Raw genomic sequence first — 144,179 nt, forward strand, 5'->3', positions numbered from 1 at the left:
ATACCATATCCCTATTTTGTGTGCCATCAAAGTATCCTTTCCTCACAGCCTTACAAAATTAAAATAAAATATTGAAGTTTCAGTCCAGTACCCGAGCCACTGTTATGGTCAGGTCCGGGATCGTAATAGATGGGATGGCAAGGGAGTCATTGAGGGCCACATTCTCCCCCTCAATTGCTCCTGAAAATATGGCCATCTGATTGTTTTCTCTGCCCTGCCGTGACACCTGAACGTTAAGATCAAAAATGATGTGGGACACAAAGAAACAAATAGATTTGGATATTGCTGACGAGAGAGACATGTTACAGAAGCTTTTCATCTTGTTACTCATCAGGGCAAACACAAGAATGCCAAATTTCATTTGATCACAACATTTTATAAAGAAATCGAACTGGGATAAGGAGAGAAACAAACAGGACAAACAGTGATACAGGGTCAGGGAGACGACCCATAAAACTAATGTCAAAGGAGCCATTGTTGCAAAGAGTCTATATTTTGATTTCAAATTCGACACAGTTTCTATTTGGGTGGCTGCCTGCAGGTAAACAAAATGTCCTTATTTGGTCTTAATTGGTGCAAATACAAGATTGTGGCTTCCTGCAGGTAGTTGGGTCAGAATAGTTGGAGCTCTGGCTACATTGTAAGTGTCCCATGCTCGACCAGTTTGCTAACATTGGGGATTCAGAATGGAAAGATGTTGTATGTCCCAGCAGCAAGAGGGTTAAGTACTCGCTAAAATGTTATACAGGGCAGGAGAAAGGAGATGAGATTTAGACTTGAATTTCGGAGTACACCTGTTGAGAATGGTTTGATGGGGTTTCCCCCAGTTTTAGGTTTATTGCTCCTATGGTCTTTGAAATGAAATGTTAGAGTGAGGCCCCTTCTAAACCCCTCAGGCGGGCATAGAAGATCCCGTGACCATTATTTCAATGAAGAGCAGGGGAGTCCTCATCGGTGTCCTGGGCCCAATATTTACCCTTCAATCACCATCTCAGACAGAATATCGCATTGCTGTTTGAGGGAGCTTGCTGTGTGCAAATTAGCTGCTGCGTTTCCTATATGATGACAGTGACAAAACTTTGCAGGTATTTCATTGGCTAATGTCTTGTGGTCGTGAAAGGTACTATGTGAATGCAAGTTCTTTCCCTTTCTGAATTGTAAATTATGTTCCAGTTCTATAATTGTAGACAAAACCCAGTATTACAATATCAGGTTATATATTACTAATAACAGAAAATGCAAAAAAATATACAGTTCAGGCAACATCTGGAAGAAGACTAAGTGTTCGGTTTTGACTCTTCAATAGAATTAGTAAAATCTATTATTGCCCTAGCTCAAATCATGCAATTCACGTACAGAAAATGCACTCTTATGATAACCACGTGATTTGGAGCACCACAAATAGGATTGTGTTTGAAGGAAGCTACCCCAGGGGGTCAGGCAAATCACATTCACGGAGAGCGGTGGCATGGTGGTATTGTCACTGGTCTAGTAATCCAGAGACCCAGGGTAATACTCTTGAGGACCCAGGCCACCAGAGAAATTTGAATTTAATAAATATCTGGGATTAAAAGTCTAATGATGATCATGAAACCATCATTGATCGTTGTACAAACCCATCTGGTTCACTGATGCTCTTCGGGGAAGGAAATCTGCCGTCCTTACCTGGTCTGGCCTACACGTGACTCCAGGTTCACAACAATGTGGTTGATTCTTAAAAATGCCCTCTGAAACACACAGTTCAAGGGTAATTAGGGTGGGTAATAAATGCTGGCTCAGCCAGCGACATCCACATCCCCATGGACATTTTGTTTTAAAAATTCCATTATTGAGCCAGATAAAGGTCAGTCTAAAATAACTGTCCATTATTTGTCAGCAAATAAGGGGAACATCAGGCGAGGGGATAAACACATGTTTCACCTCAAATATCTAATGGTTGCTGTCTGAGTTTTACTGCTCTGGCATTAGCTTTGCAAAAGCAGCATCCTGAATTTCAGCATAAAGTTTCTGTATTTGTGCAGTTGACAGGAATGAATTTCGCCAACATAAAGCTGCCTTTTCGTGAGAAGCGTCGCCCCCACAACCCAAAAATGTGCAGGGTAGGTGGATTGGCCACGCTTAATTGCTCCTTAATTGGAACAAAAATGAATTGGGTACTCTAAATTTAAAAAAAAAACACAAATGTGGAGTCTCATTCCTTCAGGTTTTAATTGTTATTGGAAATTTTGAAGACAACGAATTAAAATGGTCAAGAAACATTTTGACTTTATCCCCATCCTTTTCTCGCTCTCTTAATCCAATTTTTCTTTCCCTCCCTTTGGGCGGGATTTTCCAGCTCCCCCTGTGGGGGGGGGGGGTCTTTCCAGTCCCAACAAAGCCAATGGACATTTGAACGCCTGGCCGCATTTTCCGGCCCTACCACAACGGGGCTGTAAAATGCCGCCCTTTATTTCTCTTTCTGCAACTGACCTGGCGTTGAATTCATCCACTCTGATGTACACTCCCTTCCTCGGACCCAGCACTCCGTATTTCTCAATCCTTCAATCTTTTGGTTAAAGACAGTCACGGTTGCATGTTCTCTTCACTCAGCTCCCAATGCTTGTAATATCAATATCAGATTGCACCTCCAATAATTGGCCAAGCTAAACATTTAATAAGCTAAAATTGCAAGGGGAAAGGCTAAATACTGGCAGGCGACTTTAGGTACCCTTCTGGAGTAACATCTGGGCCATTACACTTTACTCAAAGTGGAACTCGCTGCCACAGGGAGTGGCTGAGGTGAATAATATAGAAAAGCTGCATTTAAGGGGAAGATAGATGAACACATCAGGGGGAAAAGGAATAAAAGATATAGCAACAGCTTTAGATGACATAAGGTGGTAGGAGGTTCATGTGGACCTATTGTGCTGAGAAGTTCTATGTAATTAATCTTCACTTTCACACTTCAACGGCTTTTGCAGTTCTGCTTTGTTTTGTTACCTAGGATGGTTCCATGATGTGTTTATCTTCTGGTTAAATGCAAAGCAGCATGAAATTCTACAGCATTAATGGCTAAAATCAGTCCTATAACATGGACCCTAACATCACTTATTCCCTCCCTACCTCAGCTCATTTGCTGCTAACTTCCTCCGTTGTCTTCACCTCTCATCTTGATGATTCCAATGCTGAGCTCACATCGGCGTTTACAGCACAGGAGGCCATTCGGCCCATCAAGTCCACGCCGGTCAACAAACATATCGTCCACCTTGTATACATTTCAGCTCCTGCAGGATTCTGCTGTCGGTACCCAAACTTTACACCACGTCCCATTCGCCCATCTCCTTGTTGCTCACTGATCTCTATTGCCTCCCAGTCGGGCAACATCCTTGATTTTAAAATTCTCATCCTCCTCTTCAAATCTCTCAATGGCCTTGTCCCCCTGTAGCTGGGGAGGGGGGGGGGGGGCAAGGAGATAGATCCTGATCTCTGGGATTTTTGCACTCCCCCAATTCTGGGGTGCGATCTAATGGACATGCTGTGCCTGAAAAGTAGCTCGCCGTGGCGTAACCGATAGAAGCTGAGAGACCCCGCTCCTGAGATCTATCCGGCTCGCAATGCCTCGCGAGATCCAATGCAATCTCTCCAGACGTTGCCATGTAAATCATGCCTAATGTGGATGGGATCACCTTTTGGCAGATCTGCATATTAGAGCGAGACAGCTGGCCTCACTTCAATGTGCAGATTCCTGAGGTACCTGTGCCATGGGATCTATCTCCTTCGCCTCTGAGACCTTGGGCGAGCGCTGTTCAGACAAACAGGGACCAAATGGATTGGCACTCCTTTATTAAAAGTTAACTAATATGGAACCTTACACTGTTCCCGAGAATAAGGTATTAAACATTATTTGTATTATGCTAAAGGTGTCAGGCAAACACTTATTGCACAAACTTCTCCCTCAACCAGGAATACAGCTGGGATCAAATAACTTTTTGGAGCTCTGTTTCTGAGACCCCTGGTACAAAGATATTTCCTGTCCATACATGCTTGGTATTTTCCACACACATGTTGTATCCACCCCCCCCCCCCCCCCCCCCCCTCCCTCCTCCATCTCTGGCTGTCAGGCCAGAGTCAAGGTTTAAACATTCAGGGTTAATGACTGAAGCTGTCAATATCCCCTGGAGCCCTGAAAAACTTTAAAGTTTTGAAAAAAGTTGATCTAGGTCGAATTTTTCTTTTTTTTTTAAAAAAAATCCAGAAGCAGTTTTAGTCGGGGGGTCTTTAAAAAAAACCCCCAATGCTGCTTTGTGAAGGGTCAAAGACTTGCTCTGAAAGTTGACTGGTTTGTCTTGATGCCAACTCTGGTAACACAATCCCAAAGTGGCCGGGAGTTATTTTAAAACTATTCCACTTTGGAAAACAAGGGGTGGGTTAAAGAAAAAAAAAGTTGGGAAAGTGGGACGTGCTGCAACTTGGGAGAGAGTGATCCATTTCCTAAGAGGCAGCTCCTTGCAAAAATGGCCTTTTGAGTGAATTGTATTTGTTTTGGAGGGGAGGAGGAGGGGGGGAGAGAAAGAGAGCCAGAGATTTGCTCAAAGTCACAGCAAAAATCAACAGGGAGGGAGGGAAACGTTTCCCTCTTTCCCCTTGTTGGGGGGTGCTGATCCATGAGAACAGAGCCCAGCCCTGTGTGTGTGTGTCTGCCTCTCTCTCTTGCCCCCGCTGCCGATGTCACTGCCAGTGGTGCTACCCACCTCCTGCTGCCCGGTGCAGGCTCCCTCGGCGGGCGGGGAGACGGCGCTCCGCGGCCGGCCTCGCTGTGTGTCCTGGCCCGGGGCTCTGCAACCGGGCAGCGGCTGCAGCGCCGGCCCGGCTCGCCAGCCGCTCGCCTGCCCGCTCTACGGACGCTCCCTCTTCGCCCTGGGACTGCTCCAGATCGCGCTGGGCTTCTCCATCGTTTCTCTCAGCTTCGGGGCTCTGTCCCTCACCGAGTCCCCCAACGTCAGGAATTCCTGTCCCTTCTGGGCCGGCTCCTCGGTGAGTTCAGCAACTAACTCTTTTTAAAAATAGACTTTTTAAAAAGTTTGACACCGAATTAACTCTTTGCTCTGCTGCCCCCCCCCCCCCAAAATAAACTTTTAAAAAAGTTTGACACCAAATTAACACTTTGTTGTGCCCCCCAAAATAAACTTTTTTTAAAGTTTGACACCAAATTAACACTTTGCTGTGCCCCCTCAAAATATTTTTTAAAAAAGTTTGACACCGAATTAACTCTTTGCTGTGCCCCCCCAATAAATAAACTTTTTTAAAAGTTTGATACCTAATTAACTCTTTGCTGAGTCCCCTCAAAAAAACTTTTAGAAGAAGAAATTGCTTATTGTTACAAGAAGGCTTCAAATAAAGTTACTGTGAAAAGCCCCTAGTCGCCACATTCGGGCACCTGTTTGGGGAGGCTGGTACAGGAATTGAACCGTGCAGCTGGCCTGCCTTGGTCTGCTTTCAAAGCCAGCAATTTAGCCCTGTGCTAAACCAACTCCTCTTTTAAAAAAGTTTGACACCTAACTAACTCTTTGCTATACCCCTCCAAAATAAACTTTTTTTAAATGTTTGACAACAAATTAATGCTTTGCTGCACCCCCCGAAAAAAAGTCTTTAAAAAGTTTGACACCTGATTAACTATTTGCTGTACCACCCCAAAATAAACTTTTTTTAAAGTTTGACACTTAATTAACTCTTTGCTGTACCCCCCCAAAAAAACTTATTAAAAGGTTTGACAGCGAATTAACTCTTTGCTGTACCCCTAAAAGACTTTTTTAAAAGTTTGGTACGGAATTAACTCTTTGCTGTACCCCCTCCCGCCCCACTGCTGTTCCCAATTTCTGGATTTTGTCCTGGAGCCTGTTGCATTTTGTAATCTGATTGCCTCTGGTCCAGTTCAAGGACAGATGGACTTGCATTTATATAGCGCCTGTCACCACCTCCGGCCGTTCCCAAAGTGCTTGACAGCCAATTAAGTCCTTTTGAAGTGTAGTGTAAGAAACACCCACAGCCAATTTGTGCACAGGACAGCCCCACGCTCTTGATCTACGGGCATTCGGGGCAGGGAAGGCGGAGGACCTCCTCGTGAACCTGCTCCTGGGCCTAGTGAAACTTGCCATTAACAGGACCAGGCAGCGGGGGGGGCCAAGGGGGTTGTCCAACCAGACTGTCTGCCCCTCTTCCGCGGCTTCATTCGTGGCCGGGTGTCCCTGGAGAGGGCACATGCGGTGTCCACGGGCACACTCGAGGCCTTCCATGCTCGAAGGGCACCGCGGGGGTTGGGCTGCTTTATCGACCCTTGTTTTCACATTTTGATTTGATGCTTTTCAGTTTTATTTTTGGGCTGTGCTCCTACTTAGAGTGGCCCCTTTTGATTTGACCTTCAGTTGATTTCTGTTCTATTCAGTTGATAAACCCTGAAATACCAATTTGCGCACAGAAAGCTCCCACAAGCAGCAGTGTGATCATGACCAGATAATCTGTTTATTTTGTGATTTAAAAAAATATATAAATTTAGAGTACCTAATTCGTTTTTTCCCAATTAAAGGGAAATTTAGCGTGGCCAATCCACCCACCCTGCACATCTTTGGGTTGTGGGGGTGAGATCCACGCAGACACGGGGAGAATGTGCAAACTCCACACGGACAGTGACCCAGAGCTGGGTTTGAACCCGGGTCCTTGGCTCCGTGAGGCAGCAGTGTTAACCACTGGGCCACCGCGACGCATCCTTTTTTTGTGATGTTCAGCATTATGGTATCTTTTCATAACATCGGGCAGACTGGCCTGCTTCTGTGTTATACATTCTGTGCAACAATTTGGTCCTAACCTCTTGCCCCTTTGCAATGCTCTCATTGACTCAGTATGCTCTAAATTAGAATCTTACAGCATAGATGGAGGCCATTCAGCCCATCATGACACATGCTGGCTCTTTGAAAGCACTATCTAATTGGTCCCACTACCTCTGCTTCCTAATCGCTCTGCAAATTGCAATGTTATTTATTCCATTCTGCCTCGTATTCTGTTGCCTTTGAACAATATCTGCAGACATTATCCTCACGTAGCATTTACATTTACAGGCGCCAGTTACATTTGCGCAGTTTTAGTTTGCCTCGTGATGTGTGTTTCTGAGCTTCTTTGCCAACATTGCAGCGGACGTGCTTCAGATACTCAGCTGCAAAGTACAATTTCCATTTTAATTTGCGATTGATATCTTTTTTAATTGTGAACTCGGAAATTTAAGTTGAGAATTGTTGGATGGTATCATGATATTAATGTGCCTGCGAGACCCATGTTGCTTTGTCAAGGAGGATGCCTGCGATATTCCCAATCGGTTTCACAGAATAACAGGAACCTGTGTGGGACGATAACAGAATTTCTGGAAATTTATGGCACATTGCTCAGCATCTAAAAGAAAGAGCCATGTCTCACTGGGCAGCCAGTCTGCCTCTGAGTCAGAGGCTTGCGTGTTTGAGCCTCACCCTGGAGACTTGAACACAAAAACCCAAGTTGACACTCGCGGTGCAGCCCTGTGGGAGTGCTGCACTGTCGGGAGCTGCTGCCCAGTCATTCCAGCTGGGTGCAGAAGATCCCGTATGGAGGAGAACTGAAGAGTTCCCCACAGTGCTCCGACCAATATTTAGCCCGTCAACCAACAGCATTTAATAAAAGCAGATAATGCATTGCTGTTTGTAGGAGATTATACTGAAGGGAATGTCCTGAGGTTGAGAAAGGCGCTATATAAATGCAATTTTTTTTTCTCTTGTAGAACCCAAAGTGCTTCACAAGCAGTGAAACACATTTTAAAGTGCAATGTAGGAACACAGCGGGCAATTCACACACCACAAGATCACACAAACAATCTTTGATTATGGCTGGACGATTTATTTTAGTGATTTTGGTTGAGGGACAAACATTGGGCCGAGGAGAACGAGGATGAACTCTCCCCGTACCAATTTGAAAGGGAGTTGTCTAATCTTTTATGCCCACTTGAGAGGGCAGACAGGGTGTCGGTTTAGTGTCTCGTTCGAACGAGGGCGTCTTCAACTTGGTCGAGTGGTGCACTGGGAGCACCTTGACCTGTGTGCGCAAGTTCCTGGAGTGGAACCTGAATCTGCAACGCTCTGACTCAGAGGCAAGAGAGTTAAGCTCTGAGTCACGGGTGACAGATAGTGAACTGAGTACAGTGAAGCTGGAAATGCAAGGTAGGTGATTACCCCATCGTAGGGCTGAGCAATTAAAGATTAGTTGGGAGGACAACTGGTGGAGGTGGCATGTCAACATTGCTACATACCAGCAACAAGAGGACTTACTGGTTGGTTTAATACTTTAGAAGTTGGTTTAAAACAAACTGGGAATAGGTGAAACCATCTACAGCGGTTATCTCAGACTGTGAGAAGACACTAGAGAAGACAGGGAAGAAGAGAAACTGTTCCAGAAATAAATGGATTAAGGTCAAAATCCTGGAACTCCCTCCCTAACAGCACTGCAGGTCTACCTACACCACGTGGACTGCAGCGGTTCAAGAAGGCAGCTCACTACCACCTTCACAAGGGCAATTAGGGGTGGACAGTAAATGCTAACCGAGACAGCGATGCCCACCACCCAAGATTGAATTTTAAACAAGAAGTGAAACAAAGTGGAATAAAATGGGGAGATGAGTAAGGTCAGAAAGTCACAGAACGGTCAGCACAGTGGCGCTGTGGGTTAGTACTGCAGTCTCACAGCGCTGAGGTCCCAGGTTCGATCCCGGCTCTGGGTCACTGTCCGTGGGGAGTTTGCACATTCTCCCCGTGTTTGCGTGGGTCTCGCCCCCACAACCCAAAGATGTGCAGGGTAGGGGGATTGGCCACGCTAAATTGCCCCTTAATTAGAAAAAAAAATTAATTGAACACTCTAAATTTATTTTTAAAAAGAAGCTCGCAGAACTGTGGAGTGGCGATGAGGATGAACCAGGAACTCTACTGGAAATTTGAATTGGCGAAGATATTGAGAAGGATACCTGCTGACCTGTTGGGATTAGTTGGAACAGCATAACTGTGGAGCTAGTATCGTAGGATTACATAGAATCAATAGAATCCCTACACTGCAGAAGGAGGCCATTCAGCCCAACGGGTCTGCATTGACCTTCTGAAAGAACACACTGCCTAGCCCCACTGCCCCGCCTTATCCCCATAACCCCACCTAACCTGCACATCTTTGGACACTAAGGGGCAATTTTAGCATTGCCAATCCAGGATTATATGGCATAGAAACAGGCCATTTGGCCCAACCAGTCCATGCCAACATTTTTGCTCCACTTGAACCTCCTCCCATCTTTTCTCATCTAAATCCGTCATTGTACCTCTCTTTTCCCTTCTCCCTCAAATGTTTCCCTAACTTCCCTTTAAATGCATCTATACTGTTTCCTTCCACCGGCCCACATTCTCACCACTCTCTGGGTGGCACGGTGGTTAGCACTGCTGCCTCACAGCTCCAGGGTCCCGGGTTCAACACCATCCTCTGGTCACTGTGCGGAGTTTGCACGTTCTCCCTATGTCTCAGTGGGTTTCCTCTGGGTGCTGTGGTTTCCTCCCACAATCCAAAGATGTGCGGGTTAGGTGGATAGGCCATGCTAAATTGCCCCCTTGGTGTCCAAAGATTAGGTGGGGTTACTGGGTTACAGGGGTAGGGTGGAGAGAGCTTAAGTAGGTTGCTCTTTTAAGAGCCAGTCTAGACTTGATGGGCCGAATGGCCTCCTTCTGCACTGTAAATTCTATGATTCTCAGAAATTTCTGCTCCATTCCCGATTGGATTTCTCAGCGGCTATCTTATAACGACGACCTGTAGCTCTGCACTTCCCCACAAGAGAAAACATTTTCTCTGCGTCCACTCTTCAGAACTTTATAAACCCCTATGGGGTAAGCCCTCAGCCCTCGTTTTTCAAGAGGAAAGAGACTCAGCCTGTCAATTAGTTACTGATATGTAAACCCACACATCTGGTATCGACCTTGTAAATCTTGTCCGCACCTTTCTCTCATGCCTCTTTAGCCTCTTTTGTCATGTAACAGCTCTAATGTATGAAAACATCAGAATACACTTCAGACAAATGAACACTGTGCCCATAGTCAATACCATCATGGCACAGAAAGAGGCCATTCGGCCAATTAACTTCATGTTGGCCCTCTGCAGAGCAATCCAGTCAGTCCCACTCCCCCGATCTATACCCATCTCCCACCAGGTTTATTCCCCTCAAGCGCCCGTCTACCTTTCTTCAAAATCATTCATGGGAATTGCCATTCATTGTGTAAAAAAGTTTTTCCTACATTCGCCTTGCATCTCCAGCCCAAAAGCTTAAACCTGTACCTCAGCGAATGGGGGCAGTTTTTCTCTTGCCTAGTTGATTTGAACCGGCCACGATCTCGTACACCTCTATCAAATCTCCCCCTCAATCTCCTTTGCCTTTGAGGAGGACAACCTCAGTTTCTCCAACCCAAACCTTGTATCTAAAATTTGTCTCACCGGCAAATGGTGTGTTTTCAGATTCTTTTTTGTCTGAAAATTGTTGCTGTGGTGATATGCATCACCGTTAATACACAAGGGGTTAATGTAAATACACTAAGACTAAGTGAACACTAGAGGGAGCTCCAGAGACATCATGACGTGCAGACATACAGCTAATGAACATAGAATAGGACACGACCAATGGGCAGTCAAGACACCCAGAGGTGACACTACCACAAGGGGGCATTACACAACCCATATAAAAGGACAGGGTACACATGCTCTGTCTCTTTCCACAGGCGACACTTAGAGAGTAGGACAGGGGCAGATCAGAAGCATCACACCCACCGCATGGCTTAGAGCAGACTGGTTAGTTAGACTGAGTTACTACAGCAGGATTAGCAGGAGAGTTGAACTCTTAGAGAACTGTGCTAATGGTTCAATAAATCACATTGAACTTACTTCAACGTCTGGAGTATCTTTTGGTCAAAGCTGCATCGAGTTGCAGCCTGTGTTATCCCAGAGTACATAACACAACAGTTGGGAACGCAGGAAATAGGGAGCAGATCATTCTGCTGTTTACAGAACTGCTGAAGTGCTCAAAAGACAAGGTGCTAATAGCAAAAACAATAACAACTACTTGCATTTATATAGCGGCATTATCAGAGTTAAACACCACAAAGCAATTCACCTGAGGTGTCACAGGCTAAATCAAACTCATACCCGAAGAAGAAGTGTTTCTACAATTGTGCAGGGTTTTGGTGAGACCACATCTGGAGTACTGGCCGCATTTGTGGTCTCCACATTTAAGAAAGGATAGAATAATAGAATTCCTAAAGTGCAGAAGGAGGCTATTTGGCCTATCGAGTCAGCACCGACCCTCCGTAAGAGCACCCTACCATTTTTAAAATTCATGTATGGGATGTGGGCGTCGTTGGTTAGGTCCAGCATTTATTGTCCATCCCTAGTTGTCCTTGAGAAGGTGGTGGTGAGCCGCCGCCTTGAACCGCTGCTGCCCACATGGTGTAGGTACACCCGCTGTGCTGTTAGGGAGGGAGTTCCAGGATTTTGACCCAGCAACAGGGAAGGAACGGCCAATACATTTCCAAGTCAGGGTGGTAAGTGACTTGGAGGGGAACCTCCAGATGGTGGGGTTCCCAGGTATCTGCTGCTCGTGTCCTTCTAGGTGGTAGTGGTTGTGGGTTTGGAAGGTGCTGTTTGAAGAATCTTGGTGAGTTCCTGGAATGCATCTTGTAGATGGTGCACACGGCTGCCAATTTTCATCGGTGGTGGAGGGTTTGAATGTTTGTGGAATGGGGAGCAATCAAGCGGGCTGCTTTGTCCTGGATGGTGTCGAGCTGCTTAGGTTCATTCCCCACCCTATCCCCGTAACCCCATCTAACCTTTTGATATTAAGGGGCAATTTAGCATGGTCAATTCACCTAACCTGCACATCTTTGGACTGTGGGAGGCAACTGGAGCACCCGGAGGAAACCCATGCAGACACGGGGAGCGTGTGCAGACTCCACACAGACAGTGACCCAAAGTCAGAGTCGAACCTGGGTTCCTTGCGCTGTGAGGCAGCAATGCTAACCACTGTGCCACCCATAATTGCATTGGAGGTAGTTCAGCAAAGGTTCATCACATTGTCTTCTTCATATTATTAATAATAATCTTTATTATTGTCACAAGTGGGCTTACATTAACACTGCAATGCAGTTACTGTGAAAAGCCCCGGGCGCCACACTCCGGCCCCTGTTCGGGTACACGGAGGGAGAATTCAGATTGTCCAAATTACCTAACAAGCATGTCTTTAGGGACTTGTGGGAGGAAACCGGAGCACCCGGAGGAAATTATAATAGTACCTTGAAATTTGGTGTTCCTTTGGGAGGCCTCATTGTTGGGGGGATGTGCAGGGGGTTACAATTTGTTAAGGCAATGTGAGGGCCAAGGTAAAATGTCCAAATGATTTGTATAATTCAGTTTTGTATCGCTTTATACTTGCGGCTGCGAGACCATTTGCAGATCAGTGTTTGGGATGTTGGATGTGAGCAGTCCTTTCCTGTTACAGATGTTACCGGGATTGTCGGTGTGGGGTGAAAGGTTTTTTTGTGTGAGAAGGTGGGTTGGTCAGGGTCAGTGTTCTCAGAATAAGGCAGTAGGGAGATGGGTGGTCATATCAGAGCATACTTGTGTTCAGTCACGTCGAGAGTAGAAGGTGCTGTGTATGTGGCAGTAAAGTATCGTACTTGGCTTCTAGCATGAGAATACCTACCTCAGGCACTTCCATTGTATGGATATTTTAAAAAAACAGCACATCTGGTGGACTGACTGGATCACCTGATGTAACTTGCTGTTGCACGAGATTGGTATGTATTTCTCCAGTGCATTAACGTAGAGGGTTCCCGAAATGCACAGCTGAGCTTTAGGCAAGGGTGTAGCCGAATGTTCCTTTTGAGGGTGTGGGAGACTTTGGCAGATCGGAGTTATTTACAGAAAGTTCAATTAATTGCACATCACCAATCTCAACAGGAAGATACGATCACTCCTCCTTTCCTCATCAATAAATCCTGTACACAACCAAACATTTGCAGTTTCATTTTCATTTAATTGGATGTCAGGACAATTTTATACAGGTTGAAGCATTAATCATGTTTCCCCAGTGCAACACTTCATAGATCATAGAATTATAGAACCCCTGCAGTGCAGAAGGAGGCCATTTGGCCCATCGAGTCTGCACTGAACTTCCGAAAGAGCAGCCTACCCAGGCCCACTCCCCCATCCTGTAACCCCATAACCCCACCGAACACTTGGGACACTAAGGGGCAATTTAGCATCGCCAATCCACCTAACCTGCACATTTCTGGTTATTCATGAAGGCCCCGTCTTAATCATTTCTGGTTATTCACGAAGGCCCCGTTAAACCACCACCAGTCAACTCGCCTTCTCATCAAAGGGGAAAACGGCCAATGATCATCTGAGATTATGGCGACGTTACCTTTACATCTTTGGACTGTGGGAGGAAACCAGAGCACCCGGAGGAAACCCATGCAGACATGGGGAGAATGTGCAGTCTCCACACAGACAGTGACCCAAGCTGGGAATTAAACCCAGGTCCCTGGCGCTGTGAGGCAGCAGTGCTAACCACTATGCCTGCTCATGTTTTGCCTCTTGGGCTCTGCAATATTTCTTCCATAACTGCACATGAACAACAACACCTTGCATTTGATTGATACCTTTAACATAGTAAAACGTTCCAAGACTCTTCAAAAGAACAGTTAATTAACAATATTTGACACAAAGCCGCGTAAACAGATATTAAGACACGTGACCAAAGGATTGGCCCAAAAAGGCAGGTCTTAAGGAGTTTCTGAGAGGTGTGGAGAAAGGTAGAGAGGCAGATAGGGCTAGGGAGGGAATTCCACAACCTTGGGCCTAGGCAGCAGGTTGCCATTGGTGGAGTGATGGATATTGAGGATGTGCATGAGGTCAGAAATGGAGGACTTGGTGGGTTGTAGGGAATGCAGGAGTTTACAGAGAAAGGGAAGGAGGAAATCGCGAGGAGATTTGAGAATTTTAGGTTTGCTGAATTAGGAACCAATGTGGGTCACACGGGGAGGTGGTGGCGGAGTAGTGTTGCCACTGGATTGGTAATCCAGGGACCAGGATTAATGCTCTGGAGACTTGGGTTTGAATCCCATCAGAGCAGATGGTGCAGTTTGAATCTAATAAAAATCGGGAATGAAAAGTCTGAAACCCACCTGGTTCGCTGGCCTTCCAGACCCATAGCCAAGCCATTCAGTTCAACCGCCGTCAGGGTTAAATGCTGGCTGAGCCAGCGGCGCCCACATCCCATGAATGAATAAAACAAATGAGATATGCAAATATTTTCATTTAGCGGAGAATTCATAGGTCGGTGTCCAAGACCAAGTCCGAATGAGGTCAATGCCCTGCACATTATGAGGTACATCAGCGGACACTAGATTGGAAATATGCTCAAATTCAAAAAAGGAATTTGGGGATGGGAGGCGGCCATTCAGCCCCTCAAACCTGTTGTGTCAGTCAACGAGACCTTGCTTGATCTGTATCTTAAATCCATCCACCCATTGTTTGATTCAGTAACCCTTAACATCCTTTTCTAACAAAAATAACTACAGAGGGCGGGACTTACCGGCTCTACACACCGGCGGGAAATTCCAGTCACATTCCGCCGCCCTGCTTTCTCGGCGGCGAGGGATGTTGTCAACGGGAAATCCCTGTATATCCCGCTAGCGGGCTACCTCCCCCGCCGAAAAACACACGGTGGGGTGATCGGTAAATCCCGCCCAGAGTATTTTGTCTTCCATTCCATGTAAAATAATGGAATTAATGGTGATGGCTAAATTTAGAACATAGAACAGTACAGCACAGAACAGGCCCTACGGCCCTCGATGTTGTGCCGAGCAATGATCACCCTACTCAAACCCACGTATCCACCCTATACCCGTAACCCAATAACCCCCCCCCCCCCCCGAACCTTACTTTTTAGGACACTACGGGCAATTTAGCATGGCCAATCCACCTAACCCGCACATCTTTGGACTGTGGAAGGAAACCGGAGCACCCGGAGGAAACCCACGCACACACGGGGAGGACGTGCAGACTCCGCACAGACAGTGACCCAGCCGGGAACTGAACCTGGGACCCTGGAGCTGTGAAGCATTTATGTTAACCACCATGCTACCGTGCTGCCCGAATTTGCGGGGACTATCTCGATATGAAAATCCTAGTTAGCCGTAGTCAGCATTGATTTGGAAGAAGATCCCATCGGAACTGCTCGCTGCCTTTGAGAAAGTGACTGACCCGATTAGACATTGGGAAATCCAATGACTGGAGGTGGCTGGGACTCTTCATGTCACTTGACAAAGTTCACATGAAAGACAATCTGTTCAAAGTAAAACATAGGGATTGAACATAAATCCTGGGAGTGGATAAGACATTAGCTACAGGGTAGAAAACAATGAATACTCAATAGAGTTATATTTCAGTGGGGGCAAAGTTACCTATCAGCGAAAGGCTTTGGATTGTATGACACAATTCCAAGACTTGTTGATGGAACTGCTGCTCCTAGTTCCCAAAAGAACACCTTGGAATCAATCCTGAGTGGTCAGGTTAGCAAATGTTACAAAACTAGGAGGGGCAGTGCAATTGAAATATGTTTTGTTTCCACGTTATGTGCAGGAAATGTTAATGCCCTCTTATTACAACATATAGTTTGTGTTAATGGGATCGAAGCAAGTCCGTGAAGCTGAAACCAGGACACAGAGCTTTTCTTTATTGAGTGAGTTTATTGACTTTTTGAGTCTCCCAGCTCTCCTCCTACACAAGCCAGTGTCCCAGCGGTCCCCTATTTACACATGCTCAAAGACAATTAATCCACATCTCCTGTTTCTCTTAGCCGCAACAGTGACTTTAACAAAGCGTAACAATATGACGTATGCAGGAAAGGAGAGTAAGATTCGCTTTGTGTTCTGAGAAAGTACTTGTTGTGCAAGGTTATCCTCCCTGTTTGGATGGGTAGTTTTCAGACAGCACTTGCTCCAATTGGGAAGCCTGTAGGCCTTGAGCCTCCTCCCAATAACGGTCCACATATCCCTTGATTCTTTCAGTGCTGAAAGTTCTATTGATTTCAATCTTATATCTACCCAGTGATGGAGCAATCACACCTCTCTGGGGCAGAGAATTCTATTTCTCCTCATCTCAGTTCCAAATGTCTAACCCCTTATCCTAAGACTGTGGGCTGGATTCTTCCGCCCTGCCCACCGCAAGATCGCCATGGGCGGGACGCGGACCGCGTAAAGGCCCACTGACCTCGGGCGGGAATTTCACGTCACCGGGTGGGTGTGGCCGAAGAACCCCGCCCATGTGATTCTTAGTTCTAGACTCTCCGATCAGGGGAAACCGCCTCTCGGTAGAGAGAGTTGGGAAGCTCTGTGCTGATCCATCAAGCCCGTCATAATTTTATATCTTACAGCAGGATTCTCCTAAACTCCAGAGAATATAGGCCCAATCGGATCGATCTCCCATCCCAGAATTGATCTGGTCAACCTTACATTACACCCCTCTCGAAGACAAATTGTGCTTCCTTAAGTAAGGAGACCAAAACTGTGCACAGTGCTCAAGATGCTTTATAAGTGCAACAAGGTCTCTTTACTCTTGTGGGGGAGAGAGAGAGAGAGAGATGAAGGATATCATAGAATTTTATCATAGAATTTACAGAGCAGAAGGAGGCCATTCGGCCCATCGAGTCTGCACCGGCTCTCGGAAAGAGCACCCTACCCAAGGTCAACACCTCCACCCTATCCCCATAACCCAGTAACCCCACCCAACACTGAGGGCAATTTTGGACACTAAGGGCAATTTATCATGGCCAATCGACCTAACCTGCACATCTTTCGACTGTGGGAGGAAACCGGAGCACCCGGAGGAAACCCACGCGGACACGGGGAGAACGTGCAGACTCCGTACAGACAGTGACCCAAGCCCGGAAACGAACCTGGGACCCTGGAGCTGTGAAGCAATTGTGCTATCCACAATGCTACCGTGCTGCCCACGGGGAAGGAGAATTCCAGAACTTAGGCGCAGGCACCTGAAAGCATGGCCCCCAATAAAGGAGCGTTGCAAATTAAGGTTGATTGTTCAATTGCACTTTCCCTGACTGTATGTCTGGACAATGTCCTCAGATTGTTGTTATTTGCCGACAATCGTTTATTAACCTACTTTGAGTAAAAGTCATGGGCGGGATTCTCCTCCTGCCGCACCTGTTTTCCGGGGCGGCGCGCCCTCGCCGGCAGAGGGATCCTCCGTCCCAAAATCCGGTCAATGGGGTTTCCCATTGTGGGCACCCCCACGGTGTCGGGAAATCCGTGGGGGTGAGTGCGTTGCCTGCGAAGCGGAGTATCCCGCCAACGGAAAATCCAGCCGCACATTTCAAAGCAAAAAGAAATGGCATCCAAAATAACATGATTGATTAGATTTGAGAATTGTTCATTCGGAATTCCATGTCTGGTTAATGGCAAAATTGAAAGCATTATTAATTAGACAAACGGTCCAATCTGAACTCATCCACACCATGACGGGAAAGATATCCAAGTATCTACAGAGCAGGCAGGGCAGTAGAGAACAGGGATTAGTAGCTAACCGTACATGTGCATAGATTAGTCGCCAGCTGCCTGGGTTTTGTAGTCAGTATCGAAGGGACAGTACTCAACACTCACCTTGAAGGAAAGTTCCCACAAAAATATAATTCTTTGGCGTGCATCTCCCCATCACCATCTCAATTTTTATCTGGTGCCGTCCACAGGTTATCAGTGGTGTCCAGAAATAGTGATGTAATCAAGCTGGCAGAACAGCCAATCAGATTGAAGAATTCTCACAGCCAGCAAACCAGCGGGTAAAATGAACTGGTTATAATTCACATTTTAATGAAAGCAAACTGTAGATTGGGATATATACATGGGATCACTGTAGAAGCTGAAATATCATGAACAAATTTTTTAAGAGGATTATATTTTTATCCTCCTGGACTCGTGGAATGATACACCGCACTTATAAATCCGCTTTACAGGGCCAGAGAGGGTGTTCTGCAATAATTATGACTTAGTACACCCTTTAAAAGCTCAGTGACCCTCGTTCGACAAGTTATAACCTTTTTGAGTGGTTTTCACAATGAGAATACTGCATGAAAAGCTGTTAAATCGCAGATTCTCTGTATTTGCCGAGGGTGCTAAAGTGTGGAGCAGTAGGGTATCACTGACAGCAGCATCTGGATTTATGCCTTCACCTGCTCAGGTGCAGACGCCAGGGTTAGTTGGCAGCACGTTGGCAGATCCACCATAAATGCAGCCACAAATTCTGGGCTAAAGTGTGCACAGCGGGAATTCCCTCTGGCATCGAGGCTGGGGGAGAGACTTGTGTGTCGCTTGTGGTGTGTGGGGTGACTTGATCAAAGTTTTCAAGGTACTAAGGGGAGCGGGAATGGCGTCTAGAGAGAAACTGTTCCGCTGGTTGGGAAGCCCAAGATTCTGCAATGCCATCTAAAAACTCAAGTCCAAACTTTTAAGAATGAAGTTGGGTAACATTTCTACACAGGAGGTGGGGGGGGGGGGGGGGGGGGGGGGGGGGATGGGGGGGGGGGGGTTGGAATTCTCATTCGCAAATGGTAATTGACGCCAGATCAATTGTAAATTTTAAATCTGGGACTGTTCAATCTTCGTTAGGATGGGTATTAAGGGATATGGAGCAAAAATTGGGAGATAGAGTTAGGTGACAGATCAGCCTGGATGGTAAGGGGCTCAATGACCTCCTGTTCGTATGTCCTACATTGCGCATTGCTCGAGATGCTCTATAATATTGCACATTTTAAACGATTCAGACTGCTGCCATCTGTGGGGATAGCTAACACAAATATTATTCATGGATGGAAATCCCGAAACCTGTAACATTTGCGTTTCCCCCGCCTCTCGGTCTACTCCTGAATTTTGCTGATCATTTTAATCGCAGTTTTCCCTTGCCATATTTCTGCCATTGTTTGGAGTGAAATGTTGACAGGGCTTGACACCTAGAAACACCACCACTTGATTGATCCCCCTCCAAACCACTCACCACCCTGACTTGGAAATATAATCGCCGTTCCTTCACTGTCGCTGGGCCAAAGTCCTGGAACCCCCTAACAGCACCGTGGGTGTACCTACACCATAATGGACTGCAGCGGTTCAAGAAGGCAGCTCACCCACCACCTTCCTAAGGGGCAATTAGGGATGGACAATAGGTGCTGGTCTAGCCAGCGAGGCACAGATCTGTTAGGTGAAGAGGGTCAGGAGGAGGCTCATGTGGAGCAGAAGCCGGTACAGACCAGTTGGTCTGAGTGGCTTGTTACTGTGCTGTACATTCTCTGTTCAGGCTCAAGCTGATGGGATTAACGGACACGGAATCTTGACGTGTTGAACCAGAACATAGGCAGTTAGTAAAATTGTCTGTGTTGATGCTGCTCTGAGTGTTAGAAACCAGTTCCTCTTCATCACTTAATGAGCTCAAAGTGGATCATGTCGTCGGAGCTTCCTCTGTAGCCCGTCACCATGGCAACTTCCATCACGTCAGGACTAGACGGTCAACCTAAAGGAATCTTCCAGATGTTTTGTGAACGCCTTATTTAACAGAAACCTTCCTCGTCTGCTAATTTGAAGCAAATTGTAAGTTGCAGTGACAGCAAGTGGCACAATTCTCCCAAAAAATGACTACCCGTAATTTCGGGCGCAGATATTGGCGGGAATCGTGCCAGCTGTTCCGACGCAATTTCGATCGGGATCCTCCTGCACTTAGTAGTTCTTTTGGGTGGGGCGTGATTGGCATTGAGAGGGTCGGGGCCTAATCGTGCCGGCAGGTCTGGCTCCTCCGAGATCGTCACCGTTTTTTAAAGGGCCTACCGATCTCAGAATAACCCTGTGGACCCTCCCCACTCCTCTTCTCAACAACATCAGTGCCCCCCCCCCCGGCTCCAAAATCGACGGTACCCAGATGAATGACACCCCGCTATGGGGGTCACCAAATGCCCTCCCTCCTCAACTCCATCCCCTTCACGCCAGTGTATTTGTTAATTTTTTTTTTTATAAATTTAGATTACCCAATTATTTTTTCCAATTAAGGGGCAATTTAACGTGGCCAATCCACCTTCTCTGCACATTTTTGGATTGTGGGGGCGAAACCCACGCAGACACGGGGAGAATGTGCAAACTCCACACAGACAGTGAGTGTATTTTTTAATAACGTGTTTTGGCAGGCTCCCTCTGTTTCTCTAGCCAATCGCATTAAATGTGTTGCTGTGGTTACCGACCCTCCCGCCACCCGGGACAATTTCTCCTCATTTACTCCATCGCAACGCTTTGTGATTTCATGAATACATCGCCATTAAACCTCGGATAAAAGAAAATTACTGCGGATGCTGGAATCTGAAACCAAAGAGAAAATGCTGGAAAATCGCAGCAGGTCCGGCAGCGTCTGTAGGGAGAGAAAAGAGCTAACGTTTCGAGTCCAGATGGCCCTTTGTCAAAGCTTTGACTTGAAACGTTAGCTCTTTTCTCTGCCTACAGATGCTGCCGGACCTGCTGAGATTTACCAGCATTTTCTCTTTGGTTCCATTAAAAGTCCCCTTCACCCTCTCTGATCTAATTTCAATCTGTCCCAATTCATAAATACACCTCTCTTTCTTTTTCAGTCCCCATGAAGAGGTTATGTTGATGTTTATCTGAACGCCATTGGTCACAAAGAGAACTTGTGGCCAATGGTAGGTCACGAACATATTGAATGGCGGACCAGGCTTGAGGGGCCGAATGGTCTCCTCCTGTCCTTGTTTCCTACGTTCCCTGACTCCGTTAGAAGGTTTCTCTTTGTGGCCTCACTTTTACATAGTTTAGGTAGGGTATCCAGATGAAATTTCTTGCAACATTGATAAACTGGTCGATTGTTGTTTCGTAAAGGTGCTTTTATTTTCAAGTGTGTTTGAACCCAAAAATTACCCCGTGACTTAAAGTGTGCTATTCATTTACAGGTGATCCTTTCAGGAATCCTGGGATTAACCACATGGAAAAGGCCAATGCTACTTCTGGTAGGAGAACTTTTATACATACATACATATACACACACACACACACCAACATACACACACACTGACATGCATACATGCGTATACACATTTTTAGGCTTCTGTTCCCCATATCAGTCACATGTTGAATGGTCAAGATATTTACAGTAGAGAATCATTCAATGGCGCAGTTCAGAAGGATCCCATTCGCTCCATTGTGTCAGTGCCATCTCTTTGAAAGAGATACTCACTCCTTCCTGCTCTTTCCCCAGCCATGCCAACATCTTCCCTTCAAACGTATGTTCAGTTCTCTTTGGAAAGTTATTATTCATTTTTTTTTCCAATTAGGGGGCAATTTAGCGTGGCCAATCCACCTAACCGACACATCTTTTGGGTTGTGGGGTGAAACCCACGCAGAAACGGGGAGAATGTGCAAACTCCACACGGACAGCGACCCAGAGCCAGGATCGAACCTGGGACCTCAGCGCCGTGAGGCAGCAATGCTAACCACTGCGCCACCCTGCTACCCCCTTTTGAAAGTTATTACTGAACCTATTTCCATCGCCCGTTCAGTCAGCGCATTCCAAATCACAACAATTCCCTACGTCAAAAGGTTTCCTCCCCATCTTAGCCCACAGTCCGGCAGGTTTTCCATATCTAACACACAAGCAATCAGCACTATTCTCCGCTTCCTGACCTGTGGACAAGTCTGTGGTCCACGCAGCCACTGCCCGTTTAAACCCACGGCCTCCAATTTCGACAGCGCATCTACAATGTGGGGCTTTAACAAATGCTTTTAGCAAGTCCGTATCCACATCAACCACACTGCTGTCACCTGCCCTCCACCTGCCCTCTCTGTCACTTCATCAAAGTACTCGCTTGTGCTATCATTTGATCTCTAAATATCTTCACACATCTCACCTGAAGACTCATGTTCTTCACAGGACTTGAATCTGGACAACAAACAGTGACTGGGTATTTTAGTGGGATGTGTGGATTAGGGAGGATCATCTCTCTGCTAATCAAAGTGTTTGTGTTGATTCAGGCTATCAAATAGTTTCCGTGGTCCATTGTTGCAATTGTTGGTGTACAATTATGTCACATTTTTGTCTGTTAATAGCGTCTATGAAGTGTATCGGGAAGTTTTGCTGCTTTCAATGTGCTATGTAAATGCAGGTCGCATGATACATAGATCTGGAATTATTTATAGAAGAGCATTAGATTTTTTTATTTTGTCTATGGGGAGATGGTGGCCTAGTAGCAATATTGCTGGAGTAGGGTTGCCGGTTCAATCCCACCTTGACAGCTGGTCCCTTTTAGGGGAGGACATCTGCCACCCTTACCCAGTCTGGCCTACATATGGTTGTTAGATTTGCTGATGACGCAACGTAGGAAAGTAAATTGTGAAGAAGACATAAGGAGGCTACAAAGGGAGAAAGGTAAGGGTATTGACAGGGTGGATGTGGAGATCATATTTCTTCTTGTCAGAGATTCCAGAACTAAGGGGGTCACTGTTTTAAAATAAGGGGTCGCCTATTCAAGACACAGATTAGGAGAAATGTTATCACTCAGAGTGTTGAGAGTCTCTGGAACTCTCTTCCACAAATGGCGGTGGAAGCAGAGTCTTTGACTATTTTAAGGCAGAGCTGGATAGATTCCTGATTAACAAGGGGGTGAAAGGTTATCGGGGGTGGGCAGGAATGTGGGGTTGAGGTTCCAATCAGATCAGCTGTGATCTTGGTGAATGGCGGAGCAGGCTTGAGGGGCCGAGTGGCCTCCTTCTGCTCCTTGTTCATATGTTTGTATGATCCACAGCAATTTTGTTGATTCCTAAGTGCTCCCAAGGGCATTTAGGGATGGGCTGTCCATGCCAACTGACTTCCACATCCCATAAATAAATATATTTTAAAAAACGATCCCTTGTGTCCTGGCCAATCAACATCACTAAAACAGATTATCAGGTCGTTGTTGCAGGACTGTTTATGGGATCCTGCTGTGCGTAAATTGGCTGCTGCATTTCCTACATTACAACAGTAACTGCACTCCAAAGAGTACCTCATTGGCCGCGAGACACCTTTAGACATCCGGAGGTTGTGAAAAGCGTGATGTCAATGAAAATGTTTATTTTTGGTTCCTTTTAAACGATAAAGACTTATAAAATTCTGCTGATATTCCTTTTCAAAACAGTGATGCCACCACAGCAAGTAAGTGGAAAAGGCTGTGTGCATTTCAGACACATTTTAAGTGGGTATCAGATGTTTGGTTATTTTTGTGACCGATAAAGTTCTTGCAAATTTTTTTTGAAACTCAGTCTAACCTATCTGAAAAATCTGATGCAGTCTAATTTTAGTCAAAGCCCAACATAGATTGTCTAAATCGGAGCAGGGTGGGGGATGTTGCCTCCACATGTTGTGCCCTGATGTTTAGCTGTGTTACCTACACCGCGAGTCTGTCTCCCCCCCCAATGGTTGCTTCTCCTCCATAGCCACCTCCACCAGTGCCACAAATCCTGATCGTCATTTTCTCCATACATCCAGGAGATTTCATCACATGACCTCCCAAACCCCCCCCCCCCCACTACTCCCAGTCTCCCAACTTCTTTAAAAAAAAACTAGTTGACAGAAAATGAAAGGAATCGACCGACAATGTTCCTATGGCTGCTTGTGACCGACTCGTCTTAAATTCCTCGAGTGCTGACGGCCCATTTCCTCATCTATGTTCTTCCGTCAGTCATGTCATTTTTAAATATGGTGTTAGTTTACACACATATGTCAGTGACTGCTAACTAGATCCCATTTGCTACGCTGCATGTTTGCCTGCCCTGCTCTTTGCCAGTTGCATGTCCTGGATATGCTGGGCACTTTCAGCAGATCAGCATCGGAAGGCCAACGCCATCTTGCTTGGCACCTGCCAGAAACTCCGTGCCCCCCCCCCCCCCCCAGTCTCCCCTTCCTAACTGCCCTCTTTCTGAAGTAAAAATCTGTGGGGTGATTGTGGCTTGATTAAGTTGTGTCAAGGTTAAAATATCGAGGGCAGCACGGTGGCGCAGTGGTTAGCACTGCTGCCTCATGGCGCGGGAGGACCCGAGTTCGATCCCGGCCCTGGGTCACTGTCCGTGTGGAGTTTGCACATTCTCCCCGTGTCTGCGTGGGTTTCACCCTCACAACCCAAAGATGTGCAGGGTAGGTGGATTGGCCATGCTAAATTGCCACTTAATTGGTGAAAACATGAATTGGGTACTCTAAATTTATTTTTAAAATGATTGAAATATCGAACTCTAGTGACGAATCGGAAGTGGGCACGGTTCAGCTTGTCAAACTGCCAAGAGGCGTGGGAAATGTACGTTCGGAACATAGGGACAGGTGGAGGCCATTCAACCCTTGATTCTGTTCCGCTGCGTTTCATGGACTGATCTGTATCTTAACTCCATCTACCTGCCTTGGTTCTGTAACCCTTAATCCCCCAAATCAACAAAATTCTATTCATCTTTAAATCTGACGGAATCCAGGGTGAGGTAGCCAATTGGATATAAAATTGGCTTGGTGACCGAAGCTAAAGTGTGCTTGTGGAGGGTTGTTTTTCAAAATTGAGGCGTGTGCCTCAGGGATTGGTGCTGGGTCCACTGTTATTTGTTACATATATTAATGATTTGGATGAGAATGTAGGAGGCGTGGTTAGTAAGTTTGCAAGTGACACCAAGATTGGTGGCATAGTCGATAGTGAAGAAGGTTATATAAGATGGCAACAGGATCTTGACCAATTGAGCCAGTGGGCCGATGAATGGCAGATGGAGTTTAATTTGGATAAATGTGAGGTGATGCATTTTGGTCGATCAAATCAGGACAGCACCTACTCAGTTAATGGTAGGGAGTTGGGGAGAGTTACAGAACAAAGAGATCTAGGGGTACAGGTTCATAGCTCCTTGAAGGTGGAGTTGCAGGTGGACAGGGTGGTGAAGAAGGCATTCAGCATGCTGGGTTTTATTGGTCAGAATATTGAATACAGGAGTTGGGACGTCTTGTTGAAGTTGTACAAGACATTGGTAAGACCACACATGGAATACTGTGTTCAGTTCTGGTCACCCTATTATAGGAAGGATATTGTTAAACTAGAAAAAGTGCAGAAGAGATTTACGAGGATGTTACCAGGACTTGATGGTCTGAGTTTTTAAAAATAAATTTAGAGTACCCAATTCACTTTTTGTAATTAAGGGGCAATTTAGCATGGTCAATCGACCTACCCTGCACATCTTTGGGTTGTGGGGGCGAGACCCACGCAAACACGGGGAGAATGTGCAAACTCCACATGGACAGTGACCCAGAGCCGGGATCGAACCTGGGACCTCAGCGCCGTGAGGCAGCAGGGCTAACCCACTGCGCCACCGTGCTGCCCTGATGGTCTGAGTTATAAGGAGAGATTGGATAGACTGGGACATTTTTCCCTGGAGCATAGGAGGCTTTTGGGGTGATCTTATAGAGGTCTATAAAATAATGAGGGGCATCGATAAGGTAGATAGTCAACATCTTTTCCCAAAGGTAGAGGAGTCTAGAACTAGAGGGCACAGGTTTAAGGTGAGAGGGGAAATTTCTTCAGACAACGGGTGGTGAGCATTTGGAACGAGCTGCCAGGGGCAGGGGTAGAGGTGGGTATGATTTTGTCGATTAAAAAGCAGTTAGACAGTTACATGGGCAGGGTGGGTATAGAGGGATACGGGCCAAATGCGGGCAAGTGGGACTAGCTTAGTGATAGAATCTGTACGGCATGGACAAGCTGGGCCGAAGGGCCTGTTTCCATGCAGTAAACATCTACGATTCTATGACTCCGACTATGATCTGTTTCGAAATGTTTAATTGACCCCCCCCCACCAGAGGAAATAGTTTCTCTCTGTCTATGCCACCAAATTCTTTAATCATTATAAACACCTTAATCAGAATACCTCTTAATCCTGCCTCCCGGGCAACTTGCCTTTTGTACTAACTTTGATTTCGGTATTTGGATCCCTAAATCCCTCTGCACATTCGTCATTTCTAGCTCCTCGCTGTTTAGAGAATACTCTGATCTATTGTTCATGGGTCCAAAGTGGATGATCTCCCACTTAGAATCATTGAATCCCTACAGTGCAGAAGGAGGCCATTCGGCCCATCAAGTCGGCACCGACCCATCAAAAGGGCACTTTACCCATGTCCACTCCGTCCTATCCCCATAACCCTATAACCTAACCTACATATCCCTGTACACTAAGGACAATTTATCACGGCCAATCCACCTAACCTGCACATCTTTGGACTGTGGGAGGAAACCGGAGCACCCGGAGGAAACCCACACACACACGGGGAGGATGTGCAGACTCGGCACAGACAGTGACCCAAGCCGGGAATCGAACCTGGGACCCTGGAGCTGTGAAGCAACTGTGCTAGCCATTGTGCTGCCCTCAGCGTGCAGCAGCGAGCGGCAATTGTGTGCTGAGACCCACTGCCCAGGCCTGAACCCCCATTTATAAGAAGTATTTCAAAGGTTGAGGAGCAGACACAGGGAGAACGTGCAAACTCCACACAGACAGTGACCCAAGGCTGGAATTGAACCCAGGACCTCGGAGCTGTGAGGCAGCAGTGCTAACCACTGCGCCACCCTCACTTTGAACTCCATCTGCTGCCATCTCTCCTCTTTTCATCCAGAGGTCCAAGACCTGAAATGTTCTTTTTTTTAAATAAATTTAGAGCACCCAATTCTTTTTTTCTCCAATGAAGGGGCAATTTAGCGTGGCCAATCCACCTACCCTGCACGTCTTTTTGGGTCGTGGGGGTGAGACCCACGCAGACACGGGGAGAAGGTGCAAACTCCACACAGTCAGTGACCCGGGGCCGGGATTGAACCCGGGTCCTCGGCTCCGTCAGGCAGCAGTGCTAACCATTGCGCCAACGTGCCGCCCCTCCCCACGGACCTGGAATGTCGACTCTTTTTCTCTCTCTACAAAGATGCTGCATCACCTATTTCCAGCCTTCACGCTGTGCAGCATTTCACTAAATTCAACAAACCGTGGGTGGATTGGAAGAAGCAGCATTTCTGGCAATGTCCGAGACCATTGGTGTTCTGCCTCGCCATCACCTGACTTTTAAAACCCAAACATGGCATCACGTGACCATCATTTTCCCTTTTGATACAATCCTTTCACCAATGGTGGTATCCTGTCCTCTCGACATTCGCTCCTCACCTATCATTCAGAATTTCTATCATAGTGGAAGAGCTTTGTAAGTAAAGGGACTAAAGGTAGGTTGAAGGAAACCCCTTTGATGACAACTGGATAAATGCGGGGTTAGCAACGGGTATTAAACATCTTACGGATAAGTACAGACAGGGAAGATCAATCACTCTTGTGCGATGCAGTGGTTTTTGGGTTGTTTTGAGGCCTCAATTGTTATTTGTGAAACGAAGATTGATCAAGGTTGCACTACGTAGATTTGGTAATATGAAGTTTCATTTTCATCATTTAAAAAGGTTTAGTTGGTCCAGCTTTTTGAAAGAAGCAGAGGCTCTTCCTCAATCGGCAGCAACTTTCCTTCCCAGTGTACATAATTCACTGAGAATGAAGAAAACGCGTGTAATCTTTCGAAAATTAATCATATTGTTGAACTTACAACTTATCAAAAGTGAAACAACTGTGTGTAAAGGACCTTCCCTTGATTCCCCATCTCAAGGAGAAAGAGAAGGGACATTCTAAGGTTGGTTTTTCACTCGATATTCCTAGATTTCGATATTGTTAAGTGGAATAACTTTTAAAATGAAGTAACTTTAAAAATACAAGTGAAATATGCTAATTTTCTACTTGCCTCCCATTCTACTGCCACTCCTGCTGTTTGCACCTCCTGCTCGCCGCATAGCCCATCTTCCTGATCGCTGAGGACCCTTCCTCTCTCTGACCTTCTGGTCTGTAGCTCCTGACCCTCACTCGGGCTGCACCAAAATCACAGCAACTGAGCACGCCAGAGCCACCGTGAAACAACTTTAAAACGACGCTAAACGACGTCAGAAGTGAATCCACTTAAAACGGGGACTTACTGAATACCGTGAGTGCATCCCTAGGCACCTGGCAGGAGTGATTATTAAACAACAGTTGACAACGAGCCAGGTGACCACAGTGGGCTGAACAGCTGGCTTGTAAAGCAGACCAAGGCCAGCAGCGTGGGTTCAATTCCCGTACCAGCCTCCCCGAACAGGCGCCGGAATGTGGCGGCTAGGGGCTTTTCACAGTAACTTCATTTGAAGCCTACTTGTGACAATAAGCGATTTTCATTTTCATTATAGGAAGATGTCAGGGAGAGCTGACCGAAAGCGTGGTCAAAGAGGTTGGCTTTAACAAGGGCCCTTGAAAGAGAAGCGGTAAGATGGAGATGTAGAGAGAGAGATAGGGCGAGAGATAGAACCTAAATATTTGATCTCATTCGATCCCTAATGTTACCCAAATGTAACTGAGGTCATTATATTGTACTGATTAGGGCATAAGATATAGGAGCAAAATTAGACAATTTGGCCAACCAAACCTACTCTGTCATTCGATCACAGCTGATACTTTCTCATCCCCTCCTCCCACCTTCTCCCCAATAACCCCTGATCCCCTTATTTAAAAAAAAATTAAATTTAGAGTATCCAATTAATTTTTTATAATTAAGAGGCAATTTAGCATGGCCAATCCACCTACCCTGCACATCTTTGGGTTGTGGGGACGAAACCCACGCAAAAACGGGGAGAATGTGCAAACTCCACACGGACAGTGACCCAGAGCTGGGATTGCCTGGGACCTCAGCGCCGTGGGGCAACAGTGCTAACCACTTGCGCCACCGTGCTGCCCCCTGATCCCATTATTAATCAAGAACCTATCTATCTCTGTCTTCAAGGCACTCAGTGATTTGGCCTCCACAGCCTTCTGCGGCAAAGAATTCCACAGATTCACCACCCTCTGGCTGAAGAAATTTCTCCTCATCCCAGTTTTAAAGCATCATCCCTTCAGTCTGAGATGGTGTCCTCTGGTTCTAGTTTCGCCTACTAGTGGAAACATCCTCTCCACGTCCACTCTATCCAGGCCTCTCATTATCCTGTAAGTTTCAATAAAATCCCCCATATCCTTTTAAACTCCGTTGAGTACAGACCCAGAATCCTCAGCCGCTTCTCATATGACAAGCTCATCATTCTAGGGATCATTCTTGTGAATCTCCTCTGGACCCTTTCCAAGGCCCCAGCACATCCTTCCTTAGATACGGGGCCCAAAACTGCTCACAATACTCCAAATGGGGTCTGACCAGAGCCTTATACAGCCTCAGTAGTACATCTCTGCTCTTGTATTCTAGCCCTCTCAACATGAATGCGAACATTACATTTGCCTTCCTAACTGCCGACTGAACCTGCACGTTAACCGTAAGAGAATTCGAACTATGACTCCTAAGTCCCTTTGTGCTTCTGATTTCCGAAGCCTTTCCCCATTTAGCAAATAGTCTATGCCTCTGATTTTCATACATTATTGCACATGTACAGGACTGGGATCAATTCAGGAATTGGAGTAATGAATAGATTGAGCTAATAGTTTCTGAGGGAACTCATGCCTGTTGTTTCCATCTCCGTGCGGCAAAGGAAGGGGCCACTATGTTCAAGGGAATCAAATAACAGCCAATGTCAGCCTGGGAGGATATGAACGGGGTCTGATCCATCACAGGGCACCATGTTAACACTTTACACTTCACTGGCTACAAGCCTCCCTGAGGATCAACCATATCAGAACTAGAACTGAACACATTGTAATTTGTCTGTCGCCAGGGCATGGATTTAGAGCAGATTAAACCAACAGGCGAGATCAGATTGATTGGATTGGATTGGATTTGTTTATTGTCACGTGTACCGAGGTACAGTGAAAAGTATATTTCTGCAAGCAGCTCAACAGATCATTCAGTACATGGGAAGAAAAGGGAATTGAACAGAATTCAAGAAAATACATGAGAATACATAATAGGGCAACACAATATATACAATGTAACTACATAAGCATTGGCATCGGATGAAGCAGACAGGGTGTAGTGTTAATAAGGTCAGTCAATAAGAGGGTCATTTAGGAGTCTGGTGACAGTGGGGAAGAAGCTGTTTTTGAGTCTGTTCGTGCGTGTTCTCAGACTTCTGAATCTCCTGCCCGATGGAAGAAGTTGGAAAAGTGAGTAAGCCGGGTGGGAGGGATCCTTGATTATGCTGCCTGCTTTCCCCCGGCAGCGGGAGGTGTAGATGGAATCAATGGATGGGAGGCAGGTTGGTGTGATGGACTGGGCGGTATTCACGACTCTCTGAAGTTCCTTGCGGTCCTGGGCCGAGCAGTTGCCATACCAGGCTGTGATGCAGCCCGAGAGGATGCTCTCTATAGTGCATCTGTAAAAGTTGGTAAGGGTTAATGTGGACATGCCGAATTTCCTTAGTTTCCTGAGGAAGTAAAGGCGCTGTTGTGCTTTCTTGGTGATAGCGTCGACATGAGTGGACCAGGATAGATTTTTGACAAACTATTGGCTACACCAGCCCACGCTGTAAACAGGATCACTGTCAAATAGGAATTTATTACAACCCACAAACTGTGGATGGAGCTTAACACATCTGTCCGCAGCTGCCCAGGCATGTCACTGCATTGAAGACAAACTCCTCGGTTTCCCCAATTTCTCTTTTCCCACTTGTTTGGCGCAATTTAATTGTTGCCCCAAAGTTAAGAACACACTTCCACCAGCAGTCCGGCCGGGGCAAAATATAATTGGCCTTTATTTTCAATTAATTCACAAGATATGGGAATTTCTGGCATTTTATTGTACATTTGTAATTTTAGGGAGCAGCACTCTTGTACCACCACGCTCCATGTGGTGTAGGTGCACCCACAGTGCTGATAGGGAGGAAGCTCCAGGGCTTTGGCCCAGTGACATTGAAGGAACGGCTGGTATATTTCCAAGTCAGGATGACGTGTGGCTTGGAGGGGAACCTCCAGATGGTGGCCTTCCAGGTATCTGCTGTCCTTGTCCTTCTAGGTGGTAGAGGGAGTAGGTTTAGAGGGTGCTGTTGAAGGAGGCAGTGCATCTTGCAGATGGTGCACACGGCAGTCGCCATGCGTCGGTGGTGGAGGGAGTGATTGTTTTGATGGATGGGGGTGATAGTCAAGTGCGTGGTGTCAGTCCAGACCAGTGGCCAAGAAGAAACATTAATCAAATTGGGCTAACTATCAAGCTGGCTATTCACACTGACAGGAATCTTCAGGGTCAATGGAAGCCGCCCTTTGCCCGTCTTGGTCGATCCTGGCAACAGCACCTTGTATTCCCTGTTTTATCATATTCCCCTAACTGCATAATCAGTCTAAAATCCAGCAAGTATAGGTTTTGTTGTAACAGATGGTAATCAGCTCCGTGAGGACTTGGTGGGAGGGTAATTTGGGATGTTTGATATTGGAGGTGTGTGGGTGTGTGTGCAGGTGGCACCTCTGACTGGGCAGCATTGCAATGCCAGTCTGGATTCATCCTGAACTGGGACTTGAACCCATCACCTTCTGAGTCTGAGGCAATAGAGCTCCCCACCAGGCCACAGCTAGCACCTACTGGTGATGATTTAACCTGAGGGCCACCACACCTCAGGCGAGGGGCAAGGTTAAGAAGGCGGGACCTTCATGAATAACCTCAGCTGGTACGGGGAATCGAACCCATGCTGCTGGCCTCGCACCGCATCACAAACCAGCTGTCCAGCCGACTGAGCTAAAAAAAAACTTGCATTTCTAGAGTTTCCTTTTATGACCTCAGGACATCCCAAGGCACTTCACAGCCAATGAGATGCTTTTGAAGTGTTGCCACGTCGGAAAAGTAGCAACCTACTTACGCAGAGCAAGATTACATGAGCAACAATGTGGTAATGAGCAAATAATCTGTCTTTTGTTATTGATTGATTAGGGTGAGGGTAAGAACTGACCAGGGGCACTGGGGAGAACTTTCTTTTCTTTCTTTGAAATATTGGCCAAGGGATTTTTCATGCCTTCTGAACGGGAAGACGGAGTCCTGTTTGAAGGGATAAATGGGACAATTTCGGGTTGGCAGCCTATGACTAGTGATGTACAGCAAGGATTGGTGCTGGGGTCTCAGCTGTTTGCAATCTATACAAATGACTTAGACGAAGAGACCGAGAGTAATGTATCTACATTTGCTGGCAAGTCGAAGCTAGTTGGAAATGTAGGGCGAGATCTTCCGGCTGATTACGGCGACGTGATCTTCTGCTCTGTCCGACGGCGTGTCCTTGTCATGGGTTTACCGGAAGCATGGACAGAGGTATGGACAGCTGAAGTGAATGGACAACAAAGTGGCAGATGGACTATAATATGGGGAAGTGTGGAGTTATTTGAACATAAGAATAGAAAAGCAGAATTAAAAATTGTTTTAAAAAATAAATTTAGAGTACCCAATTAATTTTTTTCAATTAGGGGGCAATTTAGCATGGACAATCTGCCTACCCTGCTCGCCTTTTGGGTTGTGGGGGTGAACCCTACGCAAACATGGGGAGAATGTGCAAACTCCACATGGACAGTGGCCCAGAGTCGGGATCGAACCTGGGACCTCGGCACAGTGAGGCGAATTTTGAAAAACTATGTGGAGCTTGTAAATATTGGTGCTTCGAAGGACTATAGAAAAACAGCTTCAGGTGCAGTAGGCAATTAGGAAGACAAATGACTTGTTGGCCTTTATTGCAAGAGGATTGGACCAACAAGAGTAAAGAAATATTGCTGCAATTGTACAAGATTTTGGTGAGACCACATCTGGAATACCGTGTGCAGTTTTGCACATTCTCCGTGTGTCTGCGTGGGTCTCATCCCCACAACCCAAAGATGTGCAGGTTAGGTGGATTGGCCACGCTAAATTGCCCCTTAATTGGAAAAAATGAATTGGAACACTACATTTTTCTTTTGAAAAAAGGTTTTGGTCTCCACATTGAAGGAAAGGATATATTTACATTGGGGGCGGGACAGTGACGGTTGTGCCTCTGTGCCTCGGAGGATTGTGGGTGCTCCATTGTTGCCTACGTTGAAGGCCGAGATTGACACATATAAAGACTCACAATCATCTTCGCAGGACAATGAAATTGAGCGATAAATCCTGAGAACAATTCAGTAAAATTTAGTATTGTCCATGTTGGAATGATGATGTTTAATTGATGTTAAGAGAATGGCCTATTTTGATAACACATCTGTGCAGCTGTTAACGGTATTATGATTACTGGATACCTATTACCGCCTCCATAGCTTTGCCCGTGCTCTGTCCCTGCCTCAGCTAATCTTCTGTTGAAACCCTCCAATTAAAAAATTCTCATTCTTCTTTATGGATTCCTCCATGGCCTAGTCCCTATTTCTGTAATCTCCTCCACTCCCACAGTCCTCCCCGATCTCCGCATTGTTCCAATTATTTTCCTCTCGCACATCCCTGATTTTAATCGCTCCACCATTGCCTGGACCCTAAGCTCTAGAATAGCTTCCTCTGCGCTGCTCCCAAAATCTATCTCTTCGGCCAAGGTATTGGCCATCTCTCCTTCTATCTCCTTACGTGGCTCACTGTCACACTTCTTTTATTTTTTTAAAATAATTTTTATTGGAATTTTTTACAGAAAATATAAAAATATAACAAGTATAGCAACAAGCAGTAATATGCAACTAACAGCCCCATAACACCCACAATTCCCCCCATACCGTAACATCACATGTATCACACTCCCCCCACCCACCCCCCCCCCAACAAGAGAACTTAACCATAAATTAAAATTAAATAAATCAAATTTAAATAAAATAAGCCAACATAATCAACGTCGTCACACTTCTTTTCTGATGACGCTCCTGTGGAGCACCTTCAGACTTGTGTTATGGGCCAGGGTTTAGAGAACCCCAAAGTGTATCATGGAGTTCACCCGACCCACAACTTTTACTAGATTGTGGTATGGGGAGCACACGGCCCACTCTAAGGTGTGGTACAGCAGAAATGGAAAAGTATTTTTTAAAGCAAAACAATGTTTATTCTATGAACTCAAGTTAACCTTTTTAAAACATACAGTGAACATCTTAGCAACCATCAATTCAAATACAACCCCTAAAGAATACAACACTAAGTAATCCTTAATAACTTCCCAAACAACATCCAGAAGACAAAATAAACACCTTTTAACAGAAGCACATTAGGTTTACATTCATGACTGAGAACATTTATAATTCTAAATTCACCAAACGATCAAGAGATAGTCTTTTCATGGCAGAGAGAACAACAGTACACCTGCTTTGGCTGGCTTCAGCTCCAACACTGAAAAAACGAAACCAAAAACTAAAAAGCAGAGCCAGAGCTCAGCTCCACCCACACTCTGACATCACTGCAGTAAAATGAGCAGACAGACATTTCTTAAAGTGACATTCTCATGACACTTGTTATGATGTTAAGATTGTTATATAAATGCAAGTTGTTGTTATAGGAGAGGTGTGACTTATCGGAATTTGAAAAGCAGTTTGCTTTTCTGTTGGGCTCACTGTGCAGACTTGAATCCCACTGGCAAATCAAGGCAGTTTATACAAATCAAACAAAAGATTACTGTCCATTCACCAAGCTTCAGGCTTTTTATTGCATTTCCAGTGTGTTTTGAAGTGTCTACATTTCTTTCTGATGAGCGGTTCTTTCATCAGTGAGACTGTCTCTGGAATGTTAATGAGCCTGTCTCTCGGAAGGGCCTGATTTTATTTCACTATCAATAATCTGTAACAGTAATCACCCATGTTCAGACCTCCAATCTAATTCTACTGCTCTGCATTAATGGTGGTGGAAGGAATAATGCTGCTGCTTGACCTCTCACCTATGACCTGCACTCCCAGCAAGTGCAGGATCCCACTGGAATCATTGGATCGTGGAGTGAAGGAAAGCTAAATATAGGACAGGACACCGATGAGAAACTTAGCTGCCCCTCTCTGAAATATTAATGAGATCCTTTACCTTCACTGGAGAGAGGATAGAGCCTCAGTTTAATGTTTCACATGAAAGCCACCACAATTCACAATGCGGCACGCCCTCAGTACTGACCCTCAGACAGTGCAGCACTCCCTCAGTACTGACCCTCCGGCAGTGCAGCACTCCCTCGATACTGACCCTCCAGCAGTGCAGCACTCCCTCAGTACTGACCCTCTGACAGTGTGGCACTCCCTCAGCACTGAGCATCCAACAGTGCGGCACTCCCTCAGTACTGACCCTCTGACAGTGCTGCACTCCCTCAGTACTGACCCTCTGACAGTGCAGCACTCCCTCAGTACTGACCCTCTGACAGTGCAGCACTCCCTCAGTACTGACCCTCTGACAGTGCGGCACTCCCTCAGTACTGACCCTCTGACAGTGCAGCTCTCCCCCAATACTGACCCTCTGACAGTGCGGCACTCCCTCCGTACTGACCCTCTGACAGTGCAGCACTCCCTCAGTACTGACCCTCTGACAGTGCGGCACTCCCTCAGCACTGACCCTCTGACAGTGCAGCAGCACTCCCTCAGCACTGACCCTCTGACAGTGCAGCACTCCCTCAGTACTGACCCTCTGACAGTGCGGCTCCCTCAGTACTGACCCTCTGACAGTGCGGCACTCCCTCAGTACTGACCCTCTGACAGTGCAGCTCTCCCCCAATACTGACCCTCTGACAGTGCGGCACTCCCTCCGTACTGACCCTCTGACAGTGCAGCACTCCCTCAGTACTGACCCTCTGACAGAGCAGCACTCCCTCAGTACTGACCCTCTGACAGTGCAGCACTCCCTCATTACTAACCGGGGGAGGGGTGAGGTTGTGTTGGGCCGGGGGAGGAGTGAGGTTGTGTTGGAGCTGTAAAACAACTAATAACAAACTATAAAGGGGGGGTAAGGTGGAGGGAAAGGTACCTTCTCAAGTTGTCGAACTCGTTTTGTCGTGAATGCTTTAACGCGCCTAATTGGGAGGTAAGGTGCTGTTCCTCTAGTTTGCGCTGGGCTTCACTGGAACATTGCAGCAGGCCAAGGACAGACATGTGGACTTGAGAGCAGGACGGTGAGGTGAAATGGCAGCGACAGGAAGGTCTGGGTCCTGCTTGTGGACGGACCGAAGGTGTTCTGCAAAGCGGTCACCCAGTCTGTATTTAGTCTCTCCAATGCAGAGTAGACCACACTGGGAGCAGCGAATTCAATAGACCAGATTGAAGGAGGTGCACGTGAAGCGCTGTCTCGGTTGAATGGAATGTTTGGGCCATTGAACAGTGAGGATGGAGGGGGTAAAGGGGCAGATGTTGCACCTTCTATGATTACAGTGGAAGGTGCAGTGTGAAGGGAATGAAAGGTTGGGGGTGATGGAGGAGTGGACCAAGGAGTCATGGAGGGAGTGGCCCCAGCGGAATGCTGACGGGGGAGTGAGGGGAAGATGCGTTTGGTGGCGGCATCACGCTGGAGTTGGGGGAAATCTCCTCTGTCCCGACCTATCTTTTATCCTGCCCCACCTCCTCTGCCCTCTTTCCAACGAGACAATTCCGTACATTTCTACCCTGCTCCAGTTCTGTAGAAGGAGCATTTAGATCCGATACGTTTACTCTGCTTCTCTCTCCACAGATGCTACCAGACCTGCTGAGTTCATCCAGTATTTTCTGTTTTTACGTTAGAGGCGAATCATGATTCTATTCATGGATTTTCTCCCCTCCCGTCTTGGGAGCAGCATTGAGGTTAAGGTGGCGTTTCAGATGTGGGAGCGTAGACGAGGTGTTATCACAGGGCTGGTTGACTATGGGAGGCGTTGCATTTCAGCCTGATTCCATCCTGCGACCATGGCCCTCAAACGTTTCTGTAGGCGTCAAGTGGGTAAAGATCAGGAGGAGGCACTGTGACCACTCTAATACTGCACCCTGATCATCGTGATCGATTAGTAAAAGAGGTAGGAGGTTGGCACCGTCGCTTTGACACACTCCTCGCTGGAATATTTTCTCTGATGAATTTGAAGCAATGCTGGGGAAGTTGTTGCTGGTCAATAATTGAACAGTTGTGGTCTCCAAGAAGGATGCAGAAGCACTGGAGGCAGTGCAAACATTTGTTACAGAACACTAATGCCAGAACTGAGATATTGAACACGATTAAATGGCACCTGGAAGGGGGGTGGGGGGGGGGGGGGGGGTCTCCCACGCCGTTGAAGACCCCATAGTGGTCAGGGACAGATCAGGGTGGCCCCCCCTGGCTCTCCCTCTGGCACCCGGGCACCTTGGCACTGACAGCCTGGCACCGTGACACCACCATCTGGGTGGTCGTGCCAGGGTGGCACTGCCAAGGTAGCCAGGCTGGCAGTACCAAGGCAGTGCCAAGGTGCCAGCCAACCACCCGGAGGCCTCTGATCCCCTGGGACACTCCTCTCCCCCCCCCCCCTCGGTGAGGCTGGTAGATGCCGGTGGTTATTTGATCCGGCCGAGAGGTAATTAAGCGGGCTTCTAAGCTCACTTACCTATGCAAGTCTGAGTCCTTTCTCTCCCGGGATCTACCGGCTGCATCCTGCTCTTCCCGATTTCGGTGTGACACAGCTGGTAAATTGCACCCTAGGTTTGGGTGGAAAGCAGTGTGGATCTCCCCACCCCCCTTTCCCCTAAAAACCGGCGGGCACCACCCCACCAAACCCGGCCGAAATAACACAATTATTTTGGTTGGATTCCGCCCGTTACATCGATTCACAAAAAACAGAACTGGCTGGGAGCTCTTTGCCCTCGAAAAGAGGAGGCTGGAGACGTGCCCTGAGAGAGGCCTTTACATTTATCAGAGGGTTTGGCAGGGCGGACAAAGAGGAGATGTGTCCACTTTAGGGAGGTGAAAACTAGGAAGGACATAAACGAGAGACGGACATTAGTGGATTGAGGGATTCAGTTGAAAACGTCTTTACGCAGGAAGTGGTGAGAATGTGGAACTTGAAACCACAGGAAGTTGTTGAGGTGAACAGTATAGATACTGGAGCATTGAGTATAAGAATTGGCAAGTCATGTTGCAGCTGTATAGAACCTTAGTTAGGCCACACTTGGAGTATAGTGTTCAATTCTGGTCGCCACACTACCAGAAGGATGTGGAGGCTTTAGAGAGGGTGCAGAAGAGATTTACCAAGATGTTTGCCTGGTATGGAGGGCATTAGCTATGAGGAGAGGTTGAATAAACTTGGTTTGTTCTCACTGGAACGACAGAGGTTGAGGGGAGACCTGATAGAGGTCTACAAAATTATGAGGGGCATAGACAGAGTGGATAGTCAGAGACTTTTTCCCAGGGTAGAGGGGTCAATTACTCGGGGGCATAGGTTTAAGGTGCGAGGGGCAAGGTTTACAGGAGATGTACAAGGCACGTTTTTTTACACAAATAGTAGTGGGTGCCTGGAACTCGCTGCCGGAGGAGGTGGTGGAAGCAGGGACGATAGTGACATTTAACGGGCATCTTGACAAATACATGAATAGGATGGGAATAAGACCATAAGACCATAAGACATAGGAGTGGAAGTAAGGCCATTCGGCCCATCGAGTCCACTCCGCCATTCAATCATGGCTGATGAGCATTTCAACTCCACCTACCAGCATTCTCCCCGTAGCCCTTAATTCCTCGCGACATCAAGAATTTATCTATCTCTGCCTTGAAGCCATTTAGCGTCCCGGCCTCCACTGCACTCCGCGGCAATGAATTCCACAGGCCCACCACTCTCTGAATAGAGGGATACGGACTCAGGAAGTGTAGAAGATTTTAGTTTAGATGGGCAACATGGTTGGCGCAGGCTTGGAGGGCCGAAGGGCCTATTCCTGTGCTGTACGTTTCTTTGTACATTAATGGGGAAATTGGATAACCACACTGGGTAGGGGGTGGGGTGGGAAAGGAAGGCGATGGTGATGGGGTGAGATGAACAGGGAGCGGGAGAGAGGCCCGTGTAGACCAGTACAGACCAGTTGGGCCGAATGGCTTATTTCTGCATCTTAGTATTCTGTGTATTTCGATATAAATCTATTCCGGGATCTTCTCGCGACCCAAGTTATATGAGGTTATGGCTTGACTCACTGCCTCTCATTAAGCAAAGGACCTGCTGTGAAGCTGTTTCTAATTGTCCACTTTGGACTGATGGGTGATGGCACTGTTAGTGTGAACAATGGTACATTCTAATCTTCTGGAGTTAATGTTTTCCTTTGAGAGCGCTTGTCATTGTGCACATACACTAAACAATGGCTTGCTGTGAACAAATGACTCTCGGGATGTGATCATCGCTGAGAAGGTGGTGGTGAGCTGCCTTCTTGAACCGCTGCAGTCCCTGGGGTGTAAAGTAGATGCGTCCTCTTGTGGCACAATCTAGAACGAGAGGTCATAGTTCCAGGATTTTGACTCTGCGACAATGAAGGCACAATGATATAGGGGCCGGATGCTCCGGCCACGTGTGACCGGAGAATCCCGTCCGAGGTCAATGGAGTTCTCCATTGTCTACCTTTCGCCCGTGGTGTTCTTGCAGCGGTGGGGCGGAAGAATCCAGCCCATCGTCTCAAGTCAAGATGGTGGGCATGATTCCACTAGAGGGAACAAAGTTCCATAGCGAGCGCGTTTCGCCACGTGTTTCCCGGTGCTCTCAGTGCCAAGACACACATGGCTATACAACGCCACCTGCCTTCAATAAGGGGTCTCAGTAGGGAGCGCGTGGCAAAGACTGCACATAGCCCCGTTTTCTACACCGAGGAACTGCTCAGTGTAGCGGGCAATCCAGACGCCATTTTTAAATGCCCCTGCCAGCTGACAATGTCACCTGGGCATCTTGGCAGTGCCAAGCTGGCAGCCAAGTGGCACTGCCAGGGTATCACCCTGCCCAAAGGGAATGCACCTGGGGGGCCTCCAATCCCCTGAGAGACTTCCACGAATGCCATTCTGTGGGGACCGGTGCTGAATGGCGCTCGCCCAGGGTCTCCGAGGGGAAGGAGATAGATCCCAATCCCTCGGGTACCTCGGGAATCTGCACATTAAAGTGAGACTAGCTGTCTCGCTCTAATATGCAGATTTGCTAAAAGGTGATCCCGGCCACAAAGGGTGGGATTTACATCGCAATGCCTCGCGAGATCGCGTTAGATCTCCCGAGGTGTTGTGAACCGGGTAGATCCAGGAGTGGGGTCTCCCGGCTTTTATCGGCCACGCTACGCCGCAGTGAGCTGCTTTTCGGGCACAGCGTGGCTGCTGGTTCGCGCCCGGTGTGTGTAACTTGGAGGGAATGTGCAAGATGGTGGTGTTCCCATGCATCCGCTGCCCTTGTCCTTCCAAGTGGGGTAGAGGTAACGGGTTTGGAAGAAGCTGTTGAAGGAGCCTTGGTGAGTTGCTGCAGTGCATCTTGTAGATGGTACACACGGCTGCTGCCGAGCTCCGCTGGTGGTAAGAGTGAATGGTTAAGGTGGTGGATGAGGTGCTGACTAAGCTGGACGATGGTGTTGAGCTTCTTGAGTTGTTGAAGCTGCAGGAGAAAGCTTGCTTTCCATTGACTAACTTTTCTAAAGTGTCAGAAGTGCCCGACTGTAACATTTGTTGGTGCAATTTGCCGTTTTGTTTAAAGGGGGATTTATTCCGGAATCACTCCACAAATCTGGAATTCTTTAGTGAAGAAACCAAGTAAGTGGGTGAGGTGATTGAGTGGTTATAATTTACTTGTCCTTTTGGCAGACATTTGATCAAGTTTCTGAGGTTTTGGAAGAATATGGTAAGAATTTAGGTGTCTGCTGTGGCTCAGTGAGGAGCACTCTTACCCCAGAGTCGGTGGTTTGGGGGTTCAAGCCCAAATCCTTGGTCTGTCTTCTGTTTTTTGCCTTCCCCCTTTGTCAGTCGGTGATGAAAATGAATGGGAAAAGGGTCAAGAACTGCCAAGGGCACAGCAGAAACTCATTTGCCGAATCCCTTCAGCCTCCAAAACCAAACTACTGAAAATTTATGGTGGGTAGACCTCCCCCGATAATCTTAAGTCTGCAAGACATTTCCCTTCCAGGGAAGCAGTTAACACTGAGGGTCGGATTTACAGGCCATTCCGCCGCGGGTTTTACGGGGTGGCAGAGGTGGTCCGCCAGCGGGGTCTACCGGTCCCGCTGTTATCAAGGGGATTTGCCGGTGACAGCACCCCTCACCGCCGGGAAACCCGTGCGCCGACGTAAACAGCTGGAAAATTAGGATTCTCTTTAGAGAAAAGAAAACTGATAGAGGCTTTTAAAGTGAACAAGTTCATTGGGGCAGACGTAGAGAAGATAAGAGTCCGAGATGTTCACAGCATGGAAACAGGCCCTTCGGCCCAGCTTGTCCATGCTGCCCAGTTTCTATCACCAAACTAGTCCCACTTCCCAGCCTCCAGTTCCCGTACCAGCCTCCCCGAACAGGCGCCGGAATGTGGCGACTAGGGGCTTTTCACAGTAACTTCATTTGAAGCCTACTTGTGACAATAAGAGACTTTCATTTCGCTTGCATTTATCCCATATCCCTCTATACCCATCCTGCCCGTGTAACTGTCTAACTACATTTTAAAGGACAAAATTGTACCAGCCTCTACCACTGCCTCATCCGAGATGCTCACCACCCTCTGTGTGAAGAAATTTCCCCTCTGCTCTCTTTTGTACCTCTCCTCTCTCACCTTAAACCTCCTCTACCTTTGGGAAAAGTTGTTGACTGTCTACCTTATCGGTGCCCCTCATTATTTTATAGACCTCTATAAGTTCACCCCTGAGCCTCCTACACTCCAGGGAAAAAGGTCCCAGCCTATCCAGCCTCTCCTCAGACCATCAAGTCCTGGTAGCATCCTCGTAAATCTCTTTTTCCATTTGCGTTGTTTGCATTTGCGGACGGGACCAGAACTGGAGGCCGTCAATTTAAAATAATCGTGAATAAATCCATTAGGAAATTCAGGAGACATTTCTGTAGTTATTTCGGCAGTCGAGCTCTGCATCCACGAACCTTAGTACCGCTTTCCTTGCTGCCACCTTGTTGGCTGGGATGGTGTGTGTGGGGAGTGCAGTGTGTATGTGCGGCTGCAGCTTGTCAGCGTCCTGAGTGTTGATCACGGACCCGGCGAATCCTGCACCGTTTCTAATTAGAGTCGATTGTGTTCCACGTGCTGCCTGTGCTGGCCCCTTAGCAGTAGCGGAATCGGACCAGGAGTGGCACCCGTTTTGCTGTCTTGAAAGTCCACGAATTCTGGGAAACAAACAAGAGTCTGCGAGATGTAGGACAGATATTCCACAGCATGGGGCCTCGGCACCTGAAGACACAGCCACCAATGTTGGAGCGATTATACTTGGGAATGCTCAACAGTTTTCCTGGATTATAGGAGCGCCGCTGTCTCAGAGTGTCATGACATAAGGAGGAGCGAGGTCATGGAGCGGATTTGAAACTGGGACTGAGAATTCTAAAATCTAAAGCTTGCCCGATGGGGAGTTAGTGCAGGTCAGCGGGTACAGGAGTGACGGGTGAATGAGATTTAGTGAGAGATTTGGAGAGTCTCAAGTTTACAGGGGTAGAGTTTGGGAGACCAGGAGAACGTTGGGATAGTCCGGTCCAGAGGTAATGAAAGCATGAATGAGGGTTTCATGAATGGCAGGTGTCATGTGAGAGTACCTTTAAGAAATGGGTGTTTATAAATGGGTGTGTATATAAGTATCTGTAGTGAGAGTACCTTTAAGAAATGGGTGTTTATTACTGCAGTGATGTCAGAGAGTGGGTGGAGCTGGGCTGTCTGACAGCTTTTTACTTTTGTTTTAGGCTGTTTGCGGCAGGGTGTGTTTTAGTTTTGTTTTCAGAGCTGGATCGCTGCAGTCACAGCCAGAAGGTGTATGAATCTCTCTCTGTAATCTAAAGACTGTAAATTGATCCTGGTGATTTAAAACTAATAACAGTAGTGACTTTAACCTGATGTGCTTCTGGTAAAAGGTGTTTTAAGTATTCTGGATGTTAAAAGGACAGCTTACACATGACTTGGTGTTGTATTCTTTGGGGATTGTATTTGAATTAATGGTTGCTAAGATGTTCACTATATGTTTTTAAAAGGTTAACTTGAGTTCATAGAATAAACATTGCTTTACTTTAAAAAATACTTTTCCATTTCTGCTGTACCACACCTGTAGAGTGGGCCGTGTGCTCCCCATACCACAATCTAGTAAAAGTTGTGGGTCCGGTGAACTCCATGATACACTTTGGGCTTCTCTTAAAACCTGGCCCATAACACAGTTACATTTCTTAATTGGAACAATAATGGAAATGGGGGGAGGGAATAAAGGCTGTTTGACTGACGATTGAAAAACATCCAATTGGATTATGGAACATCTGTCTGCCGACCAATTGGGTGCAGGAAGGTGAGGCTGGACATTGCAAAGAATTAATGATGGATGTTTGAGGGCTGGGGTGTGGGGTGGGCTGCAATTGGAGACAGGAGATCATGTGATGAAACCTCCAGGAAATGTCCAACCAGAGTTGGCAACCTTATTGCCCTCATTACAAAGATGGAGAGCGGATGGGGAGGGCAGTGTTTTTGGGGTCTAAACACCAGCAAGAATGTAACTTGACCGTGGTAGGGTGAGCCAGCTCTGGTATTGAGTGCCCTGACCCAGTAGGCAATGGGAGGGTACCAAGGTTAACCAAGTATTGGTAACAATCTTGACGGCATTAGATTCTAAGCCGCAACCTTGTGTGAACGAAAATCTCTTTGATATAAAAACCAAATAGAAAACTGTCATGTCTCAGCCAAAGCTGTAAGATATCTGTCCTAACAGAAGGGTAAATATTCTTATAAAGTTAATTCCATATCAGTTACATTTTTTGAAAGAAAGCTTCAATGTTATCTACTAAGATTGAGATTTGTTACAAAGATAAGTACAGACGATCAAATGACACTTACTCAAGTTGGGCTGACGTCATGGGAATAGCATTTCTGGAATGTCATTGGTCAGGTTTGAGTCATTTAAAAAAATATATTTCTTTATTCTCCTTTTTCACATTTTCTCCCAAATCTACACCCACCAGCAATAAACAATAGTCAGTAACAGATATGTCAATCCCCATATCAATAACAACGATCCCATCCTCCCACCAAACCCCAAACATTAGCCCGCATGTTCACACAAACAACTGACAAAAAGGAATCAGGAATCACCCATAGTCACCATTAACACACACAGCCCCCCTCCCCCCCAACCCTCCCACCCACACGCCCCAACTAAGGTTTGAGTAATGTTGGCTATAATGTTACAATGATAGCCTGAGCCCTTGTTTATTTATCTTAGTAATCATGGAGGTGTTTCAACATGCTGTCTTATTTGAAGTTGTGCTCATTTGCTTCCCTAACGCAGTTGACAAGCCCTTACAGCTTTCAATCTCTGCGCTGCTCCAATCTTGGCCTCTTACACATTCCTGATTTTAATCTCGCGGCGCAGCCATTGGCAGCCGTGCCTTGAACCGTGAAGACCCTAAACTCTGGGATTCCCTCCCTGAACATCTCTGTCTAAGTCGCTCTTAAAGCCAACTTTTTTGACTGAGCTTTTGATCTCCTGCCCGATAATATCTCCTTATGTGACTTGGTATCAGATCTTTGCCAGTCTTGTTCCTGAAAAGGACCTTGGTCTTTAAGGCTCTGTCATCAGTTGTGGGTTATAAGGAAGCCATCACAAAAACCTCTGGGGCGGAATTCTCCAATCCCACGGCAGAATGTCCTCGCCGTCGTAAACGCCGTCGTAAACGGGCCGCTCCCACGACTAATTCTGGCCCCTACAGGGGGCCAGGACGTCGCTGGAGCAGTGCGCACCGCTCCAGCTGCCGATCCCAGCGCGAACTGTGCACCGCAGGATCCGCGCATGCGCAGTTGCGCCGGCGCCAACGAGGGGCGCCGCCCCTCCTTCAACGCGCCGGCCCCGACTCAACATGGCGCAGGACTACAGTGGCTGGCGCGTAGGGAAGGAAGCCCCCAGCCACAGAGGCTTGGCCCGCCGATCGGTGGGTCCTGATCGCGGGCCAGGCCACATCGGAGGCCCCTCCCCGGGGTCAGATCCCCCCTCCCCCCCACCCCACCCTTACACATCAAGGCCCGCCAGCCCAGAGCAGGTTAGAACGGCGCCGGCGGGACTCGGCTCTTTTCTTACGGCCGCTCGGCCCATCCGGGCCGGAGAATCGGCAGGCCAGCCGCGTAGGGCGGCCCGTGACCAGCGCCACGCCAACCACGCCGCCGCCAATGGCGCCGATTCTCCGCTCAGCGTGCCGGCATCGGGGCGGCGTGGCCCGTTCGTGGGGATTCTCCGGCCCGGCCTACGGCTGGGAGAATCCTGCCCCTTGGGTTTTAATGGCTCCACCAGTGGCTGCCGTACCTCAGCTATTGGCTGAGCCTGATGCTCTGGAATTTGAATGGAAGACTATCTCAGTAAGGAGATGAGCATGGGATCTGTGCCTGACCACAGGCTTGTAAGCCCAAAGTGTGGGAAGTTGCTGGCCACTAGGATTGACTTTATCTATTTTCCAGAGCGGCCTACCTTTTTACAAAAGCTTTACCTGTCGGAATGGAAATCATTTACCATGTTTATTTGCTCTGCATATTTAATAATAATAATCGCTTATTGTCACAAGTCGGCTTCAATGAAGTTACTGTGAAAAGCCCCTAGTCGTCACATTCCGGCGCCTGCTCGGGGAGGCCAGTACGGGAATTGAACCCGCGCTGCCGGCCTTGTTCTGCATTACAAGTCAGCTGTTTAGCCCATTGTGCTAAACCAGCCCCTGTTCCGGAAGGATAAAGGAACGTCTGGCATCTCTACAACACCGTGCGTGACCTCAGGAGATCCCAGCGCACTTTACAGACAATTAAGTCATGTCGAGTGTAGTCACGGTTGTAATGCGGGGAGCACAGCAGCCAATTAGTGCACAGCAAGATTCCACAAACTGCAGCAATGAGCTAATGGTCAGATAATTTGTTTTGTCAGTGATGTTGGGTGAGGAGGAATATTGGTCAAGCCACTAGGGAGAACTTCCTTTTGAACAGTGCCTGAAGATCTTGTATATCTACCTGGTCCTCGGCGAGGTAGATGTCACTGGCGAGGCTGGCATTTGTTGCCCATCCCTAATTGCCCTTGAACCGAGTGACGTGCTCGGCCATTTCAGAGAGTAGTTAAAAGTCAACCATATTGCTCTAGTCTGGAGTCATATGGAGACCCTAAAGTGCACCAGGTGGGTTTTCAACAACAAACTAGGGGCTGTCAGGGGCTGGTTTAGCACTGTGGGCTAAACAGTTGGCTTGCAGAACAAGACCAGCAACGCGGGTTCAATTCCCGTACCAGCCTCCCCGAACAGGCGCCGGAATGTGGCGACTAGGGGCTTTTCACAGTAACTTCATTGAGGCCTACTTGTTACAATAAGTGATTATTATTATTATTATCTGTGATAGCTTTGCAGTCTTCGTTACTAAGACTAGCTTTACATTTCACTAATTGAATTGGAATCTCACCAGCATGGTGGGATTTGAACCCTTGAAACCCACGTCCGCAGAGCATTATCCTGGGTCTCTAGTCCTGCAATATTAGCACTCTGCCACAGCCTACCCTTAATGTTTCATCCGGAAGGCAGTGCAGGATACCCTTAGTATTGTAAGTGGGAATGTCAACTTCAATATTAGTGCTTAGGTCTCCGCAGTGGGACTTGAATCCATGACCTTCTGAGTCAAAGGTAAGAGTGATACCCGCTGAGCAACTGTTGAGTGATGGACGCAGTACGGCACCCTGTGTGAAACGGCAATAAAAAATGAAATGGAAACTTTATGGCGAGGATTTAGCCATGTTCTGTAGGGATACAGAAACCTTTCAAGCATTTCTTGTACTGGAGACCACACATAACCAGAAAAGGGTTATTACCGCACAGCCAGGAACAGGATACTGTCTAACTAAATAATCAAAACGCACTCTTAACTTTGAAGTGACACGTTTGTGTACACCTTCCACACCCATTTATTCTCCGCTGTTTATTAAATGCTCTTTAATTATGTCTAATCCCAATACGGCGCATTTCATTGAATTGACCTGATCTGGGCAATAAATGGTACCTCAAATGAAGTTTTCTTTGCCTAGATTGAATTACCAAGTTTAGGATGGGGAAGAGATTAACTTAAACAAGTTGTATCAAAAATAAATGTTGCATCTACATGGTGATTTGCGACTGGACATTAGGCAGTGGATAGAATCATAGAATTTACAGTGCAGAAGGAGGCCATTTGGCCCATCGAGCCTACACTGGCCCTTGGAAAGAGTACCCCACTTAAGCCTATCCCATCCCCGTAACCCCACCTAACTTTTTTTGGACACTAAGGGCAATTTAGCATGGCCAATCCACCTAACCTGCACAGCTTTGGACTGTGGGAGGAAACCGGAGCACCCGGAGGAAACCCACGCAGACACGGGGAGAACGTGCAGACGCCGCACAGAGAGTGACCCAAGCTTGGAATCGAACCTGGGACCCTGGAGCTGTGAAGCAACTGTGCTGGCTACTGTGCTGCCCTCACCATGCAGCAGCGAGCGGCAAGTATTTCAAAGGTTGAGGTGCACTGAGGTGGTGAAAGCCACTGTATAAATCAATTTTTCCGTCTTTCTGGAAAAGATAAACCAACTGTTAGTGAACAGAGATGAATTGCAGCTTCCTCGAGTTTCAGCATAGACATGTGCTGCTCTGGTTAATGATTGAACCTCCTATTGCTAATGGAGTTAAAATGAGACTCTCTTGACCTCAAAATGCAGGGTGTGTTTTTGTTGACACATGAACGTTATTCACTCGGGGTCACCAAAGTGCCTCAATTGATTGCCAGTGAAAAATCATTTCAAACCAAACTCCATTTGAAGCAATGTGTCAGATCCTGTTTTAATGTTTTGCTGTCGAGGGCCTTGGGGAGGCAGACTGTCACTTTGCACGCTCTCGTCTATTGTCACCCTGCCCTCCATCTCACAATACAGTAATAAAATAAAGTTGCAGTGGTTAGCACTGCTGCCTCAGAGTTCTGGGGATCCGGGTTCGATCCCGGCCCCGGGTCACTGTCCGTGTGGAGTTTGCACATTCTCCCCATGTCTACATGGGTCTCACCCCCACAACCCAAAGATGTGCAGGGTAGGTGGATTGGTCATGCTAAATTGCCCCTTTACAGCCAATGATATCCTGTTTTAAAATACAGTCAACTCTTTCAATGCTCCTCGTACCTTATTCAAAATATTGGTCTTGGATCTTTTCCCTCCTGCTGCAATTATGCAGAGAATTCATGCTGAGGCGGGCAAGGCCTTGGACTGGGAGCCTGCCCTTGCCCCAACTGAGGCCATTAAGTGGCCAATTAGTGGCTACTTCAGGGTCATTTGCCGCCCTGTTTTTGGCTGGCGGAAAGATTGACGCTCTGCGGGGAAACCCAAAAATAAATTTTGACCTCGGACAGGAAGTTGGGGGGGGGGCACCGTCTCCATCACAAGCCCCCTTCTGATTGGGGGTGCCCCCCCACCCTCCTTAAGGCCTGGAAACCTCCGGACCTCCTTCGCCCTGAGATCCCTGAGCATCCTCCTCACGACCCCCCAGACCTTCCCAACCCGGCCCTGGGACCCCCTCCACTTACCTGGGCTTCCTGTTCCTGTAACTTAGTGCCAGGCAGCTCCATGCAGTACCTCCTCCAGCCAGTCAGCTCCCCAGGAGGGACTCCTTCCCAAGTGAGGGTTGGACTTCCGCCTAATCAATTAATAGTCATGCACCATCCAATTGGGTACCTTTTTACTTTCCAACTGTACAGGAAGGCCGTATGTCACAAGGATGGATGGGTTGATCGACAAATAGCAGGAGCGTGGGGACAGCATGTGATAAAACCTCCAGGAACATATTTAATCACAGTTGGCAACTCCAATCGGAATCCAAACCTGGCAGAAAGCTGCTTAGTTTTGCTCGCCTGAGATCTAAGACATAGGTGTGCTCGGTCTTCATCAGAGAGTTGCTCCACACTGACGATGTCGCACTGTCCACACTGAGAAACACCTTCAGCAGCAAATGGACAGACTCTCTTAAACTTCAAGAGAGTTTTGTTTGACCATCAGCATCTGGAAGACAAATGTCATTGGCCCAAGATGTTACCATACCGCCATTTATCAGCATTGATAATGTGACGCTGGGGCTTGCTGACAGCTTCACATATCCAGGCTCCACAATTACCAACAATCTGTCACTTGATGCTGCAATCAACACATACACATCACAAAAGCTGCAGAGTTTATGTCCAAAAGGGGCAGCAGGGTAGCATGGTGGTTAGCATAAATGCTTCACAGCTCCAGGGTCCCAGGTTCGATTCCCGGCTGGGTCACTGTCTATGTGGAGTCTGCACGTCCTCCCCCTGTGTGCGTGGGTTTCCTCCGGGTGCTCCGGTTTCCTCCCACAGTCCAAAGATTTTTTTTTTTTTATAAATTTAGATTAGCCAATTATTTTTTCCAATTAAGGGGCAATTTAGCGTGGCCAATCCACCTACTCTGCACATTTTTGGGTTGTGGGGGCGAAACCCACGCAGACATGGGGAGAACGTGCAAACTCCACACGGACAGTGACCCAGAGCCGGGATCGAACCTGGGACCTCAGCGCCGTGAGGCGGTTGTGCTAACCACTAGGCCACCGTGCTGCCCCCCACAGTCCAAACATGTGCGGGTTAGGTGGATTGGCCATGCTAAAATTGCCCGTAGTGTCCTAATAAAAGTAAGGTTAAGGGGGGGGTTGTTGGGTTACGGGTATAGGGTGGATACGTAGGTTTGAGTAGGGTGATCATGGCTCAGCACAACATTGAGGGCCGAAGGGCCTGTTCTGTGCTGTACTGTTCTAAAATGAGTAAGAGAGTTTCAAACTGCAACCTCCTGAGAAAGCCAAACTGTGAGTTTACCAAGCCTGTGTCCTCAGCGCTCTCCTTTACAGTGGCATCAACTGGACAACACATCAGCATTAGAATTAGGAGCAGGAGTAGGCCACTCGACCCCTCGTACCTGCTGTACTGTTCATGGCTGATCTGATTGGAACCTCAACCCCACATTCCTGTCCATCCCCGATACCCCCTTGTTAATCAGGAATCTATCCAGCTTTGCCTTAAAAATATTCGAAGACTCTGCTTCCACCACCTTTTCAGGAAGCGCGTTCCAGATACTCACGACCCTATAGAAACAAATTCTCCTCGTCTCTGTCTTAAGTAGGTGACCCTCTATATTTAAACAGTGATCCCAAGTTCTAGATTCTCCCACAAGAGGAAACATTCTGGGCTGGATTCTCTGTGGTTGGGCCAGTGGTCGCGCCGTGCTGTGTGGCGGACTCAGACTGCGGAGCTGGGTACTGAAAATAGACCCTCCAATTGGATCTGACTGCCCGCCAAACATTTCCCGGCTCCGTATAAGGACACCCCCCGCCCTCCGATCGGCCTGCCCCCGACCAGGGTGACCACGGACTTGGTCCGCAGCCGCCACCCTAGTATCCCAACCGGCAGGACCACGTTAGATCCACGCCGTCGGGACTTCGGCCAATCCGGGGTGGAGCATGGTGGAATGGGTCTCCAGCAATGGCCCAAGGTAGGTGCTGGACGGCGCAGCGTGCTCTCTGAGTAGGCCGCCTTTTGGGGGCCCGCAGAATCGGGGAAGCGCCGCCGGTCCCGATTCTGCACGGGGAAATGGATCCTCCGCCCTGGAGCCGGCCACGATTCTGCACGGGGAAATGGATCCTCCGCCCTGGCGCCGGTCCCGATTCTGTGCGGGAAATGGATCCTCCGCCCTGGCGCCGGCCACGATTCTGTGCGGGGAAATGGATCCTCCGCCCTGGCGCTGGCCACGATTCTGTGCGGGGAAATGGATCCTCCGCCCTGGCGCCGGTCCCGATTCTGTGCGGGGAAATGGATCCTCCTCCCTGGCGCCGGCCACGATTTCAGCGTCGAGGTGCGGAGAATCCAGCCCTCTGTCTACATCCACCCTGCCCACACCCCTCAGTCCAAGCAATTGAGTCACAATTGGTGCTGAACATTGTGCAGTCATCTGTGACCATCCTCACTTCTGACCTTATGATGGACGGAGGGTCACTGATGAAGCAGTTGGGCCCAGGAACATTACCCTGAGGAACTCCTGCAGTGATGTCCTGGAACTGAGATGATTACCCTCCGACCACCACAACCATCTTCCTTTGTGTCAGATATGACTCCAACAAATCACTGATCATTAATTTAATGCTGCTTTCATTTATATGGCCCATGGCCACCATCCCAAATGCAGATACCCACGTTGTATATTCTTGCCTATTTATACACCGCCCCACCCCCTCTTCACAAACTCAGGACATTCCAAAGCACTTCACAGTCCATAGAATCGCTACACCACAGAAGGCCATTTGGCCCATTGGATCTGCACTGATCCTCTGAAAGAGCACCCTCTCAGAAGTGGCCCAGCAAACTACTCAGTTCAAGGGCAATGAGTGATGGGCAAAAACGCTGGGCTTGTTAGCAATTGATCTCATTACGTGAATGAAAAGGAAAAAAGAAGAGGCCATTTGTCCTATCATGTTTGCTTTTACCACTTCGCAAATCTAACTCATAATGTACGCACATTGCTTGTCTCTCCTGAAACCCTTTTATTGAATTATTGGAGTTGCTGGAAGAGGTTAGAGGGATTGAGGAGGTTACAGAGAGAGGGAGCAACAAGGACGTGGAGGGATTTGGAGATGTAAATTTGGGTGGGTAATATTATCCCGTGAATGTATTGTGTAACCTCACGTTAGCCAACTGATGGTGTGATTAACAAACCCATCGCGGTGTTGGCAGTTTGCAGTCAGTAATATATCTCATCGCTGAGGTGATGAATAACCCAATTCTGAAGAGCAGACTAAGGATTTATCCAGAGCTATGATTTCATGTCTTTTCCTTCATTCTTACCGATGCATCCATGTGGTGGTATGGATATGAGCACTGCCATTGGTGCAGAGCACTGGCTTCCCATTGGCTCTGGCTGCTCATGTGCCTCTCGTCCGATTGGTTAGGACTAGTCATGTGACTGATCTCCAATTGGTCGAGAGGCAAGTAGGCCCCGCCTCCGAGGCGGGGTATAAGTACCCAGAGTTCCCGGCGGTCGGTCATTCTCTGTAGTCGACAATCGGGCTAACAACTAGCTGATTAAAGCCACAGTTCGGATCCTAAATGTGTCTCGAGTCGAATTGATGGTACATCAATCCACCACCAATGCCTGTTATTCAGATCTGGTTCCATTTCCGAGTCAGTCACATTTTTGATCCTGGCTCAGGTGAGAAACTAGATGCTTCCACCAATATAGGAATATTGTGTAGAAGCAAAATACTGAGGACGCTGGAAGTCTGAAATATAAACAGTTAACGCTGGAAAAAATCAGCAGGTCTGGTGAGAGAAACCGAGTGAACGTCCCGAGTCTGTATGACCCTTCAATGCTAAAGAGAGGGGGAAAAGCGATGGATTTTATTCTGTTTCAGAAGGAGTGGAGCAGATGGAACAAAATAAAAGGTCAGGGATGGGCAGGAGCTCAGGAGGAGTGACTTGACAAAGACGTCCCGGGCACAGGACAAAGGAAGTGATAATGGACAAAGTGAATGCTGGCAGGGGGAGGGGAGAGGAATTATTTGAATATTAGCTGTGGGATTCTCCGGCAGCGGGATTCTCCGGCAGCGGGATCCTCCGCCCCACCGGCAGCGCCTTTTCCAATGACGTGGGGTGGGCCACAATGGGAAACCCCATTGGCCGGCTGCGGGAACCTGCGGAGAATCCTGCTGCCGGCGGGATGCACCGCGCTGGAAAATAGGTCAAAAGAATGGAGAATCCCGCACGTGTGTTTGTGTGCGTGTACGGTCTGCGTGAGTATGTGTACCTTTTCCTGTCGGTGTACTTGTGTGTGTGTGTGTGTGTGTGTGTGTTTACATGTCTCTGTACATGTGCATGACAGGAATTGTGATCTCTGTGTAACAGTAAGAAGTCTTACAACACCAGGTTAAAGTCCAACAGGTTTGATTCAAACACGAGCTTTCCCAGCGCAGCTCCTTCCTCAGGTGAATGTGTAACAGTGGCAGGAACCTGTGTTTTTGGAAGTGTTCCTGTGTTGAGCAGAGGCCGTGGAATCCCCGTTAATTCTGGAAGCTAAGTTGAGGGGGTCCCCTGGCTGGATTGAACAGTAACAGAACTGGATTCGGCCCAGTACACAGACGGTGACATGGTAGCATAGTGGTTAGCACTGTTGCTTCATAGCTCCAGGGTCCCAGGTTCAAATCCCGGCTTGGATGACTGTCTGTGCGGAGTCTGCACGTTCTCCCCGTGTGTGCGTGGGTTTCCTCCGGGTGCTCCGGTTTCCTCCCACAGTCCAAAGATGTGCAGGTTAGGCGGATTGGTCATGATAAATTGCCCTTAGTGTCCAAAGAGGTTAGGTGGGGTTGCTGGGTCATGGCAATAGGATGGAGGTGTGGACCTTGGGTAGGGTGCTCTTTCCCAGGGCCGGTGCAGACTCAATGGGCTGAATGGCCTCCTTCTGCACTGTAAATTCTATGGTGACAGTGGTCGGCGAGCATTGACATGCTGACAATCAGTGTGAAAGTCTGATGGTTGGCTCCGTGACTAGAGGGTATATGTACATTTAACCAGCAGCCTCTCTTGATGTGAATGGTAGAGGACAACCTCAATTGGAAACCTCTGGGCTACTTATTTAATCAATGTCGGGAACAATGCAAAGTTGGTGAAGTGTTGAATATTATATTTGCATGTAACATTTCCTTAATCTTTACTGACTGATTCTGGTTAGTGGAGATTTCAGAAGTTGCAACGTGGCCGTTCCTATCTGCCCCTCCTGGGTATTTGGTGAACTGCAACTCCGGTGCTGTCATTTCACCGGTTTCAAACCTTGGCACTGATAGTCCAGTGCTGCCTTCACAAACCCTGCCTTCCTTTTGGTCTCCGGGTTCCTCCTGAGCTCTGGAGTTCAGAGTTTCAACGATTGAGGTTCCCCGATGATCTCCCACCAGTACATTGAATTTACAGCACAGAGACAGGCCATTCGGCCCAACTGGTCCATGCTGGTGTTTATTCGCATTAATCCCCTTCCACCCTTCTTCATCTCACTCTATCTGCAGATCCCTCTATTCCTTTCTCCCCTCATCTGTTTATCCAGCTTCCCCTTGAATGTATCGATATAAGACCATAAGCCACAGGAGCAGAATTAGGCCATTCGGCCCATTGGGTCTGCTCCGCCAGTCAATCATGGCCCATATGTTTCTCATCCCCATTCTCCCGCCTTCTCTCCATAACCCCTGATCCCCTTAATAATCAAGAACCTATCTATCTCTGTCTTAAAGACACTCGGTGATTTGACCTCCACAGCCTTCTGCGGCAATGAGTTCCACAGATTCACTGAAGAAATTCCTCCTCATTTCTGTTTTAAAGGATCATCCCTTCAATCTGAGGCTGTGCCCTCTGGTTCTAGTTTCTCCTACCAGTGTAAACGTCCTCTCCACCTTCACTCTACCTAGACCTCTCAGTATTCTGTAAGTTTCAATAAGGTCCCCCCTCGTCCTTCTAAACTCTGAGTACGAACCCAGAATCTTCAACCGTTCCTCATTCGACAAGCTCTTCATTCCGGGAATCATTCTTGTGAACCTCATCTGGACGCTTTTCAAGGCCAGCACATCCTTCCTTAGATACTGTGCCCGAAACTGCTCACGCTATTCCAAATGGAGACTGACACAGCCTCAGAAGTACACCCCTGCTCTTGTATTCTAGCCCTCTCGACATGAATGCTAACATTGCATTTGCCTTCCTAACTACCAACTGAACCTGCTCATTAACCGTAAGAGAATCCTGAACTATCATTCACCTGTGGGAGCGAGTTCCCTATTCTCTCCACTCTCTGGGAACATACATTTCTCCTGAGTTCCCTATTGGATTTACTATTGGCTACTTTAAATTGATGACTCAAAGGTCTCTCCACAGATGAAAACACCTTCCCTATTCCCATCCAATCAAACCCTTCTACACTTTTAAAGATCTCTAATAGATCGTCACACAGCCCCAGCCAGTCCCCCTTTTTTTTGTTTGCAAGCAGCTCTCTGGTGTCCCTTTCGAAGCAGTACGTGGACATCCGTGTTGTGTTGTGCCAGACTGATGGGCGAGTGGCCCTTTGTTGATTGGTATCTTCTCTTGCTCTAGGTAAACCTGTTCATCTTGCTGTCCGTTGTCTGTGTCCTCCTGAACTTGGCTGGATTCGTTCTCTCATGCCAGAGTGCTCAGTTTGTGTCTGGCATTGTGGACTGTGAGCTGGTGAGTATGGCAGGATTGTCTCTTATTGATTGGCAGCCGGGCGAGAGGGCGGGGGCGGGGGGGGGGGGGGGGGGGGGGGAGCAGGGTGTGGCTGATAGACTCTGGTAATGGAGCTGGCTCTTGGGAATTACTTGAAATGTTTTTTTTTAAGGGGCAATTTAGCATGGCCAATTCACCGAGCCTGCACATCTTTGGGTTGTGGGGGCAAAACCCACGCAGACACGGGAAGAATGTGCAAACTCCACACGGACAGTGACCCAGAGCCGAGATCGAACCTGGGACCTCGGCGCCGTGAGGCAGCAGGGCTAACCCACTGCGCCACCATGCTGCCCTCGACTTGAAATGTTAATGATACCTTGGAAGGACCAGAAGCTGAATTGAATAAGCTTAGTGGGGAGCTCCTCTCCCCCCCATCCCCCCGTCCCCTCTCCCCTCAGCCAAGGTCATCTTCCATCTTTTCCCTCACCCCTGGCCTCTCAAATAAGCCACCACCCCCCCCCCCCCCCAACCCTCACACTGCGACTTGCCAACCTCACCCTGGTGAAATCCCCTCCCTCTTCCCCGACTTTCTGCCTCCAGCAACGATCTCCTTTGGGGTCTGCCTGTAGTTCCAGCAGTGGCCACTGTGCCGACCTGGCGCTGCTGGGTCTACAGAGTTCCCGACCATCCGATTGGTTGACAGTTCTCCGAGGTGGAGCGTTCTGCCCCCTGAGGGGCCGAAGTCCCCTCCAGTCTACTAATGGCCAAACGGCCGTTGAGTGACAGTGGGGGGGGGGGGGGGGGGGGGGGAGATGGTCTGCCATTCGAGGCGGGCTCCCCTCTTTAACCAGGATGGGGGAGAGCATGAGACGAAGGCGCCCTATAAAATCCAGCTCATAATATCACAGAGTTCCAAGCCGGAGAGAGCACTGTATTTAACCGCACACGTTTTGATGCACAAGTCAATATGATAGACTTCCTGACTCCAACAAAAATTTAAAATACACCCAGTGTTTAAATTCCATTCCCTGAGCCTTGCTAACCTCACAAAGAAGCTTTGTAGGTTTTACTTGACATAAACAATAACTTGCATCAAAATGCTCCCTTGATGCTGTAAAACATCCCAAGGCATTTCACAAGAGCTTTAACAGGTAAAATTCAACACCGAGCCACAAAAGGAGAGATCAAGACATGAAAGCAGAAACCTAGCCAAAGAGGTGGGTGTTAAGGAGCAGTTTACAGGATGAGAGAGGGTGGAAGAGGTTTCGGGAGTGAAAGGGAGTGAGCTTAGAGCCCAGGCAGCCACCAATGACAGAGAGATTAGAATCAGGGATGAGCAACGATCCAGAACTGGAGGCGCGCAGACATCACAGAGACTGCAGAGGGAGAGAGGAGGGAGGCCATGGTGGAGGGGGGAGGGAGGCCATGGGGGAGGGGGAGTGAGGCCATGGGGGAGGGGGGGAGAGAGGCCATGGGGAGGGGGGAGTGTGGCCATGGGGGAGGGGGAGGAGTGAGGCCATGGGGGAGGTGGAGTGAGGCCATGGGGAGGGAGGAGGGAGGCCATGGGGGAGGGAGGAGGGAGGCCATGGGGGAGGGGGGAGTGAGGCCATGGGGGAGGGGGGTGAGGCCATGGGGGTGGGGGGAGTGTGGCCATGGGGGAGGGGGAGGGAGGAGTGAGGCCATGGGGGAGGGAGGGAGGCCATAGGGGAGGGAGGGAGGCCATGGGGGAAGGAGGGAGGGAGGCCATGGGGGAGGGGGGAGTGAGGCCATGGGGGAGGGGGGAGTGAGGCCATGGGGGAGGGGGGAGTGAGGCCATGGGGGAGGGGGGAGTGAGGCCATGGCGGAGGGGGAGTGAGGCCATGGCGGAGGGGGAGTGAGGCCATGGGGGAGGTGGGAGGGAGGCCATGGGGGAGGGGGAGTGAGGCCATGGGGGAGGGGGGAGTGAGGCCATGGGGGAGGGGGGAGTGAGGCCATGGGGGAGGGGGGAGTGAGGCCATGGCGGAGGGGGGAGTTAGGCCATGGCGGAGGGGGGGTTAGGCCATGGGGGAGGGGGGGAGTGAGGCCATGGGGGAGGGGGGGAGGGAGGCCATGGGGGAGGGGAGTGAGGCCATGGGGGAGGGGGAGTGAGGCCATGGGGGAGGTGGGAGTGAGGCCATGGGGGAGGGGGAGTGAGGGGAGGGGGGAGTGAGGCCATGGGGGAGGGGGGAGTGAGGCCATGGGGGAGGGGGAGTGAGGCCATGGGGGAGGGGGAGTGAGGCCATGGGGGAGGGAGGCCATGGGGGAGGTGGGAGGGAGGCCATGGGGGAGGTGGGAGGGAGGCCATGGGGGAGGGGGGAGGGAGGCCATGGGGGAGGGGGGAGGGAGGCCATGGGGGAGGCGGAGTGAGGCCATGGGGGAGGGGAGAGTGAGGCCATGGGGGAGGGGAGAGTGAGGCCATGGGGGAGGGGAGAGTGAGGCCATGGGGGAGGGGAGAGTGAGGCCATGGGGGAGGGGGGAGTGAGGCTATGGGGGAGGGGGGAGTGAGGCCATGGGAGAGGGAGGGAGGCCATGGGAGAAGGAGGGAGGCCATGGGAGAGGGAGAGAGGCCATGGGGGAGGGGGGATGGAGGCCATGGGGGAGGAGGGGGGAGGGAGGCCATGGGGGAGGGAGGCCATGGGGGGGGGAGGGAGGCCATGGGGGGAGGAGGGGGGGAGGGAGGCCATGGGCGAGGGGGAGGGAGGCCATGGGGGAGGTGGGGAGGGAGGCCATGGGGGAGGTGGGGAGGGAGGCCATGGGGGAGGGGGGAGGGAGGCCATGGGGGAGGGGGGAGTGAGGCCATGGGGGAGGGGGGAGTGAGGCCATGGGGGAGGGGGGAGTGAGGCCATGGGGGAGGGGGGAGTGAGGCCATGGGGGAGGGGGGAGTGAGGCCATGGGGGAGGGGGGAGGGAGTCCATGGGGGAGGGGGGAGGGAGGCCATGGGGGAGGGGGCAGGGAGGCCATGGGGGAGGGGGAGGGAGGCCATGGGGGGAGTGAGGCCATGGGGGAGGGGGGAGGGAGGCCATGGGGGAGGGGGGAGTGAGGCCATGGGGGAGGGGGGAGGGAAGGAGGGAGGTGAGGCCATGGGGGAGGGAGGGAGGGAGGCCATGGGGGAGGGAGGCCATGGGGGAGGGGGGAGGGAGGCCATGGGGGAGGGGGAGGAGTGAGGCCATGGGGGAGGGGGAGGAGTGAGGCCATGGGGGAGGGGGAGGAGTGAGGCCATGGGGGAGGGGGAGGAGTGAGGCCATGAGGGAGGGGAGAGTGAGGCCATGGGGGAGGGGGGAGTGAAGTCATGGGGGAGGGGGGAGTGAGGCCATGGGGGAGGGAGGCCATGGGGGAGGGGGAGGGAGGCCATGGGGGAGGGAGGCCATGTGGGAGGGGGGAGTGAGGCCATGGGGGAGGGGGGAGGGAGGCCATGTGGGAGGGGGGAGGGAGGCCATGTGGGAGGGGGGAGGGAGGCCATGTGGGAGGGGGGAGTGGGCCATGGGGGAGGGGGGAGGGAGGCCATGTGGGAGGGGGGGAGTGAGGCCATGGGGGAGGGGGGAGCAGGGAGGCTATGAGGAGGGGGTGGGAGGCTATGGCGGAGGGGGGGAGGAGTGAGGCCCTGAGGGTTGGGGGACGATTGAGGAGGGGGAGTGAGACTATGGGGGAGGGAGCAGGAGGCAGGCTATGGGGGAGGGGGAGGAGGGAGACTATGGGGGAGGGGGAGGAAGGAGGCTATGGGGGAGGGGACAGGAGGGAGGCTATGGGGGAGGGAGGCCATCGTTGGGTGGGGGCAGATTTGAAAACAAGGGTGAGGATTTTGAAATTGAAGTGTTGCTGGATTTGGAGCCAGTCGAGGTCAGCGAAAGGCTTGACCGCGAGCGACTATCTTTTACTTGTTTGTTCCTGTTACTTTGAGAATTGAATGTTCTGGAGAAGAAGCAAACAAAACAGTTTGAGGCGGGGGGGGGGGGGGGGGGGGGGCTATTTCGGCTTCATAAAGAGTCCCGGCTGAACCTTGAATGAGATGTTCTGTAGGGGCCTGAATGGCCTTTCGTCATCTTTGAGTCAATGATTGGTGAATATCCATTTCACCCTCTTGTGAGCAATAACCTTGCTTACTCAGACTTTGAGGCTGACGCACATCTCGTGATGCAGAGACAGCAGGTGCCTTTGTCTGCTTCAGTGGCGAATGTTTCTTGGAACTGGAGAGTGGAGCCTATAGCATGAGTGATGTCACTCTACATCCCGTATGGCTGGGCAGGAGACTTCTCTGTTCCTGCAGCCTACCCTGGGATAGAAAAGTTGATAATCGACCTGTTTGGCTGTGTTGCGAGTGGACCTTGCTTGACCATCAAGCCCTGAAGTGGGACTCAAATCCAAAGCTTCTGGCTCAGACGGCAGGGATGAGGCTATGGGTAGAGGTTGAATAAAACCCGGTTTGTTCTCACTGGAACGACGGAGGTTGAGGAGCGACCTGATAGAGGTCTACAAAATTCTGAGAGGCATAGACAGAGTGGATAGTCAGAGGCTTTTCCCCAGGGTAGAGGGGTCAATTACTAGGGGGCATAGGTTTAAGGTGCGAGGGGCAAGGTTTAGAGGAGATGTACGAGGTAAGTTTTTTACACAGAGGGTAGTGGGTGCCTGGAACTCGCTGCCGGAGGAGGTGGTGGAAGCAGGGACGATAGTGACATTTAAGGGGCACCTTGACAAATACATGAATAGGATGGGAATAGAGAGATATGGACCCCAGAATTGTAGAAGATTTTAGTTTAGACGGGCAGCATGGTCGGTGCAGGCTCGGAGGGCCGAAGGTCCTGTTCCTGTGCTGTACTTTTCTTTGTTCTTTGACACCACCTAATGTGCCACCAGGCCGCCGTGAGCAGTAAAAGTCACCGTTGAACGCAGGAACGCACCGCCTGCTGCGTCCTGGCGCTAACTGCAGTGAAACAGTCAGTTGAAAGTGCGGACGTTCAGCAACCACTTTCGGTTTGGAGGCACCAAACCCTGGATATTTGACCTCGCATTCACCCCCCCCACAGTGAACAGCTGTCATCCCAAATCACCGGGTGCCCTCCTCAGCTGTTTGACAGGCCTGTGATCCCAATCGTCAGCAGTAGCTGACAAAAATGAGCGCAGGACTTAAACACCCTCGGTAAATTGATCTGCGTTTACCCAAACAGGTTCTGCGTCGCGATCGAAGGTACAGCCAGCGAGTTGCGGCGTTCCCACAGACAGAACTTGCATTTGTCTAGCACCTTTCACAAACGCAGCAGGCCCAAAGTGGGTCACAGCCGATGAAGCGTGGTCACATGGAAGGATTGGTGGCAGCCGGTTTGTGCACAGCAGGATCCCACTAAAGGCCATCAAATAAATGGCCACATCTCCTGCTCTTCTGTGTGATAATAATTGAGGCTTATACATTGTTCAGGACACTGGGGTGAACCTCTGCCTCTGCCCCCCCCCCCCCCCCCCCATCCCAAAATGCTCTTCTGCAAAATAGTGGCCATGGGTTATTTTATATTCACCAATAATAAAATTCCAACTCTGCTGACTGCTTTGCAGGGTCATGGCCTGGACTGATGTGTTAGAGGAAACGTGTGAAATTAATCTCCAACATTCATATCATAGAATTTACAGTGCAAAAGGAGGCCATTCGGCCCATCAAGTCCGCACCGGCCCTTGAAAAGTGCATCCTACCCAAGCCCACGCCTCCACCCTATCCCCATTACCCAGTATCCCCACCCAACCTATTTTTTGGAGGCTAAGGGGCAATTTAGCATGGTCAATCCACCTAACCTGCACATCTTTGGACTGTGGGAGGAAACCGGAGCACCCGGAAGAAACCCACGCAGACACGGGGAGAACGTGCAGACTCCGCACAGACAGTGACCCAAGCCGGGAATCGAACCTGGGACCCTGGAGCTGTGAAGCAACAGTGCTAACCACTGTGCTACCGTGCTGCCTGTAGTTGATGAAGCAAAATGAAAGAAATATACATATGTGTGTATATATATATATATATATATATATATACACACATATATTCCATACATAAATCTAAATATATAAAGTTATTTTGAAATTCCGCTTAATATAGATAATGTAACCTGTTTATAAATGTCCTTGTATAGCCATTCAGCACAGAGTAATAACTCCCTTAAATATATGCGTTTCAATCATTTGAGAGTTTAATTACATTTTAAGACTAGTTTTTACATTTAAACAAAGCTTGTTGTTAATATTAAAGATCATGGAAGAATCTATGGAGGCACAAGTTTAAGGAACACATTTTAGAAATAGGATGCATAGGAACAGGAGGAGGCTATTCGGCCAGTCGAGCTTGTTCTGTGCTATTGATGAGATCCTGGCTAATCCTCAACCCAACTCCAAACATAGCCACCTCAAATCCGCCTTACTTGTGTCCAACAAAAACGTATCAATCTCAGGGGCAGCACGGTAGCATTGTGGATAGCACAATTGCTTCACAGCTCCAGGGTCCCAGGTTCGATTCCGGCTTGGGTCACTGTCTCTCCCACAGTCCAACGATGTGCAGGTTAGGTGGATTGGCCATGAGAAATTGCCCTTAGTGTCCAAAATTGCCCTTAGTGTTGGGTGGGGTTACTGGGTTGTGGGGATAGGGTGGAGGTGTTGACCTTGGGTAGGATGCTCTTTCCAAGAGCCGGTGCAGACTCGATGGGCTGAATGGCCTCCTTCTGCCCTGTAAATTCTATGATAATCTATGTAAATTCTATGATATTTAAAATTAACAACTGGCCGATTGCGTCCAATCATTCTGTAATTCTATGTTTCCAAAGTATTTACAAAAAGGACCAACACCCCCCCCCCCCCCCCCCCCCCCCCAAACGGGGTCATCGAGCGCGGCTGGGTCTTGTCCACCCTCGGGTCCAGCACTACGTTCCAATCCCCTCCAAAGTCAACTCATGGGTATCCAGATTCCGAATGGCAGCCAGCGTTTTCTTCACGGGCCTCGAGTCATCCCAATTGGGGGCATATACTCAAAACAACGTCACCAACCTCCTCTCCAAGACACCTGTTAAAATCACATACTGGCTCACCCACCCCTTCCTAAACCTCACCTGGTCCTTCACCCTCAGGTGGGTCTCTTGCAGCATCACCACATTCGCTTTCAAACTCTTCAAGTGCGACAAAACCCTCGCCCTCTTTTTGCCCTGGATGGTGTTGAGCTTCTTGAGTGTTGTCGGAGCCGCACTCATCCAGGCAAGTGGAGAGTATTCCATCACACTCCTGACTTGTGCCTTGTGAACAGGCTTTGGGGAGCCAGGAGGTGAGTTACTCACCGCAGGAGTCCCAGCCTCCGACCTGCTCCTGTAGCCGCAGTGTTTATACGGATGGTCCAGTTCAGTTTCTGGTCAATGGTAACCTCCAGGATAATGGGGGAATTCAGGGATAATAATGCCGTTGAATACGTTGATACCGTCCGATTGGACAGAAATCAAACGAGTATTTGTGTGACACAGTTTAAGTGGAGGTTTTATTAATGTTGTTCATTGGCAATAGCTGTACTTGTGGCTGACCCTGTCAGTCGGTGTGTCTTTATGTGATTGATCCTCAGGGAGCTCTGTAATGCAGGATTAGTATTTATAATCTAATCACTGCCAGTTTATTGAGTGATGAAGCAGTTTGATTGCCTGACAATAAGTCACAGAATTAGAGAGGAGAGAAGGAGGCCCATTTGGCCCATCATGGCTGTACTAGAATTTCATAAAGCTGTCCAATTAGTCCCACTCCCCCTGCTGTTACCTCCACAGTCCTGCAAAAGTTTCCTTTTCAAATATAATTGCTTTTTGAAAGTTGCTATCGAACTGGCTTCCATTGTCCTTTCAGGCAGCGCATTCCTGATCACTCGTGAAAAACAAATTCTCCCCATCTCAGCTTTGGGTCTTCTGCCTTAACCTTAAATCTGTCCCCTCTGCGTGTTTACCAGCCCACTTACCAGCCCGCTTACCAACCCGCTTACCAGCTCGCTTACCAGCGCGAACAATTCCTTCTCGTTGACAAAATCCTTCCTAATTTTTGAACGCCTTTTACTAAATCTCCCCTGAATCTTCTCTGCTCGAAGGAGAGCAATCCCCGCTTCTCTAGTCCTTCTGCCTCACTGAAACCCTTTTGTTTCTGGGAGCATTTGAGTAAATGTCCTCTGCACCCTCTCCAAGGCCTCGGAGTCTGCTGCCCAGGGTTGGAGACAACACTCGAGCTGAGGCGTTGCCTGAAAGGGCGGTGGAAGCAGATTCAACAGGAACTTTCAATATGGAATTGGAGAAACGCTCGTTCGGAAAATAACTTACAGCGCAATGGGGGAAAGAGTGGGAGCAATTGGATCGCTCTGTGAAAGAGCTAGCATAGACACAATGGGCCAAATGGCCTCATCTTGTGCTACATCGTTCTGTGGTCCCGTCTGAGCAGCACCTCCCTTAAATTCCTCCATAGAATTCATTCTGTCCATCAATCCCCACAGTGCATCAAGCCCAATGGATAACAATCATATCTTTCCCCAGGCAGCACCTCACAAAGCCAACGCCCATTTCCAGCGCAGCGATGTGTTGGGTGTTGGAGCTGTAGACTGCTCCACAATTGTAAACAAGGCTGGGATTGTGTCTCCAGAGGAGTGGAAATGCCACTTTGCGAAACGTTTGTGCTCTGCATCCAGGAGATAGCCAGTCCAACGTCAGTAGCCTCCACGCCTCCCTGTGGGGTCTTCTAACTGGTCCGGGCCACAGCAGAGTGAGAGGTGGGTTCCATGCAGGTCGGCCTTGCAACATTTCCAAAGCTGCTTGATCCACAAATTACCCTGATATCAGGAAACCTTGTGGCCAGAGGGAATATTCACATTCATGACTATTGAGCTATTGAGCAGGTGCGAATCCTGTCGCCACTATTTTGAAGAAGGGCAGGGTTGTTAACTGGGTATTAATTGGGTGTTTAATTGCATTCTGGGTGATGGGCATTAGCTCTCGATTCACTTGTGCTCCAGTAAATAGGAACTGGCTAAAAATGTAGTTTTTGGGTTTGGAGACGCACGCCTGCAATGTGTATTTTCAGAACATTAGCCCAGGCCTTTTCATTACTAATCCAGTCACATTACTACCGGGCTACCTTTCCCAATCTGAGAGTGGTGCATCATTTACAGTCAATTACCCTGATTCGAGACACAGTGAGAAAAGTTAGAAGAATGCTATATTTTTGACAGCAACCTATCAACACTTGGCAAAAGTGGTGGTTTCAGTGGGTAGCAGAGAGATGAAGGTTCACAGTCCCACTCCAGCGACTTGTTTGCAACGTCCAGGCTGATATCTCAAGTGCGGCATTGTGGGTGCGCTGCACTGTCCAAGGTGCCATCTGCTAGGTGAGGTGTTAAGCTGAGGCCCTGTGGATATCCTTGGATGGAAGCGGAAGAGGCCTCGCCGTTATTTTGAAGAAGGACGGAGGAGTCGGTGTCCTGGTCGATATCTGTCCCTCAACCAACGTCGCTAAAAGACAGCTTACCATTTGCTACGTTAGAGCAGTGATGCTGCACGCGACAAGGGTACGTCATTAGCTGGAAAGTGCTCTGGGGTGTCCTGAGATACTAGGTGCAAGGTGCTATGGAAATGCAAGTGTACTTTTTTTTTTAAATTTAGATTACCCAATTATTTTTTCCAATTAAGGGGCAATTTAGCGTGGCCAATCCACCTACTCTGCACATTTTTGGGTTGTGGGGGTGAAACCCACGCAGACACGGGGAGAATGTGCAAACTCCACATGGACAGTGACCCAGAGCCGGGATCAAACCTGGGACCTCAGCGCCGTGAGGCGGTTGTGCTAACCACTAGGCCACCGTGCTGCCCTGCAAGTGTACTTTTTAACAAGTGTCGGATTGTTTGGAAACAGGTCTGCAGTGCGGCAGTCGCTCTGGAGTGTTGAATGGGTATGATTTTAACCATCAGGATCCTGAGAGTGTAACCAAACTCTTCTCTAACCTTCCCAGAATTCCGTGCCCTGTGTTGAATAGGAGCAAAAGCCGGTCTTGCTGACTCTAGTTCTCCCTTTCTCTCTCCCTTTTCCTCTTTCCATGTCACGTGCTCTCACTCCTGATGACTGGGGTTTTCATTCTCTCTGATCTGCTGACTCTGCGCTTCCTCTGTGTGTGGGTAATCCCCCTCTCAGCTCAGAGCAGAGTATAAAAGGGGCAGCCAAATATCCGCCGATCATCAGTCAGGCTTCCAGGAGCTGAGTGAGAGCAGCCATGTCGGAGAAGGCCAGCCGTACCACCCCTCAATCTGAGCGCAAGAACCAGCAGCCCAAGAACCTGGACTCGGGCATGTTCGCCTACAGGATGTGGGTCTTTGAGCACGAGAACTTCCAGGGACGCTGCAAGGAGTTCTCCGGCGAGTGCATGAACCTGTGCGACAGCGGCTTCGATCGGGTGGGCTCCATCCGCATCGACTGTGGGCCCTGGGTGTTCTACGAGCAGGCCAACTTCTGCGGAGAGATGTTTGTCCTGGAGAAGGGCGAGTACCCCCGTTGGGACTCCTGGTCCAACAGCCGCCGCAGCGAGTACATCATGTCCTTCAGGCCCATCCTGATGCAGTCGGAGCAGCACAAAATCTGCCTGTACGAGATGGCGGAGTTCAAGGGGCGCAAGATGGAGATTGTCGACAACGACGTGCCCAGCCTGTACTCCTACGGTTTCACCGACAGGGTGGGCAGCGCCAGTGTGGCCTGCGGCACCTGGGTCGGCTACCAGTACCCAGGTTACCGTGGCTACCAGTACGTCTTTGAGAAGAACGACTACAGGCACTGGAACCAGTGGGGCGGCCGGAAGCCAGAGATTCAGTCCATGCGGCGAATCCGAGACGGGCAATGGCATAAGGTTGGCTGCTTTAACTAGAATCTAAAGGAAGGCCGACGGCGAGGGTTAACGGAGCGTCATTGGCTCAGTGAGTGAGTACAGGGTGGTGCCGGGAGACGGACAACTTCCTAACAAAGAACATTCATCAGACTTTGCAGATAACGCACTGTTGAAGTGCACACGGATTATTCGGTGGGGGTTTAGAGTCTGTCGGCGACTTTTTCCATGTGAAACTGACTTTTACAAAAATCAATGAAACAGTTGTGAAAAATAAACTCACTTCAAACGAAAGAAAATAAGTTTTTGTCCTTCACTCATGTGTTTTGCAAACCCTTCTATCATAGAGCTGAATGGTCAGACATAACTGGGTAACACAGTAACTCCACAAATGCAATGTAGAGGGCAGGGCAGGGGCAAATAGGAGCAAACCTTCATCTGCAAACATGCTGACTTACCTGATTCGGGGGCTCATAAGTTAAAGGTCATTGACCTCTGGGTGTTCCCCACGTTCTTGGCAGCCAATGAAACACTTATTGGAGTGTGGTCACTGTTGTCACACAGGAAAGGTGGCTTCCAATTAGCGGACAGGAAGATCCCACAAATGACAACACGACAGTGGCTGGATGATCTGCTTTCAGTGATGTTGTTTGAGGAATCAATATTCAGCCAGGATACCACAGAGCATTTCCCTGCTCTACTCTGAAATACAACCCTGCGATCTTTTAGATCCTCTAAGATAGCAAACAGAGCTTTGGTTTAATGTTTCACCTGGAAGATAACATTTCCAAAAGTGCAGCTCTCTTTTCATATTACCCCTCTGACAGTGCAGCACTCGCTCAGTACTGACCCTCTGACAGTGCAGCACTCCCTCAGTACTGACCCTCTGACAGTGCAGCACTCCCTCAGTACTGACCCTCTGACAGTGCAGCACTCCCTCAGTACTGACCCTCGGACAGTGCAGCACTCCCTCAGTACTGACCCTCGGACAGTGCAGCATTCCCTCAGTACTGACCCTCTGACAGTGGGGCACTCCCTCAGTACTGACCCTCTGACAGTGCGGCACTCTCTCAGTACTGACCCTCTGACAGTGCGGCACTCCCTCAGTACTGACCCTCTGACAGTGCGGCACTCCCTCAGTACTGACCCTCTGACTGTGCGGCACTCCCTCAGCACTGACCCTCTGACAGTGCAGCACTCCCTCAGCACTGACCCTCTGACAGTGCAGCACTCCCTCAGTACTGACCCTCTGACAGTGCAGCACTCCCTCAGTACTGACCCTCTGACAGTGCGGCACTCCCTCAGTACTGACCCTCTGACAGTGCGGCACTCCCTCAGTACTGACCCTCTGACAGTGCAGCCCTCCCTCAGTACTGACCCTCTGACAGTGCAGCCCTCCCTCAGCACTGACCCTCTGACAGTGCAGCGCTCCCTCAGTACTGACCCTCTGACAATGCGGCACTCCCTCAGTACTGACCCTCTGACAGTGCAGCACTCCCTCAGTACTGACCCTCTGACAGTGCAGCACTCCCTCAGTACTGACCCTCTGACAGTGCAGCACTCCCTCAGTACTGACCCTCTGACAGTGCGGTGCTCCCTCAGTACTGACCCAGCTCCGTGCTACCTGGGGACTGAGGGGCTCGATCCTCCAGACACGCTGAGCCAGAAAAGCAGTTTGCACTGTGGCCGGTGAAAGCCAGGAGACCCCGTTCCCGGGATCTATCCGCTCACAATGCCTCTCGAGATTCAATGGGATATCGTGAGACGTTGCAATGTGAATCCCACCCAGAATGAGTGGGATCATCTTTTAGAAAATCTGCATATTACAGCGAGGCAATAAGTCTCCCTCTAATGTTCCCGAGATACCCGAAGCTTTGTGGGATTTACCCCTTTGCCTCTGAGACCTCTGGTGGCCCCCCACAAACGGGGACCAGATGGAACGGCACTCGTGGGGGTCTCCAAGGGGCTTTGAGGCCCACAGCTGCATGCCCTTTGGGCAAGGTAGTGCCCTGGACTGCTGGTACCACCTGGGCAATCCTGGCGATGCCAGCCTGACACCCTGCTGGCAGCAACCTGCCCGAATCCACTAACCCCTTCCCAAACCCCAAACGCCCCAGCACCTCGAACAAAAACGGCACATGATTAAAAGCCTTCTCCATTGGTCGGTTTGGGGGCGGATGGAGGCCGCTTCGTGCAGGGGCACCAGTTTGGCCGCCCTGGTTACGGCGCCCCTGCCGCTCCCACCGGCACGGTACTCCACCAGCCCTATAGTGGTGGCAACTTTGCGGATCTGGGACCAATGGAGAAGACGTGGGGGGAATGGGAGCATCGGATTGGTCCCCAATTTGCGACAATCACCGGTTTGCCCCGGGGAATATGGACAGTGGGTTCCTGAACATGGCGGAGGGCTGGGATTGAGAGGATGGGGGATCTGTTCTTGGAAGGAAGCTTCCCGAGCATGGAGGGGAAATTTGGGCTGGCGAGAGGGAATGGGTTCAGGTACTTGCAGGTGCGGGACTTTCTACGCAGACAGATTCCATCCTTCCCACGCCTGCCACTTAGGGGGATCCAGGACAGGGTAGTGTCCACTGGATGGGTGGGGGAGGGTAGGGTCTCATATATATACAAAGAACTTATGGGGGCAGAGGAGACGCAGGCCGAGGAGCTGAAGCTTAAGTGGGAAGAGGAGCTCGGAGGTGAGATAGAAGAGGGTCTATGGGCCGAGGCGTTGAGCAGGGTGAACGCGACCGCAACATGTGCCGGGCTCAGCCTGATTCAATTCAAGGTCGTTCACCGGGCCCACATGACAGTGGCCCGGATGAGTAAATTCTTTGGATTGGAGGACAGGTGCGCCAGATGTTCGGGAGGGCCGGCGAACCATGTCCACATGTTCTGGGCATGTCCAAAACTCAGGGGATACAGGCAGGGGTTTACGGACGTTATGTCCTGGGTACTGAAAACAAGGGTGGTGATGTGTCCAGAGGTGGCAATTTTTGGGCTATCGGAGGACCCGGGAGTCCAGGAGGAGAGAGAAGCTGACTCCCTCAGTACTGACCCTCTGACAGTGCGGCACTCCCTCAATACTGACCCTCTGACAGTGCGGCACTCCCTCAGTACTGACCCTCTGACAGTGCGGCACTCCCTCAGTACTGACCCTCTGACAGTGTGGCACTCCCTCAGTACTGACCCTCTGACAGTGCGGCGCTCCCTCAGGACTGACCCTCTGACAGTGTGGCACTCCCTCAGTACTGACCCTCTGACAGTGCGGAGCTCCCTCAGGACTGACCCTCTGACAGTGCAGCACTCCCTCAGTACTGACCCACTGACAGTGCGGCACTCCCTCAGTACTGACCCTCTGACAGTGCGGCACTCCCTCAGTACTGACCCTCTGACAGTGCGGCACTCCCTCAGTACTGACCCTCTGACAGTGCGGCACTCCCTCAGTACTGACCCTCTGAAAGTGCAGCACTCCCTCAGTACTGACCCTCTGACAGTGCGGCACTCCCTCAGTACTGACCCTCTGACAGTGCAGCACTCCCTCAGCACTGACCCTCTGACAGTGTAGCACTCTCTCAGTACTGACCCTCTGACAGTGCGGCACTCCCTCAGTACTGACCCTCTGACAGTGCAGCACTCCCTCAGGATGGACCCTCTGACCATGTGGCACTCCTTCAGTGATGCAGTGGGAGTGTCGGCCTAAATTTAAGTGCTCAAGTCTCAAAGAGCGGGACTGAAGCCTTCTAACTCAGTTGCAAGTCTGCAACGAAATGGTAGAGCTCCACTGCTGTTCTTCAAAACGTCGGGTCACGGGCTATTTTACCGTGAGAGGGCAGACCCCTCGGCGTAACACCACCATCAAGAAATAACCATCACTGTATAAGCAAGTAATGTCCAGCGATGTTTCAAATGGTTTGGTGTGTTAATAAGTAATGAATGTACCAGACAATATGATTTGATGTGGCTTCCCTGTGCTACTCTTACCATCTCCTATAATATCTTTTGTTTCTTCTTCAAGGTCAAGGTTGTTGAGGGCAATAGTTGTTTCTGCTGTGATGACAACCACGCAATGAAATGCAACGATAAGAAGGAGATATTGATATTATACCCGGTCCTGTCTGTCTCCTGCGACACTGTGCGACTTGTGCTAAAGGTACAGTTCAGACAAAGCGCGGAACCGGCTGAGAAAGCGCAAAGTGTTTTTGGAAACCTCTTGGCTCAGATGCTGGGCAAATCCTGACCAACTGAGTAAAACAAACCGCCCGGAACAACGGGATTCATTAAGTCAGTCTGGGAGCAAAGAGGGAATGTCTCAAATGCACATTGCAATTCTACACAGGTTTCAGACATTGAAGTCAGGGTTTCTCTGTGTAACTCGTGCTGAATGTTAACTGGTTATTGTGAATGAAATCTTTCCAGGACTCCACGCCAAAGGGAAAACACCTTCAGTTTGAGGGCTTGATGGGGTAGATAGAGATAAACGATTTCCTCTGTGGAATGGGGGAGTGGGGGGTGGTGCAGGAGGGGGGGGGGGGGGGGGGCTGCGGGGGAGTCCAGAACAAGGGGTCAGAACCTTAAATTTAGAGCCAGGGCCTACAGAGGTGATGTCAGGAAGCACTTCACGCAGCAGTAAGTGGAAAGCTGGGACTCTCTCCCTCCCCCAAACGTCAAGGGGTCAGTTGAAATTTTTGAAACCAACATTGATAGATCTTTGCTGAGCAAGGATTTTCAGCATCATTGAATCAAGCTGGGTAGATGGAGCTGAGGCACAGATCGGCCTTGATCTAATTGGATGGAGGTACAGGCTTGAAAGGCCGAAAGGCCTCCAGGTCCTGGGCTGTGTGGGGAAGCGCTCCATGATAATCGCCTAGCTTTCACCTCCGCGCTGGGAAACAAGCAGAATGCCAAGTTCAGACTCTCGAATTCCGCCCTGATTCCAACCAGGGGCCTCAGGCCCCTCCCCCAGATGGAGAACCGGGACACAAACGTTGACATTGCCATGCACTCGATGGGCCTTCGGGCAGGATTGGGCTCTCTGGGATTGGACCCCGGTACTGTAAACAAAAACAGCCCCCAGTCCAACCCAGCCTCTCCTAATGGGCAAACCTCAGGACCCGTCTACTCAATTTGTATGGTAACTTTTTGAAGCTACGCTGATTTGAGAGAATCTAGCCAGACTCGGGAGGTGAGGGGGTAAGCAGAGAAGGCTGGACTTCATTTGAAGGAAATGAGGTGAGCTCCTGAAGCGAGGCATCAATTACATAGGCAAAAGGAAGTTACGCCAAACCCTTTGTAAAACACTGGTTAGGCCTCAGAGTTGGAGCAGTGCCTGAAATCCTGAGTGTCACAGTGTGGCCTTGGACAGGATGAAGAGATTTATTAGAATGATGCCACTGAATACCAGAGACATGAGAGAATTCAGATAACCACCTCAAGAACATCAAGTATATCAAACACTCAGTAAAAAACACACAATAACACTCTTTCTATAGTCCACCAAAATCCTTCATCATTTTGAACACCTGTGTGAGATCTCCGCTTAAACTTCCCTGTTCTTTTTTATTATATAAATTTAGAGTACCCGATTCTTTTTTATCCAATTAAGGGTCAATTTGGCGTGGCCGATCCACCTACCCTGCACACCTGTTTGGGTTGTGGGGGTGAGACCATCGCAGACACGGGGAGAATGTGCAAACTCCACACGAACGGTGACCCAGAGCCGGGATCGAACCTGGGTCCTCAGCGCTGTGAGGCAGCAGGGCTAGACACTGCACCACCGTGCAGCCCCAACTTCCCTGTTCTAAGAGAGAACAAACCTTACATTTGTCTGCACGTTCTCCCCGTGTGTGCGTGGGTTTCCTCCGGGTGCTCCGGTTTCCTCCCACAGTCCAAAGATGTGCAGGTTAGGTGGACTGGCCATGTTAAATTGCCCTTCGTGGCCAAAAAAGGTTAGGAGGGGTTATTGGGTTACGGGGATAGGGTGGAAGTGAGGGCTTAAGTGGGTCAGTGTAGACCCGATGGGCCGAATGGCCTCCTTCTGCACTGTAAGTTCTATGAAGAATCCCATTTGTGGAATCTACACCACTCTAGGCATTGCCAGAATGGGTCTAAATCAGAGGTTCCCAAACTGGGTCCCGCAGAATCCTGGCGTTCCGCGAGATCCTCCCTGGGGTTCCGCTGGAGGCCAGGCAGACTCTCAATAATCCATCACGCTGACCGCCTGCAAGAGACAGATTTTATCAAGCAGGTTCCGATTTACTGCAGATTCGGAAATCTTGTTTGCTTCTTTTATCCACCCTTGGCACTCTGCTCTTAGTTGGTTGAACATAGAACATAGAACATAGAACGATACAGCGCAGTACAGGCCCTTCGGCCCTCGATGTTTCACCGACATGGAAAAAATCTAAAGGCCATCTAACCTACACTATGCCCTTATCATCCATATGCTTATCCAATAAATTTTTATATGCCCTCAATGTTGGCGAGTTCACTACTGTTGCAGGTACGGCATTCCACGGCCTCACCACTCTTTGCGTAAAAAACCCACCTCTGACCTCTGTCCTATATCTATTACCCCTCAATTTAAGGCTATGTCCCCTCGTGCTAGCCACCTCCATCCGCGGGAGAAGGCTCTCGCTGTCCACCCTATCTAACCCTCTGATCATTTTGTATGCCTCAAAAGGCAAAAGGCAAAAGGTTGAAGTTAAATAGATTCAGTTCATCATAGTGAATGACACGGTAATTGTGTCCATAGAATCACTACACTGCAGAAGGAGGCCATTCAGCCCATCGGAGCTGCACCAACTCGCTGTAAGATCACCCTACCTGTAATCCAGTGATCCCGCCTACCCTTTTGGACATTAATTTATCATGGCCAATCCACCTAATCTGTGCATCTTTGCACTGTGGGAGGAAATGGGAGCACCCGGAGGTAACCCACGCAGGAACGGGAGAACATTCATTTAATTTTCTTTTCATGTACTAAACGTTCTGTTTGAGCTGCTCGCAGAAAAATACTTTTCACTGTACCTCGGCACACGTGACAATAAACAAAATCCAATCCAATCCACACAGACAGTGACCCAAGGCCGGAATTGAACCCAGGCCCCTGATGTTGTGAGGCAGCAGTGCTAAACACCGTGCCACACTTAAGCACCGTGCCTGATAAGCAATAGTTTTATGCTGATTTGAAGGCTTGTTAGCTACTCCATGATGTTGACCATTGGGCATGTTGGGCAGTTTACCCAGTCCACGGTGAAGTGCTTCACAGTAAGATTGTCCACAGCAGGAATGGACCTCAGGCTCAATTACAGAGAGTCCACAGCACAGATAGTGGCGACTCGGCCCAGCTCTCTGTACACGGGCCTCCACCCACCCCTCCCCATCTCACCCCAGCAACATAACCCTCTCTTCCTTTCTGCTGCCTGTGTTTATGTAGCTTTCCCATAGTTACATCTACACTACTCATCGCACCCACTTCCTGTGGTGTGAGCTCCACATTCTCTCCACTCTCTGGGTAAAGATTTTTCCTGAATTTCCGGTTGTGTTTATTATTGACTGTCTAATGTTGATGTTTTATACAACGGCAGCCGTGTCTCCTAGACCAACATTGCGTGGTGAATGCTCATTCTTTCCCCTCTTTGTTTGCAGGACCTGCTGTTTGCTATATGTGTGTTGAATGCGTTGACCACCACAGTGTGCGTTGTGGCTGCCGCTTTACAGTATCTCCAGATATTTGTTGGCAGGCGACCCCAGCCGGTGAGTTGAATGAAATGAAATGAAAATTGCTTATTGTCACAAGTAGGCTTCAAACGAAGTTACTGTGAAAAGCCCCTAGTCGCCACATTCCAGCACCTGTTCGGGGAGGCCGGTACGGGAAATGAACCGTGCTGCTGGCCTGCCTTGGCCTGCTTTCAAAGCCAACGATTTAGCCCTGTGCTAAACCAGCCCCTAAGGTTATTGACCCTCCACACGCATGTCCACGTGTGCAACAAAGGCCAGCACAGCTTTTTTTTTTTTTATAAATTTAGATTGCCCAATTATTTTTTCTATTAAGGGGCAATTTAGCGTGGCCAATCCACCTACTCTGCACATTTTTGGGTTGTGGGGGCGAAACCCACGCAGACACGGGGAGAATGTGCAAACTCCACACGGACAGTGACCCAGAGCCGGGATCGAACCTGGGACCTCAGCGCCGTGAGGCAGTTGTGCTAACCACTAGGCCACCGTGCTGCCCTAGGCCAGCACAGCTAATTATCAACCTGACGGCAAAGATTCCAGCAGTTCCTTACTCAAAGGGGCACATCCCCAGCCAAAACTTGTTGCACTCTCATCTCTGAGTGAGAAATTCAGAAGTTTGATTTCCACTCCAGAGAGTTGAGTACAAGGTCTAGGATGGCGTTTTTTCACACTTTTGTGCTTCGGACCCATTTTTACTAACCCGCCATCCTCCGGGACCCACGCCAGCCGACCTTCGCAACCCACGCCGGCCGACCTTCGCGACCCACCATTTTCCCTTACCTTTAATGCGAGAGGTGAGCCTGGGTTTATGTTCTATAGTCTATAGTAGCAAAGAATGAGAAATGACCTCATTGAAACAGGCATTATTCTCTCAGGACTCTACAGAGCAGATGCAGAATGTAAGTTTTCCCCTCGGTAATAATAATAACCTTTTATTGCCGCAAGTATGAAGTTACCCTGAAAAGTCCCTAGTCGCCACATTCCGCCGCCTGTTCGGGTAAGCTGGTGGGGGAATTGAACCCACGCTGCTAGCCTTGTTCTGCATCACAACCCAGCTGTCTAGCCCTCTGAGCTAAACCAGATGGGAGGTTTCCAGCCTGGGGATGTAGCCTGCAAATGACAATGTGACGATTGTAGACCTAGATAAGGAGGAATTACTTAACTCAAAGTATTGTGAATCTTTTTAATCTCTAAAATTCGCTATCAAAGAGAGTTCTGCAGGCTCAGCCATTGAGCATATTCCAGACAGATGCAGGAAAACTGAATTGAATTTAAAAAAAAATCTTCTCCTGGGTCAGCGCGCTGATGTCAGGAGGAGGCGGTGTTTCTCTCTGGGTTCCGGTAGTGCGCACTGATGAGCGGGCACGCACGCGCAGCACGCCAGCATTTTTGAAGCCGGACGCGGCCGTCATTTTTAAAGCCGCTCACAGCCGTCATTTTTGAAAGCCGGCTGCTGCGGCTGTTGGGTCTTAATTCCCGTGATCGGGAACGCCGCGCTGGATGGCTCCCGCGACCCACCCGGCCCGCGTGTGGCGGCCCCCACTTTGAAAATGCCTGGTCTGGGCTGTCCGTCCCACTGCAGTCCTGAGGGAGTGTTACACCGCTGGCGGCACTGCCTTTCAGTTGAGGCTTCAAACTATGGCCCGGCCTGTCCTCTCAGGTGGAAGAAGAAGAGAGGAGTTCTGTCTGGTGTTTGGCCGATATTTATCCATATCTCACCATCAGCACAAACTGGGCCATTATCACCTTGTAGTTTGTGGGATCTTACTGTGCACAATTTGGCGGCTGCTGTGTCCCGACTTTACAACAGTGACCACAATTCAAAATGTACTTAATTGTAAAGTGCTTTGGGATGTACTGGGGTTGTGAAAGGTGCTAAATAAATGCAAGTTCCTTTTTGTTTGAGGATTTTTTTCAATAATACCCCAAGGGACAATGGCAACTATATCCAACCTTTCTCTGGCGGTGCAGCCCTTTAATTCTAATGTATTAAGGTGGCCATTGTCAAGTGACGATAGGATTGGACTAAACATTGGGCATATGGGTAGATGAATAATTAGTTTATTGAAAAATCATCATGGTAGCAAGTGCCAAATACTGATGCATTTGCTGCTTGTTAACCACGAATGCTTTAAAATGACGTTTTCCCCGTTTTTTTGACATCAAGATCTGTTCGCAGTGTTCCCTAGTTTGCCCTGCACTGTCTCACTATATTCCTTCCTGTGCTTTGTCAGGTCGAAGCCCAGATTGCCCAAGAAGAGTCCGAAGGGGTTCGCCGGATACCTGACCCGGATGAATTTGTTCCACCCATTCCCCCTCCTCCGTACTTCTCCACTTTCTGTTCCTACACTCCCAGGATTAACCCACGGTAAGGAGAGAGTGACCCTTCCAACCTTGTTACCACTGCTTGGAGGAGAAAATGGACATGAAAATGAAATGAAAATCGCTTATTGTCACGAGTAGGCTTCAAATGAAGTTACTGTGAAAAGCCCCTAGTCGCCACATTCCGGCGCCTGTCCGGGGAGGCTGGTACGGGAATTGAACCGTGCTGCTGGCCTGCCTTGGTCTGCTTTAAAAGCCAGCTATTTAGCCCAGTGTGCTAAGCCAGCCCCAATACAGTCAACCGCTGCCCTTTGCCCGCCTCCACCCTGTCGCAATCTCGTTTACCCGCACAAATCTCTTTGCACTTCCAATCGCAGTTCGAGCCTCTGAAAATTCACGCATCCGCGATTAAAAATGTAAAAGTCCGGATGCCATAAAGGTCAAAAATGAACCCAAGTAACAAAAAGACATTTAAGGGTCGCAAACTCGCCTCTTTTTCTGGACCTGCTGCTTCTGTGTCTCAAGCTCGAGCAGTTTGTCAAACCAGCAGAAAGCCACAAGTTCACAGTTGGGTTTAAATGGCCCACATGCACCTCGTCTCAAAAGGTTAATAATAGTAATCTTTATTGTCACAAGTAGGCTTACATTAACACTGCAATGAAGTTACTGTGGCAGCACGGTAGCATTGTGGATAGCACAATCGCTTCACAGCTCCAGGGTCCCAGGTTCGATTCCGACTTGGGTCACTGTCTGTATGGAGTCTGCACATCCTCCCCGTGTGTACGTGGGTTTCCTCCGGGTGCTCCGGTTTCCTCCCATAGTCCAAAAATGTGCAGGTTAGGTGGATTGGCCGTGATAAATTGCCCTTCGTGTCCAAAATTGCCCTTAGTGTTGGGTGGGGTTACTGGGTTATGGGGATAGGGTGGAGGTGTTGACCTTGGGTAGGGTGCTCTTTCCAGGAGCCGGTGCAGTCTCGATGGGCTGAATGGCCTCCTTCTGTAAATTCTATGATCTATATATTTGTCAATTTGGTCTCGGAAATCCTCAGTGGAATGTGTGGCATGGAAATTTAGACAGGTCGCTCATGGCATAGGGAGGGTTAAAATGAAGCCACGTAGCTTCCATCTTGGAGTAAAAACTGGTCAGAATTTCATGGTGTGGAGAGGAAACAGGCCTAGGGCCCTAAATTTTTTTTTTAGATTAGAACAGTACAGCACAGAACAGGCCCTTCGGCCCTCGATGTTGTGCCGAGCAATGATCACCCTACTCAAACCCATGTATCCACCCTATACCCGTAACCCAACAATCCCCCTATTAACCTTACACTACGGGCAATTTAGCATGGCCAATCCACCTAACCCGCACATCTTTGGACTGTGGGAGGAAACCGGAGCACCCGGAGGAAACCCACGCAGACACGGGGAGGATGTGCAGACTCTGCACAGACAGTGACCCAAGCCGGGAATCGAACCTGGGACCCTGGAGCTGTGAAGCAATTGTGCTAACCACTATGCTACCGAGCTGCCTCACATACAAGGATAATACCAGAACTGAGAGATTAAATTTTTATCAGGAAACATTGAACATGCTTGGGGCTCTTTTCTGTAGAAAAGAGAAGGTTGAGGGCTGACCCGATCGAGATTGTCGTGTTATGTACTCTGGGATAAAACAGGCTGCAACTGAATGCAGCTTTAACCAAAAGATACTCCAGACCTTGAAGTTAGCACAATCGGATTTATTGAACCAGTAGCTCAGTTAGCACAGTTCTCTATGAGTTTGACTCTCTGCTAACCTAAGTGTGGTTACTCTGTCTGACTGAACCAGACTAGCACTTAGCCACGTGCTGGAGGTGTGATACTGTACATACACCCTGACTCACTCTGTAGATGCTCATCAGAGGAAAGAGGCGGAGTGAGTGCCTTGTGCCTTTTATAGTCAGATCCCACCCCTGAGTGTCCTGCCTGCTCATTGGTCATGCCCTGTTTTCTGTGTTCATTATCGGCATGTCTGCATATCACGACAGAGATCTTTTTGAAATAATGTTAGACAGGGGAGAGATATAGGGAAAATAAATCCATTCGTGGAGAAGGCCAAAACCGGGGTCAGGAATATAAGATGACGGTGGTGGTCCGGTGCCCCAGGTCTGAGCTTCCCGGGACACGGGATTTCTCTGGAATTAAGTTTCTGAGCCTGTACATCCACACTCTGCTGCTGCTACAGGTGTAAATCCCAAACTCAGCCACCAGGGAGCAGAGGTAGCACTCTCTTCTCTGAGAATTGTGGGTGGTTTGGGTTGGGAGGAGTCTAGCAGGGTGGGTGGGATCCGGCCTGGTCATGGCAGCGACTTGGGGTGGTTCGAATGTTTCGATCATCCTTTATACTTTTAACACCACCACCTTCCCAACAACCCCCCACCCCCACCGCCCAGCCCAAAAAGCTCCAAGGCCCCCCCCCCCCCCCCCCAGAACGGATCTGCCTGGGCTCAGCAGAACCAGACCAACCAGCACTGACCACATGCTGGATTCCAAGGAATGCAGCTTTGGGGATCTCCAATATCCTGGGAACAGAGGGGAATAACCCAGAGAACAAATCCTTTGCATCAAACCTGCACATCTTTCTACACTAAGGGGGAATTTATCATGGCCAGTCCACCTAACCTGCACATCTTTGGACTTGTGGGAGGAAACCGGAGGAGACCCACGCACACACGGGGAGAACGCGCAGACTCCGCACAGTGACCCAGCGGGGAATCGAACCTGGGACCTGGGTGCTGTGAGGCAGCAGTGCTAACCACTGTGTCACCATGGATACATGTGCGGTTATCCACTTTGGTAGCAAAAACAGGAAGGCAGATTATTATCTCAATGGCTATAGATTGAGAGAGGGGAATGTGCAGTGAGACCTGGGTGTTCTTGTACGTCAATCATTGAAGGTAAGTAAGCATGCTAGGTACAGCGGGCAGGAAAGAGGGCAAATGATATGCTGGCCTTCATTGCGAGAGGATTCGAGTGCAGGAGCAGGGATTCTCCCTGCAGTTACACAGGGCCTTGGTGAGGCCACACCTGGAATATTGTGCACAGCTTTGGTCTCCTTATCTGAGGAAGGATGTTCTTGCTATGGAAGGAGAGCAGTGAAGGTTCACCAGGCTGATTCCTGGGATGGTGGGACTGACAAATGAGGAGAGATTGAGTCGATCAGGATTATATTCACTCCAGTTCAGAAGAATGAGGGGGGGGGGGGGGGGGGGGGGGGGAGGGGTCCACATAGAAACCTCTAAAATTCTGACAGGACCGGACAGGGCAGATGCAGAATGGATGTTCTCAGTGGCAGACGAGTCCAGAACTAGGGGGTCACAGTCTGAGGACACGGGATTGACCATTTAGGACTCAGAGTGGGAGAGATTTCTTCATTCAGAGAGGGCTGAGCCAGTGGGATTCGCTACCACAGAAAGCAAAATCTTGTGGGCGCGATCTCCTGGCCACGTCCCACCTGAGCCGGAGCGTGACCCGGCAGGTAGATGGAGGGAGGGGCCTCTGCCTGGATTTACCCGGTTCGCCACATCTTCGCGATCTGGATCTAGCCCATTGTGGGCAGGATCACTATTTGGCAAATCTGCATACTGGAGTGAGCAGCTCGTCTCACTCTGATATGCAACCTGATCTAGAACATAGAACATACAGTGCAGAAGGAGGCCATTCGGCCCGAGGCTTTGTGATCTAACCCCTTTGCCTCGGAGACTTTAGGTGAGTGCTGTTCAGTACTGATCCCCATAAACGGTGGGTGGTGGGAGGGGGGGGGGGGGGGGGGGGAGTGTCCCTGCTCGACCACCAAAAACAAGTAGAGTGCTGTTAGATAGCGGAATTTTTCCAACCGCTTTTAGCGCCGGGAACAACCTCTCGGTTTCCGCCCAGAAAGGACTTGTATTTTTGGTTAGATCGCGCCCTCTATGTTTTCGAGGAGGAGTTAGACTTGGGGATATGAGGGGAAAAGTGGGAACAGGTTACGGAGTTGGATGAGCAGCCATGATAGTGAATGGCAGCGCAGGCTCGAAGGGCCGAATGGCCTCCTCCTGCTCCTATTTTCTATGTTTCTTCGTAACCCCTTGTTCCAAACCACTCAGCCAGAGGAAACTCCATCCCTGCATGAAGTCCATCGGGCCTTGTCAGAATTTCATACGTTTCAATTAGACCCTCTCTCATTCTTCTAAACTCCAGTGAGCACAGGCCCAGTCGACCCAATCTCTCCTCATCCGACAATCCTGCCATCCCAGGAATCAATCTGGTGAACCTTCCCTGCGCTCCCTCATTGCCAAGTACATCCTTTCTTAGATAAGGAGACCAAACGTGGCTGCTAACACAACAGCAACAATCACTTGCATTTATATAGCCTCTTTATAGTCGCTAAACATTCCAAGATGCTTCACCGGAGCTTTAACAACAACATTTGATATGGTTGAGCCACGTAAGGAGCTATTAGGACAGGTGACCAAAGGCTTGGCCAATGATGTAGGTTTTACAGGTGGAGAGAGATGTGGAGATGTTTAGTGGGGGGTGGGGGGGATTGCAGAGCTTACGATCGGGGAGTCTGAAAGCACAACTGCCTCAAATGGGGTGATTAAGATTGGGAATGCAGAAGAGGCCTGGATAGCCGGGCTGCAGAGATCTTGGAGGATTTTGGGGGCTGGAGGGGGCGAGGCCATGGAGCGAACTGAAAACAAAGAGGAGAATGTGGTAGTATGACTAGAGGTATTACGGTACCTGTGAGTGTGAGCTGCCATTGGTGCAGAGGGCGCGCTGCCCATTGGCCCAAGTGTCATGTCCTCTGTATTCTCATTGGTCGAGAGGAAGGTAGCTCCGCCTACGAGGCGGGGTATAAGAACCCGTGTTCCCCAGCAGCCAGGTCAGTTCTGTACTCCTGCTGCTGGGCACACTTCTTGCTGATTAAAGCCTTCGCTTCGGACTATTCCTTCATTTTCGTGTCCATTGATTGTGCATCAGAGAGTTTTAAAATGGAGGCATTGGAGGGCGAAATTGGATGAATAAGTATCGAACGGGGAGGATAATTTGCCAGTGGACGGGTACGCAGGCTGTGCTGGGGACTTTCAAACATGCCTTGTCAGTAAGGAGTTATCAACTGGGGATGGTCATGTTATTTTTGGCCAATGTGTGCATTGCATTCTGAATCGTTAACAAAGAAATCTTGCAAATATTCGTTGATCTTTATTTCAATTTATACATTCAGATTACTACTGCTTAAAGGGTTTCTTCTACAGCATTGATACAGGCGTATATAACGCTCCCCAATTCCTGTAACAAGATATAAAATATCTCAATAATCCTACAACTGCCCTGGACAGTTGTCTTGTTAGCTTACTAGTGAGTTGTGATTTGGTCGAAGACTAAGTGTTCTTGTTGTTGTTTCAGGATTCTTAGCAATGATGTCATCCCCCTGACTCACATTTATGGCACCAGAGTGAAAGGAATTGAAATGTTTTGTCCTGTGGAACCCCCTCCCCCATACGAAGCTGTGGTGAGCGACCAGAGTGACGGGCAGGTCAGTAAACACTCTCTCTCTCTATCCACTGGACATCAAGAAAGGAACGGCAGGAACAAGCTTATGGGAGGAATTTTTCAATCAAAGTGTCGTCTCCAGCGGGAAAAGCCGAGGACAGTCCATCAGCTGCCCTGTTGGGTTTTCCAGCTCCCATTGGGCACGGAACAACATCCCCACCCAGGGAACCCCCCCCCCCCCCCCCCCCACCCGCCCCGGACCCTCCTCAGTGGAAGCACCCCCCTCCCCAAAATAAACCTATCAGCAATAATCTTTAGTGTCACAAGCAGGCTCACATTAACACTGCAATGAAGTTACTGTGAAAAACCCCCAGTCGCCACATTCCGGCGCCTGTTCGGGTACACTGAGGGAGAATTCAGAATGTCCAATTCACCTAACAAGCACGTCTTTCGGGACTTGTGGGAGGAAACCGGAGCACCCGGAGGAAACCCACGCAGCCACGGGGAGAACGTGCAGACTCCGCACAGACAGTGACCCAAGCCGGGAATCGAACCTGGGACCCTGGCACTGTGAAGCCACAGTGCTAACCACTGTGCTACCGTGCTGCCCTAGCATACTCTCATGTTAAGTCAAAAACCTTTTCGAACATATGTGTCCAACATTCTGATCGGAGTGGAATTGAGGATTTCCAATGTGGCTGTTTGTGGGGGAGGTGTTAACACCAGTTACGCAGTTGCCATAAAGTGGAGAGTACAGAATTTGAGGTAATTTGAGAGGAATTATGTCAAATATCCTCTTTTTCTAGGAGCACTGATTGAATTTGACAATACTGGGCCAGCTTTCTGGGAATATTTAGAGTTTAATATTAACATTGGCTGAATTCCACCAGCAAGCTGAGAAATATGTTATTTGTACTGCGAAGACAGAGATGGATTATCTGCTTACGCGAAGACACTTTAATTGGAATGGTTGTGCTTAACAGAGTGAGCGTGAATAGGGGCAATTTAGATCTCGTAAAACAAAACCCACTTAACACCTGTCCGAGGAAATAAAGACAATTTCCGATCAGACTCACGCTTCCAACAGCAGACCCTGCTGATTTAATGGTGGTGCCCAATTACTAACGCCGCAAGGTGCTTCACAGGAGCAGTTATCAAACTGAAACTGTGACCGAGATATTAGGGGAGCCTTGGTCAAAGAGTTAGGCTTTAAGTTTGGCTTCTTTACAATTCTCAATGGCCTCCCCACTCCATGTCCCAAACTCCTCCGAGACCTCTGTGAATCATAGAAATTACAGTGCAGAAGGAGGCCATTCGGCCCATCAAGTCTGCACCGGCTCTTGGAAAGAGCACCCTACCCAAGGTCCACACCTCCACCCTATCCCCATAACCCAGTAACCCCACCCAACACTAAGGGTAATTTTGGACACTAAGGGCAATTTAGCATGGCCAATCCACCTAACCTGCACATCATTGGACTGTGGGTGGAAACCGGAGCACCCGGAGGAAACCCACGCACAAACGGGGAGGACGTGCAGACTCCGCACAGACAGTGACCCAAGCCGGGAATTGAACCTGGGACCCTGGAGCTGTGAAGCAATTGTGCTAACCACAATGCTACCGTGCTGCCCTAATGACAAACGTTTGATGTTTCTGCCCGGTTACGAACCGGGGACCTTTCGCGTGTGAAGCGAATGTGATAACCACTACGCTACAGAAGCCCCTAACATAAGTGCTCTAACATTTTGGCCTCTCAAGCATCCTCCGTGTCTATCATTCCACCATTTGTGGCCATGTGTTCAGCTGTGAAAGACCCAGGCACCTGGCTAGCCCTGGGGACATGGGTTGCACAGAAATTCTGGAATTCCTTCTCTAAACCCTAACATCTCTCTCTCTGGTAAGACGGTACATAAAATCCACAAGGGATTAAGGGTTATGGTGTTCAGGCTGGAAAGTGGAGCTGAGTCCACAAAAGATCAGCCATGATCTCATTGAATGGCGGAGCAGGCTGGAGGGCCCAGGTGGCCTACTCCTGCTCCTACTTTTTATGTTCTTATCTTTGACCATGCTTTTGGTCTTTTTTTCGTTCTTCCATAGTATGTGGGTGTGGTTCTGGACACACCCATCATTGGGAACACAGTTCTTGCATATACCCTGCGTAGTCCTGTTAGAATTTTATAGGTTTCGAGGAGATTCTCCATCAGTTTTCTGAACTCCAGTGAATGCAATCGTAACTGACTCAATCTCTCCTCATACGTCAGCCCTGCCATCCCAGGAATCAGTAAACATTTGCTGCACTCCCGCTATAACAAGGACATCCTTCCTCAGATAAGGAGACCAAAACAGCACACAATATTCCAGGTGTGGCCTCACCAAGGCCTTATATAATTCAGCAAGACGTCCCTGCTCCTGTACTCTAATCCTTTCACAATGAAGGTCAACATACCATTTACCTTCTTTACTGCCTGCTGTATGCTTACCTTCACTGACTGGTGTACGAGGACACCCAGATCTGGTTTAGCACAGAGCTAAATCGCTGGCTTTGAAAGCAGACCAAGGCAGGCCAGCAGCACGGTTCAATTCCCGTACCAGCCTCCCCGAACAGGCGTCGGAATGTGGCGACTAGGGGCTTTTCACAGTAACTTCATTTGAAGCCTACTTGTGTCAATAAGCAATTTTCATTCATTCATTGCACACTCCCCGCTCCTAATTTATAGCCTTTCAGATAATAATCTGCCTTCCTGTTTTTGCTAACAAAGTGGATAACCTCGCATTTATCCAAATTATACTGCATCTGCCATTCACTTACCCACTCACTCAACTTGTCCAAATCACACTGCAGGATCTCTGCATCCTCCTCACAGCTCACCCTCCCACCCAACGTGATGTCATCTGCAAATCTGGATATTACATTTTGTTCCCTCATTTAAATCATTAATATATATTGTGAATAGCTGGGGTCCCAGCACCGATCCCTGTGGTACCCCACTAGGCACTGCCTGCCATTTGAAAAAAGACCCATTAATTCCTACTGTTTGTTTCCTGTCTGCCAACTCGTCGTCCATCCATCTCAATACACTACCCCAATACCATGTGCTTTAATTTTATACACTAATCTCTTATGCAGGACTTTGTCAGAAACCTTCTGAAAGCCTAAATACACCACATCCACCGGCTCCCCCTCATCAACTCTACTAGTTACATCCTCAAAGAATTCCAGTAGATTTGTGAAGCCCGATTTTCTCTTCATAAATCCATGCTGACTCTGTCCGATCCTGCCACTGTTTTCTAAGTGCTCTGCTGTAAAATCTTTGATAATGGATTCTAGAATTTTCCCCACTACTGACGTCAGGCTCACTTGCCTATAATTCCCTGTTTTCTCTCTACCTCCCTTTTTAAATAGTGGAGTTACATTAGCCACCCTCCAATCTGCAGGAACTGTTCCCGACTCTATAGAATCCTGGAAGGTGACCACCAATAGAACATAGAACATTACAGCGCAGTACAGGCCCTTCGGCCCTCGATGTTGCGCCGACCTGTGAAACCCCTCTAAAGCCCATCTACACTATTCCCTTATCATCCATATGTTTATCCAATGACCATTTAAATGCCCTTAGTGTTGGTGAGTCCACTACTGTTGCAGGCAGGGCATTCCACGCCCTTACTACTCTCTGAGTAAAAACTTATCTTTGACATCTGTCCTATATCTATCTCCCCTCAATTTAAAGCTATGTCCCCTCGTGCTAGACATCACCATCCGAGGAAAAATAGAACATAGAAGGAAAAATAGAACATAGAAGGAAAAATAGAACACAGACAATGCATCTGTATTTCTAGAGCCCCTTCCTTCAGTTCTCTGGGATGTGAATTATCAGGCTCTGGAGACTTATCAGCCTTCAGTCCCATTACTTTCCCCAACACCTATCCCCTACTAATATTGACCTCCTTCAGTTCCACCCTCTGACTAAACCCTGCGTTCCCCAGCATTCTGTTGCTATCTCTGGGAGCTTGATGAGTGAAGATGGGCTGACGCGTTTCCTCCATTACAACCATGACAGCACTTTAACAATACTTCATTGGCCGAAGGGTGCTCTTTTCTTCTTTGCACAGTTATTTTCCGCTGAGCCGGAGTTTTTCCTTTTTGTGTGACTTCAGTGAAGTCCCTCAGTAGGAAATGCGTGTGAGTCGCTGCAGGATCAGTCAAGGCCACACACACGTTTCCTGCCGTATTGTCTGGAACCTTAGCTCGCTGATCCATGCGGTGCCAACACAGCCCTCTCCCTCTCCCCCTCCCTCTCCCTCCCTCCCCCTCTCCCTCCCTCGCTCCCTCTACCAATCTTGATGTGATGACAGATGAGAACAGTAATTATCAAAACGCTAATAATCTCACTTTTGTTTTAACCCTTCACCACGCTGCCTCTCATAGCTTTGCACAGGGGCTTGCGTTCTTTAGTGAGTGACACGGGGAAGGAGTAAGGGGGGCCTAGGGGAAGTGTGGGAGGAGCAAACACGAGGGGGAGTAGAGGGAATTCAGGGGAGTGGAAGTGGAGGGGAGGGGAATGGAGGGGAGGGGAATGGAGAGGAGGGGAATGGAGGAGAGGGGAATGGAGGAGAGGGGAATGGAGGGGAGGGGAATGGAGGGGAGGGGAATGGAGGAGAGGGGAATGGAGGGGAGGGATGCAGGAATTGCGGGGAGTGGAGTGGGTGAATGGAACTGGAGTGGGGGGAAGTATGGGGGGAGGAAATTGGGTGGTCAAGAGTGGGGGAGGGGGATTGGGGAAGTGGGTGTGAGCGAGGGGAGAGGAATGGGGAGGTAAGGGTATAGGAGAGTGGGACGAGGAGGTGGAAAGGCAAAGTGGCGACTGTGGGCCTCTCACGGTAACCTTGCCGGCCTTCCATGATCGCCGTGGAACTGCAGAACAATCTCCAGAACACCGCTGGGAACAAGGTGGAAGAAAACTCTATCACATCTTTTGCTGCACAAACGTTAGAGTTGGAAAGAAACGGGCCAAGAGGCACGAATCATCCAATTGGATAGTGAAGTGCCTGCTCATGTTCTGATTGGTCAAGGGAAAGCTATGAGCTGTGAGGATGGACATGTGGGGTGGCCAGTGGGAGGGAGGTGGGGCTGTGGCATTTGGAAGGAGGTGCGGAAAGCTGCCGGCTTATATTGCGGCCTACCAGGCAGGCTCTTCAGATACCAACAGCGAGATGGTGGGAGGTGCACTCCAGGCACAGACTGTACACTCTATATTGGATTATTTGGTGGCCATTTCAAGTGGGTCATGGGTACATCCAACTTCTAGACCACAATTTCTACCCCCACGTGTAAGGTAGCAACAACTGAGCGTGAGCATAGGATCACTACAGTGCAGAAGGAGGCCATTCGGCCCATCCAGTCTGCACCGGCCCTCCGATGGGGGAACCCGACCTGGGCCCACGGCCCCACTCCATCCCCGTAACCCCACCTAACCTTGTGGACACTAATAGGCAATTTAGCACGGCCAATCCAGCTAACCTGCACACCTTTGGACTGTGGGAGGAAACTGGAGCGCCCGGAGGAAACCCACGCAGACACGAGGGAGAATCTGCAAACTCCGCACAGACAGTCACCCCGAGGCCGGAATTGAACCCGGGTCCCCGGTGCTGTGAGGCAGCAGTGCTAACCACTGTGCCCCCGTGCCGGATCTGAGGAAATTCATCGAGGTAACGCTGGTGCGGTTGAAACAGTCGCATGAATGTGACTGGTGGTTCTTGAGGACAGAGCTAAAAATAAAAGATTGTTTCAGTCAATAACAAAAGGTTCAGAGCGACACTATTGCCAACTTCTGGCATACACAGGGACTCATCTTCCCTTACAAAGCTGAGGACAAGGACAGTCAGTAAAATCTACAGGGATGTACATTTTCCTGATTCGCTTAAAGGTCTTTGAGAGGCAATGAGGATCTCTCTGACTTTGTGTAGTATCCGCCGAGTCTATCACGGCCCTGGCTTCGACTGCCGAGACCCTAGCTTTGGAATACCCTCCTTAAATCTCTGCGCCTCTCTCTCTTCCTTTAAGACGCTCCTTAGAAGCTGCCCCTTTGACCAAGCTTTAGATCACCTGTCCCCTAATAACTCTTCATGTGGACTAGTGTGAGATTTTTGCTCTGTAACATTTCTATACTAAAGGTGCTATATAAATGCACGTTGCTTCCACTGAGGCCAGTAACAAATGAGGCAGTAGCTTCAAAACCAATTGCATTTGTTTTCTCATTTACAATGCGGGAAGAGTCTCCAGATCTTGCAGCACTCCCAGGGGCCATTCAGCCCATCCTGCCTGTGCTGGCCCTCTGAAAGAGCTATTCAATTAGTCCCAATCCCCACTACTCATTCCCCCATGGCCCGGTGAATAATTTACACTAATTCTGATCCATTTTAAATCACAGACCAGACCGTTGGAGAATGGCCAGAACTATACGCCTCCCCCCCCCCCGCGGGTTCTGAGGCGGGGAGGTGACGGAGGGTAAAATTGCACAGACGGGAATTTCCTACAGGATCCTGCCCCGAGCCAGGAGCAATTTCCCGGTGGGACAGGCAGGGCCTCAGGGAGGAACCCCCCCCCCCCCACCATTTCCCCTCATAAGGCCCCTAAGAAGCCACACCATGGCCACTCAAGGGCCTTTACTAGCCCAGCTTCAATTTGTTAGGCTTGCGGGCATGGGACGGACCCGGGTGGGAAACTGAGAAGTGAATGAATCTCCATCTCGGGCGGGACGTTGGGGGAGCGGGTGTTGGTGAGGGGGGGGGGTCACGCCTAATCTGAAGGTCCCTTTGGGATCTGGGTGTTCTAGCCCATCCTCCTCCCACTGGCCTACCCCCCCCTCTCCACCTCCCGGCCCCGAGGGAATCCCCCCTACCCTCCCGGCCTCAGCTCGAGTGCGGTCCCGAGACTCAAACTGAGGCGGAGCGCTGCAGTACCTCTTCTAGCCACTGCGGCGCTGTGCCTGGGGCGGGCTGGGCTGCTATCGGCCAATCAGATTGGCCGAGGACTCTCCAAGGTGGGACGTCTTTCCAAGGCGACAGAATCCCACCTACTGCCAGCCAAGGCGCAGTTGAGCGTGAAATGACAGTGGGACTGTCAGAGTTGGCAGGTAAGGCCTATCAGCCAACTCTCAGTGCCCGCCACCCCAAAACCTCAGGACAATGCCATCTGAATCAATCCTCTGAAAATGCCCACTTAATGGGTAACGCCCACTTGATAGATGTCCTGTGGCTCCCAATCTTTATCTTGGTGCATTTTCTCAACTGTTAGTGGAAAATTGCAAGCGTAGGAGACGGAATTCTCCGAGCCTCCACACCGAAATCGTGATTGGCACGGGGGCGGAGAATGGGCATTGACGCCGAAAACTGGCGCGACGCTGCCCCCGCGATTCACAGTCGAAAACTGCCCGAGTTCCCGACGCCGTGGTTCTAACCACGTTATGCTGGTTGGGAACGGTCGGCGGGGGGAGGGGGGGGATCCTTCACCAGGGTGGGCCTCAGAGATGACCAGGCAAGTGATCAGACGGCACCAATCCTCGGGCGCACGCGATCTCGTGGGGTGGGACCGCCATGTCGTGCGGGGCGGCCGCCAAAGATCGGAAGTGCAAGGCCCCGTATCCGCAGCCAGAGCTGTAAGGAGCCCCCTTCAGGTAGGAGAATCACTCCGGACTTCCCTCAGGAAAGTCCAGAGTGAAACACCCGTGTTTTGACGCTGGCGTGGGGACATAGCCCCATTGTTGGTGAATCCCGCCCAGGGGCTGTAATCCCAGCACAATTCATCGAGGCTCGTTGATGCTGCGTAATCTGACACTTCCAAATAAAGATTTGAATTTCAGCAGCGCCTGTCATGACTTCAGGGCATCCCAAAGTGCTTTACAGCCAATTACACACTTTTGGAGCGCAGCTACCGTTGTCGGGAAGACGGCAGCCAATTTGCGCACAGCAAGATCCCACCAAAAATATATTATTTTGCTCTAAGGATGTTGAGTGAGGGATTAGCATTGGGCAGTGAGAGAACTCCACTGCTCCCCTCATATTTGCCGTGGGGACTTTGCACCGCCTTGAGAGGGTAGATGGGGCCTCAGTTTAAAGACTTACCTGAAGGACAGCACCTCGGACAGTGCGGCACTCCCTCAGTACTGACCCTCTGACAGTGCGGCACTCCCTCTGTACTGACCCTCTGACAGTGCGGCACTCCCTCAGTACTGACCCTCTGACTGTGCAGCACTCCCTCAGCACTGACCCTCTGACAGTGCGGCACTCCCTCAGTACTGACCCTCTGACAGTGCAGCGCTCCCTCAGTAGTGACCCTATGACAGTGCAGCACCCCCTCAGTACTGACCCTCTGACAGTGCAGCACTGCCTCAGTAGTGACCCTCTGACAGTGCAGCACTCCCTCAGTACTGACCCTCTGACAGTGCAGCGCTCCCTCAGTAGTGACCCTATGACAGTGCAGCACCCCTTCAGTACTGACCCTCTGACAGTGCAGCACTCCCTCAGTACTGACCCTCTGACAGTGCGGCACTCCCTCAGCACTGACCCTCTGACAGTGCGGTACTCCCTCAGTACTGACCCTCTGACTGTGCAGCACTCCGTCAGCACTGACCCTCTGACAGTGCGGCACTCCCTCAGTAGTGACCCTCTGACAGTGCAGCACTCCCTCAGTACTGACCCTCTGACAGTGCAGCGCTCCCTCAGTAGTGACCCTATGACAGTGCAGCACCCCCTCAGTACTGACCCTCTGACAGTGCAGCACTCCCTCAGTACTGACCCTCTGACAGTGCGGCACTCCCTCAGCACTGACCCTCTGACAGTGCAGCACTCCCTCAGTACTGACCCTCTGACAGTGCGGCACTCCCTCAGTACTGACCCTCTGACAGTGCGGCACTCCCTCAGTACTGACCCTCTGACAGTGCAGCACTCCCTCAGTACTGACCCTCTGACAGTGCAGCACTCCCTCAGTACTGACCCTCTGACAGTGCAGCACTCCCTCAGTACAGACCCTCTGACAGTGCAGCACTCCCTCAGTAATGACCCTCGGACAGTGCAGCACCACCTCAGTACTGACCCTCGGACAGTGCAGCACCCCCTCAGTACTGACCCTCGGACAGTGCAGCACTCCCTCAGTACTGACCCTCTGACAGTGCAGCACTCCCTCAGTACTGACCCTCTGACAGTGCAGCACTCCCTCAGTTATGACCCTCGGACAGTGCAGCACCCCCTCAGTACTGACCCTCTGACAGTGCGGCACCCCCTCAGTACTGACCCTCTGACAGTGCAGCATTCCCTCAGTACTGACCCTCTGACAGTGCGGCACTCCCTCAGCACTGACCCTCTGACAGTGCAGCACTCCCTCAGTACTGACCCTCTGACAGTGCGGCACTCCCTCAGTACTGACCCTCTGACAGTGCGGCACTCCCTCAGTACTGACCCTCTGACAGTGCAGCACTCCCTCAGTACTGACCCTCTGACAGTGCAGCACTCCCTCAGTACTGACCCTCTGACAGTGCAGCACTCCCTCAGTACAGACCCTCTGACAGTGCAGCACTCCCTCAGTACTGACCCTCGGACAGTGCAGCACCCCCTCAGTACTGACCCTCGGACAGTGCAGCACCCCCTCAGTACTGACCCTCGGACAGTGCAGCACTCCCTCAGTACTGACCCTCTGACAGTGCAGCACTCCCTCAGTACTGACCCTCTGACAGTGCAGCACTCCCTCAGTTATGACCCTCGGACAGTGCAGCACCCCCTCAGTACTGACCCTCTGACAGTGCGGCACCCCCTCAGTACTGACCCTCTGACAGTGCAGCATTCTCTCAGTACTGACCCTCTGACAGTGCGGCACTCCCTCTGTACTGACCCTCTGACAGTGCGGCACTCTCTCAGAACTGACCCTCTGACAGTGCAGCACCCCCTCAGTAATGACCCTCTGACAGTGCAGCATTCTCTCAGTACTGACCCTCTGACAGTGCGGCACTCCCTCTGTACTGACCCTCTGACAGTGCGGCACTCTCTCAGAACTGACCCTCTGACAGTGCAGCACCCCCTCAGTAATGACCCTCTGACAGTGCAGCATTCTCTCAGTACTGACCCTCGGACAGTGCAGCACCCCCTCAGTACTGACCCTCTGACAGTGCGGCACTCGCTCAGCACTGACCCTCTGACAGTGCAGCACTCCCTCAGTACTGACCCTCTGACAGTGCGGCACTCCCTCAGTACTGACCCTCTGACAGTGCGGCACTCCCTCTGTACTGACCCTCTGACAGTGCGGCACTCTCTCAGAACTGACCCTCTGACAGTGCAGCACTCCCTCAGTACTGACCCTCTGACAGTGCGGCACTCCCTCAGCACTGACCCTCTGACAGTGCAGCACTCCCTCAGTACTGACCCTCTGACTGTGCAGCACTCCCTCAGCACTGACCCTCTGACAGTGCGGCACTCCCTCAGTAGTGACCCTCTGACAGTGCAGCACTCCCTCAGTACTGACCCTCTGACAGTGCAGCGCTCCCTCAGTAGTGACCCTATGACAGTGCAGCACCCCCTCAGTACTGACCCTCTGACAGTGCAGCACTCCCTCAGTACTGACCCTCTGACAGTGCGGCACTCCCTCAGCACTGACCCTCTGACAGTGCAGCACTCCCTCAGTACTGACCCTCTGACAGTGCGGCACTCCCTCAGTACTGACCCTCCGACAGTGCGGCGCTCCCTCAGTACTGACCCTCTGACAGTGCGGCACTCCCTCAGTACGGACCCTCTGACAGTGCGGCACCTTCTCAGTACTGACCCTCTGACAGTGCAGCACTCCCTCACTACTGACCCTCTGACAGTGCAGCACTCCCTCAGTACTGACCCTCTGACAGTGCAGCACTCCCTCAGTACTGACCCTCTGACAGTGCGGCACTCCCTCAGTACTGACCCTCTGACAGTGCAGCACTCCCTCAGTACTGACCCTCTGACAGTGCAGCACTCCCTCAGTACTGACCCTCTGACAGTGCAGCATTCCCTCAGTAATGACCCTCTGACAGTGCAGCACCACCTCAGTACTGACCCTCGGACAGTGCAGCACTCCCTCAGTACTGACCCTCTGACAGTGCAGCACTCCCTCAGTACTGACCCTCTGACAGTGCAGCACTCCCTCAGTACTGACCCTCGGACAGTGCGGCACTCCCTCAGTACTGACCCTCTGACAGTACGGCGCCCCCTCAGTACTGACCCTCTGACAGTGCAGCACTCCCTCAGTACAGACCCTCTGACAGTGCAGCACTCCCTCAGTACTGACCCTCGGACAGTGCAGCACCCCCTCAGTACTGACCCTCGGACAGTGCAGCACTCCCTCAGTACTGACCCTCTGACAGTGCAGCACTCCCTCAGTACTGACCCTCTGACAGTGCAGCACCCCCTCAGTACTGACCCTCTGACAGTGCGGCACTCCCTCAGTTATGACCCTCGGACAGTGCAGCACCCCCTCAGTACTGACCCTCTGACAGTGCAGCACTCCCTCAGTACTGACCCTCTGACAGTGCAGCATTCCCTCAGTAATGCCCCTCGGACAGTGCAGCACCACCTCAGTACTGACCCTCGGACAGTGCAGCACTCCCTCAGTACTGACCCTCTGACAGTGCAGCACTCCCTCAGTACTGACCCTCTGACAGTGCAGCATTCCCTCAGTAATGACCCTCGGACAGTGCAGCACCACCTCAGTACTGACCCTCGGACAGTGCAGCACTCCCTCAGTACTGACCCTCTGACAGTGCAGCACTCCCTCAGTACTGACCCTCTGACAGTGCAGCACTCCCTCAGTACTGACCCTCTGACAGTGCGGCACTCCCTCTATACTGACCCTCTGACAGTGCGGCACTCCCTCAGTACTGACCCTCTGACTGTGCAGCACTCCCTCAGTACAGACCCTCTGACAGTGCAGCACTCCCTCAGTACTGACCCTCGGACAGTGCAGCACCCCCTCAGTACTGACCCTCGGACAGTGCAGCACTCCCTCAGTACTGACCCTCTGACAGTGCAGCACTCCCTCAGTACTGACCCTCTGACAGTGCAGCACCCCCTCAGTACTGACCCTCTGACAGTGCGGCACTCCCTCAGTTATGACCCTCGGACAGTGCAGCACCCCCTCAGTACTGACCCTCTGACAGTGCAGCATTCTCTCAGTACTGACCCTCGGACAGTGCAGCACCCCCTCAGTACTGACCCTCTGACAGTGCGGCACCCCCTCAGTACTGACCCTCTGACAGTGCAGCATTCTCTCAGTACTGACCCTCTGACAGTGCAGCACCCCCTCAGTACTGACCCTCTGACAGTGCAGCATTCTCTCAGTACTGACCCTCGGACAGTGCAGCATTCTCTCAGTACTGACCCTCTGACAGTGCGGCACTCCCTCAGCACTGACCCTCTGACAGTGCAGCACTCCCTCAGTACTGACCCTCTGACAGTGCGGCACTCCCTCAGTACTGACCCTCTGACAGTGCGGCACTCCCTCAGTACTGACCCTCTGACAGTGCAGCACTCCCTCAGTACTGACCCTCTGACAGCGCAGCACTCCCTCAGTACTGACCCTCTGACAGTGCAGCACTCCCTCAGTACTGACCCTCTGACAGTGCAGCACTCCCTCAGTACTGACCCTCTGACAGTGCAGCACTCCCTCAGTACTGACCCTCTGACAGTGCGGCACTCCCTCAGTACTGACCCTCTGACAGTGCAGCACTCCCTCAGTACTGACCCTCTGACAGTGCAGCACTCCCTCAGTACTGACCCTCTGACAGTGCAGCACTCCCTCAGTACTGACCCTCTGACAGTGCGGCACTCCCTCTATACTGACCCTCTGACAGTGCAGCACTCCCTCAGTACTGACCCTCTGACTGTGCAGCACTCCCTCAGCACTGACCCTCTGACAGTGCGGCACTCCCTCAGTACTGACCCTCTGACAGTGCAGCGCTCCCTCAGTAGTGACCCTATGACAGTGCAGCACCCCCTCAGTACTGACCCTCTGACAGTGCAGCACTCCCTCAGTAGTGACCCTCTGACAGTGCAGCACTCCCTCAGTACTGACCCTCTGACAGTGCGGCACTCCCTCAGCACTGACCCTCTGACAGTGCAGCACTCCCTCAGTACTGACCCTCTGACAGAGCAGCACTCCCTCAGTACAGACCCTCTGACAGTGCAGCACTCCCTCAGTAATGACCCTCGGACAGTGCAGCACCCCCTCAGTACTGACCCTCGGACAGTGCAGCACTCCCTCAGTACTGACCCTCTGACAGTGCAGCACTCCCTCAGTACTGACCCTCTGAAAGTGCAGCACTCCCTCAGTACTGACCCTCGGACAGTGCGGCACTCCCTCAGTACTGACCCTCTGACAGTACGGCGCCCCCTCAGTACTGACCCTCTGACAGTGCAGCACTCCCTCAGTACAGACCCTCTGACAGTGCAGCACCCCCTCAGTACTGACCCTCGGACAGTACAGCACCCCCCTCAGTACTGACGCTCTGACAGTGCAGCACTCCCTCAGTACTGACCCTCTGACAGTGCAGCACTCCCTCAGTACTGACCCTCTGACAGTGCAGCACTCCCTCAGTACTGAGTCTCTGACAGTGCGGCACTCCCTCAGTACTGACCCTCTGACAGTGCAGCACTCCCTCAGTACTGATCCTCTGACAGTGCAGCACTCCCTCAGTTATGACCCTCGGACAGTGCAGCACCCCCTCAGTACTGACCCTCTGACAGTGCGGCACCCCCTCAGTACTGACCCTCTGACAGTGCAGCATTCTCTCAGTACTGACCCTCTGACAGTGCAGCACCCCCTCAGTACTGACCCTCTGACAGTGCAGCATTCTCTCAGTACTGACCCTCGGACAGTGCAGCACCCCCTCAGTACTGACCCTCTGACAGTGCGGCACTCCCTCAGCACTGACCCTCTGACAGTGCAGCACTCCCTCAGTACTGACCCTCTGACAGTGCGGCACTCCCTCAGTACTGACCCTCTGACAGTGCGGCACTCCCTCTGTACTGACCCTCTGACAGTACAGCACCCCCTCAGTACTGACCCTCGGACAGTGCAGCACTCCCTCAGTACTGACCCTCTGACAGTGCAGCACTCCCTCAGTACTGACCCTCTGACAGTGCAGCACTCCCTCAGGTATGACCCTCGGACAGTGCAGCACCCCCTCAGTACTGACCCTCTGACAGTGCGGCACCCCCTCAGTACTGACCCTCTGACAGTGCAGCATTCTCTCAGTACTGACCCTCTGACAGTGCAGCACCCCCTCAGTACTGACCCTCTGACAGTGCAGCATTCTCTCAGTACTGACCCTCGGACAGTGCAGCACCCCCTCAGTACTGACCCTCTGACAGTGCGGCACTCCCTCAGCACTGACCCTCTGACAGTGCAGCACTCCCTCAGTACTGACCCTCTGACAGTGCGGCACTCCCTCAGTACTGACCCTCTGACAGTGCGGCACTCCCTCTGTACTGACCCTCTGACAGTGCGGCACTCCCTCAGAACTGACCCTCTGACAGTGCAGCACTCCCTCAGTACTGACCCTCTGACAGTGCGGCACTCCCTCAGCACTGACCCTCTGACAGTGCAGCACTCCCTCAGTACTGACCCTCTGACTGTGCAGCACTCCCTCAGCACTGACCCTCTGACAGTGCGGCACTCCCTCAGTACTGACCCTCTGACAGTGCAGCACTCCCTCAGTACTGACCCTCTGACAGTGCAGCGCTCCCTCAGTAGTGACCCTATGACAGTGCAGCACCCCCTCAGTACTGACCCTCTGACAGTGCAGCACTCCCTCAGTACTGACCCTCTGACAGTGCGGCACTCCCTCAGCACTGACCCTCTGACAGTGCAGCACTCCCTCAGTACTGACCCTCTGACAGTGCGGCACTCCCTCAGTACTGACCCTCCGACAGTGCGGCGCTCCCTCAGTACTGACCCTCTGACAGTGCGGCACTCCCTCAGTACGGACCCTCTGACAGTGCGGCACTCCCTCAGTACTGACCCTCTGACAGTGCAGCACTCCCTCAGTACTGACCCTCTGACAGTGCAGCACTCCCTCAGTACTGACCCTCTGACAGTGCAGCACTCCCTCAGTACTGACCCTCTGACAGTGCGGCACTCCCTCAGTACTGACCCTCTGACAGTGCAGCACTCCCTCAGTACTGACCCTCTGACAGTGCAGCACTCCCTCAGTACTGACCCTCTGACAGTGCAGCATTCCCTCAGTAATGACCCTCGGACAGTGCAGCACCACCTCAGTACTGACCCTCGGACAGTGCAGCACTCCCTCAGTACTGACCCTCTGACAGTGCAGCACTCCCTCAGTACTGACCCTCTGACAGTGCAGCACTCCCTCAGTACTGACCCTCGGACAGTGCGGCACTCCCTCAGTACTGACCCTCTGACAGTACGGCGCCCCCTCAGTACTGACCCTCTGACAGTGCAGCACTCCCTCAGTACAGACCCTCTGACAGTGCAGCACTCCCTCAGTACTGACCCTCGGACAGTGCAGCACCCCCTCAGTACTGACCCTCGGACAGTGCAGCACTCCCTCAGTACTGACCCTCTGACAGTGCAGCACTCCCTCAGTACTGACCCTCGGACAGTGCAGCACCCCCTCAGTACTGACCCTCTGACAGTGCGGCACTCCCTCAGTTATGACCCTCGGACAGTGCAGCACCCCCTCAGTACTGACCCTCTGACAGTGCAGCACTCCCTCAGTACTGACCCTCTGACAGTGCAGCATTCCCTCAGTAATGACCCTCGGACAGTGCAGCACCACCTCAGTACTGACCCTCGGACAGTGCAGCACTCCCTCAGTACTGACCCTCTGACAGTGCAGCACTCCCTCAGTACTGACCCTCTGACAGTGCAGCATTCCCTCAGTAATGACCCTCGGACAGTGCAGCACCACCTCAGTACTGACCCTCGGACAGTGCAGCACTCCCTCAGTACTGACCCTCTGACAGTGCAGCACTCCCTCAGTACTGACCCTCGGACAGTGCGGCACTCCCTCAGTTCTGACCCTCTGACAGTACGGCGCCCCCTCAGTACTGACCCTCTGACAGTGCAGCACTCCCTCAGTACAGACCCTCTGACAGTGCAGCACTCCCTCAGTACTGACCCTCGGACAGTGCAGCACCCCCTCAGTACTGACCCTCGGACAGTGCAGCACTCCCTCAGTACTGACCCTCTGACAGTGCAGCACTCCCTCAGTACTGACCCTCTGACAGTGCAGCACCCCCTCGGTACTGACCCTCTGACAGTGCGGCACTCCCTCAGTTATGACCCTCGGACAGTGCAGCACCCCCTCAGTACTGACCCTCTGACAGTGCAGCATTCTCTCAGTACTGACCCTCGGACAGTGCAGCACCCCCTCAGTACTGACCCTCTGACAGTGCGGCACCCCCTCAGTACTGACCCTCTGACAGTGCAGCATTCTCTCAGTACTGACCCTCTGACAGTGCAGCACCCCCTCAGTACTGACCCTCTGACAGTGCAGCATTCTCTCAGTACTGACCCTCGGACAGTGCAGCATTCTCTCAGTACTGACCCTCTGACAGTGCGGCACTCCCTCAGCACTGACCCTCTGACAGTGCAGCACTCCCTCAGTACTGACCCTCTGACAGTGCGGCACTCCCTCAGTACTGACCCTCTGACAGTGCGGCACTCCCTCAGTACTGACCCTCTGACAGTGCAGCACTCCCTCAGTACTGACCCTCTGACAGCGCAGCACTCCCTCAGTACTGACCCTCTGACAGTGCAGCACTCCCTCAGTACTGACCCTCTGACAGTGCAGCACTCCCTCAGTACTGACCCTCTGACAGTGCAGCACTCCCTCAGTACTGACCCTCTGACAGTGCGGCACTCCCTCAGTACTGACCCTCTGACAGTGCAGCACTCCCTCAGTACTGACCCTCTGACAGTGCAGCACTCCCTCAGTACTGACCCTCTGACAGTGCAGCACTCCCTCAGTACTGACCCTCTGACAGTGCGGCACTCCCTCTATACTGACCCTCTGACAGTGCGGCACTCCCTCAGTACTGACCCTCTGACTGTGCAGCACTCCCTCAGCACTGACCCTCTGACAGTGCGGCACTCCCTCAGTACTGACCCTCTGACAGTGCAGCGCTCCCTCAGTAGTGACCCTATGACAGTGCAGCACCCCCTCAGTACTGACCCTCTGACAGTGCAGCACTCCCTCAGTAGTGACCCTCTGACAGTGCAGCACTCCCTCAATACTGACCCTCTGACAGTGCAGCGCTCCCTCAGTAGTGACCCTATGACAGTGCAGCACCCCCTCAGTACTGACCCTCTGACAGTGCAGCACTCCCTCAGTACTGACCCTCTGACAGTGCGGCACTCCCTCAGCACTGACCCTCTGACAGTGCAGCACTCCCTCAGTACTGACCCTCTGACAGTGCGGCACTCCCTCAGTACTGACCCTCTGACAGTGCAGCACTCCCTCAGTACTGACCCTCTGACAGTGCAGCACTCCCTCAGTACTGACCCTCTGACAGAGCAGCACTCCCTCAGTACAGACCCTCTGACAGTGCAGCACTCCCTCAGTAATGACCCTCGGACAGTGCAGCACCCCCTCAGTACTGACCCTCGGACAGTGCAGCACTCCCTCAGTACTGACCCTCTGACAGTGCAGCACTCCCTCAGTACTGACCCTCTGAAAGTGCAGCACTCCCTCAGTACTGACCCTCGGACAGTGCGGCACTCCCTCAGTACTGACCCTCTGACAGTACGGCGCCCCCTCAGTACTGACCCTCTGACAGTGCAGCACTCCCTCAGTACAGACCCTCTGACAGTGCAGCACTCCCTCAGTACTGACCCTCGGACAGTACAGCACCCCCTCAGTACTGACCCTCGGACAGTGCAGCACTCCCTCAGTACTGACCCTCTGACAGTGCAGCACTCCCTCAGTACTGACCCTCTGACAGTGCAGCACTCCCTCAGTACTGAGTCTCTGACAGTGCGGCACTCCCTCAGTACTGACCCTCTGACAGTGCAGCACTCCCTCAGTACTGAGTCTCTGACAGTGCAGCACTCCCTCAGTTATGACCCTCGGACAGTGCAGCACCCCCTCAGTACTGACCCTCTGACAGTGCGGCACCCCCTCAGTACTGACCCTCTGACAGTGCAGCATTCTCTCAGTACTGACCCTCTGACAGTGCAGCACCCCCTCAGTACTGACCCTCTGACAGTGCAGCATTCTCTCAGTACTGACCCTCGGACAGTGCAGCACCCCCTCAGTACTGACCCTCTGACAGTGCGGCACTCCCTCAGCACTGACCCTCTGACAGTGCAGCACTCCCTCAGTACTGACCCTCTGACAGTGCGGCACTCCCTCAGTACTGACCCTCTGACAGTGCGGCACTCCCTCTGTACTGACCCTCTGACAGTACAGCACCCCCTCAGTACTGACCCTCGGACAGTGCAGCACTCCCTCAGTACTGACCCTCTGACAGTGCAGCACTCCCTCAGTACTGACCCTCTGACAGTGCAGCACTCCCTCAGGTATGACCCTCGGACAGTGCAGCACCCCCTCAGTACTGACCCTCTGACAGTGCGGCACCCCCTCAGTACTGACCCTCTGACAGTGCAGCATTCTCTCAGTACTGACCCTCTGACAGTGCAGCACCCCCTCAGTACTGACCCTCTGACAGTGCAGCATTCTCTCAGTACTGACCCTCGGACAGTGCAGCACCCCCTCAGTACTGACCCTCTGACAGTGCGGCACTCCCTCAGCACTGACCCTCTGACAGTGCAGCACTCCCTCAGTACTGACCCTCTGACAGTGCGGCACTCCCTCAGTACTGACCCTCTGACAGTGCGGCACTCCCTCTGTACTGACCCTCTGACAGTGCGGCACTCCCTCAGAACTGACCCTCTGACAGTGCAGCACTCCCTCAGTACTGACCCTCTGACAGTGCGGCACTCCCTCAGCACTGACCCTCTGACAGTGCAGCACTCCCTCAGTACTGACCCTCTGACTGTGCAGCACTCCCTCAGCACTGACCCTCTGACAGTGCGGCACTCCCTCAGTAGTGACCCTCTGACAGTGCAGCACTCCCTCAGTACTGACCCTCTGACAGTGCAGCGCTCCCTCAGTAGTGACCCTATGACAGTGCAGCACCCCCTCAGTACTGACCCTCTGACAGTGCAGCACTCCCTCAGTACTGACCCTCTGACAGTGCGGCACTCCCTCAGCACTGACCCTCTGACAGTGCAGCACTCCCTCAGTACTGACCCTCTGACAGTGCGGCACTCCCTCAGTACTGACCCTCCGACAGTGCGGCGCTCCCTCAGTACTGACCCTCTGACAGTGCGGCACTCCCTCAGTACGGACCCTCTGACAGTGCGGCACTCCCTCAGTACTGACCCTCTGACAGTGCAGCACTCCCTCAGTACTGACCCTCTGACAGTGCAGCACTCCCTCAGTACTGACCCTCTGACAGTGCAGCACTCCCTCAGTACTGACCCTCTGACAGTGCGGCACTCCCTCAGTACTGACCCTCTGACAGTGCAGCACTCCCTCAGTACTGACCCTCTGACAGTGCAGCACTCCCTCAGTACTGACCCTCTGACAGTGCAGCATTCCCTCAGTAATGACCCTCGGACAGTGCAGCACCCCCTCAGTACTGACCCTCGGACAGTGCAGCACTCCCTCAGTACTGACCCTCTGACAGTGCAGCACTCCCTCAGTACTGACCCTCGGACAGTGCGGCACTCCCTCAGTACTGACCCTCTGACAGTACGGCGCCCCCTCAGTACTGACCCTCTGACAGTGCAGCACTCCCTCAGTACAGACCCTCTGACAGTGCAGCACTCCCTCAGTACTGACCCTCGGACAGTGCAGCACCCCCTCAGTACTGACCCTCGGACAGTGCAGCACTCCCTCAGTACTGACCCTCTGACAGTGCAGCACTCCCTCAGTACTGACCCTCTGACAGTGCAGCACTCCCTCAGTTATGACCCTCGGACAGTGCAGCACCCCCTCAGTACTGACCCTCTGACAGTGCAGCATTCTCTCAGTACTGACCCTCGGACAGTGCAGCACCCCCTCAGTACTGACCCTCTGACAGTGCGGCACTCCCTCAGCACTGACCCTCTGACAGTGCAGCACTCCCTCAGTACTGACCCTCTGACAGTGCGGCACTCCCTCAGTACTGACCCTCTGACAGTGCGGCACTCCCTCAGTACTGACCCTCTGACAGTGCAGCACTCCCTCAGTACTGACCCTCTGACAGTGCGGCACTCCCTCAGTACTGACCCTCTGACAGTGCAGCACTCCCTCAGTACTGACCCTCTGACAGTGCGGCACTCCCTCAGTACTGACCCTCTGACAGTGCAGCACTCCCTCAGTACTGACCCTCTGACAGCGCAGCACTCCCTCAGTACTGACCCTCTGACAGTGCGGCACTCCCTCAGTACTGACCCTCTGACAGTGCGGCACTCCCTCAGTACTGACCCTCTGACAGAGCAGCACTCCCTCAGTACTGACCCTCTGACAGTGCGGCACTCCCTCAGTACTGACCCTCTGACAGTGCGGCACTCCCTCAGTACTGACCCTCTGACAGTGCAGCACTCCCTCAGTACTGACCCTCTGACAGTGCGGCACTCCCTCAGTACTGACCCTCTGACAGTGCGGCACTCCCTCAGTACTGACCCTCTGACAGTGCGGCACTCCCTCAGTACTGCACTGGGACTGTCAGCCTGGATTACCTACTCAAGTCTCTGGAGTATGATTCAAAACGCCAACCTTCTGAACTCAATATGCTATCGCCACTCACAGCTGACACTGTTTAGGTCCTTTTCAATGTGTGAAAACCTGCTGTGACTTTGAAATACCTCTTTGAAATTGCAGATGGCCGTGAACATATTGTATTTCAACTTGACAGTTTTGTGTTGGCAGGTTTCAAGATTGCAGGTTGCAGAGGATGGAGCGTCTGAAAGAACGTCATGTGCAACATCTGATGGTAAGGCAGTGGTAATAGCGCATAGTTCCGCCCTCTTAGGGTCACCCTGTGACCTCTTTCCAGAGGTTTCATCACATGACCTCCTGCCTCAAAATGCCCCGCCCCACATTCCCACCATTGGCCAGCTGACATGTCAATCTTCCTGACGCGCCATCTTCCCATGGCCAATGGGAAGCCACGTAGCTTCGCATCACAATTATCACAGCATCATTACCGTGCAGAAGGAGGCCATTCGGAACCATCGTGCCTGCCACTGCTCTCCAAAAGAGCATCGTGACTTGCCGGTAGCACAGTGGTTAGCACTGTGGCTTCACAGCGCCAGTGTCCCAGGTTCGATTCCCGGCTTGGGGTTACTGTCTGTGCGGAGTCTGCACGCTCTCTCCGTGTCTGCGTGGGTTTCCTCCGGGTGCTTCGGTTTCCTCCCACAAGTCCCGAAAGATGTGTTAGGTAATCTGGACATTCTGAATTCTCCCTCAGTGTACCCGAACAGGTGCCGGAATGTGGCGACTAGGGGCTTTTCACAGTAACTTCTTTACAATGTTAATGTAAGCCTAATTGTGACAATAAAGATTATTATTATGACTTTGCGCCATTTTTCTGCCTCATCTCCACACCCCTGTACGTTGTTTCTATTAAAATAATCATCTAATGCTCTCTCGGTAGCCTCGATTGAACCTGCCTCTACCACACTTCCAGGCCGTACATTCCAGACCCCAATCATTCGTCATGTGAAAACCTTTTTTCCCCACATCACATGTATTTCTTTTGTGAATCACTTTAAATCTGTTCCCTCGTGTTCTCGATCCTGTTACGAGCGGGGACAGTTTCTCCCGGTCTACTCTGTCCAGCCCCCTCATGATTTTGAACATCTCTATCAAATCTCCTCTTAGCTGCCTTCTCTCCATGAAGAACAGACCCAACCTCTCCAATCTATCCTCATCACTGAGGTTTCTCATCCCCGGAACCATTCTTGTAAACCTCTCCCGCACTCTCCCCAGTGCATTCACATCCTATACTGTGGCCCAGAACTGTGCACCATACTCAAGCTGAGGTCTAACTCGGGTGACACGATGGCACAGTGGCTAGCTCTGCTGCCTCACAGCACCAGGGCCCAGGTACAATTCTGACCTTGGGCGATTGTCTCTGTGGAGTTTGTACATTCTCTCCATGTCTGCGTGGGGTTCCTCTGGATGTTCCTGTTTCCTCCCACAGTCCAAAGATGTGCAGGTTAGGTGGATTGGCCATGCCAAATTGCCCAATGTTTAGGTGTTCCTACCTTCTCCCCACCCAACTCCCCCTCAACAAGACTGTTGGCCACTAAGCAATTATTTACCTCCCGGAACTTGTCGAATACACCTCCCCTCCTCTCAATTTAACCCGGTCAGCTATTATATTTCAGCTGACATGGCCCATCTTATGAATAAAGACGAGGGTACTGTTTGTTCACGGAGAATCGTTGTATCCGGAATGAAAGTGTGGTGGTAACTTCCCAAAGGAATCAGACAACGGGAGACGAGAAACAAACTGGCAGAGTTGGGGTGGAGGGCAGGAGGGTTGGGGGCCATATGATAGAAAGATGATAAGCCGAATTGGTTTACTCACTCAAAGAGCTAGCCTCGGCACAGTGGGCCGAAAGGCCTCCCTCTCTGCTGTCGGATTCATTACAGCAAGTTATTCTGTACTGATAGCTTTAAGGCTGCTAAACGAACAGGTCTCAGGAATAAATGCCGTGATACCAATCCAAAATTTAAAAAAAGAGTTGGATGTTGACCAGTTGACCAATTTGTTTTTCTTCTTTGTCCTTTTCCAGTCATTTTTCTCTTTCTTCTGTCCTCAAATCTGTTGATTCCTCGCCATGACATGCCTCCATGGGGTTGTCGTACCCTGCAAACCCCTGACTGCAGTGTCCTATTCTTCAACACGAGCTCCTACAGTGAGGGCTACCGTGGGGTGAGGCCACCATTGGCTGGGCTGTGGTCGGCCAACTCGATGAAGGCCTTGGGTTGGCCTCGCAGTTTCCTCAACTCTAACCCTCCTAGCTTTCACTGGTCGTGCCCCTGAGGAGGTCTTCACCCTTAAACTTTTGATTGCCAAGCTCTATACCAGCTGTGACCACAGGGCCCAAGTATCTACCATTGAAACTATCATGAGAGGGGGAGATGGAGAGGGGTGTGAAGCACAAACATCAGTATGGACCAGTTGGGCAGAATGGCCTGTTTACGTGTTGCGCATGGGTGAAATTGCTTTGTGCAACACTGCTTAGTCTTCCTCTGTTTCAGAAAACGGCTTTCTGTTCCCACTATCCTCATTTATTAAAAGGATAGAACGTTCCATGGTACAGGGGAGGCCATTCAACCCAACTTGTCAGTGCCAGCCAAAAAGAGCCAAACACTTTGATCCGCATTCCAGCTCTTGGTCTGTGGGCCTGTGAGCTGCAGGACTTCAAGCAGACACTCGAGTATTTTTAAAAATGTGTTGAGGGTATCTACCAAATCACCCTTCCAGGCAGTTAGGATAAAATCCCCACCATACACTGAAGGAAAGAATTTCTCCTCTAATCCTTCTATCAATTACTTTAAATCTGTGCCCCCGGGTTATTAATCTCCTGAAAGAAAATAGATTCTTCCTATCCACTCTATCCAGGCCCCTCGTAATGTTACACACCTTTACTAAATCTCCCCTCAACCTCCTCGTTTCCAATGAAAACAACCCCAGTCCACCCAATCTTTCCTCACAGCTAAGATTCTCCATCCCCGGCAACATCCTTGTAAATCTCTTTCTCCAGTGCAATTCCTGCAATGTAATAATACTAATGACTAATGCAGTAATTCAATCAGCTCCCTTTATGGTCCAAACATAGAACAGTTAATCCCATTTAATATGTTCTCTCCACTTGTTTAGTATTCATCCTCCGTGATGCACCATTCTTGATTCGACAGGAGCAGTGACCCCTGTGTATTGAGACGTGCTGTCAGCGCTGTTCTCGTGCAGATCGAAAAGGGGCGTGAGGCCTTCCCAGGCTGATTTACTCCACGATTTCTCCCTCTCCAAACCATTGCAGCCACTCGGCTTCACCTCTGGCCCTGCCCGTTGTGACAATGACCCCACGGGGTCGTCCCAAAGTGCTCTGTGGCCAACTTAAGTACTTTTTGAAGTGTGGTAATTGTGATAACACAGCAGCCACTTGGCTCACTTGATTTCACAAACTGGTGGGTGACAAATGACCGGATAATCTATTTTCATGATGTTTGGCTGAGGGATTAAATATTGGCTGTGGCAGCGTGACGAACTCTGCAGCTGCCCTTTGAAATAATGGACATTGAGTCGTGAATGTCCAGCGGAGGAGCCTTGGTTTAATGTCTCAGACAACACCTTCCGGCAGGGCAGCACTCCCTGGGTACGGCACTGGGAGCATCAACCAAGGCTTTGTGCGTAAGTCTCTGCAGTGGGACTTGAACCCATGGCCTTTTACATAGAAATTACAGTGCAGAAGGAGGCCATTCGGCCCATCGAGTCTGCACCGGCTCTTGGAAAGAGCACCCTACCCAAGGTCAACACCTCCACCCTATCCCCATAACTCAGTAACCCCACCCAACACTAAGGGCAATTTTGGCAATTTTATCATGGCCAATCCACCTAACCCGCACATCTTTGGACTGTGGGAGGAAACCGGAGCACCCGGAGGAAACCCACGCACACCGGGAGGATGTGCAGACTCCGCACAGACAGTGACCCAAGCCGGAATCGTACCTGGGACCCTGGAGCTGTGAAGCGATTGTGCTAACCATTATGCTACCGTGCTGCCTTTTGATTCAGAGGGTGAGACCAGGTTATGGCAATGCGTCGGGGGTGACTGCTTTAGGTGCATACGGTGACTATTTCCTGCGTTACTTTGCAGATAACAATCCCCCGAGTGGCTCTCTCAGCGACACACTGCAACTCTGCATCGTCCACCCACCCCGGAGCAGGAATCCAGACCCAGAATGCAGGAAGCCCAGCAGACTGGGTCTGCGGGGATCAAGCAGTGACCCACTCCTCCAAGAACTCGTTATAGAAGGTAACGTGACAAAGGGGCAGTTCCTTGTGCTTCAAACGTTGCCAAACCGCGATTAGATCACACCTAGAGTATTGTGAACAGATCTGGCCTCTCCTGTTAGAAAGTGACACCAGGGGCGGGAATCTCCGACCGGCCCCCCCCCCCCCCGCCCCCCCCGGGCTGGATTGGAGAATCGCCGGGGGGGGGCGGGGGAGTGAATCCTGCCCCGCTGCTCCGACGCCGGCTGCCGAATTCTCCGGCGCCGGGTTTCGGGTGGGGGCAGGGATCACGCCGCGCCCGTCGGAGGCCGTTGGCAGCGAACCCCCCCCGGCAATTCTCCAGGCCTCGATGGGCCGAACGGCGGCCCGTTTTCAGCCAGTCCCGCTGGCCTGAAATGGACATGGTCCATCATGGCGGGACCTGGCTTGTCGGCCGTCTAGTGAAAACATTTACAAGAAAGGATATCAGAACCATGTGGTGATAATTATCAGGAGAGACTGAATAGGCCGGGCTCTTTTCTACAGGAAAGAGAAGACTGAGGGGTGACCTGATTGAGGTGTTCGATAGGGTAGACACACACACAGAGAATTTCCACTTGAGGACAGGGCCAGAATGAGGGCTCATCAGTAGAAGCTAATAAATGCAACAGGGAGTTCAGGAGGATGCCTTTATTTAGAGAGTGATGAGAATGTGGGACTCACTACCACAGGGAGGGGTTGAGGTAAATAGCGTAGCTACAGTTAAGGAGAACTTGGGTAAACATGAGGGAGAAAGGAATGGAAAGATATGATGATAGGGGGAGATGAAGAAGGGTGGGAGGAGGCCTAGGAGGAGCATTAACTCCAGCATGGATTAGTAGGCCGAATGGCCTATTTCCGTCCTGTAAATTTAAGGGGCAGTTTGTTCACTCTGACCCCTCACGTTTCACAGTCTCTCCATACAGAGAGGCAAAACTTCACAATGTTTTTGTTAATTTTTGCTTCGTTGCGACTCAGAGGCTTCTGATTTTCACTTTTCCCCCACTGTTAAATGGAGATTGATTTACTTTTTGGGAAACATGAGCTCCTGATGAAGAGCTTTGTGTCTCGAATCAAAGAATCATGCTGCACAGAAGGAAATAGTTCAGCCCATCGCGCCTGTACTGATTGAACACACTGTCGAATTAACCCCACAGCCTTTCCCCATGGCAGGGCAGATTTCTCTTTTCCGGTTGATATCCTTTTGAAAGTTAATGTGAAGTCTGCTTGCGTTCCAGATTGTGAGCATAGATCGAGGGATCGATTCAACTAAATGGGAACAAAGTCCCCGAGTGAGCACGTTTAGCTGCACGTTACCCAGCGTCACAATGCTGAGAAACACATGTCTATACAACGCGACTCGCGTTGTCTATACAACTCGCGTTGTATAAGGGGCCTCAGCGGGGAACGCGCGTCAAGGCCGCATAGAGCCCCGTTTGTACACGGGGGAAGCTCCGCTCGCCGGAACTACCCAGTGTAGCGAGAAATCGAGGCTCCGAAGCAATCCCCAGCCTGGATTTAGTATGGAAGGGTCCTCGTCCCACACCTCCCTCCCCCCAAACGCCCATGCAGGGCAGCCCCGGTCTGATCATGTGTGCAGAAAATGCCAACCTGGCAGTGCCCATGCCAACTGGCAGTGCCACCCGGTCACCTTGGCAGTGCTGACTGTCACCCAGATGGCACTGCCAGGGTGCCCATATGGCACCAGCGATGCCAAGATACTACCCTGCCCAAAAGGCATTCAGCTGCGGTCCTCCGATCCCCTGGAGACTCCCACGAGTGCCCTTCCGTCTGCTCCCCGTTTTTGGGGGGGGGGGCAGTGCTGACCTCACTCTCACGAGGTCTCTGCGGCAAAGGGGATGAATCCCAAAGCCTCGGGAATCTCAGGAATGTGCACATTAGAGTGAGACTTACTGCCTTGCAGTGATCCCGCCCACAGTGGGCGGAATTTACATCGCAACTCCTCGCCAGATCATGGTCGATCTCGCAAGGTGTTGTGAGCCGGGTAGATCCCGGATCGGCTTATATCGGCCACGCTGCGCTGTGCCGAGCTGCCTTTCAGTCGCAGTGTGGCTATAGCATCGCACCCTGAGAATTGGAATGGGGAGGTCAGGATCAGTATAGGTAACGTTCCAGAATTGTATCGATACATTTAATGGGAAGCTGGGTGTCCACTGCATCATTAAACTGGGTAAATAAATACAGGAGCGAGTAAGGAATAGAAGGAGAGGCTGATGGGGTGAGTTGAAGAGGGGTAAGAGTCCACTGTCCCTGGCTCCTTCACGTGCAAGAAGTGTTCAGTGTTCAGCTCTTGTTAGACCGCTTGACGGCTCTGGAGCTGCGGATGGACTCACTTTGGAGCATCCGCGATGCTGAGGAGGTCGTGGATAGCACGTTTAGCGAGTTGGTCACACCGCAGGTGAAGGTTACTGAGGGAGATAGAAAATGGGTGACCAAAAGAAAGAGTAGGAAGGCAGTGCAGATGTCCCCTGCGGTCATCTCCCTGCAAAACAGATATACCGCTTTGGATACTGTTGAGGGAGATGGCTCACCAGGGGAAGGCAGCAGCAGCCAGGTTCATGGCACCGTGGCTGGCTCTGCTGCACGGCAGGGCAGGAAGAAAAATGGCAGGGCTATAGTGATAGGGGACTCGATCGTAAGGGGAATAGACAGGCGGTTCTGTGGATGCAATCGAGACTCCAGGATGGTATGTTGCCTCCCTGGTGCAAGGGTCAAGGATGTCTCGGAGCGGCTGCAGGACATTCTGGGGGGGAGGGTGAACAGCCAGCTGTCGTGGTGCACATAGGCACCAGCGATATAGGTAAAAAACGGGATGAGGTCCTACAAGCGGAATTCAGGGAGTTAGGAGTTAAACTAAAAAGTAGGACCTCAAAGGTAGTAATCTCAGGATTGCTACCAGTGCCACAAGCTAGTCAGAGTAGGAATGTCAGGATAGATAGGATGAATGCGTGGCTCGAGAGATGGTGCAAGAGGGAGGGATTCAAATTCCTGGGGCATTGGGACCGGTTCTGGGGGAGGTGGGACCAGTACAAACCAGACGGTCTGCACCTGGGCAGGACTGGAACCGATGTCCTCGGGGGGGTGTTTTCTAGAGCTGTTGGGGAGGGTTTAAACTAATGTGGCAGGGGGATGGGAACCGATGCAGGAAGTTGGAAGGTAGTAAAACAGGGACAGAAGCAAAAGGAAGTAAGGGGAAAAGTGCAAGGCAGAGAAGACATAGTCAAAAATCTAAAAGGGCGTCAGTACAAGGTACAGTGACTGAGGGGAGCTCAGTGAATAGGCCCAGTAATAACAAAAGGAATAAAACTGGAGATGTTAAGATTCAAAACAGAGGTAAAAAAACCAACATAAGTGTACTTTACCTGAATGCTCGTAGTATTCGGAATAAAGTAAATGAGTTGATGGCACAAATCATCGTAAATGACTATGATTTAGTGGCCATTACTGAAACATGGTTAAAGGATGGTCACGACTGGGAGTTAAATATCCGAGGGTATCAAACTATTCGGAAGGACAGAGTGGATGGTAAGGGAGGTGGTGTTGCTCTGTTATTTAAGGATGACATCCGGGCAATGGTAAGGGATGACATCGGTGCTATGGAGGATAAGATTGAATCCATTTGGGTGGAAATCAGGAATAGTAAGGCGAAAAAGTCACTGATAGGAGTAGTCTATCGGCCACCAAATAGTAACGATATGGTGGGGCAGGCGATAAACAAAGAAATAACTGATGCATGTAGAAATGGTACAGCAGTTACCATGGGGGATTTTAATCTACATGTCGATTGGTTTAACCAGGTCGGTCAAGGCAACCTTGAGGAGGAGTTTATAGAATGTATTCGCGATAGTTTCCTAGAACAGTATGTAATGGAACCTACGAGGGAACAAGCGGTCCTAGATCTTGTCCTGTGTAATGAGACAGGATTGATTCATGATCTCATAGTTAGGGATCCTCTCGGAAGGAGCGATCACAATATGGTGGAATTTAAAATACAGATGGAGGGTGAGAAAGTAAAATCAAATACTAGTGTTTTGTGTTTAAACAAAGGAGATTACAAGGGGATGAGAGAAGAACTAGCTAAGGTAGACTGGGAGCTAAGCCTTTATGGTGGAACAGTTGAGGAACAGTGGAGAACCTTCCAAGCGATTTTTCACAGTGCTCAGCAAAGGTTTATACCAACAAAAAGGAAGGACGGAAGAAAGAGGGAAAATCGACCGTGGATATCTAAGGAAATAAGGGAGAGTATCAAATTGAAGGAAAAAGCATATAAAGTGGCAAAGATTGCTGGGAGATTAGAGGACTGGGAAATCTTTAGGGGGCAACAGAAAGCTACTAAAAAAGCTATAAAGAAGAGTAAGATAGAGTATGAGAGCAAACTTGCTCGGAATATAAAAACAGACAGTAAAAGTTTTTACAAATATATAAGACAAAAAAGAGTGGCTAAGGTAAATATTGGTCCTTTAGAGGATCAGAAGGGAGTTTTAATAATGGGAAATGAGGAAATGGCTGAGGAACTGAACAGGTTTTTTGGGTCGGTCTTCACAGTAGAAGACACAAATAACATGACTGCGACTGATAGAAATGAGGCTATGACAGGTGAGGACCTTGAGAGGATTGTTATCACTAAGGAGGGAGTGATGGGCAAGCTAATGGGGCTAAAGGTAGACAAGTCTCCTGGCCCTGATGGAATGCATCCCAGAGTGCTAAAAGAGATGGCTAGGGAAATTGCAGATGCACTAGTGATAATTTACCGAAATTCACTAGACTCTGGGGTGGTCCCGGTGGATTGGAAATTAGCAAACGTGACGCCACTTTTTAAAAAAGGAGGTAGGCAGAAAGCAGGAAATTATAGTGAGCTTAACTTCGGTAGTAGGGAAGATGCTGGAATCTATCATCAAGGAAAAAATTGCGAGGCATCTGGATAGAAATTGTCCCATTGGGCAGACGCAGCATGGGTTCGTAAAGGGCAGGTCATGCCTAACTAATTTAGTGGAATTTTTTGAGGACATTACCAGTGCAGTAGATAACGGGGAGCCGATGGATGTGGTATATCTGGATTTCCAGAAAGCCTTTGACAAGGTGCCACACAAAAGGTTGCTGCATAAGATAAAGATGCATGGCATTAAGGGTAAAGTAGTAGCATGGATAGAGGATTGGTTAATTAATAGAAAGCAAAGAGTTGGGATAAATGGGTGTTTCACTGGTTGGCAATCAGTAGCTAGTGGTGTCCCTCAGGGATCCGTGTTGGGCCCACAATTGTTCACAATTTACATAGATGATTTGGAGTTGGGGACCAAGGGCAATGTGTCCAAGTTTGCAGATGACACTAAGATGAGTGGTAAAGCGAAAAGTGCAGAGGATACTGGAAGTCTGCAGAGGGATTTGGATAGGTTAAGTGAATGGGCTAGGGTCTGGCAGATGGAATACAATGTTGACAAATGTGAGGTTATCCATTTTGGTAGGAATAACAGCAAACAGGATTATTATTTAAATGATAAAATATTAAAGCATGCCGCTGTTCAGAGAGACTTGGGTGTGCTAGTGCATGAGTCACAGAAGGTTGGTTTACAAGTGCAACAGGTGATTAAGAAGGCAAATGGAATTTTGTCCTTCATTGCTAGAGGGATGGAGTTTAAGACTAGGGAGGTTATGTTGCAATTGTATAAGGTGTTAGTGCGGCCACACCTGGAGTATTGTGTTCAGTTTTAGTCTCCTTACTTGAGAAAGGACGTACTGGCGCTGGAGGGTGTGCAGAGGAGATTCACTAGGTTAATCCCAGAGCTGAAGGGGTTGGATTATGAGGAGAGGTTGAGTAGACTGGGACTGTACTCGTTGGAATTTAGAAGGATGAGGGGGGATCTTATAGAAACATTTAAAATTATGAAGGGAATAGATAGGATAGATGCGGGCATGTTGTTTCCACTGGCGGTTGACAGCAGAACTAGGGGACATAGCCTCAAAATAAGGAGAAGTAGATTTAGGACTGAGTTTAGGAGGAACTTCTTCACCCAAAGGGTTGTGAATCTATGGAATTCCTTGCCCAGTGAAGCAGTTGAGGCTCCTTCATTACATGTTTTTAAGGTAAAGATAGATAGTTTTTTGAAGAATAAAGGGATTAAGGGTTATGGTGTTCGGGCCGGAAAGTGGAGCTGAGTCCGCAAAAGATCAGCCATGATCTAATTGAATGGCGGAGCAGGCTCGAGGGGCCAGATGGTCTACTCCTGCTCCTAGTTCTTATGTTCTTATGTAAGAGGAAGCTCGTGACGCATAAGCATCAACACAGACCAGTTGGGTGGAGGACACAGAGTGGATGATGGGACGCTGGCCGGGGCAGCATTGGGCAAATCGAGTCTTGAATTAACAAAGACAAGATTTTCGGGAGTGGATGAGTTGAAGGAGTAGAGGAATGGACGATGGAGAGAATACGGGGCTGAAAGGTTCGCTAATTGTTGAATTAGACAGCGAGATTGGAAGCAGCTTGGATCGATGTGAGATGCTGATCTAGTTTAGGCCCAGAATGATGGTTGTCTACAAGTGATGACAAGCTGCTAATCTGGTCAAGGTGTTCAGCTTAGAAACCAGGAAACGAATACTCGGGAGGTTATTTGAAACCTGAGATTAGGTTACGACCTTGAAATTACTTTGATGTATTTCATTAATAAAATATACTTTCATTTTATGCGTGAGCCTCAGTTTCGAGTTCCTTTATTTCCCTGCAGGAGTTATGAGGGTTAATATTTGTAATGCCCACCATTTGCCGTTCTAACCCCATCCACTGAAAATTCATGAGTAACTTGAGACCCTGCTCGACCCTGACCCCAGGGACCTGCTGCAGAGATGTTGCCCCAGTCCTGACTTGTCCCACTCGCCCCTCCCGTGTGCTCGCTGACCTACATTAGGACCGGCAATGCCTCAAGATTGAAACTTCTCACTTCTGATTTCAAATCCCTGTGTGGCCTCACCTCTCCCGGATTGTATCCCCAAATCACCAGCCTCTGAGCCAGCAACACTCACATCAGCACACTGGGCTAAATAGCTGGCTTGAAATGCAGAACAAGGCAACAGCGCGGGTTCAATTCCCGTACCAGCCCTTCCCGAACAGGTGCCGGAATGTGGCGACTAGGGGTTTTTCACAGTAACTTCATTGAAGCCTACTTGTGACAATAAGTGATTATTATTATCCCATGAGCCAGTAAAAACCAAATTCCTCCAATTCTTGTCTCATTTGCAGCCCTAATTTTAATTACCTACCACTGCTTGGTTCCAGCACCATAATTCCCTCCTTAATCCTCTCCACCTCTCTTTATAATTTACTTCGGCAGAATCTGTCCTCACACCTCCTTATGTGGTTGGGTATTAAACTATGCTTGATAACGCACTTGAGGGGCTTTGCATAGTTTACATGGTCGAAGCATTATGTAACTAATTTGTTGTTTTCTGATGTTCAATCGGTTGGTCTAATCTTGATCAATGTGGCAGCAACCACCCCCCCAACCCCCTGACCTTTAGGCACAGATTTACAAATCCCATCATTTGCGGGCGGGAGATTGACTTTCACCCCCCCCCCCCCCCCCCCCCCCCCCCCCCCCCCCCCGCCCTCCATCTGATTGTCTCTCATTTAGGTTAATCCCTGGTCGATCAGGTCATTTTGGGGTCAATAATCCCTGTTTTCCTTGGAGTAGGGAAGGTCGAGGGAGACCGGATCGAGGTGTACAAAGTTATGAGGGACATCGATGGGGTGGACAGGAAGAGGCTTTTGCCCTTAGTAGAGGGCCCAATGACCACGGGGCGTAGATTTATGGTAATGGGCAGGAGGTTTCGATGGGATTCCAGGGAAACCTTTTTCACCCAGAGGAACTGGAAGTTGCTGCCTGAAAGGGTGGTAGAAGCGGGAACCCTCAACATTTAAGAAGCATTTTAGATGAATACTTGAAATGCCGTAGCATACAAGGGTACGGACCAAGTACTGGATAATGGGATTAGGATAGGTGCTTGATTGGGGAATGGTACCTTTTGGCGCCGATCTTTTGGCGCTGTTTTTTGGGCGCTGAATTGGTTTGGCGCCGATTGTTTTGGCACTCAACGATTTGGCGCCGAATCTTAATTACCTACTTAATAACCACTTTTAAAACCAACATTTTAAATGTAGTTCTGTACCTAGTTCCACCAGAATTCCACCTAGTTCTGCAGCGCAACATACTCTTAGAATTTTACTCTAAAAATTTAAAAGTAGTAGAAATGGCTGAAAGTATTTTAAGTAAGAAAGACAAACCTAAATTTTCTCACAATGGATATCTATATGTGTTCGACAAGCATAGTAAGAAGGACACTTTGATGAAGTTTTGGAGATGTGAAAACAAGAACGAGTGCAAAGCCCGTATACACACTAAAAACAATGAAGTGATAAAGGAAATAAACAAGCATTTTCATGGTGCTTCAGCAGCAAGCGTGGAAGTAGCTGCAATTAAAACAAGTGTAAAGCGCCGGGCTGGAGAGAGTCAAGATCAACCATCGGCAATTTTAAGTTCTTGTACAGAAAATATTTCTCAAGCCGCTCAAGGAGTACTTCCAACTGCAGACGCAATGAAGCAAATTGTAAGGAGAAGAAGAAATCAAATGAACCTCGTTCCTCCAAATCCTGTTCATGTTCGTGAATTAGTGATCCGCGATGATTACAAACATTATATGAAGAACAGTGGTGAACGTGAGAACTTTTTAATAGCAGACAGTAGTCATGAAGATGATAGAATTTTAATTTTTGGGAGACAGAGCTGGACTGTGTTTCTATTAGATTCTGAAGTGTGGTATGTTGATGGGACCTTTAAATTATTTCCTCCGTTATTTACACAAGTGTATGTAATTATGGGAAGAAGGCATGGAGGAGTTCATCCAGTTTTATATGCCTTATTATCAAATAAAAGGCATGCAACATATGTACGCATGTTTCAGATGATTCATGACGCAATCCCAGGATTAAATCCGGGAAGAATTTCTTGTGACTTTGAACAGGCAGCTATTTCTGCAATGGAAGAATATTTTCCAGGAGTAAGGATACAAGGATGTTTCTTCCATTTCGCTCATAATGTGTACAAGCACCTTAAACAGATTGGGTGCCAGGTTTTATATAACACTGATTCCGAATTTGCTTTAAGAGCTAAAATGATCATAGCCTTATGTTTCGTGCCTGTTCCTCACTTGGATAACTAGATAGATACCCTGTCCGAATACTTGCCGGTAGAACTTCAATCGCTGCTTAACTGGTTTGAAGATAATTACGTAGGACGACCAATGAGAAGAGGCAATGGCAGGCGGCCCCCTCTTTTTCCTTCAGAGATGTGGAACCAGTACAATCGCACAATTAACGGAGAGGACCGAACTAACAATCACGCAGAAGCAGCACATAGAAAGGTATATGCGGAATTAGGAGTTCACCACCCAATTATATGGAAATTCATTGATGGACTGAGAAAAATTCAAAACAACCGAGATGCATATTATGAACAATTGGTTGCTGGCCATGCTCCAAAACAAAAACTTCTTAAGTATGTGAGAGCTGACGAGCGCATTTTGAATATTGTGCGCCAGTTTGATGAGAGAGAACCATTAGAATATTTGCGTGGTATAACCCACAATTACGAAATACATTAAATTACTGAGTTTTAATTATATCTTTTACATAAATATTTTATGCCAGAATAAAGGTTTAGTATTTTTATCCAGAATAAGGGTTTAGTATTTGTATCCAGAATAAAGGTTTAGTATTTTTATCCTGAATAAAGGTTTCGTTTTTTATCCTAGTTTAATTTCATTCCAGGACCCTAGCAGACTATCAACATTCTATTAAACGGAGAATCCCGCCCTCGATCTGAACCTTGAGTTATTTGGAGAATAGGGATAATTGATTGGTATCACAAGCTAATTCATCTTAAATCCTAGTTTCCATTTATTCACATGCTTTAATTTTAATTTTGGCGCCAAACCGTAGTGGGCCAAAAAAATGAGCGCCATCACAACTAGCGCCAAAAAAACGGCGCCAAAAGATTGGGGCCAAAAAGGCGGTGCCAAAAAGCACCCGACCCCTTGATTGTCCTTTATGCTGTAAAACACATGACTCCAGGACGGACAACCTTTGACCTAGCCTGGGCCCAGTACTGGACCTGGAAGGGAACAGACGGCCACTCCCAGTCAGACCAGCCTCTGTGCTGATCCCAACACAAGTACATTCAGCAATATATACCTATATATATGTCTCGAAAGGCAGCACCGTGGCACAGTGGGTTAGCACTGTGGCCTCACTGTGGTCCCAGGATCGATCCCAGTTCTGGGTCACTGTCCGTCAGGAGTTTGCACATTCTCCCAGTGTGTTTTTTTTTAAAATTTAGTGTACCCAATTCATTTTATCTAATTACGGGGCGATTTAGCGTGGCCAATCCACCTACTCTGCACATTTTTGGGTTGTGGGGGCGAAACCCACGCAGACACGGGGAGAATGTGCAAACTCCACACGGACAGTGACCCAGAGCCGGGATCGAACCTGGGACCTCGGCGGTGTGAGGCAACAGGGCTAACCTACTGCACCAACGTGCCGCCCCTTTCTCCCCGTGTTTGCGTGGGTTTCGCCCCCACAACCCAAAGATGTGCAGGGTAGGTGGATTGGTCATGCTAAATTGCCCCTTAATTGGAAAAAATGAATTGGGTACTCTAAATTTAAAAGAAATATATATATGTCTCAAAAGCTGGGTTGTGGTGGAGGGGACACAGAAGTCACCCTAGGGGTTGCTAACTCTGTGTTCCTGGGAGTTTCATGATCACCTGCTTCCAACTATTCCGCCCTCACTCCTGCCATTGGCTGTCCGTCTTGTCAATCTTCATGATGCCCTTCCTTCCCCCACCGATTGGCCAAATGAACAGCCTTTGTAATGTGATCGGATGGCCGATCTCATTTCTCCTGTGATATTTAACTCTGGGTTTTTACAGTGTCCTGGAGATTCATCTACAATTCATGGAAACGCCAGGGTAATCCTGGAAAGGGGTTGGCAGTCTTATCGTGTGTCCCCCCCCCCACCAAGAGTCATGTTTAGAATGCTGATGCATGGGGTACAAACATAATGGATCTGGATTCTCCCCAATTCCTGTCCTGCCCATCCCCTGTCCCGGTGTAATATGCCCAATCTGACCTGCCCCACCCTTCCAGCACCCCAATAATTTCAGCCCCTTCTTTTGCACTGTGTTCATTGAGTAATGTTCTCACTGAATTCTTTCTGTTCTGCTCAGAATTAGTGGTCAGCTGCGAAGCGGCCACACAGACGGACGAAAGGCCAGAGGTGCAGGTCGTGACCTTGCGAAAGGGTCACAGGTCGGGAGCCCCCAGGTCGAGGCCCAGGTCGCTGGTGGATTACAGCAGCTACAGAGACACCAAGTTATTGGTTGCCAGCTTCTTGGAGCACTCGTCGTGCACAATGACTCCCGAGGTGCAGGAGCTGGTGGAAAATATTCGATCAGTGTTGCAATCTGATGAGGAACACATGGAGGAGGCAGTGGCAAGTGCCAACATACTCGATCAGGTGAGCGGCACTCATTGCAATGGTGTTAAGTTTCTGTGTGTTTGGTGTTAGTGTATCTGGCCCACTGGAGGGTCTATTGGGACAAGGAGGGCTCAGATGCACAGTGTACCTTGGTTAGATTTTGAGGAAGAGTTTGAGGGAGAAACAGAAAGAGTTAGCCAGCAAGTCTCACTGCAGGAACTCGAGCCCAAACTCTCGGCTGATGCCCCTGGTGCAATACTGTCAGAGGTGCCATCTTTTGGATGTGACATTAAATCAAGGTTTGTGTGCAGGATATTCTTCTGATGGATCCCAAACAAGGCAGCTGACAGTGAATTTGTTTATTCTTTCATGGAATGCAGGCGTCGCTGGGCTGGGCAAGGCCAGCATTTGTTGCCCATCCCTAATTGCCCTTGAACTGAGTGGCTTGCTCGGCCATTTCAGAGGGCGGTTAAGAGTCGACCACATTGCTATGGATCTGGAGTCACATGTAGGCCAGACAGGGTAAGGCCAGATTTCCTTCCCTGAAGGACATTAGTGAACTAAATGGGATTTTACGACAATCGACAATGGTTTCACGGTCACCCTCACTGAGATAGAATTGAGTTTAAATTCCACGAGCTGCCGTGGTGAGATTTAAACCCATGTCGAGCGCAGCACAACCAGAAGGGCTTTATCTGTGTGTTTATCTTTTCGGATAGGCGATCACTGGCAGCTCCGAGAACAGCACCTTGAGCAGGCAGACATCTCCGAGACAAGGCCACGCACGACTACTGCACCTGCAGAGCTGCGGAGACCTGAGCACTTTCGCTAATGCCGAGTCGGAGATGGGTGACCGAACCAACCAGGACAAAAGCCACCCGGAGAGGCCGCACAGCCTGATCGGCGTGCTACAAGAGACTGTGCTTTAGACACGCAGGACATTTCGAGAGTGCGTTTTGAGCCAGGACACAGCTTCAAAACACCAGCAACTAACAATGCCTCAGAAGGAATAAGTCTAAGAGTGGGAGTGCAATACGTGGAAAGCGAAAGACCGACTTAGAAATATACCTAACGTGCTGAAGTATGCAAACATAACTTAGGAGATTCAGTGGAAAAATGCAGTTAGTTCAATGAGAAATGATGACATTTGTCCTTTATATTGTAAAGCGCCATGGTGTTTAAAAAGCATCTCATGCCTCTGGTAAGCCAACAATCCTGATGGCTCTCTAACTGCCCATGTTCATCAAAGAGAAATTTAATTCTCTGCACCTATTCCTTAGGTCTAATCTTTCAAAGGGAATTTTATTTAAATCAGGAAATGAGGACTTGCCAGGTCAGACAAGGTAGTCACATGAGGACGGTTTTAACACTGACGTTTTCCCTCGGTTTCTTTTATTGCTCTGAATGACATGTCCTTTGCATTTTGTAGCACTGTTTTGTTTAAAGTTTAACAGATGAATTAGTCGGTTTCTAATCTTTAATGTTATATATGTATAGAGAAAAATATAGATTATATATAAAAATAAAACCCTGCAACTATTTCTGTTCCATTTGAGGGTGTAATGCAAAGCAGCACGATACACGCATTCCCCACCAATCTACAATGGAGGACGATACATGCCTGTGATTGACACTGAAATTAGTGTGTGATTTCACCCGACAATGGGCTGGATTCTCCGTTGCGAGTCCGGTCCTCTACTAGCAAGGATGGAGAATCTAGCGCCGCGTTCGCAGGGGCCGGGAATCGCTCTCGCCACCCCTCAATAGGAATCTCCATTGAAGCCACTCAAGAGAGCGGGCCAGGACTCCCGGTGGCTCGCTGAGTGAGTGCTGCACCGTCAGAGTGCCATCTTTTGGATGAGGTGTTAAGCCAAGGCCCAATGTGCACTCTTGTGTGAAATGCAATGTCAAATATGGTTTTTCTTTTGGTGGGATCCCAAACACGGTAGCTAACGGTAATAATGATTTTGTAGAATGTGGGCGCGGCTGTCCCAGAAACACTAACAAGACACCGGTGGATGGGGAAAAATGATCCCATTGTTATCATCTTGAAGAACAGTAAGACGTCTTACATCACCAGGTTAAAGTCCAACAGGTTTGTTTCGAATCACTAGCTTTCGGAGCACTGCGCCTTCCTCAGGTGCAATGATGTCACAGATCAACAACACGGTTGTTGGGAACTTGCTATTATTTCCTATGGTAATGAATTCCACAGGCTCACCACTCTTTGGGTGAAGGTGTCTCCTTATCTCTGTCCGAAATGGTTTACCCTGAATCCTCAGACTGTGACCCCTGGTTCTGGACACACCCATCATTGGGAACGTTTTCCCTGCATCTACCCTGTCTAGTCCTGTTAGAATGTTATAAGGCTCCATGAGATCCCCCTTCATTCTTCTGAACTCCAGCGAGAACAATCCTAACCTAATCACTTTCTCCTCATATGACAGTCCCACCATTTCGGGACTTGTGGGAGGAAACCAGAGCACCCGGCGGAAACGCACACAGACACGGGGAGAACGTGCAGGCTCCGCACACTGACCCAAGCCAGGAATCTCATGTGACACCCATGTTATGTGAACAAATTAAAAATCATCTTTCAATATTTGAGTGGGCGACTAAAGCTCCTCATCGACAGACATCTTTAACCCCTTCACGCACTGCAGAAGGATTGGTGGAATCCCGTACATTGCTACAGCACAGATACAAGCCCAACTCCAAGAACAGTCCGCTATCTCAAGTATGTCAGCCAGTTCCTCAAATGAAATTTTGTACCATTCATTTTCCTAATAAAATTGACGGTGAATAGTTTCATTCGGGAGTGGCATTGAGCTCATAGCACAGCATAGCTCTTTGGGGGTGGGGGGGGGGGGACAAGGAATCCACAGTGGGCTCAACACGTTCCACATATTTAATTAATACCTGAAATATCCATCAGCTGCTGGGGAGATTGTGGAACTCGCTGCCGCATAAAATTGCGGAGGCAAACGAGCTTTGACACATTTAGGTGAAGCTGGATTAAACACATGGGGGAGAAAGGAACGGAAGGATATGCTGATAGGGTGCGATGAGACTTGTGTACTGGCATGGGGCAGATGGGCTGAATGGCCTATTTCTGTGCTGTGCCTATATTTTTATGAAATGGGAGGTATCTGTCAGAGGCTTCAATCCTGTTAAACTGCCCTGCTCCCATTTCCTCTGGGTTAATTCCTGTAGCTTTAGGAACAATCAATCTTTTAATTAGTTTGGTTGGGTCTGATTCTGTCCAATGATTTAAAATATTTATAAAAGAGTGGTTATTGTAAAAACACCCAACAAACTAAAAAGCAGTGGTAAAAGACAGAAGTAATCAGTTACTCGTTTAGTTATAGTGCCAACTAGTCAATTTTTGACCAAATACAAGAGTTATGATAGATAAAAAGGTTGGTTTTACATGTAGATTTTTATATCCAATTGGATTTGGAGGAATAAACCTGTGGATTTGGTCCCATTTTAGACTAATTTATCTATTTGTTTACGATCATGTTGTTTTCCTTTGAAATATTGACAATGCTTCCATGATTTTTGACATCTTCCTTGGTGTTATTTCTGTGCAAGGTTGTCAGTACTGTTGCTTCACAGCTCCAGGGCCCCGGGTTCGATTCCCGGCTTGGGTCATTGTCTGTGCGGAGTCCGTACGTTCTCCCCGTGTCTGCGTGGGTTTCCTCCCACAAGTCCTGAAAGACGTGCCCGTTAGGAGAATTGGGCATTCTGAATTCTCCCTCTGTGGACCCGAACAGGTGCCAGAATGTGGCGACGAGGGGATTTTCACAGTAACTTCATTGCAGTGTTAATGTAAGACACTAATAAAGATTATTAATACTTGAGAAAACTTAAAAAGAAAATCAAATAACATGGAACATGCCGCGTGTCTGAATGCTGATGGGATATTTAGGATCAACTTGGCTAGACGTCCAAGAGAACTTGTTGAGAATTATTTCAAAACTTTTCTTCAAAAGAAAATTGCGAGTTACAAGAATCATCAGCATGTTCCATAAAGTGAAGCGTTCACTCTCACTGCAGCTATCCAAGTATTAATAGTGCCCATGTGAAACGCACAATTCGATCAATCCCCCCCCTCCCCCGTCTCGATCTCAAACGCCCCCCAGACCCCCATGACCGAACCTGAGCCAATGTTTGCAGGATGGAAAATTACTTTCCTCCAATCAGCTGCCGTGAAGGATGCTAACTGCACATCGCGTGAAACACAGTCCATTGTTACCAACAGCCGGGCACACACCAGCTCCAAGCCCTGCTCAGAGTCCTGCCCACCCACAGCCAATAGATGATTGGCCCTTTCACAAAAACAGACGGCAAACCTCACTCGTTTCTGGTAGATTTTATTATTGGTCAGAGTTGCGAGACACGTGCCCTGTGTCCAAGGTGCCAGAACACAATCTGTTACAGAGGTAAGTACATGCAACACACAGCACGGCAGCTACAGAGAGGCAACATGAGGAAATGTCAAAGTCACAGTAGAGAGACAGCGGAGTTCAGGATGAACCAATACAGGACGGTCAGCAACTAACTCCGTGTATGTGTGTGTGTCTGGGGGGGGGTGTGGGGGGGGGGGTTGTTGAGGCCGTTTCCATCTCTAACGGAATCCAGTGCTCACTGATGAGCTCAGCGTGGTTGTGTGATACCATTTCTTTTTTAAGCTGCACCTCGATCTTTGGACCGAAATGAAATGGTGCCTGACTGACCGTTTGTCGAAGCACTTTTGCTTGCAACCGAACCCCGTCATACCCCAGACTTGGTCACGGGCTGGCATAATGCTACATCGCGGGCGTGTCAGGAGGAATGCATCGAAAGAAAAGCAAAACGCACCGTGGTTGCTGGAAACCGGAATTAAAACGGGGGGGGGGGGGGGGGGGGATGTTGGATTTAATTGCGCCCCTCCATTGGGAATAGAGTCCCAATTTTTTTCAAAATTTATTTTGTACTTTCAGTCTCATTCGCCAAAATGAAATGTTACAATAATTCTGATCGATAGATATACACGTATATTTCTGTGATTATATAGGAACCAGCAGTTTTATTTTCTCTGAATAAGGTAGGTTTCAGTGGAATGCCAGTTTATTCAGCTCAAGTCACTTTCTGGGGTCGATTGTAACTCTCCAAAATCAATCAAAGGGCTGGTTTGTGGGCTGTCAATTTGGTCCTCCTGGAGGGGGGGCTTCATCACATGACCTCGCACCCCACCTGCTCAAACAACCTCCCAAACCCCAAAGATTTATTTATTTTTCTTAACGCTCTTTCCCCCCACGCTCAACACCCTCGATGATTTCTCTCTCGCGGCTGCAGCCCAGCGGTCAGATTGTGTCCCCCGCCAGGCACTCCTGGCGAGCCGGTAATTTTGGTTGTTGAAGGTCCACCATCTTTTCAGAAGGCCCCGCCGTCCACAAGCCTGGCCACTCACCCCTGCTTGTTTCAGCCGACAGGCCCCTTTCAATGTGAGAATCGGAGTCCTAGACACGTGGGACCCCAGTTGCCATGTTACTGGAAGACCCGTGGGCCCAATCCCAGACTAAGTTCACCAGTCACGAGGGCAGAGAGGTTGCGGGAAAGTTTTTAAAAATAAATTTAGAGTACCCAATTCATTTTTTCCAATGATGGGGCAATTTAGCGTGGCCAATACACCTAGCCTGCACATCTTTGGGTTGTGGGGGCGAAACCCACGCAGACACTGGGAGAATGTGCAAACTCCACATGGACAGTGACCCAGAGCCGGGATCGAACCTGGGACCTCGGCGCCGTGATGCAGCAGTGCTAACCACTGCGCCACCGTGCTGCCCTCCAAGGTTGCTGGAATGTTAAGTGCTCCTCTGAGACCCACGGAAACCACCTGCGGATGGGGTGGAGGGTGGGGGGGGCTCTGCTGTCGGCCCTAGGTTCCCCCCCCCCCCCCCCCATCAGCCTGAATCTACTGGACTCTCATTACATCAGCCTGGCAACCCCCCCCCCCCGGGGTTCCCAGGTCTCAAAATGGCACCAACCGCTTTGGTCCTCCATCGATTGCCCACGAGAGTTAACATCGACCCCAAATGTAGGGACCCCTCCACCAACTCTCTCGCCTCTGCCCTCGCTTTCAAAATCAGTAAACCCAGTTACGACTTTCCATTGATTGGATTGTTTAATTCCGCCTCTGGAGAATCAACATCTTTTAAAACGGGAATATCAAATATCTAGGCCTTCGCAACACATTCGGAGGATTTCCTTTTTGTTTTAAAACTTGGTGGAGAAAACATGGGTTAAGGAATGTAAATCATTAAACGTACCACCTCTCTCTACCCCCCCCTTCCCAAAATATATCCTTAATAGTAAAATAAATAAATAAACATTGTATTATGAACACCAAAAAAAAAACGTTTGACAAACAAAATACTGGAATAGGAACTACATTCATCGGAAGTGCATTATTCCAACAATTATAATAGCTGACACACATATTAGTCGACGGAATTGTACAGAGGAACAGCTTCGTTACACTGCAGCATTATAACTTCCTGATGTTTGATGTTATTTTCTATTGCACCACATGACAAAAAATGTTATATTCTCGAGTTGTGTAAAGTATTTACATTAAGTTCACATCGGTAACTGCAGGTAATTAATTATAAATATTAACACGAGTCACTGAATTGACTGAAACCCATTAGTTTGTGCCATGCCGTTATAATTATTTCAAGTAATGATGCTACAGGGGCTGTACGGAGATAGGCGAGGTTAGCATTATTTCTTATGCGTGTAAACGGTGGGGGGGAGGGGGGGGGGGGGGTCACGTCGTTGGTCTGAAACGGGGGTTGAAACCCCGACAATTTCAGGAGACCCATTCACAAGCCACTCTGCGCTCAATTTAACTTGGCTCCCAAAGGTGGGAAGGAAACTCTCGCCAGTGGCAGTGCCACTAACATCGACAGGACAGGTTAGTAAGACTCTGTAAACTAGCCCTCATCACACATCAGTGAAACGGATATGCATCCAGAAGTGAATTGCTGCGTGAATTAAGATTAATGTGTTCTGATTCCATGCTGCGCAGGACCATGCTGTGAATAGACACCTTGCTCGCTTCGAAGTCACTGGGGGTGATTCTCCAGCCACGTTGCGCCCAGCCGCACATCCCGCTGTGCCAGTATAATGACGGGAGAGCCCCCGAATGGGGTTCGCGCCGGGCGCCGGCCAGTGCGGGATGCTCCTGGCCCTTGGCCAGTGACATAATCTGCTTCATGCCTTCGCTGGGCGTAAAGCAGATTAGCTCATTTCAATCAGTATTTAAATATGCTGTGATTATTTCAAGACAGATTTTCCCAGTGCCCAATATCCCCCCCCCCCCGCCGGCATAGCAAGAGGCCAGCAGGAATCAGTACTGGTCTCTGCCACTGGAGGCCAGACGTGATGACCATACTGGGTGGGGGCGGGGGGCTCAGAGGACTTTGGAGCCACTGGGCGGTCAGGGACATGGCACTGCCACCCGACACCCCTGGGGCCAGGTTGGCACTGCCAAGAGGAGGGGTCTAATGTGGGTGGGGCATCTGGCAACCCCATAGCAGGGAGGCGCTCCCCTTTGGGAGAGGTGGGGATGCAGCGCTGGCTTCATCCCCTCTTTCCCCCCCCCTCCCTGATTGGGGAGGGGGGCTGATGCTGACGAGAAGGGGGGGGTCTGAACGGAGACCCATGGGGCGGGGGGGGGGGGGGGGCTGACGCCAGCGATCCTGTACGCAGGGGGTGGGGGGGAAAGAGGGGTTGATGCCAGCGTTGTTGTTGGTGTGGGGGGGGAGGGGGGGTGGAGTGGATTTGGCTGTCATTTAGTGAAAGGGCTCCCCCCCCCACCCCGGCGATCTCTGTGAAGCCAGGCTCGCCGCCGTGATTGGGGTCCGGCCCCCCTCAGTGCCAGTGCAAAAACCACCCCCTCCAAAAATATATATAAATTCCAAGTGTGGATGGGTCGCGACCTCGATCGCGCCCAACCACCCAGTGGGAATCGCACCTCATTCCCCGCCGGAGGCCACACTTAGAAATTCTGCCCACTTTTTTCTAGTGAGCTGCGCGTACGGCCACTTAACATTTCCACGTCATGAAGACAAAAGTTAAGACATTGAAGTGCAGGCCCCCAATAGGACATGGCACTGTAAAGATGGCTGGAATCAATCCCCCAGTCGTTTAATGGCGCTTAAAAAATAAATTTAAGTGGGCGCGGACCTCTCTGGTGCAAAATTGAAGTGTTTCGAGTCAAAAGACATCGTATTCAAGGTGAATGGCTGAACAGATTTGCACCCGAGATCTATCCTTACTTGGGCTGAGCGTAAAATTTCCCGACATTGAATTAGATTATTAACGAGGGTTTAGAGATTGCCAAATGCGCTGTAGAATATGAATGAATATCTGACCCCAACATGTTACTCACAGTATCGCATTTTGCACCCACTAAACCTACGTTCTAAATCCTTCTTTCCTCCCTCACCTTAACATTGCCACACCAAACATTAATGTAACTGGTGTGCGCCAATGTCATTTTACATTAATTTTCACAACACAGGGGTTACAGATAGAGGAATGATGTAAACATATCGGGACGGGGTTGGGGGGGGGGGGGGGGGGGGGGGGTATTTGCCTCTCTTTTGCTGATTTTCAAGCTTACAGAAAAAAAAAGTAAGACTCGAGTATAAAATAGTGTTCCCTGTTTTATAATTTCAGCTAACGATTTGTTAAAAGTAACAAGCACAGATTATGCCCTCGAGCTTTTTGTTTTTTTTTAATTGGAGCCAACATAATGATGTCAGCACCAGGAGGAGTGTCAGTGTTAATGGCTTCAAAAATGTTGAAACGGAAGCAAAGCAAATCTCGAAATCAGTTACGATTGTCAAAGTAACAACTATTTTAAATTAACCACACAAGCACGTGTGCGGAATGTCTCGGAGAATGTTCCCGTACCAGCCTCCCCGAACAGGCGCCAGAATGTGGCGACTAGGGGCTTTTCACAGTAACTTCATTTGAAGCCTACTCGTGACAATAAGCGATTTTCAGTTTTCATTCAGAAGTAACGGGAGGTAACCGCGGAAGAACCAGGCGGGACTTCTTATTTACTTTAAAAACAAAGTTAGGAATGAAAAATTGGATATATCTATATAGCCGGACAGACTCTGTAAATCAAGCATTTTAACTTCCTAAATGCTCGTCCGCAGTTCCTTTAGGTTAAACTACATTTCCCAATGACATCATCACCTGTGCTGAAATGGTTACTGTGAATGGTCTTCTCTTAAATTAACATCAAACTATAGTGGTGTCCAGCTTGTTTGCCTAATTGAGGATTCACTGAGAGTTAGTCGGTGGGAATATATTTACGTTCATTTCTATGTAAACCACACAAACGCTGCTTCTCTGAAAGGCATCAAAGATTCTTCGATTTCTTTTTTTTTTGTCAAACGAAAGCATGTTTAAATAAAAAAATACCGTAGTTTCGGCTGCCGCAGGAAGGCAGCCAATGATTAACACAACCAAACCACACAGACATATCCACTTTGCACACAGGGTCATGGTGACAGCCCCTTCAGATGTAAACCGGCTGTTCCTGCGCAGTCAGCAGTCTGTACATGGCAGCCGGCATTGTCTTCATGTGGATCTGCGGGGGCAGAAGAGAGGAAGATTAGCAACGTTTTCCTCCGCTGTGCGGGGTGGGGGGAAAGAGACAACGCCCTAGGCGTATTTCTAGAACAGCGAAGTCTAACACGATAGAGTGTCAAAACCAACTTACTTCCGTGAGCGCAAACGACACAAACAGGCGGGAAGTACACAGATGGGCGAAGGAGAAGATCAAGACAGTAGCCAAGGACTCTTTCAGTTACCTGACACCCACACTTATGCATAAAATCTCCCCAGTTGCTTCACAGGAATCTAATCAGCCAAAATGTGACATTTGAGTCAAGTAACACAGACAGTGGAGAGAGGTGTTAAGGAGCGCTTTAAAGGAACATGGAGAGACAGAGGGGATTCAGGGAGGAAACTTTTAGAGTTTATGGAAATCCATGAAGGAACAGTAACAATCAACGATAGCCAAGACAATTCTGGCCAATCCACCCACACCTGCATTATCTTTGGGTTGTGGGGGCGAGACCCACACAGACACGGGGAGAATGTGCAAACTCCACACGGACAGTGACCTGGGGACGGGATCGAACCCGGGACCTTGGCGCAGTGCTAACCACTGTGCCGCCCCATAGATAGGTGCTTGATGGCTGGCGCAGTGCAATGGGCCGAAGGGTCTCCTTCTGTGCTGTAAAACTCTCTGACTCTGTGGCCACCGCCTTTTCAAGGGAAATTAGCGATGGTCTTGCCGGAGACTCCCGCATCCCGTGAAAGATACGTTTTTTAAAAACTATATACGCCTTTTTTAACCGCTTAACCAATTTTTTAAAGGGTTGATTATATGAACCACAAGGCTCGCCCTTCCTGCCCCTCAGTTTAAATGACCTCCCTTCATTCTTCCTTCCGAAACGTATCATATCAGGTTTCATTGGCAATCTGTACCCACACAAGCCTTGGTGGATAAAATTGACACCTTGACGAATGCTGACGTCAGGAGATTGAAAATCGCTCTGGTCATGTACAGACGTGTAAACAAGTGCAAATTGATCCTGAGCAATTGTGTTTGCACAATGGGTGAAATGAGTGCCCCTACACGCAAGAGCAGGAAAGGGGGGAAGGAATTTGCCAGAGAAGCTGATACACTATTTTATAAACTTTTTTTTACAACGAGGAAACTGTATTTTTGAGAACATCATTGCAAACTCCAGTCACGAATCCATCTTGTGCCCCATGGTTTTGGCAACATTCAGAAATGCGGTGTGCAATGCGCGAAAATTGTGTTTTTAAATATAAATTTAGGTTTATATAGCCTTGAAGATGACATTTACAGCACAGAAACCAAACAGTTTGCCCAACTGGCCCATGCTCCACATGAGCTCCCTCCCCAAGCATGTCATCTGCGCCCATTATCATTTCCTTCTCTTCCTTTCTCCCTGTATGCCAGCTTCGTTTTCAACATTATTCACCTCAGCCACACCCTGTGGTAGCGAGTTCCACATTCCCACCTCTTCTCTGGATAATGAAGTCGATCTTGAATTTCTTAGTGACGACAGGGCCTCTTGTTTGATTGCCCCCAGCTTTGGTCTCCTCCACCTTTACGCCTTTCCGACCCAACACATCTTGATCTATGGGCAGCACAATGGTTAGCACTGTTGCTTCACTGCTCCAGGGTCCCGGGTTCGATTCCCGGCTTGGGTCACTGTCTGTGCGGAGTCTGCACGTTCTCCCCGTGTCTGCGCGGGTTTCCTCCGGGCGCTCCGGTTTCCTCCCACAAGTCCCAAAAGACGTGCTTGTTAGGTGATTTGGACATTCTGAATTCTCCCTCCGTGTACCCAAACAGGCGCCGGAATGTGGCGACTAGGGGCTTTTCACAGTAACTTCATTGCGGTGTTAATGTAAGCCTACTTGCGACAATAAAGATGATTAATTATCATTGCAATCCCATTTTCCAGCTCCTTAGCCTGAATGCTATGGCGTTTAAAGAGCTCATCTACATGCTTCTCGAATGTTCTGAGGGTCTCGGCCTCCACCACCCTTTCAGGCAGCGAGTTCCAGACTCCCACCCCCCTCTGGGTAAAAAGGTTCTTCCTTAAACCCCATCAAATCCTGCCCCTTACCGTAAATCTATGCCCCCTGGTTATTGACCCCTCTACCAAGGGGAAGAGCTTCTTCCTATCCACGTCCCTCATAATTTTGTACACCTCGATCAAGTTTCCCCCCTCAGCCTTCTCTTCTCCTCAGGAAAATAATCCCAGCCCCCTCTTCATAGCTGATACGCTCCAGCCCAGGCAACATCCTGGTGAATCTCCTCTGCACCCTTCCTAGTGCAATCACATCCTTTCTATATTGTAGTGATCGGAGCCGCACACAGAACTCTAGCTGAGTATTCAGAATGCCTAACAAGCGTTCCAGGGTATGAAGCTTTGATTGATGGCATCATGACAGGTGCCAGGCTTGGAAGCTTCTGATTTTCTAACCATGGCTTCTGTCATCTCGCCTCACTTAAAGAATGCAAAGTGTGATGGCGTGCTTCAAAAATCTTTAATAATCTCCTCAAAATCTCTGTCCTCCAGTTTCGGAGATAACAACAATGATTCTACTACTTCTCTTAATAACTAAAGAAATCCATTGTGGTGGGAGTGATGAAACACGATTTGGGATTTGCTGAACAACAATACACTCAAACTCAACAACAGCAAAATGAATTTATACAGACACTAAACATTGCAAAGTAGAACATGACACGAAGCATCAGCTACAAAAAATTAGCCGCTTTCTTGAGCCGCTGCAGTCCGGGGTGGCGTAGGTGCACCCACAGTGCTGTTAGGGAAGAGATCTCCAGGATTTTGACCCAGTGGCAATGAAGGAACTCCCCAAACGGAGAAAATCAAATTCGCCATCCGAGGGTCAGACGACGGCTTCCACAGAACGTGGGAGCCATTCACCCAACTGTTCTGGGGCCTGTTTGTGGCCAACGAACAAGCAGAAGAATAGCCAGGTAGCCAAGAACCAGGGGAAAGTAGCCGAGGCGGGGGAGGGAGGGATAGACCGGGGAGAGGGTGGGGGGGGGGGGGGGGGGGGGGAATACAGCTAAACCTAAGAGAAAAGAAAGGCGAACCACAGGAGAAGGGGAGGGGGACGGGAAGGGGCAGGAGGGGGTTGGAAGAGGGAGGAGACAGGGAACAATAGAGTGGAACCAGTGATGTGGGTGGGAGGCAGGGGAATGACAGCCGGAAGGAGGGCATGGGAAACAATAACAAACTTGGCATCTACAGGAGCAGAGAACAAGGAAAATCCGGGTGAAAGACGGGACGAACGGCTGAAGCGGAGGTGATTGCGAGGCGACATGGCAATGAAAACCATCCGGGAGAAGCAAGCGACAACACCAACACCAGATCCATTCGCGTATTGCGCTCTGTAATTGTTCTGTATTTGTTTCCCCGGCGCCCAAATGTATACGTACCCCCCCCCCCCCGGTTTTCACCCTCCCCCCACAAATAGATCCCTACTTATGTGCTAAAAACAATACTGCCAATTGTACAGAGTTGCTGTTGTTGAGCTAGCACATAATACCCTACCAGTTATTTTATTCTAACTTTTTTGTTGTTGTTTGCTTTTTTGCGTGTTCCCTTCTCTTCTATGTATATATGTATTCTATTCTGTATACATAACTGTAAATATACTTTATTCAAAAGCCCAATTAAAAAACATTTATAAAAAAATGTATTTCCAAGTCAGGGTGGCGAGTGTTTTGGAAGAGAACTTCCAGGCGGTGGTGTTCCCAGGTGTCTGCTGCCCCTGCCGTGGGTTTGGAAGGTGCTGCCGAAGGAACCTTGGCGAGTTGTTGCAGTGCCTCTTGTAGATGGTACACACGGCTGCCACTGTGCGTCGGTGGTGGAGGGAGTAAATGTTTATGGAAGGGGGAGCAATCAAGCGGAGCCGCTTTGTCCTGGATGGTGTCGAGCTTCTTGAATGTTGTTGGAGCCGCACTCACCCAGGCACGTGGAGAGTATTCCCTCACACTCCTGACTTGTGCCTTGTGGACAAGCTTTGGGGAGGCAGGAGGCGAGTTACTCACCACAAAACAGTTTGATAAACAGAGGGGCCGAGTGCAATAACAAGACATTCTGCTAAACCATTAAAAATCATTAGGCCTGAGCTGGAGTAATGTGTTAAGTTTCAGGCCCCACACAATAGGAAGGATGACAAGGCCTTAAAGAGAGTCTTTTAAAATAAATTTAGAGTACCCAATTCATGTTTTTTCCAATTAAGGGGCAATTTAGCCTGTTCAATCCACCTAACCTGCACATCTTTGAGTTGTGGGGGCGAAACCCACCCAGACACGGGGAGAATGTGCAAACTCCACACGGACAGTGACCCAGAGCCGGGATCAAACCTGGGACCTCGGCGTTGTGAGGCAGCAGTGCCAACCCACTGCACCACCGTGCTGCAGCCTTAGAGAGAGTTAGTGGAATGGTAGCAGGAATGAGGGACTTGAGTTACAGAGACAGGTTGGAGAAGCTGGGATTGCTCCCATTTCGACAGAAAAGCTCACGGAAAATTTAGTAGAGGTTTGTTTAACTGCCGGTACACAGACTTCAGAAGTTTCAGAACAATAACAATGCTGCACGTAGACACAACAGATACACCATGAATATTGAGGCATGTACTAACGGCAATATGGTTTCAATTGAACATGCGGCAAAATAAAAATACCATTGAAAAAGGGTCAATTAACTGATCGTTCAAGGCAGCCATTTGCACATGTCACTGCCCTGCTATGTACCTTAACTCAACATTTACAATACTCCAGGGACTGAGCACAAGAGTTCAGTCTAACAACTCCAGTGCAATGCTGCATGGCCAGCGGTGCTGTTTTAGGGTTTAAACTTTAAACCAACGACCCGATTGTCGCCCCAGGTGAATACAAAAGATCCTGTGGCTCAAGGTGGAAGAACGAGGAATTCTCCCCGGTGCCTTGGCCAATATTTATTCTTCAAACAACATCACTTAAAATGGATTCTCTGGTCATTAAGGCGTCGCGGTTTGCGGGATCTTGCTGTGCGCAATCTGGCTGCCATGTTTCCTATGTTATAACAGGAACTGTACATAGAAGATAGGAGCAGGAGGAGGCCTTTTGGCCCTTTGAGCCTGCTCCACCATTTATCACGATCGTGGCTGATCATTCAACTCAATAGCCTGGTCCTGCTTTCTCCCCCATAACCTTTGATCCCATTCTCCCCAAGTGCTATATCCAGCCGCCTCTTGAATGTATTCAAAGTTTTAGCATCAACTACTTCCTGTGGTAATGAATTCCACAGGCTCACCACTCTTTGGGTGAAGAAATGTCTCCTTATCTCTGTCCGAAATGGTTTACCCTGAATCCTCAGACTGTGACCCCTGGTTCTGGACACACCCATCATTGGGAACATCTTCCCTGCATCTACCCTGTCTGGTCCTGTTAGAATTTTATAAGTCTTTATGAGATCCCCCCTCATTCTTCTGAACTCCAGCGAGAACAATCCCAACCTGGTCAATCTCTCCTCATACGACAGTCCCGCCATCCCAGGAATCAGTCTGGTAAACCTTCGCTGCTCTCCCTCTAGAGCAAGAACATCCTTCCTCAGAGAAGGAGACCAAAACTGCCCACAATACTCCCAAGTGTGGCCTCACCAAGGCCCTGTACAATTGCAACAACACATCCCTGCTTCTATACTCGAAAATTGGCTGTGAAGTGATTTTACACATCAGTGGATGTGAATGGTGCAAAAGAAGTGAAAGTCTCTCTCTAGTGTTGGTGCAAATGTTTCACATTCATTCAAGACTTTATACAGAGGGTTAACATCCAGAGAATGTTCACTTGATGGCAACTTCCTGCTGGTATCCGAAAGGTTAATAATGCTCCCAGTTACCTTCGAAGAATGTATTAACAAGGGATGGTAAAATCTGTGAAGAGGCTGAAATACAGATTCCCTTTCCTTCTAATGAGGAAGTTAAAAAGCTATTTGACATTTGCCCCACTCTTGTGGAATTATTATTTTTTGTTGAATCAAGCAGGTTAGCTTCAAGGACACGCTGGTGTAACTGATCGGCGAGCTAATTACATTTACTGAGTACATTCTAGGGACCAGCTCCAATCACAGTATAGCCACAATCTGGTCCAAAGTTTATACGGGATAACATCATGGATATTTCCGTCATTGCCTGCTCGGTTCAGCTCCAGAGTGAAGGGTTTAGGTTGCAATTCTTGAAACAACTATTTTCGACTTGCACGGTACAACCCCTTGAGCTACCTTACCAGGAAGGGCTTCGCTCCCTCAATGTAGAGAACGTATACCTATAGGGCAGCATGGTAGCATTGTGGATAGCACAATCGCTTACAGCTCCAGGGTCCCAGGTTCGATTCCGGCTTGGGTCACTGTCTGTGCGGAGTCTGCACATCCTCCCCGTGTGTGCGTGGGTTTCCTCCGGGTGCTCCGGTTTCCTCCCACAGTCCAAAGTTGTGCAAGTTAGGTGGATTGGCCATGATAAATTGCCCTTAGTGACCAAAATTGCCCTTAGTGTTGGGTGGGGTTACTGGGTTATGGGGATAGGGTGGAGGTGTTAACCTTGGGTAGGGTGCTCTTTCCAGGAGCCGGTGCAGACTCGATGGGCCGAATGGCCTCCTTCTGCTCCGTAAATTCTATGAATAACAAATAAATTTGCTTCCGTATGACGCAGGTTTAGGGTTCCCAACTGGGGCACGGCCCGCAATTACTGCTCATCCCTACTGGCCCTCGGGAAGGTGATGCAGAGCCAGTTTCATGAATGCAACTAAGTGGCTTGTTTGGCAGTTTGGAGTCAAGCACATCGCTGCAGGTCTGGAGTCACCCGTAGGTCAGGCCAGACAAGGACGGCAGATTTCTGGTTTAGCACAGTGGGCTTAACAGCTGGCTTGCAATGCAGAACAAGGCCAGCAGCACGGTTCAATTCCCGTACAGGCCTCCCCGAACGGGCGCCGGAATGTGGCGACGAGGGGCTTTTCACAGTAACTTCATTGAAGTCTACGTGTGACAATAAGCGATCATTATTATTATGTTCTTCCCCAAAGGACATTAAGAACCAGATGGGTTTTTACAACAAACCAGCAGTTTTGTGGTTATCGTGACTGGTGTTTTTTATTCCAGATTTGTTTAATACACAGTGGATCGGCCGGGGTTTGAATACTGGTCTCATAGAGTCAGAGATGTTTACAGCATGGAAACAGGCCCTTCGGCCCAGCTTGTCCATGCTGCCCAGTTTCTATCACTAAGCTAGTCCCACTTGCCCGCATTTGGCCCGTATCCCTCTATACCCACCCTGCCCATGTAACTGTCTAACTGCTTTTTAAAAGGAAAAAATTGTAGCCGCCTCTACCACTCACCAACCTGTGTGTGAAAGAAATTCCCCTTCTGGTCTCTTTTGTATCTCTCCCCTCTCACCGTAAACCTGTGCCCTCTAGTTCTAGACTCCTCTACCTTTGGGAGAAGTTGTCAACTATCTACCTTATCTATGCTGCTCATTATTTTGTAAGCCTCTACAAGATCACCCCTAAGCCTCCTACACTCCAGAGAAAAAAGTCCCAGCCTATCCAGCCTCTCCTCATAACTCAGACCATCAAGTCCTGGTAGCATCCTCGTAAATCTCTTCTGCCTCTTTCTAGTTTAATAATATCCTTTCTATAATCGGGTGACCAGAACTGTACACAGTATTCCGAATGTGGCCTTACCAATGTCTTGTACAACTTCAACAAGACGTCCCAACTCCTGTATTCGTTATTCTGACCAATAAAACCCAGCATGCTGAATGCCTTCTTCACCACCCTGTCCACCTGCAACTCCACCTTCAAGGAGCTATGAACCTGTACCCCTAGATCTCTTTGTTCTGTAACTCTCCCCAACTCCCGAACATTAACTGAGTGGGTCCTGCCCTGATTTGATCTACCAAAATGCATCACCTCACATTTATCCAAATTAAACTCCGTCTCCCAATAATTAAGCTGGGCCTCCAGAACCAGATTCCTGTATAACAACCATTGTGTGACCGTTCCCCTTCAAATCATGTGATCGTGATCATCTTAATCATGGTACATTTGATCATGTCGTGGTTGCTGACAGATGTTTTCAAATCTGGACTAATGTCAAGCAACGCTGTGTGATAATCCCCATTTACCATCTACCTGACAGTAGCTGTGCACCTCATCAAAGATCTTAACTGCTCTCTGAAATGAGTATACAATACCGCCTAGATGGGAAACTCTTTAACCTCAGTCGCCTCTGTGCCAAACCTAGACAGACCACCATCAACACAAATTATTTAAAGGCTGCAGGTGACAGCATCATTGGCCACTCGGAACCAGATTGGCAAGCCCCTCTCGCTCTCTCCAAGCTTCACGCAAGGTACTCGGCCTGCCTTCGAACAAAGAAAACCCACCCTGGTAGCCAAATATTCACCTCACCACAATCCTATCCTGTGGTGAGGCCAGGGCGTCAGCGATGCATAAGGATCACTGGGAAGGTCCCACCAGCAATGCCCCCGGCCCCATCCTCTGGATTCAATGGAAACACCAAAAGCTGCCCAACGCGGAGTCAGATTTCCTTTCATAATGTTGCCTTGGGTGCTACATAAATGAAAGCTGTTGTTACGATGAAAAACCAGACAGATTAGTGGTAGCTCTGTTGTATTTTCCTCCCCTTACTTCTTCTCACAAATTTGACATTATTTATTGTTTTTAAAAACAATCGAAATTTAACACTAAGCCACCCAAGGAGATATTAGGGCAGGTGACCACCTGTTTGGCCAAGAAGATAGGTTCTATGAGCATCTCAAGGGTGCAGAGAGAGTCGGAGAGGCTTCAGGGTAGAAATTCCAGGGCTTCAGGCCTGGGCAGTTGAAGGCACAGCCGGTGGTGGGGCGATCGGGAACAGGGCAGAAGAGTGGACCGGATTTTTGTCAGGTAGGGCAGCAGCGATTTGGATAAGCCGAGGTTTATGGATGATGGATGAGAGGCTTGGCCACTGGAGCAGATGGAGTCTTGCAGCAGCCTCATCGGCAAGGCTGCATGTCCCAGTTCATCAACAATCCCTCAACATCTTTACATTTGAGTTGTTCAGTAACACATTCCAAAGAATAAATGGGGAAACCCTGCTGGCCAATGAATTTCAAACTCATGAAATTATTCTTCAGCCGTTGCAAAATCTACCAGCAGTCCGTGAAGAGTGATAGGCTGCTCATTGCAGTCTTAAAGCTACTTGGCAAATTTAATAAATAAACACATTTATTAACCTTGTGAAATCTCTCAAATGGAATGCAGTGTACAGTTCATTGAATCTCTCTCCCTTCAAATTTCTTTATTGATTAATCTACACTCTCACCAAGCACAGGCAATCATTTGTTATATTACACAGAATTGTGTGTAATTTGTTAAATCATTATAAAGAAATAAATCACTCCCGGAGACAGATTTGCAACTGGGTGAAGGATTAATTATCTTGCAAGTGAGAACAATGCAAGCCCAACCAACTCACCCAAACTTCCAAACCCCTGACCTCTATCTCCTCGAAGGACATGTGTAGCAGGTACCTGGGGAGCCCCACCACCTGCAAGCTCCCCTTCAAACCATGCATCATCCTGACTTGGGAATATACCGGCCATTCTTTCACTGCCGCTGGGTCAAAATCCTGGAACTCTCTCCCTATCAGCACTGTGGGTGCACCTACACCACGGGGACTGCAGCGGTTCAAGGTGGCAGCTCACCACCACCTTCTCTCTTCTTTTTAAAAATAAATTAAGAGTACCCAATTCATTTTTTCCAATTAAGGGGCAATTTAGCGTGGCCAATCCACCTACCCTGCACATCTTTGGGTTGTGGGGGTGAAACCCACGCAGACACGGGGGAGAATGTGCAAACTCCACACGGACAGTGTCCCAGAGCCGGGATTGAACCTGGGACCTCAGCGCCATGAGGCAGCAATGCTAACCACCACCACCTTCTCAAAGCACAATTCAGAGAATGCCAATAAATGCCGGCCTCGCCAGCAATCTCCCAAAATAAAGGAACTGAGGCAACTTTCAAATGATGGGAAAATCTTTCTGTTACTAGCTACAGTAACAACGGAGCAAGCCACATTAAATTAAACAGAATTGCACCATAAAAGATCATGGGCGAAATTCTTCGACCCCCCCCCCCCCCCCCCCCCCTCCCAAACAGGGTCGGAGAATTGCCCGGGGCTGGCGAAAATCCCTCCCCCGCCGTGGCAGAAATTCTCCGCCACCCAGGAATCAGCGGGAGCGGGAATCACGCCCACCGATCGGCAAGCCCCCCGCGGCGATTCTCCGGCCCGCGATGGGCTGAAGTCCCGCCGCTGAGAGGCCTCTCCCGCTGCCGTGGTTTGAACCACCCCTGATGGCGGCGGGATCGGCGGCGCGAGTGGACCCCTGGGGTCCTGTGGGGGGGGGGGGGGGCGATCAGACCCCGGTGGGGCCCACCGATCGGCAGGCGGGCCAGTGCCGTGGGGGCACTCTTTTTCCTCCGCCGCCGCCACGGCCTCCACCATGGCGGAGGCGGAAGAGAACCCCCCTACCGTGCATGCGCCGGTGGTGACGTCAGCAGCAGCTGATGCACCGGCGCATGCGCGAACCGGCGAAGGCCTTTCCGCTGGCACCGGTACTGGGCGTCAAAGGCCGTTGACGCCAGTCGGTGTGGTGCCAACCACTCCGGCGCAGGCCTTGCCCCTCAATGTGAGGGCTTGGCCCCTAAAGGTGCGGAGAATTCCGCACCTTTGGGGAGGCCCGACGGCGGAGTGGTTGGCGCCACTCCTCTACACTGGGACCCCCCGCCCCACAGGGTAGGGGAGAATCCCGACCCATATCACTAACCACAGGTTCATTCATAGCCAGTGTACATAGACGTGAACACACACTCACACTACTCTCCCAGTCAGCCACAAATATAACCACCAACATTCCCTCAAACACCCTTTCTTCTTTTTCCCAAATCTACATCACAAGTTGCTCTATCAAGATTCATCAGGCTACACTCCCCATCTTCCCAAGGCTGAGATGAGATATGCTCAATGCTTTAAAGAAGGAGATTGCACATGGGCCGTGTGACAGAAGGGGAAGCTTGATAAATATGAACGAGAATGGAGTAACAGGATATGCTAATGGGTGGGATGTGAGGAGACACGAAGCATAGACATCTATGAAACTGTCCAGAGTGCTATACCAGAGCTTTGAGATCAACGCAGAGGGATAAATGGGCCATTTTTGGGTTGGCAAGCTGTAACTAATCTGTGCGCAGTCTGCACGTTCTCCCCGTGACTGCGTGGGTTTCATCCGGATGCGCCGGTTTCCTCCCACAGTCCAAAGGTGTACAAGTTAGGTTGAATGGCCGTGATAAATTGCCCCCTTAGTGTCCAAAAAGGGTAGGGGGGTTACTGGGATACGGGGATCGGGCTTAAGTAGGGTGCTGTTTCCAAGGGCCAGTGCTGACTCGATGGGCTCCTTCTGTGCTGTAAATTCTACGATAATTCCAGCAATTGAGGGATTAGTTTCTCTCTATTTACCCTACAAAATCCTTTAATCAGCTCGATTAGATCACCAACTAATCCACTATACTGGAGGGAATGCAGGCCAAATCTATGCAACCCGTCCTCAAAATTAACCCTTTTTAGCCTCAATATCATTCTGGTGAATCGGCACTGTATCCTCTGGAATCGACACTGCATCCCCTGGAATTGGCACTGCATCCCCTGGAATTGGCACTGTGCCCACTGGAATTGGCACTGTGCCCACTGGAATCGGCACTGTGCCCCCTGGAATCGGCACTGTACTCCCTGGAATCGGCACTGTACTCCCTGGAATCGGCACTGTACCCTCTGGAATCGGCACTGTACCCTCTGGAATCGGCACTGTACCCTCCCCTGGAATCGGCACTGTGCCCCCTGGAATCGGCACTGTGCCCCCTGGAATCGGCACTGTGCCCCCTGGAATCGGCACTGTACCCTCTGGAATCGGCACTGTGCCCTCTGGAATCGGCACTGTGCCCTCTGGAATCGGCACTGTGCCCCCTGGAATCGACACTGTGCCCCCTGGAATCGACACTGTGCCCCCTGGAATCGACACTGTGCCCCCTGGAATCGACACTGTGCCCCCTGGAATCGACACTGTGCCCCCTGGAATCGACACTGTGCCCCCTGGAATCGGCACTGTGCCCCCTGGAATCGGCACTGTGCCCCTGGAATCGGCACTGTAACCCTGGAATCGGCACTGTAACCCTGGAATCGGCACTGTGCCCCCTGGAATCGGCACTGTGCCCCCTGGAATCGGCACTGTGCCCCCTGGAATCGGCACTGTGCCCCCTGGAATCGGCACTGTGCCCCCTGGAATCGGCACTGTGCCCCCTGGAATCGGCACTGTGCCCCCTGGAATCGGCACTGTGCCCCCTGGAATCGGCACTGTGCCCCCTGGAATCGGCACTGTGCCCCCTGGAATCGGCACTGTGCCCCCTGGAATCGGCACTGTAACCCCTGGAATATCTCCAACCTGAGGTGCAGTGGCCAGATGCAACGCCACTCGGAAATCATCTTCGATAGTGACCAGAATCTCTTCCTTTTAATTACTTAAATAGCTTGAACTTTAAGCTGAACACTTAAAAAGACAGCAACTGAAGAGAGGCAAATACACAAACTGCCTTAGTTATTTCCCAAGACACTCATCAGCGGGACAGACGGTGCCCTTACCTCACCCACGGCATTGGACAGAATGTGGACGATCTTTTCATGAGGCGTCGCCACGACACTTTGCCCATTAATCTCTATGATCCGATGGCCAACTCTCACGCCTCCGCGCTCCGCAATCCCTCCTCGCATAAGGCTACAGATCTGAAACGTGTGCGGAGAGCAGTCATTAATCTCAGTTCGAGGTTGCGGCCTTCAAGCAAGCGTACCTTCAATTCAGCTTAATTTAATTGGAAGCTTCGGCCACTGTCAAACATCGATCACCTCAAGGCTAAAAGGGGTAAACGGACAAAATCAGGCTCCTGTTCGGGGTTACCGACCCTCTGGTATTGGCATGGAGCTTCCAGCATTTGAGGATTAATCGCCTGGGCTCTGCTCGGAGCAAAAGCAAACTGGAGAAAAATGGCTGAGGCCAGGAAATGTGCTTTTGAACGTTTATTTATTACCCGTTGCTTGGCAGCATGGAACTTGAATATCGCTGAAGGGCAGAGGCATGTTGCCGAAGCTTTTTTGCCGTGAAGTCATCAGGACAAACACAAGAATACCAAATTTCAAACTATCACAATTTATACTACAGGAGAAAAAATGTGCCGGTTTATTAATAAAAATATTGGAAATGAGGATAAAGGGCTCTTTGATTAATCCAATCGGTGGTGACAAATAGCCCATCAGCTTTCCAATCGGCCGGGGGGGGGGGGTCCGGCATGGACGCATTGGGCGATGGATAGCAGGAGCGTGGGGGTAGTGGAGGCGGGTTCACATGACGCAGCCCTCGGGACTGTGGTCAGCTAGAGTCGGTAACTGCGCTCCCACACTGCCAGGGACTCGGGCAGCGGCTCCGCAACGCGTTCCAGCCTTTCGCCGGAATCGGTGGGAAAACGCAGGCTGTGCGGCCAAATTCCTGACACGCAAACCCGACAGGACAGGCCCCTAGTTGGCAAACCTGACAGGACAGGCCCCTAGTTGGCAAACCCGACAGGACAGGCCCCTAGTTGGCAAACCCGACAGGACAGGCCCCTAGTTGGCAAACCCGACAGGACAGGCCCCTAGTTGGCAAACCCGACAGGACAGGCCTCTAGTTGGCAAACCTGACAGGACAGGCCCCTAGTTGGCAAACCCGACAGGACAGGCCCCTAGTTGGGAGTACCATTTCGTAAGCCTACCCCTTACGTGTCGCACTGCATCGTAAGGAGTGCGGCATCACCGGGGATCAATCTTAGTTGCGACAACGCGAAGACCCTTTAAGGCTATGCAAGAAGCCGAAGCAGCTTAACCTGCTGCTCCACAATGTCAGCATGTTGAAGAGATCGGGACGGACAGCTACTCCACTGCATCATTCATTTCAACAATATTACTGACAGAATCCCTCTAAGTTACATGTGTTAAAAGTTGTCAGCATGATATATACAGTAATTTATTTTGAACGATTTGGAGACTTACTTATATATCTAGCCCCTTATTTTACAAGTTACCGCTCCAGCCCTCCCATCCCAAACCCATTGGGATTCCTGCACCTCATTCACCTTCGTGGCCAGCAGGAGATGGTCTATTCCTTTCAAAAAAATTTAGAGAGTGTCCAATTCATTTTTTCCAATTCAGGGGCAATTTAGCATGGCCAATCCGCCTACCCTGCACATCTTTGGGTTGTAGGGGGTGAGACCCACGCAAACACGGGGAGAATGTGAAAACTTCACACGTACAGTGACCCGGGGCCGGGATCGAACCCAGGTACCTCAGTGCCGTGAGGCAGCAGCACTAACCACTGCGACGCCCGAGATTGCCTATTCCTAACTTACAACAACAACTTAGAAGAGCGGCCAAGAATCGGACTTGTGCAGTCTGCTGTGGCAAACGCCCTCAGCGCAGGAGTCAGGAGGTCGTGGGTTCAAGTCCCGTTCCAGAGACTCGAGCACCACATTTAGGCCGACTTTCCCAGTGCACTCCGTGTGCCCCGCTGTTGGAGGCTCCTTTTTGTTTGGATGAGGTTTGAAATCGAGGCCCTCACCTGGCCTCTCAGGTGGATGTAAAAGATCCCACCGTCACCACTTCAAATAAAAGGACGCGAGTTCTGCCCAGAGCCTTGATCAAAATCAACACTCGATCAACAACACCATAAGCAGACCTTCTGGTCATCACCACATTGCTGTTGTGGGATCTTGCTGTGCACAGATTGCTTCCAACGTTACAACAGCGACTACACTTAAATATTTTGTTGCCTTTGGATGCCGCAGAAAAAAAAATACTGATTCACGTCTCAATGTCGATCGTGTACTCCCCTTTAAGTGTACTGTATAACAGGGCAGCACGGTGGCCTAGTGGTTAGCACAACCGCCTCACGACGCTGAGGTCCCAGGTTCGATCCCGGCTCTGGGTCACTGTCCGTGTGGAGTTTGCACATTCTCCCCGTGTCTGCGTGGGTTTCGCCCCCACAACCCAAAAATGTGCAGAGTAGGTGGATTGGCCACGCTAAATTGCCCCTTAATTGGAAAAAATAATTGGGTAATCTAAATTTATGAAAAAAAAGAAAAAAAAAGTGTACTGTATAACCTAATTGCAGCGGACAAGACCCCATTTATTCAGCACCAAAAAACATGTTTTTGCGTATTCTCAGCGTGCAGGTTCACCTCTCCTGTCGAGCCACGACATGCAATCGATCCTCTGGGTTAGCAGCCAGCCTCAATTCCTCACTCACAAATGGATATTTTGATCATTGGCGCCTTATAATTGGGCGGCAGGGCCCAACCAGGTGACACGGGTTGAGTTGAAAAGGTGGGTGGGAGTTTAAGACACTCCTACGCACAGCAGGCGCCATGGGCTGAATGATAAAAGATGGCGACCACGCAATCGATTCACTTCTATACCAAGCGTATGTTTTTGGAGGGGCTTCCCAAGGTTTCAACGGTCAGCTTATGCACCAACAACCATGATAAACCTTGATCAACATTGCAGTGTATATTTTTGGAGTAAACTGCAGTTGGCTACAGTGAGTCATTGGAAGAATCCCAACCATTCTGGCTCCAATATTGAATGACATGCAATTCACTACCAAATAAAATTCAAAAATAACCACTGCCTTTCAGCCCCATGATAATTTAGTTCTTGAATCCTCACCGCTGTCTTCATGGAAACGAAAACATGTCTGGTAAATCTTCACAGGCATGGGAGTGTGAACAAGTTGCAACACGTGTTGCAGGGAAGACTAGGGAGGTACTTCTGAGGTTGTATGAGGCTCTGGTCAGACCCCGTTTGTAGTATTGTGAGCAATTTTGGGCCCCGTATCTAAGGAAGGATGTGTTGGCCTTGGAAAGGGTCCAGAGGAGG

At 49.8% G+C, this 144,179-nt stretch overlaps 3 protein-coding genes and 1 non-coding gene across 6 annotated transcripts in view; 2 read left to right on the top strand and 2 right to left on the bottom strand.

Annotated features, from left to right (window-relative positions):
• The first annotated feature begins 4,429 nt into the window (after positions 1 to 4,429).
• On the top strand, positions 4,430 to 120,021 carry fam189a2 (family with sequence similarity 189 member A2). 3 transcript variants are annotated; one of them, XM_038804085.1, is made up of 11 exons: positions 4,430 to 5,013; positions 21,080 to 21,136; positions 55,340 to 55,450; positions 70,312 to 70,446; positions 73,944 to 74,051; positions 76,268 to 76,401; positions 81,779 to 81,908; positions 102,820 to 102,883; positions 106,782 to 106,940; positions 118,232 to 118,521; positions 119,202 to 120,021. In XM_038804085.1, the coding sequence occupies exons 1-11, from the start codon at positions 4,705 to 4,707 to the stop codon at positions 119,409 to 119,411; spliced, it is 1,707 nt and encodes a 568-aa protein (XP_038660013.1). In that variant the 5' UTR covers positions 4,430 to 4,704; the 3' UTR covers positions 119,412 to 120,021. The 3 variants fall into 3 exon arrangements, with proteins under 3 accessions (XP_038660013.1, XP_038660014.1, XP_038660015.1); XM_038804087.1 differs by lacking the exon at positions 4,430 to 5,013 and adding an exon at positions 17,912 to 17,926; XM_038804086.1 differs by lacking the exon at positions 55,340 to 55,450.
• LOC119970079 (beta-crystallin B1-like) lies at positions 65,649 to 66,595 on the top strand. Its single transcript, XM_038804088.1, has one exon. It carries the CDS (start codon positions 65,694 to 65,696, stop codon positions 66,336 to 66,338), a length of 645 nt encoding a protein of 214 aa, XP_038660016.1. The 5' UTR covers positions 65,649 to 65,693; the 3' UTR covers positions 66,339 to 66,595.
• On the bottom strand, positions 83,514 to 83,586 carry trnav-cac. Its single transcript has one exon. It is a non-coding gene; the product is annotated as a tRNA-Val (tRNA).
• Positions 120,022 to 127,892: 7,871 nt separating the features above from the next.
• apba1a (amyloid beta (A4) precursor protein-binding, family A, member 1a) overlaps positions 127,893 to 144,179 on the bottom strand; it is a 138,017-nt gene continuing 121,730 nt past the window's right edge. Inside the window, exons 11-12 of the mRNA XM_038805509.1 lie at positions 140,862 to 141,002; positions 127,893 to 128,137 (exon numbers count right to left, since the gene is read on the bottom strand). Of these exons, the coding sequence (XP_038661437.1) occupies positions 128,066 to 128,137; positions 140,862 to 141,002 (213 nt within the window). The 3' untranslated portion in view covers positions 127,893 to 128,065. The remainder of the gene's footprint in view (positions 128,138 to 140,861; positions 141,003 to 144,179) is intronic.

This window comes from Scyliorhinus canicula, chromosome 8 (assembly GCF_902713615.1).
Source record: "Scyliorhinus canicula chromosome 8, sScyCan1.1, whole genome shotgun sequence".
NCBI classification, from domain to species: domain Eukaryota; kingdom Metazoa; phylum Chordata; class Chondrichthyes; order Carcharhiniformes; family Scyliorhinidae; genus Scyliorhinus; species Scyliorhinus canicula.

Coding starts and splice junctions, on each gene's coding strand:
- fam189a2 (XM_038804085.1), top strand. CDS start 4,705: ATGTCACTGCCAGTGGTGCTACCCACCTCCTGCTGCCCGGTGCAGGCT. Junction 21,137..55,339: donor AAAGGCCAATGCTACTTCTG/GTAGGAGAACTT, acceptor CTCTTGCTCTAG/GTAAACCTGTTCATCTTGCT. Junction 76,402..81,778: donor ACTCCCAGGATTAACCCACG/GTAAGGAGAGAG, acceptor TTGTTGTTTCAG/GATTCTTAGCAATGATGTCA.
- LOC119970079 (XM_038804088.1), top strand. CDS start 65,694: ATGTCGGAGAAGGCCAGCCGTACCACCCCTCAATCTGAGCGCAAGAAC.